The sequence below is a fragment of the Gracilinanus agilis genome, chromosome 2 (genome assembly GCF_016433145.1).
Source record: "Gracilinanus agilis isolate LMUSP501 chromosome 2, AgileGrace, whole genome shotgun sequence".
NCBI classification, from domain to species: domain Eukaryota; kingdom Metazoa; phylum Chordata; class Mammalia; order Didelphimorphia; family Didelphidae; genus Gracilinanus; species Gracilinanus agilis.
This window is the reverse complement of record NC_058131.1, coordinates 524,105,396-524,232,565: the sequence shown is the minus strand read 5'-3', so window position 1 is coordinate 524,232,565 and position 127,170 is coordinate 524,105,396. Positions and strand designations below refer to the sequence as shown.

At 35.7% G+C, this 127,170-nt stretch overlaps 3 protein-coding genes across 3 annotated transcripts in view; 2 read left to right on the top strand and 1 right to left on the bottom strand.

Annotated features, from left to right (window-relative positions):
• Window positions 1-27,899: 27,899 nt before the first annotated feature.
• On the top strand, window positions 27,900-77,946 carry CTDSPL2 (CTD small phosphatase like 2). Its single transcript, XM_044660011.1, has 11 exons — window positions 27,900-28,007; window positions 31,915-32,124; window positions 48,193-48,331; window positions 52,755-52,904; window positions 58,518-58,733; window positions 61,074-61,152; window positions 61,318-61,429; window positions 63,867-63,953; window positions 74,094-74,156; window positions 74,260-74,334; window positions 77,824-77,946. Exons 2-11 carry the CDS (start codon window positions 31,939-31,941, stop codon window positions 77,887-77,889), a joined length of 1,173 nt encoding a protein of 390 aa, XP_044515946.1. The 5' UTR covers window positions 27,900-28,007; window positions 31,915-31,938; the 3' UTR covers window positions 77,890-77,946.
• A 28,095-nt stretch (window positions 77,947-106,041) lies between these two features.
• EIF3J (eukaryotic translation initiation factor 3 subunit J) lies at window positions 106,042-124,014 on the top strand. Its single transcript, XM_044665076.1, has 8 exons — window positions 106,042-106,438; window positions 106,551-106,648; window positions 117,482-117,536; window positions 117,973-118,064; window positions 118,991-119,105; window positions 121,677-121,838; window positions 122,764-122,837; window positions 123,641-124,014. Exons 1-8 carry the CDS (start codon window positions 106,042-106,044, stop codon window positions 123,770-123,772), a joined length of 1,125 nt encoding a protein of 374 aa, XP_044521011.1. The 3' UTR covers window positions 123,773-124,014.
• Window positions 124,015-125,642: 1,628 nt separating this feature from the next.
• Window positions 125,643-127,170, bottom strand: part of SPG11 (SPG11 vesicle trafficking associated, spatacsin) — a 91,409-nt gene continuing 89,881 nt past the window's right edge. Inside the window, exons 39-40 of the mRNA XM_044665075.1 lie at window positions 126,624-126,775; window positions 125,643-126,235 (exon numbers count right to left, since the gene is read on the bottom strand). Coding sequence (XP_044521010.1) covers window positions 126,055-126,235; window positions 126,624-126,775 — 333 coding nt within the window. The 3' untranslated portion in view covers window positions 125,643-126,054. The remainder of the gene's footprint in view (window positions 126,236-126,623; window positions 126,776-127,170) is intronic.

Below are 127,170 nucleotides of genomic sequence, written 5' to 3'. Positions count from 1 at the left end.
CCCCCCACCCATGGCCGATGCACATTTCCACTAGTTTTGTCATGTGTCCTCGATCAAGACCTATTTCCAAATTGTTGGTAGTTGCATTGGTGTGGTAGTTTCGAGTCCATTCCCTCAATCATGTCCACCCCGACCCATACGTTCAAGCTGTTGTTTTTCTTATATGTTTCCTCTCCTGCAGTCCTTCCTCTGAATGTGGGCAGCGTTCTTTACCATAGATCCCTCTGAATTGTCCTGGGTCATTGTATTGCTGCTGGTACAGAGGTCCATTACATTCAATTTTACCATAGTATATCAGTCTCTGTGGACAATGTTCTTCTGGCTCTGCTCCTTTCGCTCTGCATCTGTTCCTGGAGGTCTCTCCAGTTCGCCTGGAACTCCTCCAGTTTATTATTCCTTTTAGCACAATAGTATTCCATCACCCGCATATACCACAGTTTGTTCAGCCATTCCCCAATTGAAGGACATACCCTCCTTTTCCAGTTTGTTGCCACCACAAAAAGCGCAGCTATAAATATTTTCGTACAAGTCTGTTTATCTATAATTTCTTTGGGGTACAAACCCAACAATGGTATGGCTGGATCAAAGGGCAGGCATTCTTTTATAGCCCTTTGAGCATGATTCCAAATTGCCAGCCAGAATGGCTGGATCAGTTCACAGCTCCACCAGCAATGCATTAATGTCCCAATTTTGCCACATCCCCTCCAACATTCATTACTCTCCCCTTCTTTGAAATCAATAGGTTTTAGCAGCAGATTGGATATAGGGAGTAAGAGAGTGAGGAACTGAGGATAATACATAGGTATTGAGCCTGAGGAACTGGGAGGATGTTGGTGTCCTTTGATTATAATAGAAACCTTTAGAAGAAGGGAGAGTTTGGGGGAAAAGATGACTCATCTTTCAGTTGTGGATACAGTGAGTTTCAAGATGTCTAATAGGCAGTTTGAGATAGGAGACTGGAGAACAGGAGAGAGTTTAGGGTCAGATAAAGACACTGAAGAGATCACAAAGCAAAGTAGTATAGAAGGAGAAAAGAACAGGGCCAAGAACTGACTCTTGGGGTACACCCACAATTAGTACATATAACCTGGAGGAAGTTCTAGCAGTGGAGGCAGAGAAGAAGCAAATAGGTAAGAGTAGAACCAGAAAAGAGCAGTGTCATGAAAACCATAGAGAATAAAGTACCAGGGGTAGTAGAGTAATCTATAGAGTGAAAGACTGCAGAGAGGGCGAGAGGAATGAGAATTGAGAGAAGACCATTGAATCTGGCCATTAATATCTTTTGTTAAGTTAGAGAGAGCAGTTTTTGTTTAATGTGTTTGAGGTCAGAAGCCAGAGAGAAAAAGAATTGGAGGCAATAATTATAGAGAGCTTTCACAAGATTAGCTAGGAAAGAGGGAGAACAGATGAAGAATGGGGAGAATGGGGAGATGGATGTATCAAAGGAGGATTTTTTTAGAGATGAGGGAGACAAGGACATATTTATGGACTGCAAGGAATTCATAGACAAAGAGAGATTGGAAAGAGTGGGGATGATAGAGTAATCGGCTAAAGAGGATGAAAAGGAGTCATGTGTGTCTGTGTAGTCCATATAAAGGTATTTGCCTTGGCAAGGTAAAGACCCTCTTCATGTGGTAGGTTGCTTTGTTTTTATTTTAAGCATATTCAATTAAGCAGAGTTCCAAAGCTGTTTTGATTGTTTTCTGAATCTTCTTATCTTTTCTACACATTTCCTTTAAATACTTCATAAAGAGGGCAGCTGGGTAGCTCAGTGGATTGAGAATCAGGCCTAGAGACAGGAGGTCCTAGGTTCAAATCTGGCCTCAGACACTTCCCAGCTGTATGACCCTGGGCAAGTCACTTGACCCCCATTGCCCACCCTTACCACTCTTCCACCTAGGAGCCAATACACAGAAGTTAAGGGTTTAAAAAAAAAATCAAATAAATAAATACTTCATTAATGGGGAGGGAGGGGTTGGGTTGTTGCTATCACTACATCCCCTCTCTTGCCATTCTCCCTTTTCCTTTCCAAATAAACTCTTTTTTGCACAAGTTGCTACTATGGATATTTTTATATCTATTCACCATTTTCTCTCTTTCTTTTCTTTTCCTCCTTTCTCTTCACAGCATATGCCTAATAGTCATATTCCTGGGTCTAGGTATATTTGCACATTTTGGTGACTTCTTAGGAGTAATTTCAAGATACTTTCTAAAATAGTTGGACTACAGATCCACCCAACAATGAATTGCTTTGTTTCTCCTTCCACAGTTCCTCTAATAGTTAGCATTTCCCTTTTTATGTCACCATTGCCAAGATGGAACCCTAGAATTGATTTAATTTAGAACATTTTTCCTTTGGTTGTTAGCAAGGGAATTGCTTTTTTTATTCTTTGACCATTTATCTAGTTGGGAATTATGGCTCTTTTCTTGAGTATAGTGTTAATTTCCTGCATATAGCTAGCATATTAGACATTTCTGAGAGAAATAATAATAATATTCTTTTCCAACTATTTCATAGTTTTAAAAAATTACCCTGGAGCAACAAAAGGTCAAGAATACCTAGTGAATTGTTTACCTTGTGGATCTAATTGCATGGTATGTATTTGCGCAGAAACGTAATAGTTTTTTATATCAAAATTGTCCATTCTCTATGGTCCTTGTTATCCTTTGTTCAAGAAATCTTCCTCTATAGTTTTGAAAGGTTATCACCTTCCATACTCCTAATTTGTTTATGAAATGACAATTTACATCTATATTATCTCTTTGGAACTTACTGTACTATTCAATGTGAGATGTTGATCCAAACCTAATTTTTTTCCAGGCTCCTTTCCACTTTTTCCAGCATTTTTTTTTAAACCCTTAGCTTCTATCTTAGAATCAATACTATATATTAGTTCCAAGGCAGAAGACCAATTCAAAGGTAGGCAGATGAGGGTTAAGTGACTTGCCCAGAGTTACACAGCTAGGAAGTATTGGTGAGTTCATATCTGAACGCAGGACCTCTCATCTCTATCCCTGGCTCTCAATCCACAGTGGTTTTTTGTGTCTATTGATAGTTATGTGATTATTGTTTTTTGTCATGATCTATAGAAAGCTAGCCTTGAAGCCAAAAAGACCTGGGTTTTCAAGTACTCCATCTGGCACCTATTGGCTGCATGACCCCAGAACAAGTCAAATTCTTAATGATCCAGGCAATTCTCTGTACTCAAAATTTTCGAGTAGGTGGCCACCTGGATTAGTAGAAATAGTTTCCTTGTTTGGGAGGTCCCTATAAAGACAACTATTTATTTCCCTTGTTATTTATTAAATATACATGGAGATCCTTAAACATTTTCTTTTTTTAATTAGATGATGTTTTTTTCTTTTAAGCAAAAATATATCTTGCCTTTTCACTCTGAACTCCCCCTACAGTTGGAAATAAAAAAAAACTCATTGCAAAATAAATTTTCACATTGGCCATGTACCCCCCAAAATTTGTCTCACTCAGCACTCTTGATTCCTTTATCTCTGTCAGGAAGTGGGTGGCATGTTTCATCATGAGTTCTCTGAAATCTGAGTTGATCATTATGCCGATAGGAGTTCTTGATTCTTTCAAAGTTGTTTGTCTTTACCATGTTTTTGTCATTGTATACTTTCCTCCTGATTTGCATCCAACTGATCTGCATCAGTTCATACGTGGTTTCAGAGAAACTATCATCTCTTACAGTACAATAGTATTCCATTTATAGTTATATAATGTAACTTGTTTATCTACTGCCCAATTTTTGAACTCTTCCTCAGATTCCTGTTCTTTGCCACCTGAAAAAAGCTATAAATATTTTTTGTTTTATTTAGCACCAGTCCTTCCTTTAACCTTTCTTCCCTCAAATTTCCCTTCCCCACCATTCTTCCCTAAGCCTATTTCCCTGTTAGTGAAAAGCATTTCTGTACTCAACTCTGTGTATATACAGCCTTCCTTTAACGAGTTCCAATGAAGTGAGGTTCTCAGTTGCTCCCCCCCACTCCCTCCAGTCTGTCTACTTTTGCATCCCAATTATGTGATATAATTTTCCCATACCTTCCTTTTCCTTCCTCCCCAAATGTATTCCTTTTCCCCTCTTTTTATTCTTAAGATCAAGAAGATGTAATAGATCCACTCCCAGCCTTAGCTAATTAGATTCCTTCTATGACCCCAGAAATGAATGTTCAGACAGAATACATCTATCATCTTCTTATATTTGAATATAAACAGTTTATCTCTTGTTTAGTTTATTTTTATTGTTCAGTGATGTTTACCTTTTTATGTTACTTTTCTGTGTTTGAACTTGAGTTTCTCGGCAGCTTTGGTCTTGGAAGTCCTCTTTGTCATTAAAGGTCTCTTTTCCCCCTCTATTTCATTATACTCAGTTTGCTCAGTAGTTATTCTTGACTGTAACTCTATATCCTTTGCCTTCTAGAATATTGCAATTCAAGCTCTGCTTCTTCATAGTGGTGGCTGCAAAATTGTGTGTAATACTATGGCTTCTCAGTACTTGAATTTTTTCTTTTCCATTTTGCCCTCTAGTTCTAAATGATCTGGGCAGTTTGAATATTTCTTGAAATATGTGTATGTTCTCATTTTGGTCATAGTGATCAAATAGTCTAATGGTTTGATTTTTTTTTTTCCTACTTGATAGGTCAGTTTTTGCTATGAAATACTTAAGTATAGTATAATAATTATGTATAATATATAACAATAGTCATCCCTCACTATATTGCAGCTCTCTTATCACAGCTTCACTCTATGGGGTGTGTGTGTGTGTGTGTGTGTGTGCGCGCGCGCGTAGATATAAATAATTCTGTATTATTGTATATGGGATTTTGCAGATGAATACTGTACTGTACACAGTAAAAATTCACTAAGCCACTACCACTTGTGCATGTTCACCTATGTAAGATTGTACACCATTGACTAATGGAATGAAAGGCAACCAACCCACAGTGTTGTTTGTGCTCTGTATCCTGTGTGCTGATTGGCTCAGTGAGGTCTGTTTGCTCTATTGCTACTTTGTGGATTTTCACCTATCTCAGGGGTCTCTGAAAGGTAACTCTCGAGATAGCTGAGAGGGATCACTGTATATATAATATTATATAATATATGTTCCTTTTTTCAGTCTTGATTTCGTTTTAATATTTCTTTTGTCTTAAGGAATCATTGGCTTCTATCTAGTCCATTTTAATTTTTAGAGAGTTCATTTTAAATCTTGTTTCATCTATTGAGTTTGTGCTCAAGCTTTATTTTCTCAGAGACTTTGCATTTTGATGTTTTGGAGTCATTTTCTTCTATCATTTGTGTCTTGAACTCCCCTACCATCATAATAGCTCCTCCTGGTGTAATTCTTTATTCCTTCTTCTAGCCTTCTTTCTAATTTTGGGCTTGATATTAGGGCTGGGCTCTAATGCATTTCTGGAGGGAAGATCTGGGCTTACCCCTGTTGTTGTTTTTTTAGGGTATCGAGTTTAGTGTTATTCCAGAATCTCAGGGACAGGTGGAGACCAGCCGACTTTACATTCAGAGTGCTCTCATTCAAGGCAAAGTCTGATTTGCTGTCCTCCTGATCTGAGCTCTTTTAGTTCCTCACTTGGATTTGAGTCTGAGCAATATTAGATTAACTGCTCTGCTCAGCTCAGCCCTTATCAACCAGCTGGAACTCTGTGTTGGTTCACAGTAACAACTACAGGCTCCTGACTCCCCCTTGGTCTGGGATTCTAGCCCTGGTTATTCTTCTTCAAGTTAGTTCAGATGCTTTAACCAAGGCCCTCTCTGTCTGCTCTTGGAGTCCGAGACATCTTTGCTACCTGCTTGTGAACTTATTCCTTTTTCTATATTTGGCACATGGCCCATTCTCAATCCTCCCTGAATCTGTGACTTGGAACTTGGTAGTAGGTGACAGAGCTGCCATTTGGCATCTGTTCTCTTCTTGGATCCATCAGTATTGGTCTGGGATCACTTCTCCATAGGTTCACAGCCTTTCACAAACTCTGCTGCAGAGTGTTTTTAGGGAAGCCTTGCCTGTTTATACCCCTACTTTCTTTTGCTTCCTTTTGTTTGCCCAGCACTTTATATAGAGCTTGGAACATAATAGGTGCTTAATGTTTACTAAGTGTTATACTTAGCACATAATAAGCACAAATGCTTGATAATTAACTGACCGTGTCACCTTCAGCAAACTGGCAAAAGTCAATGTTGATTGGGTTTATGGAAGGCAGACACAGTAATACATAACTGGTGGAACTATAAATTGGTTTCTGCCATTCTGGAAAATATTTGGAAATATACTAATAAAATGACTAAAATATGCTCAAAGCAGAACAATAACACAAAGGGCCCACTAACACCACAGAATATTTATAGCAATACTTTCTGTAGTAGCAAAGAACCAGAAACAACGTTTCCTCTCTTATCTTGTCTCCCTATGCTGACCTGAACTGGACATATGACTTACTATGATTTTTCTGAATTCCTTATAAGAATTTAGTCTGGTAGGTTTTCTGTATCTTTTTGGAGGAGTTATTTTGGGAGTACTGTGTCCTACTATACCATCTTGGCTCCACTTATACATTTTCTCTTTTTTAGAAATCTAGAAATATGAAGGGAAGATTAAAATTCAAGTAAGCAGTAGTCTTAAGATTTTAACATTCCCTAAGTAATTGGGATGGTTATTACATCAGTGAACAGGTTTATTTAATGATAAATTCTGGGTAGAGGTGAGCTTTGGGAGTCAAGAGCCAGGTGAGCTATTGTGGATTTTAATACCTATCAGCATTCCCCTTCAGCCTTTTCTGAAGGTTTGATAAGAGTATTATATGGTATATTGATACACCATATAAATGAATTCATAAAAGTAATGTTTCCTATTCATAGAAGGCAGGACACAGATACTTTTAGAATATTGAAGTGACATAATTGTTTAACGTCTTTGTTGTTCAGTAGTGTCTAACACTTTGTGACCCCATTTGGGATGTTCTTGGAGTGGATACTGAAATGGTTTGCCATTTCCTTCTCCGCCTCATTACAGATGAGTAATTTGAGGCAAACAGGGTTAAGTGAACTTGCTTTTAAAGTCATACAGCTACTAAGTGTCTGAGGAAGATCTCAGGGAGATCTTCTTAACTCCATGCCCAGCATTGGGCAGGTCCACTGCCTATTTAATGTTTATTGTCTTTAATAACAAGATCAATCTACTGTATGATCTTGAACCTTCTAAGTATAAAATTTGCAGTTTTAAAAATGTTTTCTTAGTCATTAGTATAAATTAACTTTGGGCAGCTAAACGGCATAGTGGACAGAGCGATGGGTCTGTATGTAGTCAAGGAAGACCCAAGTTCAAATGTAGTCTTAGATAGTTACTAGTTGTATTACTTAGGCAAGTCATTTAACCTGCTTTGCCTCACTTCCTCATCTGTAAAATTAGCTGAAGAAGGAAATGGCTGACAACTCTATCCAAGAGAACCCCAAAAAGGTCAAGGAGAATCATACAAAATTGAAATGATCAAATAGCAACAGTAAAACAATTTGTTTTTTAATGAGATTTTATTAACTGAAAATTTTAATACTACATTTCCCTTCTCAAATAACAATATTGTCCTATTGTTGTTATACAATAACAAGCCATCTCAAATAATAACATTGAAAAAGAAAAAATAAGGAAGTTACCGAACTCTTATTGAAGTTTCATAAAGTGTTTCACACCTGTGGTCCCACAAGTCTCTTTTTTGAACAAGTTTATAATTTAATAGTGTTCAGTTTTTTTGTTATGATTTTTTCATTTATATTATTGTAGTCATCATGAATGTTGTTTTCTTATAGTAAGAATTTATTGTTTCATATAGCAACAATAATATTCCATTATATTCATTTCCCACAGTTTAATCATTTGCCCATCAATAGATCTACTTGTTTCTGGTTCTTGCTACTGCAGGAAATATTGATATAAATATTTGGTGTTTGTGGGTCCTTTTTGTTATTCCTCTACTTTGAGTATATACCAGTCAGTGAAGTCTCTAGGTTAAAGGACCATTTTTACTAATGCTGTAATTCCAAATTGTTTTCCAGAATGATGGCTGAACCAATTCATAGCTCTATCAGCAATGCATTACTGTGCCTATCTTTCCATAATTCCTTCAACATTGAACTTTTGCCAGTTTGCTAGGTGTAAGGTCAGTTTAATCGCCATGCATTTTATTAAGCACCTACTGTGTGCCAGGCATTAATTATGCTATACCTTGAGGATATAAAAGGAGGGAAAAGATAGCTCCTTCCCTCAGTGAGCTCACAATTTAACAGAGAAGACAAGTAAACAAATATATAAAACAAAGCTATATATAGGAGAAATAGGAAATTATTAAGAGAGGGAAGGCACAAGAATGAAGAGGGGTTGGGAAAGACTTCCTGTAGGAGATGAGATTTTAATTTGGATATGAAGATGGGGGTGGGGTGGGGACAGGGGAGATAACCAGGAAGCAGAGAGGAGGAGGGAGAGCATTCTTGGCATGGAGGACAACCAGGGAAAGAGCCTGGAACCAAGAGATGGAATATCTTAACTGTGGAATAGCAAAGAGGCAAGTGTCAGTGGATCAAAGAATATTTGGTGGGGAATAAAGTATAAAGAAGATTGGAAAGTGGGGAAGGGAGATTGGTTATTAAGGGTTTTGATTGTCATTCAGAGTATTTTATATTTATCCTGGAGATGAAAGGGAACAATTAAAGAGTTTGTTGAATGGGATGGGATGGGATAGGGGGGTGGGGGGAGAGATGGTCATGCAACCTAGCTACTTAGGAAAATCACTTGGGCACCCAAATCGAAAAAGGATTGGAGTGGGAAGGGACTTAAAGCAGACAGACCCACTAGTGGGCTGTTAAAATAATCCAGATATGAAGTGATAAGCACCTATACTAGAACAGTGGCAGAATCAGAGTAGGAAAGGGTATATATTCGAGAGATGTTACAAAAATGATATATAGAATATGTAACATTCCATATATGTGTATACTGTGTTTGTGTAACTAATAGATTTGTGTGTGTGTGTGTATGTATATATACATACATATATATATATATGCTCTTTGAAGGTTAAGCTTGCTCAATCTTCTGATTTAGAATGGATAAGTATCAGTTCTTAGGCAGAAGAACAAAAGAGCTAAGCAGTTGTAATTAAATAATTTGCTAGAAAGCATCTGTGACTAGATTTGAACCCAGGACCTCCTATTTCTAGGCCTGGCTCTCTGTCCACTGAGCCACCTATCTACCCCCAATGGTCACATTTTTAGTAAGTGTCTTGAGACTGAATTTGAACTCTGGTTTTCCTGACTCCAGATCTTACATTCATTCTATTCATTCTGCCAGAACATTGCAGGGTCTCCTAAATGAGGTCCATAGCTACTCAAAAAAGTTTAGCCTAAGAAGTATTCATACAGGAAAAAACAGGTGTATTCTTGAAACTATGATACACAACTGAATGGAAATTGCATAGAACTGATCCATTTAGTCAAATCAATAAACAGTAAGTGCATTTTATTATGCCAGGCACATTGCTAATGCTAAGGATACGAAGAAAGGCAAAAAATGTCATACTTTTTTAGACCAATAAGTGAAAAATGAAGCCCAGCTTAAAGTAAATAAGAGGAAATCAGACTGGATTGCCTTTGGGAAATCATATAGTATTTTCAATAATCCTAAACTTCATCTTGAAACAAACGCCTGTGCTTTTAAAAAGAAAAAGCACTTATAAGTGCCTTGTCTTTCTATATCACCTTCATTTCCAAATATGTTCTTCCCCTTTCTTTATACCAAGAACTATTCCATAACAACTAATGCAAAGAAAGGAGAAAGGGAAAAAAAAAAGGTTATCAACTATTTCTGGCAACATATACCTCCTCAAAGAAGGATAAGAAATGCATTTTTTTTTTTTCAGTTCTTCAGCAGGTTCGCTCTTGTTTATGTGTTTTGTTTTTCTGGTTCTGATTACACCAATTTATGTCTTCCGTGCTTCTCTCTATTCTTCGTATTAGTTTCTTTTCAGCAAAGGAATAAACCATTATATTTATGCGCCATGATTTGTTTAGTCATTCTCCAGTTGACAAAGTCCCATTTTTAAAATAAAAATATGTTGTAGCATATGATCATCTCTGAAAAATTCAAGTTATTCACCATGAGAGCAATAGAGAGATATGGGATGTACCTGAGAAGGTTGCGGCACATCTCAAATGAAGACTTGAGCATGAGAATCATGTAAAAGTATATTATCAGAGAGGTGTATAATTTGGGGAGGGGTAAGAATTAGTAACATTGAGAGGGAAAGGGTAATTAATGAATGAAAAGCTTATTTTTTCCATTGGTATCTACAAAATGTCAAGAGGTCTAAAGGAAGACCCCTTCCCCACCCCCCCTCCAGCCCATTGAGTTTTCTTTCTGTGGGAGGATTTATTTGTAGTTGCAGTTTTTAGTGTCTTCAAGTATGTATGTATTCTTATCATTTGGTATCACTTTTAAAAAGCTATATTCTAATTAGTTGAGTCTTAGTATGCACACAGATAACTGTGATGTTGTATTTACTTGTTTCTACTAATTGCCTCCTTGTCTTCCCTGTTCTTTGTCATGCGCAGCGCCCCACCCCCCCCACCCCCCCACTATAAGCTTTGTGAGTACAAGAACTATTTCTTCTATTTCTAGTGCCTGGCATGCCGATTCTTTCTCTCTCTCTCTCTCTCTCTCTCTCTCACACACACACACACCCCACTTAATAAAATGCTTGTTGATTTCATTTACATGCCCCTAAATAGAATGTAAACTCCTTGAGAGCAGACTTCACTTTTATCTCTATTCCCAACATCTGGCTTAGGGCCTTACTACAAATAATAGACATTTAAGGAACATTTGTTGAATCAAATCATCCCCATATCACTGACTGTTTCCTGTATTAATAGGTCATTTTCATATTTTGTGCTTGCCATTTGTAGAACCTTCTAAAAGATAGCCACCAAGTGGCTACAGCACCCATAAGAGTACCCAAACTAGGTTAAAATGTAATTGGGAGATATTTTAACAAAATAAATAAAAATACAGTGCAACATAAGTAATATTAATTTGTGGTTTACAGGGTCTCCATTTCTATTTGAGTTGATCTACAGACTTTTGGCTTTTTAAAATTTCTCAAACCTGAGCTATATTTTCTGCTCCCCCACCCCATAATCCTTTTATATGCCCATATTTAGATGCAAATTATCAAGTTTCAAATATATGTTGACATGAATAAGAGGTCTTGAATTCTTCATAACTGTTTCGCCACACCTTCCGATTCTGGTGAAGATTGTGACTTATTAGCTGTCATCTTTGTGATGACTTTTTTCCCCCCCAACTCTCATACTTTCTATCTTAAAGTTGATTATAAGTATAGATTCCAAGACAGAAGAGCTAGGCAATAGAAGTTAAATGAGTTGCCCAGTGTCATACATCTAGAAAGTGTCTGAGGCCAGATTTGAACCTAGTACTTCACATCTCTACGCCTGGCTTTCATTCTCCTGAGGCACCTAGCTATACATCCTGACACACACACACACACACACACACACACACACACACACACACACACACACACCTACCTTTTTTTTTTTTGGTTGATGCTCATCGTAGGCACTGAAAGACAGAGATGAGATGGCCTTGTGTCTCCTGACATGTTGTTTCTTATTGCTTTACAGCGTATGAAGAAGCTAACTTCTTTACTTGCCTCTCAAGGAGAAAATTTGTGTGGCAACCTTCCATTTGTCTTCAATTTCTTTTTGTCTTCTGGTTTCATTTATCATATGATTATTGATATTGAAGTTCTTCACTTCTTTCCAAAAGTCATTGATTCTCTGATTATTGGGGAAATATGTTATATTTAGAATACTAGCAATTAAGGAAGGGTGATTTTTAGCATCATTTACTCCCTTATGTCATTTTACCACCATTGTGGAAATAGAAAGGGGCTGCACTTCTCAAATTATTCTTTTTTTTTTTTTCATCAGTTAACAGGGCTATCAAATGTGGGAAACATTCGAAATCCATTGTGCTTCACACTATATTAAACTAATATTGAATGGCTGTTACTTCCACTTTACTTGTATTAAGGAAACATTGAACCAAAGATGTCTTTGCTTACCCTCCAGTTACTTACAATCTAAGTGAAGAAATGTGACAAAAATAAATATTATTACTCTATATATTTTTGTCTTTCATCTGCTGGTCACTTAATTCACTTCCCTAGAACAAAGCCTAAAATCAGGAAATAAGTTTAAAAACTAAAAAATTCCTTTTAAAAACCAATATGAATGTTACAATCCATATACATACTAAAGTCCTTGGGGACCTTAGTATAGGAATAATTTGGTTATCTGATTTTTCTGTTTACAAGAGATTAAAATCAATAGATTGAAAAAGATTAAAAGGAAAGTTTGCTAGTGGCAGGTATACTGGCAACAGCAAGAACAAGAAATTGACAGCCAGAGGCAAAAAAAAACTATTAGAAGTAGACATAACTCATAAAATCAAGATAATCTGAGCCTATTTAGTAAAAAGATAGACACATTCCTATAGATCTCAACCCAAAGTACAATCATTAGTGTTCATTATGGTGACCCTTGGTTATTAAAGAAAAAGTTCATATATGTTCTAGGCTTCTGCATTTGATATCATTTGATGTGGTTTTAAAGTGCTAGTTTTATACTTTAAGGAAAGGTATTTTGAAATCTTGAGAATAAAATTTTTATTAGAATATTAAAAATGTCAGGCTGTTCAGCTTTTTCATCATTTGATATATCTTAAATAATTTCTACTAGAGCCAAGAAACTAGGAACAAAAATTTGTCAGTGTGTATATATCAAAATTTATGGAAACAAATCTTTACAAAAAAGTAATATAATTCAAATTTTTTTCAAAGGGGTGAAAGAAGAGCTGGGAATGAAAGGGGATTAATTCTCCCTCCTCCAAAATTAATAATTACTGATATCTAACTCACATTTTAAAATTTGTAAAGTACTTTTAGACCAGATGTTGAATTCATGGGACTTGGCAAAACAAATAAAAATACAACAGATAACCTTAATTTGTGGGTCAGTGTGATGCTGGCAGGAATTCATTTTTTCCTTTCTTTAAAAAATACAGAAACCCTTACATTCCATCTTAGAATCAATACTGTGTATTGGTTCTAAGAAGAGTGGTAAGGGCTAGTCAATGGGGATTAAGTGACTTGCCCAGGGTCATACAACTAGGAAGTATCTGAGGCCAGATTTGAACCCTGAATCTCTTGTCTCTGGGTCTTACTCTCAATTTACTGAGTCACTTAGCTGCCCCCCAAGATTCATTTCTATTTGAGTTTGACACCATTGTTTTAGATATATTACCTCATGTCAGTGGCACATAAATTAAGAAGATTTACTTTAAGTAGTATAATGCTTATTTTACAGATAAGTTATTTATTTTCAAAGGATTGCATAGCTAATAAATATTGTAAGTTGGATTTGAATTTATTTTGAATTTTCTGACTCATAAACCTCACTTTTCTATTATGTGTCTTGTTTCATCTCTGTTTTAATTGATGATACTACCCAAGCTGAATACTTCAAATTCTTCAACTCGGGGAAAGAATGAGTAGTAAAGCATATGATAAGTGTTTACTGTGTGCCAAGCACTGTGCTAAACCAGAAGGATAAAAAAATGAAAATAATCTAAGTTCTTAAGGAGCTTGTATTCAATTGGAGGAGGTGACACACAAATAAAATCCAGCTATAGGCTTGATGATAAGACCCATCTATCTTTACAATTTGTCAGGACAGATATCAACATGATTTATTGAATGCCATTCATTCCCTATATCCATTCACTTTCCCAATCCTGTGAGTTCTCTCTCTGCCATATCATTTAAATTTATCTCTATTTCTACTTAGTGTCCCACCTCCATTGTATCTTCTTAACATATTTTGACTTTTCTGGTCACACAGCAAGCAACCAACTTTGCTACAGGCCCTCCTTTCTACTTAGACTGTTATTATTCTTGAATTTTTTATAGTTTACCTTTTGTTTTTTATATTATATTTATTTCTGAATATGTCCTTCCTCCTTTCCCTTATAAAAAAGATTTTTTTTAAAGAATACTTCACAAAAACCAACCAACAGATTGACTGTTCCTCACCATATATGAACTCTTCCATATCCATATATACCCATAATCTCCAATTTCTACAATGGAGAGAGTTGAAGTTTTGTTGCACTCAAACATTGTCCTGAAATTGCACAGTGATTGTTTTATTCCTTATACTTGTCATTTTGCATATATTTTTACTGTTCTTCCTTCATTTTGCCATCATTTTATGTCTCTGAATTCCTTATATTTGTAGCTTTATACAATGCAGCAATATTTTTATTATATTTGCATATCACTTTGTTTAGCTTTTTCTGTTTGGTGGCATGTACAAAAAGTGATGCAATTAATATTTTGATATATGGGGTCTTTATTTCAGTCTTTGACTTCTGGGGAATGGGGCAGGTAATACTCTTTGCAATAGAATCTCTAGGTCAAAAGATATGGATATTTTAGTTACTTTTTAAGCATCGTTTCAAATTGCTTTTCAGAATGGCTGGACCAATTTATAGCTTGTATTAGAGTTGCTTCTGGAGCTTCTCCAGGAGGATTATTTCCATCTTTTGCCATTTTTGCCAATTTGCTGTATGTGAACTGAAACCTTAGAGTTGTTTTATTTGCATTACTTTCATTTTTAGTAGTTTGTAGCAGTCTTTCATATAATCACTAACAGTTCTCAAAAGAAGAATGCTGAATTTATTTGTCATATCCTTTGACCCATTTGGAGATGCTACCTAGAATTTTGTAATCACCTCCTACTTGGGCTCTCTGTTTCTAATTTCTTCTACCATCAAATCCATCTTTTACCCCACTGTTAAAGTAATTTTCCTTATACAAAGATCTTGCTACAGTATCCCCTTCCTAAAATCCTGAAAGAGGCTTTCAGTTTGTAATATGCAGACTTTTTTAGTTTGGTTTTTAAGGTGTTTTACAATCTGACTCCAACCTATCTTTCTAGTCTTTAGCTATTATTTCTTTTCAAGTAATCTCTGCTTAGACAAAATAACTCCCTATTCCCTCATTAAACTGCTGCCTCTCCTTTGCCTTTGTTCATTCCATTCTTTGTCTAAAACAAATTCTCTGTTCTCCAATTTTTTTTTTTATTGATATTCTTGCCAAGGACCAGTTTATATGCCACTTCTTCCATGAAAACTGTGTTGGCAAACCTATGGCCTACATGGCAAGAGGCTGCTCCCTTCCCTTCTCCACATGTGCCTGAGGACATTTCTCATATCACCCACTTCTGCTCAGCAGCCCAGTGGGAGCACTTCCTCCCACCACCTCCGTCTGTACTACTCCCCACCCTCCCACCTTGGGGTAAGGCAGGGAGCTCACATGCTGCATGAGGATTGCAGTTTGGGCACTCGGTTTCTAAAAGGTTTATCATCATTTCACTAAAAGCATCCTCTGATCTTTCACTTCCCCTAATCTCTGTTTCTTTGTGATTTCTCATATTTGTTTAAAAGTTTTCTAATGTTCATTATACCTATGTATGTTTCTCACTTTCTACCACCAACCCCCAAATTAGACTTATTTTTTTAATGAACTTTTTTCAATTAATAAGCATTTATTTTCTCTGTCTTTTACAACTCCCTCGCTCCATTGGTTGCACCTCCCCCCCAAAAAAAGCACCCTACTAATAATAATAATACCCTAGCTAATATATGTAGTGAAACAACATAATTTACCACACTGACCATGTTCAAAAATGCATGTTTCATTTTTATCTTGAATTTTACTTCACCTTTAGAAAGAGCACAGCATGCTTCATCATCAGTGCTTTGGAATTGTGGATGGTCACCGTATTTATTCGGGTTCTTAAATTGTTTCATAATATTTATTATATAAAAGATCTTGTATTTGTTCTTGGTGGAGTTAGGGAATCATTGGAATTTATTAACTGAGGGATGGAGGTAGGATGGCATGGTATCAGGCCTATGCTTTAGTAAGTGAATGGAAGATAGTTTGAAATAGGGAGAGATTTGGGACAGGCAGACCAACCAGCTTAGATTAATAAAAAATCCAGGTTTGAGGAGATGAAACACTGTGTCAGAGTGTTGTGGCAGCATCACAGAAGGGAAGAAGTCTATTTAGAAGATGTTAAAAAGATGAAATCAGTAGATCTTGGTCACAGATTAGATTTATAGAGTGAAAGATAGTGAGTTAAGAATGACATTTTAAATTTCAAGCCTAGGGACTTGGGAAGACGATGTTGTTCTTGATTCTAATAGGGAAGTTTAGAAGAGGGGAGGGTTTGATTTTTATTTTTTTTATTTTGAATATTGTCCCATAGTTACATATTTCATGTTTTTCCCTCTCCCCCAGACCCCTCCTTAGCTGATGCACAATTCCCCTGGGTTTTAACATGTATCATTGATCAAGACCTAATTCATATTATTGACAGTTGGACTAGTTATCATTTAGTGTCTATATCCCCAATAATATCCCCTTCAGCCCATATGTTTAAGCAGTTGTTTTTCTTCTGTGTTTCTCCTCGGGAGGGGGGGGGTTTGAGGGGAAAGATGAGTTTAGTTTTTCATAAGTTGAGTTTAAAATGATTGTTGGGTATCCACTTTGAAATAGTTAACTAGGCAGTTGGAGATCCAAAACTAGAGAGCAGTAGAGAATTTAGGGCCAGATAAAGAGATTTTGAAAATCATTTAAATAGAGTTGAAAATTGAATCCAGGGAGCTGATGAGAGATCACAGAGCAAAATAGTATAGAAGACAATAGGGCTAAGGACTGGACCCCCTGAGGTATACCCACAGTTAGGAGGCATGACCTAGTGGAGGCTGAGTAGAACTAGGAAAGAGCAGTGTTGTGAAAACCTAGAGAGAATAAAGTATTGGGGGGGTGGAGGAGGTGGCAGTATTCTACAATGTGAAAGGCTACAGAGAAGTCAAGAACCAGAATGAGAATTGGGGGGGGGGGGGAACTATTGAATTTGGTCATTAAAGATCATTTCTAATGTTGGAAAAAATGGTTTTTGTTGAATGATGAGGTCAGAAGCCAGAGAAGAAAAGGAGAGGAAGGCAGTAATTATAGTCCCTTCACAAGGAGTTTAGCCAGGAAAGGGAGAAGAGATGGAGAATGGTAGCTAAAGGGAGATGAGTAATTAAGGGAGAGTTTTTTGAAGATGAGGGAGACAGACAAGTTATAGGAAATAATAATAAAGCAGTTAATGGACTAGAAGATAGTGAAGATAAATGTGGTGGGGGCAAATCTATTTGAGGAAATAGGATAAAATGGGATCGCTTGTGCATGTAGACATTGACAAGGACTAGCCCACTTCATGTGAGAAGACTGAAGGGGTTAGTAGCAGAAAACATTTGAGTATGTGAGATAAGGAGCAGGAGAAGAGAGAAAGTTCTAAGTGAATGGCTTTTAATTTTTCAATAAAATATGAGATAAGGTTTTTAGCTAATAGATGGGGGGGGTGACATGCAAAGTTGAGGGATAAAAAGTTGTGGAAGATCCTCTGTGAGTTAATTAGGAAGGTATAAAAGGATTGCCTAGCATTGGTAAGGGTCTAGTTGAGGTTATATAGCATAATTTTGTCATGTACCTAGTCAAGGACTCAAGAAAGAAAAGTTATTATGGAATTGAGCTGGTTCACCAAAGGATCAAGATGAGGGGAAAGAGAGTATGACTAGTGCATGAGATGATGGCTTAACTGGAAGAAAATGGAGGAGTCACAGAAGTAGAGTAGTGTAGACCGAGTAAAAAAAGCAGAGGAAGAAGTGGAAATCCAATGGTTTGAAATTAGATAAAAGAATTTCAGGGTTTATAAATATGGAGGTGGTACATTTTATGGGTGATGACAAGATCAGAAGCATGACTATCTTCGTGTTTGAGGTAGGGAAGGTAGAAGAGAAGTAAGTTATGAGAGTTGAGTTACTGAAAAATAATAGTATTTAAGGGAGAGTCAGTATGTATGTCAAAGTCTCTTAGTATGACTACAAGAATTAGAAAGGAGAGAAATATTTTGAATCAAATACTGAACTCATTGAGAAAGGAAGGGGAGCATCCTGGAGATCTTTTTTAACTCTCAGAATTTTGATTGTATGGTAGATGTGATTTTTTTTTTTAATTTTAAACCCTTAATTTCTGTATATTGACTTATAGGTGGAAGAGTGGTAAGGGTAGGCAATGGGGGTCAAGTGACTTGCCCAGGGTCACACAGCTGGGAAGTGTCTGAGGCCGGATTTGAACCTAGGACCTCCAGTCTCTAGGCATGGCTCTCAATCCACTGAGCTACCCAGCTGCCCCCCATGTGATTTTTTTTAACTTACAATTTTATTAATCTCTTTGATTTTCAGAATTTCTATTTTGAGATTTAGTTATATATACACCAATTCATTGACCTTGTTCTTTTATTGACAAAAGATTTTATAGTAAAAAATTCTCCCCTAAAAAACTGCATTGGCCACAATCCACAAATGTTGGTATGTCATTTCATTGTTATTTTCTCTTAAGGAAATTATTTATTGTTTCTCTAACTTGTTCTTTGACTAATTTTTTAAAAATCCTTTCTTCAGTTACTGAATAGAATTTTTATCATGTTATCAAAAAATTAGCTGAGAAATATGTAAGCTCTTTTCATTTAAGAAGGGGAAATGGGAGAGAGATCTCTTCACTTCTCGCCTGACATCACTCATTTCTGACTTTGGCTTCTGCAGCTGCACTCATTTCAGATTTCTTTGACCTCTCCATGGTCCCAGTAACCTCATCTTTGGGAAATCTCATCATCTTGCAAGATCAATCATCCTTGGGACTCACACCTCATCAGTATCCTCCACCCCTCTGATTAGAGGGTGGAGCCATGAACTGTCTCAATTTCATTTAAGAATAGAAGGCTGAGCAAGGGTATACCCTTCAATTGGGGAATGGCTGAACAAATTGTGGTATATGTTGGTGATGGAATACTATATTGTGCTCAAAGGAATAATAAACTGGAGGAATTCCATGTGAACTAGAAAGATCTCCAGGAATTGATGCAGAGTGAAAGGAGCAGAGCCAGAAGAACATTGTCCACAGAGACTGATATACTATGGTAAAATTGAATGTAATGGACCTCTGTACCAGCAGCAATGCAATGACCCAGGACAATTCAGAGTGATTTCTGGTAAAGAACGCTACCCACATTCAGAGGAAGGACTGCAGGAGAGGAAACATATAAGAAAAACAACAGCTTGAACGCATGGGTCGGGGTGGACATGATTGAGGGTGTGGACTCGAAACTACCACACCAATGCAACTACCAACAATTTGGAAATAGGTCTTGATGAAGGACACATGACAAAACTATTGGAAATGTGCATCGGCCATGGGTGGGGGGAGTGCGGGGGGTGAAGGGGAAAGTAGGAGCATGAATCATGTAACCATGTTAAAAATGAATATTAATAAATGTTTTTAAAAAATCGAATGTAATGGACGTCTGTACTAGCAGCAATGCAATGACCCAAGACAATTCTGAGGGATTTATGGAAAGGAACACTACCCACATTCAGAGGAAGAACTACAGGAGTAGAAACACAGAAGAAAAAACAACTGCTTGGACACTTAGCTTGATGAGGACATGATTGGGGATGTAGACCTGAAAAGACCACACCCATGTAACTATCAATAATGTGTAAATAAGTCTTGACTGACCACACATATTAAAACCAGTGGAAATGTGAATTAGCTACAGTGGAGGGGGTGAAGGGGTTGAGGGGGTGAAGGGGAAAGTAAAAACAAGACTTATGTAACCATGGAAAATTTTTCTAAAAATAAAAAATTATTTAAAAAAAAAAAAAGAATAGAAGGCTGAGGAAATCTTTCTCCAAACATCTCAATTCCCACCTAAGAACACTTATATTGGGCAATTTTGATTTCTACTTCACTTACTCATTTTGGATTTCTTTGCTCTTTCTACCATGCCCTTCCCTCATCTCCATAGACAGAGAGAGAGACAGAGAGACAGACAGACAGACAGACAGACAGACACGCTCCAGCCCCCCTCCCCCAGCTTTCTTTTGTGTGTTTTTCCATTAGATTGCAAGCTCTTTGAGGGCAGGTACTATCTATCTTTTTTGTATTTTTATACCCAGTGTTTGGCACATCCTGATTATAGACAATTATAGACAATTAATGTTAATTGAATTAAATTTTTCCCAAATCCAGATTGATGAAGAACTAAGGTCTTGATAGGTCTGAAAGGGGGTAGATAATAGCCCAAATCCCTGAAATCTGCTTCATGCCCTCAATTTTTCTTTTTTAAATCATCCTCATCCAACATGATGATCACTTGACTATAAAAAGCTCTTGTTAAGCATTTTTGTGATGGATTTTTAAAAAACTTCTAAGGCAAAGCAAAACCTGGGTTCACTTTATGTAGCTTAAGTATTTAAGACACCTTAAACAGCCATTCACTTATTTGTTTGAAGCAAGATAAATAATGTTGACTTAATTTTGTTATTCATTAGCCCAAACTAAGGCCTGAAAAAAATGCTTTGGACTGGAAAATGTTTATAAGACTGCTTTGAAATATCAGCCCAGTTTGTTTCCTAATAAGTGTCTTAAAATAGCCAAAGGTTTTTTTTCAGCTTTTGCCCTCTTTGTCATCTTAATATATTGTTGACCCTTATGATCTCAGTTCCCTCTTCTGAGGAACTATCTTTGTCTTGATTCTCTCAATATTTATTTCTTTATTTTTTAAAACAGTTTTTCATTTTGAGTTCCAAATTCTTTCCCTCTTCTCTACCCCTCTCCCCCCCATTAAGAAGGCAAGCAATATGATACTCATTATAGGTATAAAGTTGTGGAAAATATATTTCCATATATTAGCTATGATTTCCCACACATGCATAGCACAAAAGATAAAAGAAAGAAAATAGCAGGGAAATGCTTTAATCTGCACTAAGTGTTCATCAGTTCTTTCTCTGAAGGTGGATAGGACTTTTAATCATGAGACCTCTCAACCAAGGTCAATATGATTGATTGTGAAAAACTTAGCTGCTCTGGTCAACATAGTAATCCAAGACAGTTACAGAGAGAACCAATAAACTCTGGTTGAAGAATACTCTTTTTTTTTATGACTTATTTTTTGCAACATAGCTAATATGGAAATATGTTTTGTGTAGCTTTACATATATAATCAATATCATGTTGCTTGCTTTCTCATTGGGTAGAGGTAGGGCAGGAGTTAGGAGAGAGAATTTTGAACTCAAAATTTAAAAAGAAAATGTTGTGTACAATAATTTGGTTCTTTTTACTTCAGTTCATATGATAGCCACCCCTGTCTTCTTTTTCTCATTTGAAGCCCAAAAGATTTTGCTCCATCCTCTCATTTTTACTCTATGTATGTCTGTCTCATGTGTGTTTCTTGTAGACAACATATGGTTGGATTTTGGTTTCTAATCCACTCTGCTATTTGCTTCCATTTTATGGGTGAGTTCATCCCATTCACATTCAGAGTTATAATTATCAACTGTGCATTCCCAGACATTTTGATTCTCCTAGTCCTGTCCTTTCTTCTTTCACTGTTTCCTTCTATACCAGTGTTTTGTTTTTAATCAGTTCCTATAATCCCCTCCTTTGTTGTACTTCTCTTTCTCCCCCCTCCCTTCTTATTCCCCTCTTATTGTTCTTTAAAGCCATACCGAGCTCCTCCCCCCAAGTCCTCTCCCTCCCTAGTATTGCTTCCCTCCCCATCAGTCCATTTGTTACCCTTCTACTTCTCTATAGGGCTTGAATCAATTATCTGCCCCTATGGATCTGATTGTTCTTCTCCAAGTTGATTTCAATGCACTTAAGTATTGAATATTTCCTCTCTCTAACCTCTTTACCCTTTTCAGTGTATTGTTATTTTTCCCTGTTGGTCCCACACGCTTCTTTATGGAATATAAATTTATTTCTTTTTGTTTTCCTATTTTTCTTATTATTATCTTCTTCCCCCCCCCCAGTTTTGTATATATTTATACCTAAATACATACATATATGTTTATATATCGCTTGACATTTCATCCTATACAGTTTGTCCCTGTTCCCTCTATGTAAACTTCTTCTAGTTACCCTATTGGTAATAATAATTTTTAATATTTGCCAATACCTTCTTTTCTTCTTGGGACATAAATTAATTGAACTTGTTGTGTCCCTTAAAGAAAAGAATTTTTTTTCTCCTTCCCCCATTCTCTTAATTACCTTATGTTGATTCTCTTGAGTTCTGGGTTTGGGCAGCAAACTCTCTGTTTAAGTCCGATTTTTTCTTGATGAATGTTTGGAAGTTCTTGATTTTATTGAATGACCATACTTTCCCCTGCAATAATATAGTTAATCTTGCTGGATAGTTGATTCTTGGTTGTAGACCCAGTTCTCTTGTTTTCCGGAATATTGTGTTACATGCCTTCCGGTCCTTCAATGTAGATGCAGCCAGATCCTGTGTTATCCTAACTGTGGTTCCCTGATATCTGAATGACTTCTTTTTAGCAGCTTGTAATATTTTTTCCTTGGTCTGGTAGTTTTTGAATTTGTTCTCTGGTTTTCCTTCATTTCTTATAGTACTATATATCACAAGTATATATTTGCCCAACCATCCCCCAATTGATGGGTATCCCCTCAATTTCCAGTTATTTGTCACCACAAAAAAAGAGCTGCTGTAAATATTTTTATCTAGGTCCTTTTACTTTTCTGAGGGTCCTATTGCTGGGTCAAAGGGCATGCAGGGTTTCATTGCTCTTTTGGCATAGTTCCAAGTTTTTCTCCAAAATAGTTGGACCAATTCACAATTCCACAACCCTGACCATTCATTCCATGACACTTTCATTGACTACCTTCTTCAAGCTTCTTTTTTGAATTGCAGAATTAGTAAACTGATAACTGTTGTCTATGTACCACCAGGTTATTCTCCTTCTTTCCTTGTTAAGTCCAATACCTAACTCAAAATTTTTCTCTCCTCAACTCCTGCTCTCATATTAGGAGACTTTGACATATATACAGTGATTCTTCTTCAAACACTTTAACCTCTCAGGTCTGCAATTTATTCAGTTTCCCTAGCTTATTCCTCCACTCCACTTCCAAAACAAAGATACCACTGATTTTTTAATTACCCACACATATACCACTTCCATGTTAAAAATCTCTGAAGTTTCCTTATGTGATGACAGTCTTTTGGTTTTCTAGCTTTCCTTTTGCTTTTCCTTACTAAATCTTACTCTTTGTCCACATTATGGAATTCCTGGGCCCATAAGTTCTCTCCCAGGCTATCACCCCTGTACTAGTCATCCTCTCCTTTTCCCATCTTGACTCCATGGTGAACCAGTTAAACTCTACATAGTCATCTCTTGAATCTCTTGACTCCTTATAATAATGCTGATTATATCTAGCCAAGCCCTAGCTTTGGATCCCTTCTGCCATGCACCATCTTTGTTCTTCCACACATGCTGCTGAATGGTGGAAACAATCACACAACCATTACAGCTGAGTATAGTACAACCTCCCCTTGCTGCTGCTAGGCAGTCCTTCTATACCTCCCTTGTCAACTCAGTATACTACTCTAAACCTTTTGAAATAGCTCTTCCAAACCTTTTTATTCCTCCTCAAAATCTTCTACAATTCTTCACTCCCACTTTCTCAGCTGAGAACCATATTTTGTAGAAAAAATTGAGGCCATTGGTTGTAAGCTCCCACTTTTTTCTTTTTCCTCATCTCTTATCATTCAGTTCCCTTTCTAACCACTCTTAATGCTAATACCTTTCTTCTTATTTATTTCCTATTTATCCAGTGTATAGTTTGTTTATAAATATTTATCTTCTATTTTTTTAAACCCATACCTTCTGTCTTAAAATCAATACTAATTATCAAATTCAAGGCAGAAGAGCAGTCAGGGCCAGGCAATGGGTATGACTTGCCCAACATTACACATCCAGGAAGTATTTGGGGTTCAAATTTGAACCCAGAACCTCCAGTCCCCAGATCTGACATTGAGCCATCTAACTGCCCCATATATTTGTTTTCTTATTGTCTTTCCCAAAAGATTGTGAGCTCCTTAAGAACAGTGTTTGGCATATAATATGGCATTTAACAAATGCATATGGATTGTGATTGATTAGAATGAACTTTGGATCACCTGGCCCAAACTGTACACCATTTCCAACAAGTGGTAAGCCAGGTACTGCTAGTGATCAGTAAGTTAGGGGCTTCTCTCTTCTCATCCCTTTCCCCTTCATTCTGTTCTATATGCCACAGCCAGACTAAGCATGCAAGCTTGGCCTCATTGTATTTCTCCTTATGTCCTATCCTTCAGATGGATTTAAGCAGCCTTAGCACTTTATTCTACTTTGTGCAATAGTAACCAGTGCTTTGTTTCAACCATTGTAGCCAGTTAAATCTAATTACTTGGACCATGTCTCTGTTCTTCCTTTTTTGAAATTTTAGCTTTTTAGAGCCTGGGCCCAAATATACCTTTAATAGATAACTATGTAAATTATGAGGTTATAACTAACTCTTTTGCCCTACTGTGCATTTTCTGCCTTGTCAGATATATACGTCAAGTGATATTCTTAGTCTAGTTCCTTCCTGCTATCCAATATCATTTTGGACTCAGTTGATATGTGCTAAGTGAATGCAAACTAATACTAGTCTAGGTCATACTTATATAAATCTGGTGCCCTAAAAATAAGTCGTCCATATGGAGGCAGTTCATACAGTTTGTGGTCTTGTGTTGCTATAAATCATGTTTTATAGTAGATCATATTTTCCCAAAGTTACTTATAATTGTGGGTTGTGTATTTGACCAAGAAATTGACATCAAATAAAGCATGAATATAGATTCTTAAAATGTTGTAAAAAGCAAAGATATGAAAACAATACTTTAATCACAACATAACGATTATTCTTTAACCGGTGCAGATAACAACCTTTTAGTATCTTTTTTTTTTTTTTTTTTTTTTTTTAACCCTTAACTTCTGTGTATTGGCTCCTAGGTGGAAGAGTGGTAAGGGTGGGCAATGGGGGTCAAGTGACTTTCCCAGGATTACACAGCTGGGAAGTGTCTGAGGCCAGATTTGAACCTAGGACCTCCCGTCTCTAGGCCTGACTCTCAATCCCCCCTTTTTACTATCTTAAATGATAGCCATACAAATTTCTTTGACTAAAATAATTTATTACTTTATAACCAGCCTTCTAGTAGTAAATATTTCTGTACTTTGTTGGGCTGTTCTGTTCCTGAGTCCATACTTCATCTTTTTTTCCCTTGAGTAGCACCTACCAAAGTTTGTGCTCTGCTAGCATGAATTTTGAGATCCCAAGGTCACCTCTATGTTGTGATTTGTTTAAGACTTCAATGGAAAATGAGCTACGTGTATCTAAATAAAAATACTAAAACTATTTGAAATCCTGTAAAATGAGCGTAAATGCATGACATACACACAAAGGTACCCATTTTACAGGATATATGTATATATACATTTTATATATATATATACACACATATACACACATAGTAATAGTATTTGACCTACAACTTTGTACTCGCCCCCCCCCCCCAATTGTACATCATAATATAGTTGGGATTTTAAAGAATTCAATTTTAACAAACATTTATATGCCCACTATATGTAAAACAGTATGCTATATACTGATATATAGGGAAAATGGGATAGTTTCTTGTCCTTGAGGATTTTGCTTTCTACTGAGGGGATACAACAAGTTTAAAACAAGGGAAATTGAAGGAGGAGAGAATACTAACAAGTGGTAAGAGAGGTAGGTTAGGGGATAAAGGCTTTTCAGGATTGGCAGCTACTTGAACCTTGTTGGACTAGATGACCTTTAAAGTTCCATTTATTTCTTAAAATCTAAGATAATAAAGAGGGGATATTTGGACTGGGCCTTAAATTTTTTAATGCACATATTAAGCATCAGTATAATAACACTTTGTATTTATTTACATTTAAATGAATTTCAGTGCATAAAATTCCACATCTTGTTCGCTGCCTAGAGCTCTCCATTAAGCTTCTTTGTGAATTTACTCCTTGATTTCTCCTATTTCATGTTCATAGTTCATATAATTTATATTTCATGAAGGTCTTTCCAAATTTTCTTTGTATTTCTCCTACTCATCTTAATTGCATTATAGTGTTCCATTTCATTATGTTCTGCAGTTTTTTAATAATCGTTTTCTAGCTTTTGGACATTTAGATTGCTTTCACTGTCTTGTAGTTAAAAATTATATTGCTGTGAAAATCTTTGAACAGAGCTATTTCCTTTTTTCTTTTTTACTCACAGATAACATTTCTGATAGTATGATTATTGAGACAAAGTGTGTTTATTTTTTAAACTTTGACATAATACTGGGTTTTTTGCTGGAAAAATTGTTAGTTTGATATTCTACCAACAATGAATGGATGTACCTGTTTTCCCTTAATCCTAACAGGCTTATTGCTTTTCTTTATTTTGGCCAGTTTGACATGGGTGGGTTTAGTACCTCACAACTGATTTTAATTCCCACCTCTTTGATTATTAGTGAGATTGAACAGCTTTTTTTCCAATAATTAATACTTTGTGCTTCTTCTTGAGAACTGATTATATCATTTAACCAGTTAATTTTACACCAGGAGGTATTTTTCAAATTTTCAGTAATTCCCTTAAAGCAAAAAAAAGAAAATCTGAAGAACTGGCTACCAAATCAGAGTTTGAAGAGATTTCAGAAGTCATCTGGTTTGTTCATCACAAGTAGACTTCCACCTTCCCCTTAAGACCTACAGTGATGATTTAAAAAAAAAAAAAAAAACCACAAAAAAAACATTGCCCTGTTAGGTAGTCCATTTTTCTTTTAACAGCTTTTTATTTTTAGGAAATTTTTAATCTCCCAAAGCAAGCACAAATTTCATCTCCCTTCTTATATAAAAGCCCTTTAAATATTTGAAGATAGATGCAATGGTCTCCAACTTCTTTCTCCTCCAGGTTAGATTTTCCTTATAGATTTTGCAGAATCATTCTTGACCATGTAGCTTCGTTCAAAATTGCAATCATTCTAAAAATTGCTTAAAGTAATGGGTAAATCTTAAGTTGTTATTTGAATGTATGTTCTTATTACTTAAAATTGACTTTAATGGTTTCTAAAAATTTGAAGGGCTCAAAATTTGAGGACATATAGAGCTATGGGCTTTCTTGCATCTGGTCCTTCTTTTGTTTTCATTTCTTTGCCATATCCCCAAATTTAAGGGCAGGCGAATACAGTGAGTCACACCCTTGAGGTTTGTAGTATAGGGAAAGATAATCAAACTCCTTCATTATAGGATATTTTTCATTGATTATTTGAAGATACACATTAGAGTTTTAAATTTTTTAAAAAAAGACATCTTGTCACTGCTATAGAAACGAATAACTGGTTGAAGAAAAGAAGTAAAATATGCCTTTTACCTTCTAGAAAAAACTAGATAGACGGAAAAGAGGATTTTACTTGTAATATTTTCACATTATAGATTGGGTACACCTGTACATATTCCTTATTTAGAGTTTGTATTTTAGCTACTTTGCTTGTTCTAAAAATTCAAGGATGGGCTATCCAGGATGGATTTCATTTAAATCATGTTGACATAAAAATCACAAGGGCAGATTCAATTTATCAATTTTTTTCGTTGGAAAATACAATCATTTTTTATGTAACTTTAATATGTATTCTTTGTAACCAATTGATAGATTTAGGATTTTATTTTAGGAGGTAAACACTGTATATTTTAAAGCAGTGACTTATTTTGCTATTTTTTCAGATTACTCTTGCAGCTGCATCAGAAATCTGAGCGGGATGACTTGGTTATTTTATTTACCAAAGCTGATTGAAGCAGATACATGTGAAGTCATTGGGAGGTGAACCATCTCCAATTCAACAGGTTAATCATGGATATTTGGGGGAATATTTTTGTCACATGTATTAGGTGGATAAAAGCCACCTAAAACACATTTACCTAAAACAACTTTGGTTGTCAGGGTATTTTTCTTCAGTAATAAACTCTTGTGAGAGGCAGCCTGGTGTAATAGATAGAAAGGTAGTCTTGAAGTAGTCTGGATTAAAGTGCTTGCTTCTGACATATGTGGTCTGTATGACAGGGGCCAAGCCATTTAACTTCTCAGTGCTCCTGGCAGATCTCTAAAATTATAAATTGTAGAGCATCTGCAGATATGCATTGGAAGGAGTTTCCTCACAATGAAATCACAGATCTGTGCCCCACCACTCAACCAAAAAAAATTAACCATAATCCTAAATTATTTTTAATCATAGTTAAAAATTTTTAAAGTACTTTAGTTACTGTATTAGTGTGAACATAAGTTGTTCTTTCCCCTCAAATCTAGCTTCTATAAAACCTGTGACCTACAATTGGTTTTGCTTTATATCTTATAACTAAATATTTGCTTTCTTTTAAAAGGCATACTATTTTAGGAGTGTGGCTTGTGAGTTAGATAATATATTAAATGAAATGTGTATTTTAAAGCAAAAAATAAATCTTTCCCAACTAGTTACAGAATCATAAAAATATTCGCTGAAAGAGACTATGGCCATCACCTCTAATTATTTCTGAGGCTATAAATAGAAGATCATTTGATAACTAAAATTAAACATTTCTTTGATAGTTAATTCCTATTTCTTACTACTTTTAGTAGGGCTCAAAAAATTTGATCTTTATAGGGCATACTTGATTTGTGACCCAGTGTAAGTTTTTTTTTTTTCCAAAAGCCTATAATTCTTTGTTGCACAAAATAACTTTCTATAGGTATTATACTAAGAAAAAATTTTAAATAAGAAAATTACATAACTTCCATGCCATAAGACACTTTTAGGAGAGCATAAAAACTATGTATTTCTAGAATTAATTAAAATACTAAATAATACAATAAAAATAACTAGAAATATGGGGGGAGTCAGGAAAAAAACATACTATGATCACACCCAAAAAAGTACAACTTGCCCTACTTTAAGCAGAGTTTTTGTCCAGATGAGCCACCAGGAATTTACCAGGAATGGTAGACCAACATTCAGTTATCTAAATTGTTTGTTTGTTTGTTTGTTTTTTAAAGAGAGATTTCTAATAACATTTGAAGTTGATAATGACAAATGAAAAGAAGAAATGATGGCTGCTTTGTGTGGAAAAGTTACAGTACAGTTATATAATTTGGTCATTTGGGACTAACCTGGGATCCAGATAAGAAAAAAACAGTCCAGAAAGGATATTTGGGTGTGCTGGGGGTGGGTTGGGGTTTATGAGTTATAGTTGAAATAAAAATTCAATGGAAGTCTCAAATTTTCTGTAATTGTATTTTGTATATTAATGTTAACTATAGCTTTTTCTGACTTCCTGGTTGGTTTACTGAAATCTCAAGCCTTGCCAAGGTTTTTTTGGCCCTAGGTACTGAGATGTATTAGAGATTTAGCATTGTATGTACGTGTATTATTTTGGAACTTCCTTAATAATTTCCCTTCTATGAAACTTCCTAAATATGAAGTGCTGATTATTTACAAATGCTTTGCACTTTTCAGAGCTCTTTTCAAAATATTAGTCCATCCTTTCTTGATTCTTGTTCTGCTTACCTCACAAGTACTAGTTTCACCGTTTTATAGGTGAGGACACTGAGGCAAGCGACTTAGAGCATTTATAACTAATGAAAAAACTGGAACTTAAATAAACTAAGGGTTCTTGATTTCTAGTCAATTGTTGCTTCTCCCCACATAACAAAATCTTTTAATATGTGTAACCCAACTTAGCATAGAAGCCTCTGGCAGTAAAGGCCTTAAGTTACTTTATTGGAGAAATAGAGATGGTCATGCTTCTTTTGGCTCTAACCTACTCCCTGTTACCTGTGAAACTCTCTGGCCTTGGGGCAGGTATCAATTCCTCAACTTATGTGAAGTCATTGGCCACAATGTATCATATGGAAAGTTGGGGGGTTTTTTTGTTGTTTGTTTTTTGTTAAAGAAAAAGGTATTATACATATTCTCTAACAAGCAAATTTTAGTAACCCTAATGAGTTTTCCCTAGTGTGACATTTCAAGCATAAAGAATTTTCTTATGAGAGTCAATTTGAGCTGCTCTTAAAGCAGATCCACTGGCCTTGCTTCCATTTAAGAGTTCTAAGAGTGACTCCTACTGTTGTGACTGGGACCTTGCTGCTGTCCCCAGCTGGTCTTCTCAGGCTGTTGTTCTTGCAGGGTACCTAGAGTTATCCCTAAGTACCTTATATATCCTAATAAGGAAATACCAAACATTCTTTTGGTTTGGCTACAAGCTCTAGAAATAATGTGCCAGACCAGGGATTTCCCCTTTATTGATGCTTATCATTTCCAGTTTTCAGTTCCACTAATTCTGAATACCTAAACAGAGACTTGTTATGATCAAGGCTTTTGTCACCCTGATAGAGTGACATATATTTTGACCCTCTTTGTAGATAGAATAACTGAAGGTTAATAAAACCTCAGCTCAACTCAATCTGTTTTGATAATTGGGTTTCAACACTGTTTCCTTCTAGTGTAGGAGCTGACAGAGCACCTTAATTCTTTGCCAATTTATTCTCCTTTGGAACTTGGTTAGGGTTAATCAAAATTTTCCCATTTCCAAGTTATTTCAGTAGTCCTAAAGACCTGAATGGGAGTCTCTGAAGTCAGCTTGGGGAAATGGAGGTCAGAGTTTGGAATTTTGTGCTTTTTTTTTTTTTTTTTCCTTAAAAAATGATAAGCAGCCTATTAACTTAGAGTACAAGCCAGGGAGTTGGAAGAAGGCACGTACATAGCATGTGGTACTATAGAATGAGCACTTATTTTGAAGTCCTGTAGGCAGAGGACCTGGGTTCATAGCTTACCTTTAATAGTTACTGCCTGTGTGACCTTGGGCAAGTCACTTAATCATGGAAGTCAGTTTCCTCATCTGTGAAATGAGGAAAATATTGGTCTAGAAAATTTCGGAAGTGTCTTTCTGTTATAGATCTCTGGTCCTAATGTCATGCTAATTGACTATTAATGTACAATGTCCTATAAGGCAGTCTTAGCTGGTCTACTTGATTTCTATATGCTTTGTCCCTTCTAAAAACTACTCTCATGAATATATGCAAGAATTTTTAGATTACTTTTTTCTAGTGATCTCTAGGACAGAGGTTCTTAACCTATGATCAGTGAACTTTTAGAAAAATATTTTACTATTTCAGTATTACTGATTACCTTTGTAAAAGCATTTAAAAGCGTATTCTGAGAAGTCCATAGTTTTCACCAGATTGCCAGAGGGGTCCATGACACAAAGAAGGTTGAAAACTTCTGTTCTAGAAGTTACTTTTTAGTGCTTAAGGCATAATAGATTTGGCTCTAGAATATAGCCAGAAGAGCAAATTTGTGGTTCCTTGGAAAGTTGATTACCTCCTACTTAACTATAATCCCATCTTTGATAGTGATCTGTTTTGAAAAAATCCTTTACTTAGTAGTATCCTATTTTTGTTTCAGATATTAGTAGTATGCCGTTCTAAAACATAGCACTGCCTGAGTTAAGCATAGACAATACCCTAAAAGCCAAAATGACCTTTACATTGAACCACAAAGAATGATCATAAATTCTTTTTGCTTTGCTACTTAAATTAAATATTGCTTCAAGTAAGTGATAGGGAGCTGGAATTATATCTCTTAGAGATTTTTATTGTAGTAATATTTTTTGGCATCAAAATTTGACTTAAATCAGACAATGTCATTTAATTACTATGAAATTTAAGTAGATTGTTCTTAATTTTAATAACCTGTACTTTTCTTTATTTTTTCCTCTATAGTTTTACATGTGGCACCCATAAAAGATGAGGCTGAGAACTCGGAAAGCTTCTCAGCAGTCAAACCAAATTCATACACAACGTTCAGTCAAAGCAAAGAGGAAACATTCAGAGATTGAAGATAGTTTACCTTCGGGAGTAGAAAAAACACAGAAGAATGAAACTGGCTTGTTATCATCAATTAAAAAATTCATTAAGGGAAGCACACCCAAGGTATGATTTCAGTTCTCAACTTTTAAAATGCTATTTTATTTTAAAATGCAGAAAATATGAAAAGGCTAATACTATTTTTGCAGTTCTAGGCATCAGTACTGAATTACATATATGTTTTTTAATGGTCAATGAGCAAGTGTTATAGCACAGATTAAAGGGCTAATTTTTTTTTGCTTCACAGTCATGGAATTTTAATGCTTATCAGTTTTAAAATACTTGATAGGAATTCAAGAGATAGTCTTTTAAATAAACTACTTTCTGTTGCCTTGACTGTAAAATCTTCAATAATATGAGTAGCAGGAAATATTTAATTATTTTTCTCAGTCACATTTTCTTTGCTGTGAAGACTAGCTTCTCAGTTTCCCTTTCTTTAGCAATGTTATGCTATCTTGAGGGAAAGGGAGGTGCTTCTGTGGGATGGCTTGTTGGTATGCACAAGTTAGGGCAGTTATATTTCTCCAATCTCAGTGAGGTCTATTATTTTTCCAAGAAACTGTTTTATAAAGAAAAGACATGGAGGAGACCATCTGCACTTTTCTGTAAAACTCCCCCCAAATTCCCATTTAATTTCTTATGCTTAACCTCAATATATCAAAACTGTGATAGGGAAAATTGCAATGTGGAAGAGTTAACTATATTCTGAATGTCACATACACGTACACATGCACATGCACCTGCCTTAGAGAAACATAGAGAGCATGAAATCTAATGCTTTCATTTTATAGACAGGAAATTTAGTCCTGTAGAGGTTACTCGACTTGCTAAGGATTAATCAACGATTTGTTGATGGAATTTGATTTGTTGGTAGAACTAAAACTAGGAAAATATTTTGACTCAGACCAGTGCCCCATGATTTCTGGCCTTGGAAATAATGCTATTTACAATTTTTTTTTAATTGTTGGGCCTCCTGGGTAATTTATTTTGCTGCTTCAAACAATTTGGGATAATAACAGTATTAAAATTATTAAATGGTACAGAAGTTGGTAGCCAGTATGTTAGCTATTAACAACTTGACCAAGTGTAAATATGTTATGTAGCATTATTATAGGATCTTAGAATCAGAATAGACCTCAGCTCAATTTCCCACCTAATAAAGAAATCCCTTCCATAATATATATTTCCAGTCTGACTGAATACTTCCAGTGATGTGAAAAATTACTATTTTATTAAGCAATCAGTTCCCTATATTGAACAGCTCTCATTTTGAAAAAGCTCTTTATATAGATCTAAAACCTGCTTTCTTAAAACTGTCAATCTGCTGTGCTGCATTCTGCATTTAGAGAGATTAAGTTTTAAAATTGTATGTGAAAGCAGTTCAGATAGTTAAGTGAAGCTATTAATATTCCCCTTTAGTTTTCTCTTCTTCAAGTTAAATATTCCAAGCTCTTTCAATTGTTTGTTATGTGACAAGATGACAGAATATCATACAGTTGTATGTTGTATCCCTCTGTTTACTTATCCCCTTTTTTTCTTGGGTAAGCAGCATTGTAAGCCACACCCTTCTGTAATTATCCTTATCATTTATTTGTATTTATCTATTGAAAATTTCCCCACTCATTAAGTCAAACATGTATTTGTCCCTTAAGCAAATGCTTATGTTGAAGAGGGCTCTAGGATTAATTTCCCATCTGAAATAAAAAGCTGTGACCGCTATTTAAAGGAGAACTATCCTGGTATGGAAGTGATGAAGGTTCCAGACAGTCCTGACCTCAGGTATTAACTAGGAATAGTGAGGAGACTTGGATGTAAGTAGGAGTAATGGTAAAACCTGGAGTACTTTCTATGGACTTTCTCTCAAACAGCCGTTATCGATTCCTTTTTAATTCCTGCTTTGTCCCCTTGGCCTAAAGCCTTTCTTCTCCCCCACTTCCATCCTAATCACTTAAGATCTGGTGGTATCCTTTTATCTTTAGTGATTGAGACTTGATGTAGTATTCTTTTCATCTCATTTTTTAAGAGTGTATTAAGTAACCTGCTATGTGCAAAGTACTGGAGATACACCACCACCACCACCACACCACACCACACCACACCACCCCCCAAAAAAAAAAAAAAAAAAAAAAAGGAAAATGGTATGATTTATAAAACTAAGTATACCAATACACAGTATTGACTCCAAGACAGAAGGTAAGGGCCCAATAAATAAACAAACAAATAAATAAAGCTGAGTGCATAATTGTTTAAGAAGGGAGAACAATAGCAGTGGAGGGGGGCGATATATGAGGAAGTCATCCTTTTCCTCTGCTTGTGTTCTCCTATCCCTCACCCTGGATGTCTTGTGTTTAGCCTTTAGCCTTCTCTTGTACATGTTTAAAAATATGCTTAATAAATAAGACCTAGAGTTTAAAGCATTTACTAAATTGATTCTTTTGTGAAAACCTATTAATCCTAAGAAACAGACTAGGACATGGACCCATCCACCACCCTGTTAACCCTTTTACGGACATCTTGTATTCTGTTGGTGCTCCTCTAAAAATATGGCACCCAGAAGAAAACATACTGCCTTGGATGTGTGATTAATGACTTCTGATCACTAAATTATGTAAGCTTGTTAATTGCTATGCTATAATTTGACTCATTTTGATCTATAGTTTACTTTAACCACAGTTTCAAAGTCTTTTTCTCATTAACTGTAATAAGCCATTATTAAGATGGAGTTTTCCTTCATCTTGTACTCTAGTAATATTTTTGACCAAATGCTTATCCCTGATAGATTTCATCTTATTAGCTTGGCAGTTTCATCAACTGTCATATATTGTCATATCTCTGTAGATATATAAAAATAACCCTTTGACTTTCATAGCTCAACTCTTTTGATTCTGCTCTTATCTCCCCAACCTCTCTCAGTCTCCTTTACTGGATCATAGGAGTTCCTTTACTAGATCTCCTTTACTCCCTCATGCCCATTAAGTGTGGTGATCTCCCAGGGGCATGTCCTAAGCCAGTGATGGCAAACCTTTTAGAGATGGAGTGCCGAGCCCCACCACCCTACAGATCGAATGCCAAGTGGGCCCTGCACCCCCTTTACCCTACACAGGGGAGGTAGGAAGCTCTCCCATTGGATTGCTGGGCGGAAGGGTAGATGAAGGTAAGGATTGTCCTCAGCAAATGTAGGTGGGGGATGCCCACAGAGAGAGTTCTGTGTGCCATCACTGTCTTAAGCCTTCTTTTCTCTGTAAATTTTCTCCCTTGGCAGTTTCATCAACTGTCATATATTGTCATATCTCTGTAGATGATTTGTTATCAGAAGGTTTCCAGTAGATAAAATTTAATGGGGATAAATGTTTAGTCAGAAAAAAATTACCAGAATACAAAATGAAGGAAAACTCCATCTTTATGTGCCTTAATTTATAGTTAATGTGAAAAAGACTTTGAAGGTTTCCACTAAAGAATCTTCCTAGTTCATCTCAGATGAATTGAACCACTAACTGTTACATACTATATTCTATATTCCAAGCCTTTGCACAAGTTGTACCCCAGTGTCTGGATTGTACTCACTGATCACCTTTGCCTCAAAATCCTTAGTTTCCTTTCACAGCCTTAGGTGTCACCTAGAGATCTTTTTTCCCCTTTGTTACTTTCCTTTTCCTTTCCTCCATTTTCTTAGTGGTGGATTTTGGGGGGGGGGTATGTGGATCTGTATATGTGTGTAAACATGTTCTCTATACATACATACTTATACACACACATATACATAGAGCATTAGTCCCTATAACGTAAAATCCTCCTGCTTTTCTACTGCACAGTCTGAGTCTTAGGAAAAGCCTATAGATGGCATCATTTTCTTACAAATCAATGCAAAGTATCTTTCACTATTCATTGCTTTTTGTTTGTTGTTTTTAAACCCTATTATATTAGAAAGAATGTGGTGTTTTTTTAAAGTATGTACTTAGTGTTGAATTAAAATAACTTTACCAAATAGAGTTCTTTTAAAATGTGATGTTACCGGAAACTCTGAAATTCCCTTTGAAATTGCTTCCTAATTAGTTGTATTACAATTTATTTTATTACATCTACATTAAGGTACATTTAATATACATCTATCACACAGTAGGTATTAGACTCTGCTCTTTTCTCTGAATAAGATGACAACTCTAAAATGTATAATAGCTTACTTTAAAATGTTATCTTTTTATAGTCATAGTTTGTCAAAATTGATATGATCCTAAGATTTTTTGTATTCTGAATAAAAGCATCACTGAAAGTGGAAAAGGTATAGTTTAATTTTTTAACTGTTGTAGTAGCAAAACCATTCTTTCATTTTATATAGAATCACAAAATTTCAGAATTGGATAGAATTTCAGAGGTAGCATAAGTGACAATCTGTAACATAAAAGGGATCTTCTCTACAGTATATCTGACAAGTAATCATCCTTTGTTTAAAGATTTCTCATAAAGGAAAGCACTATACTGAAACAATCTGTTCCACTACTTTGAACATTTCACTCCTAAATTTACTGCTTTGCAGCTTCCCATTATGCCTAGTTCTGCACCCCAGAACCAACTGGAAAAAAATTGAATTCCCTTTTCCAGGTGGCAGCCCTTCAAAATACTTTGATGAAAGCTCTTATGTCTCTCCCTAAGTCTTCTCTTCTCCAGTCTAAACATACCTAGTTTCTTTGACCAGTTTTCATATATCATGAGCTCAGATATTTCCTCCTTATGAACTCTTCCTAGCTATCAGTGTCCTTTCTTTAATGTGGTACTAGGAAATAAGCATTCTGGATATAATACCTCTGCTCATATAGCTTAAGACTGGATCATCTTCCTTTTCTTCCATATCATACATATTGACACATCAAGCTTATCATCCATTAAAATATCCAGCTCTTTTCATTTTTTTCTTAAGAAGCTGATATTTTTAATTCAAATGTAAGACCTTTAACATTTATTCCTACATTAATTTAACACACTATGCTAGGAATCCCAACCTTGATCCAGTGTGTTAGCTTAACATGCCTTCTTGGCACTATTTTTTTTAAACCATTACCTTCTCTCTTAAAATCAATAGTAAGTATTGGTTTCAAGGTAGAAGAGCAGGCTAGGTAATTGGGGTTAAATGACTTGCTCAGGGTCAGACAGCTAGGAATGTCTGCAGGCCTGGCTCTCCATCCATAGAGCCACCTAGATGCCTTCATCTTGGCACTGTTCTTAAAGGACTAAACCACACTTTTGTATTTATACTTTTTTTTTTTTTTTTAAACCCTTACCTTCTGTCTTGGAGTCAATACTGTGTATTGGCTCCAAGGCAGAAGAGTGGTAAGGGTAGGCAATGGGAGTCAAGTGACTTGCCCAGGGTCACACAGCTAGGAAGTGTCTGAGGCCAGATTTGAACCTAGGACCTCCTATCTCTAGGCCTGGCTCTCAATCCACTGAGCTACCCAGCTGCCCCCTTGTATTTATACTTTTAACTGTTCTTGCCTCCAAATTCTATTTAATATATCTTAAAAATCTAAATTGGTCAACCCTTTTCTCCCTTCTATCTTCCCCCCATTGAAACTGCTATTCTTTTTGTCTTCACAGTTTCATTCTTGAGCTTGACATCTTTACTGAAATTCCCTGGAGGATCTTATTCCACATGATCTCATCTATCCTATCTCTGTAGCCTTTGAAAACTATTTTTCCCAATTTAGGGTCATGTCAGATTATGTCTAACTTTCATCTGTCACAAATTCTAAGATAAAAGTGATCACTTCCTCCAAAGCTGCTCATCATTTCTACCTCATCAACCAAATCTTATGTGTTGGCTATAATCAGATTCATAATAGAGGAAGTATGTCTTCCATTTTTTTGAAGGAAGGAAATTATTTTGGGAAGGCAGGAAATTTCATTTTTTTTCCCCCTCTACTCTTCCCTCTCCCCTCCTGGGGTTGACAGGCAGCTCCACTGAATTATATATGTATTATCACTCAAAATCTGTTTCAATATTATTCATTTTATCGTACTTTTTATTTAGATTTTGGATCCTAGTAATTTAGAATTTTAGAGCAATCTTTTAAAACCAAAACCAGAAATCATAAATCCCCCAGAATTGTCCTGGATTATTGTATTGCTCTTATTAGCAAAGTCTGTTACATTTGATCATCCCACAATATCTCAGTTACTGTGTATAATGTTCTCCTAGTTTTGCTCATCTCATCTGTATCAGTTCATGTAGGTCTTTCCAATTCTTTTAAAGCCCTTTGGGCATAATTCCAAATTGCCTTCCAGAATGTTTGGATCAATTCACAACTCCACCAGCAATGCATTAGTGTCCCAATTTAAGGCAATTAATTTCAAAGAGAGATTTAACTGATATTTGAATAATCAAAGTCCCTGGCCACACTTCTATGTCATGCTTCTGTTGTAGCTTATGATGGTGGTTTGTGGCATTTTTAAACAGTTATTTGTTTCTATCACCTTTGACCTTTACCCAAATTTTCCTACCATGGTTCTCTACTTTGTAAGTTCCTTGAGAATAGGAACTATCATTTTTCTTTTCATGTCTTAGCACAGTGTCTGTCACATAGTAAGTTCTTAATGAATACTTAAAGATTTCCTCACTTATCTTTTTTAATAAATAGTGCTCTCCAGCCATTATATTTGAATAAATACTCTTTCCATAAGCCCATATTATTTTACTAATAAAGTCAAACTTGCCTTCTTTTATAGTAGGGCTTCTGCGTTTGTGCATAAGTTTTATGAGGTCATGGATTTTATTGCTGATTCTTTTCTTATATTTTAATTCCTGTGAACTTCTATTCCTGGTGAATTTACTAATTGGATTATATGAAAAGTACTTAAGAATGCAGCTAAAAAACACAAAGTGTTCATATCTCAACACACAATCAATACTTATAAAAATTTGTTTTATTGGTTCTTTTTTCTCAATATCAATTACCAGACAGTTCTCATTTTGTAAGCCTGGTAATTTGTTTTTTAAAATATTTATTTTTTCATCAGTGTCAGGAGAGGTAAAATGTTTATATTATCCTAATCTTCAATAAAAATGAGCAAAGAGAATTCTTTACCATTTTTAATTCCACAGATAATTCCCATTGGCAAAAATGTTTTGAAGTTTCAGTTTTTTACTCTTAGTCATTGAGATATTCTGTTGAGTAAAATGTCAATAGGGCAACGTTTTGTAGTATTTTCATGCAACTGCTTTCCATCTAATATAAATTAGATTTAGAAGAACCATTAAATGCCTTACTGTTCACATTATAGAAATCACTTTTTTACTGTGAATAATAAAAGGCTGCAATCATTTGTAAGAATCAAAATCTTTTAGAACTAAAGGACTATATAAAGAGTATCTATTCAATGTTTTCTAGTGAAACTGACCAGAGGTTGAGCAATTAATTTGAAGTAGCACAATGAGGTAGGAAAAAGAATTGTTTTGATTTGATCCCTACTAGTTTGGAAATTAAGAGGTGTCGTGTAAACTGTCCTTATACTTTGGAGGTTTGGGAGTTAATAGGTTTTGGTGACCATTATTTGGTAAGCTTTTAAGGACCTTTAGGACCAAAATAACTTCATTTTACCTTGGTGCTAAAATAATTAAAGTTCATGTTTTTATTGCACTTATGATATCTGCGAAGTACTTTTATCCCAACAGTCCTGAAAGGTAGATAGTACAACTATTATTATCTTACTTGACAGATAAGGATATTGAGCTCTAGAGTGGGTAAAGCACTTAAATACAGTAATACAATTAATTGGAATGTAGGTGACTCTGGATAGAGTACCAGACCTGAAGTCAAGAAGATTACTTCAAATCTGCCTTTGGACATTACTAGTTGTGTAACCCTAGGCAAGTCACTTAACCCTGTATGCTTCCATTTCCTCATCTCTTTAATGAGCTGGAGAAGGAAATGGCAAAGTACTCTAGTATCTTTGGCAAGAAAACCCTAAATGAGATGACGAACTGAAAAAAAAAAACACAACTGAACAACAGAATTGTTATCAAAAAATCTGGGTTTGAATGAGAGTCTGTTGTGTGTGTTTTTTTTTACCTATGTGATCTCAGGCAAGTCATTTCATCTCTACCCCTTTACTTCCCTACTCCTCTCTACTTTGTGATCTCTTCATGGAGAGATCATAAGAAAGATCATAAATCTTGAATGAAATTTCAAACTCATTGTATGGTTGAGTCTTTGCCTATGAAAGTAAAAACCCTTTAAAACCCTATTAATTCTCTTTATAGTTATTCTGTATGTATATTTGTATTTTTTTGCTCTTCCATTAGAAGGTAAACTCACTGCAAGTAGAAATTGTTTCATTTTTTGTTACTATATACACAGCATCTAGTACAGTATTTGACACATGGTACAGGTTTAATAATAATGCTCATTGATTGATTGGTCTCTGCTCATAAAAAAGCACATCCCTGAAGACATTCCTTTCTACCTTCTCAGATAGAATTAGTTTCTTTAATGCTTCTTTGTCCCTTCATATGACTGGTAGATCATTTAAATTGAGAATTACTATTCTTGTTTTTTACCAATATTCAAAAACCCTTAATCTGCTGTCATTACTGTCTTTTTGTTATTCAATTTATCCTCCTATGTCATCTCATCCCTAGCTTTGCTGCTATCGTGTACTCTTCTATTATCTCTTCTTTTTCTTTTTGAATCTCTGTAGATTTACATATTGTCCTTTATCCTCAAATCCTGTGCTCATTTGTCCTGTTGCTATTTCTGCCCTGCCAAACTTCAACCCTGGGCTACTCACATATATTATTACTTCCATTAATAGTCCATGCTCCCAAATACTCCTGAGAATTGAGTTCTCTATAAATTTGTATTTTCTAATCTCATCAGGAAAACCTGAATTAAAATGTGGTCTCATACACTTACTTTGTGACCCTGAGAAAATCACTTAACTTCTGTTTGCCTTAATCCACTGGAAAAGGAAATGGCAGATCACTCCAATATCTAAGAGCCAGACACAACTAAACAGGACCAACAACGATCTCATCTGGACCTGATTGCTGCAGTGGAAATAGTTTTTTTTTTTCTTTCTAATTGACTTTCTAACATATTCTCTTCTAAAGTTATTAAAGTATCTCTTTTTCCTCAGTCCCTGATAACCTCCTTAAATCTCAGAAGATGACTTTGCTTTTTACTTAACTGAAAAAAATCAAGGCATCTTCCCTGCTTCACACTTCAAATTCTTCCAGTTTACCCTGTTTACATACCTTACTTATACATAGTTATATGCATGATTAGAATTGATTAGAATAGGAATTCCTTGATGGCGGGGACTCTTTTGTTGGTATCACCAGTGTTTAGCACAGTGCCAGGCACAAAGTAAATGCTCAATAAATACTTGTCGACTAACTGTATCTTCACTTAATACGTTTCTCTTTTGATCTAGTCTCAAAGGATGATGTAGTCCTCTCAAGGAATTGACTGGCTTCTTCCTTACTGCTTATGACCTTGCCCAGGTCTTTCTCATTCTTAGAAAAATCTTCATTTGACCCTCTACCATCTCAACTATCATTCTGTATTTATTCCTATCATTACTAATAAGCTCCTAGAAAAAAGTATTTACTCTTGTTGTTTCTATAGCCTATTGTTTTAATTTAATAGAAAACCTATTTTTAGAAAGATAAAAATCATCATCAACAAAGCTTCACAAGAAGGGATAGTAAGAGATATTTCATTTAAAATAATCATACACATTATAAAATACTTGGGCATGGCATATACCTGGCTAGACAAACCCAGGGAACTCTATGAAAACTATAAAGTACTTTTTATACAAATAAGACCAGATTTAAATAATTGGAGAAATATTTATTATTCATGGTTGGGCCAAGTCAGTATATTAAAAATTCTACCTAAATTAATCTATTTCATGCTATCTCAGTTAAATTACCAAAAAACAATTTTATTAAACTACCCCCCCCCATTTTTTTTTTATTTGGAAGAACAAAAGTCAACAATATAAGTGAAATTAATGAAAAAAAAGTAAAAGAAGGAGAACTAGCAGGACCAGATCTTAAACCATATTTGATACATATCAAAATTTAAGCTTTTGGGGGCAGCTGGGTAGCTCAGTGGATTGAGAGCCAGGCCTAGAGACAGGAGGTCCTAGGTTCAAATCTGGCCTCAAACACTTCCTAGCTCTGTGACCTAGGGCAAGTCACTTGACCCCATTTGCCTACCCTTACCACTCTTCTGCCTTGGAGCCAATACACAGTATTGACTCCAAGACGGAAGGTAAGGGTTAAAAAAAAAAAATTAAGCTTTTGGGAAAAGAATTCATTACATGTATCCTTTCTGCCTTGTGACTTTCCCCATTGTATTTTGATATATCCTTGGTCAGCATAAAACATTTAATGAGAATTTTGGGGGAGTTTTGCAGAAGCCACTGACAACATGCAAAGGCCAGCAGAAATACATGAAATATATGTATAGTATTATATAATATCAACTTACTAACAAAATATTTAACTCAAATTTTACAACAAGGTACTATAAACACTCCATAAAAGAAAAGAAAAAATTCAGACTACTTCTTTGGTACAAAGGGAGAACCAAAATTTTTTTCATGGATTTTCCAGATCATGGAGATTGCCATAACTCCTAACCTCCATGATGTGGAAGGGATATTTTTATTTGATAAAAATTGTTGGGAGAACTGGAAAGCAATCTGGCAGAAACTAGATATAGACCAATATCCTATACCATTTATCAAGATAAAGTCTAAACGAGTATATGGCCTTGTCATAAAGGGAGATATCATAAGTAAATTAGAACATGGAACATATCAAATTTATGGCTAGGAAAAGACTTTATGAATAAATGAGACAGAGAGCAGTGTGACATGTAAAATGGACCATTTTGATTACATTAAATAAAAAGGGTTTTGTACAAATAAAACAAAATAGCCAATATTAGAAGGAAGGCAGAAAATTTGGTGGGAAATTTCTATAGACAATTTCTCAGATAAGGACCTCATATCTCAAATAGGAGAACTTTGTCAAATTTTTAAGTATGTGAATCATTCCCCAATTAATAAATGATCTAAGGTTATGAAAAAGCAGTGTCTAGAAGAAATCAAAGTTATGTGTAGTCATATGAAGAAATGTTCTATAACATCAGTTAGTGAGAAATGCAAATTAAAACAACTTTGTGATACCATCTGATACCTGTCAGAATGGCTAAAATGATAGAAGGAGAAAATGGCAAATGTTGGAGGAAATGTGGAAAAATTGGGGCATTAATATATTGATGGTGGAACTTGTGAGTTAATCCAACCATTTTGGAAAGTCCCAAGAATTATAAAACTGTATATAATACTTTTCAACCCAGTAATACTACTATTAGGTCTGTTTCCCAAGGTGATTAGGGAAAAAAGAAAAGAACTTCTATGTTCTAAAATATTTATAGTCACTTTCTAGAAATTGAGGGAATACCCATAACTTGAGGAATGGATGAATAAGTTGTGGTGGTATATGTTTGTGATAAAATATTACTATGCTAAGAAATGAACAGATTAATTGTTGGGAAAACATTAAACCAAGAGAACATTGTATATAGTAAAAGCAATAATATTCTTCAGGAAGTAACTGTGAATGATTAACCTGTTCTAAGTTGTATGAATATTCAAATCAATTACAAAGGACCTATGAAGGGAACTGGCTATCTACTCTCCAGAGAAAGAACTGATATATAGAAGTATTTATTGGATAGTTTCATTTATATATCTATGTCATGTTGGCCCTCTCTAATGTGGAGTTGGGAGGAAGAGAAGGAAACAGATTGAAACTCAAAATGTAACCCAAAAAATTTAAATATTTTTTAAAAAACCATGCATAGGAGGCAGCGAGGTGACTCAGTAGATTGAGAGGCAGGCTCAGAGACAGGAAGTCTGGATTTGAATTTGACCTCAGTCACTTCCTAGTTGCGTGACCCTGGGCAAATCATTTAACCCCCATTTTCTAGCCTTTACCACTCCTCAGTCTTGGAACCAATATACAGTATTGATTCTAAGACAGAAGATGTGTATGTATATACACATCCATGTGTAGATTTATGGTCAGTGATGGGCAACCTTTTGAGCTTGATGTGTCAAAATTCGCCAAAAAAACAAACATAACTCAGGTGGTATGTCACTTTAAGAAAAAAAAACATAATTTCGTGATATGGTTTACATAACAAAAATGTATAATTGTAAACGTATAACTATATTTAATAAACCAAAATAGGTAAATTAGTATAGGTAGAATTGTCATCTATAGTGCACAGAATGTCTATACTACACTACAGCAAATGTTTCATCCTCGGCATACTTCTCTGAGGCTGCATGTCATTGAAAATGGCTACGTGTGTCATAGGTTTGCCATCACCAGTGTAGGTGTTCTAAATTGCAAGTCACACCTTCTTATTCAGTGCACCTTCTGTCCATGTCTTTAAAAAAAAAAATCTTTAATAGCATATTTATCCAGTGTTCTAAAAGAACTTCCTCTAGATCTTTTTAACATTATTTGCTTATCAGAGCTGTTCTCACACTGGCTTTTACCCCTATCCCTCAATAGCCATTTGATCGAAACATACATATCCAACTATATATTTATGGATATTATCGTTAGTGATAATTTTGGCAACATGCTGAATCTGTTTATGCCCTTCACAGGTCTTTCCATTGCCACATAGATCACTTGTAGTTTTTATTCTCTAGAGATTGTGGTTCTCTGATTTAGAGTTGTATAGAGGGCTGTACAAATTAATTTAGACAAGATAAATTAACTAAATTATTGCTTTATCAAATAAACCTTACAACTAAAAAAAATTTAATATGCAGCATGTCCTCTTTTTGCTAATTTTTTTTTTTTTATGATTTGGTTGGCCTTGATTTTTCACCATGAAACTACATGACACTGTAGTATCATTGGAAGAACACTAATATTTAAAGAGGATGATCTTTGAATTCAAGCATTGAATTATTGAAAATAATGTTCAGTTTCTGAGTTGCCTTCTGGCTCAACTTCTTACTCTTTATTTCTGGACTACATTCACTGCCCATATTTAGTGTCTCTTGAAGACGTATTTACTGCTGGACTAGAAAATTAGGGTGTTCTTTCATCTATATATTATAATGTGTAATATGGGCATTATTTATCAGCTTGTTTTCTTCATGTTAGAACAAACTTTTGAGTGGTTATGAATCTTACTATGGAAGCATTGGAAGCATTGTAGTGTTCTAGACCTTGATAAAGTAATCACACTATCATTCAAAAGCAAGAGTATTTGCAAGACCTTATATTGTATAATCACTCCATTTGGACTATGCCTGGCTTCATCATGATAATTGGGATCATCAAAAAGAGTTGTCTTTATTCTTGTAGCTGTCAGTGAAGCCTATGTAATTCTAGTTTCATCTTGAATGCTCCCAGGATAATGTGACTTAATTGGGTCTCATGCCAGACTTTCTACAAATTTATTTTTCTCAACAGTACTGCTAATAATCTTTACCATCTCCTTCCATGAGGTATATTTTTTAAATGAGGTTTTACTTTTAAGTTTATATTATATATTATTGGCCCTATTTTCCTTATCTTACAGCTTGTCAAGAAGATCAAACATTTGATTACTGAGGCTATTTCTGGGCTTTTTGAACTTCTTGTGGTAATTACTTTGCTGTGGCTAAACTTCAGAAAGTAATGTTGTAGCCTGTGTCAATATATTTTTCTTTATCAGTGTAACATATTTTGATCTCCCCTTTTTTGAATAGGTCAGGTTGGAACTATTTTCATTGAATATTGGACACATTTAATCCCCAAGGAAGTAAAAATCAGAAAAGAACCAGTCTACCAACAAGCATTCAAGTGCATTTTATGTAGTGTACTAGGTACTGGTGAGACAAGTGAAATGAATCAGTCTCTACTAGAAAGGACATTGCATTTTAATGGAGTAGACAAAAAATATGTACATAAACATGCAGCACAGTATTAAGTGGAAAAATGTAAATATTTACAAAGTATTAAATATAAGGTAATTTTGTAGGCAATTTACTAGCAGTTGGAGAGATCAGGAAATGTTTCATAATAATGATGCTTGAGTTATTACTTAAAGAAAAGGATTTTATGAAGCAGAAGTAAAGAGAGACATGTTCTAAGCATGTGGGAAAGCCAGTGGAGTGTCGTGTGAAGAACAGAGAAAGCCAGTTTAGCCAAACTGAATGTCAGAGATACAGTAAATCCATTGAGACTGGACAGATAGATAGGTTGGAGGCAAGTTGTCCATAGCAATACATTTTGTGCTAGCAAAAAGCTGGAAAAAAAGGAGGTGCCCAGTGTTCAAGGAATGGTTGAAGAAAACATATATTAATGTAACAATAATACTGCATTATATAAATTAAAAAAAACACTAACTTTGTATAGATCAAGAAGAGACTGAAGGAAACAGGCACAATACCCTACATTAACATAATTGAAACTCATTAAAAGGTAGCTACACTTTAATTTATTACAGTGACAAATCTTGGGAGAACAGATAATCCTCTCAATAAAAAAGGTGGTATACTATTTATATGGGTATAAAATGTTGCCTCCTTTGTAAGATGCAATTGATTAAAATAGTTTAACTGTGGAATTTATCAAGAAATAGAAGGTAAAAGAGCCAGGAGGTAGCACAGTGGATAGAGTGCTAGGCCTAGAGTCAGAGGGACCAAGGTTTAAATCCCACCTAAAGACATTTCCTAGCTTATGCCCTTCTGTCTTAAGAATTGTTATTAAGGCAGAAAGTGAGAGTTAAAAAAAGAAAGAAAGAAATTGATAGTATAAAAAAAAGAATAGAAATCCATTAAATAGAAATAATAAATTTATCTTGTATCTTCTAATTTTCCTCTAATTTGTTGGCTTTGATATTTGTTCTAAAAGGTCCATCTCTATATAGATGTAAGTTCATATCCTATCTTAAATACTAACTAGCTCTGCAACCATGGACAAGTCTTTTAACCTCTCTGCCTCAATGTCATCATCTTTAAAATCAGGATAATAATAGTACTTATTTCATGGGGTTATGTGAGGATCAAATGAAATGACATATAAAACACACTAAACCTTAAGGCCCTATATAAATGCTAGCTATTATTATTATTAAACAATTCATTTCAAAATTGCTTCTGCATCAATAACCAATCTATCATGAGAAGGCAATAGATTCCTCTTATCCTTATCCTGCTATTGTTTCGAATTCATCCTATTCAATACTCTTAAATCTTATTTAAAATTTATAAATATGAGGCTTCTATTTAGTGTAAACCCTTGTTACCTTTTTTCCTTGATCTTGAGCCATATTTTTCACTCATTTTTCACCTTTACATGAAAACTGAATATTAAGATTTATATTGATTTATTTGAATTCTTTGTAGATTCTGCTATTTCTTTCCCTTTTACAAAATACATAAGCCAGTTGCTTTTATGGTCTTAGCTTGTTTAATAAATTAAAAAGTGGTTTTAACTGTGATTCTTAAGACCTTCTTTTCTCTTTTCTACTAGTCTTTCCTTGTCATTACAAAAGCAAAGGGCAGCACTACAGTCTTTTCTTTGTTTCATAGGTTGTCATGAACAAAATTTTGTCTAGATGCACTGACTGATGATAGACCTCTCTATTTAGCTAGCCCAAGTCCTTTGACATGTATAGTCTTAACAGAGAACATACTTTAAGCCTTTCTGGCATGGCAGAACCTACCAAAGATGGCCTCTGCCAACTTCCTTAAAAATATGAAATCACCAACATGCCAGGGTGAGGCATTAGAATTAGATTGATATTGAGGTAACTATATAAATGTTATTAAATAAAGGGTTGTAGTAGGGTGAATTTTGCTAATAGTAATAATTATAGCTAATATTAAAATAATAACTTTAATAAAGCCTCAGTAGACCACCGTTTTTTGTTTGATAAATGAGAGTAAGAAAATTCTACCTTTACCTGTCATTTTTTATTTTGTAAATGAAAATCAGAAAAGGAGATTTATAGTTGCCTTTATATTTTATTTTAACATCCTAATTAATGTTAAGATATGAAAAAGGAAACATGTCATTCATTTTTATGGTTTCTTTGTTTAACTTTTAAGGAAGAGAGAGAAAACCCTTCAAAGAGAAGTAGAATAGAACGGGATATAGATAACAACTTGATCACATCAACACCTCGGACAGGAGAAAAGCCCAATAAACAGATATCTCGAGTAAGACGGAAAAGTCAAGTAAATGGAGGTTTGTTAATATTTTTATATTTAATTTATTGGTTGGAAGACATATCAGTTGAAGGGATTTTATCCTTTATCCAAAACATTTGATTTTTCTGAGTTTTAATCATAAGTAACTTTGTTTCTGTAAAGTTAAAATTAATGTTTGCTTGGTATCTTTACGGGGAAAAAAAAGGTTGGTTTTGAGACTCAAATCTTGCAATGAATCATGAGAAAACTTTTCACCTGCTTTTTCAGTATTTATTTTGAGAGAATTGAACATACTTCTACATTGTATACTAGTTTTCAGTTCATTGAGTGTAGACATTAAGCTTTTTTTTCTCTTAAAATTCATGCATTGCAAAAAAAAAAAATAACAAGTATTCATACATTGCTTCAGTCTATGAACTTCAGTGTTTCAACAGAGTAATAGTTTTGAAGCTACTTAGCATGTCAGAAAGAAGGAATTATTGGGAGTTTTTTGGTGTGATTTATTTTGTTTTTAAGAGGACCAGAAAAATCATTTAAGAATTTATTGCTTTGTTCCATAGAAGAATATTGACATTATGATCATGGAGCTAAATTTTATTGAGTGTTACCAAGTAATTGAGTTATTATTTCCTAAAAACAAACAAAAATCTAATGCATTGGGTTCGAGGCTGTAGAAGTTGATTAATCTCAAAAATAAGAGATGAATATTGGTCTCTAATCTAGGTGTTTTAAGACAATTTCCAGTTTCTAACATACCAACATTCTTAGAATCTCTTTGGTTAAGGACTGTTTTCATTTTGACCTTGTTTCCTGACACATATGAAGTACTTAATTATGACTTGTTGGAATTAATCGAATGAGTGATGTTAGAAAAACTAATTGACTTTTTTAGTTGGCATGAAAATGTATTTAGGCCAACATTTCCAAGTACCCAACAAAGTTTTAATTTCCTGAAGCAATTATAGAGCTGCTTGAATCAAAGATAAAATTTGGGTTTAAAATTTATGTTGCCAGAATTGTAAAAGTTTAGTTTCGAAAGAAACATCAGGAAACATTTAGTGCAGCTACCCTTCCCCTTCCAGTTTTACAAATAAAGAGATTTCTTCTCCACAGATCATTTTTATCATGCATCATTCAGTATAACATTGCTAAAGATATAGGGAAGACATAATTTTCGTAAAAATTGAATGCTTTCCTCCCATCAGTTTATTTTCTTTAGTTCTTGTTCATATGCTTCAGATTTTAGCTGTCTTTCATTATGTGAGGGACAGAATGGCAGAGTGGAGGGAACACTGAATTGAATTAGGAAGAGATCTTTGTTCAAACTGTGTGGACATGGGCAAGTCCTTTAACCTTGCTCACTCCTCACCTGTAAAATGGAAATGATGTGCCTACCTCCCAAGATTATCATAAGGCTCAGTTGAGATTGTTTATAAAATACTTTGGAAACTTTAAAAAGCACTATTTGAGTGTTAATTATAATTCCTCTCTATGGGTTTTTAGTTGGAATTTAGGATGTATATCCATGGTATCATTTTTTAAAATTTTCTGATTCACTGATAAGCCTTTTGTTAAAAGCTTAATTTAATTGGGCTAGTTAGGGAACCACAACTCTTTAGGGTTTGTTCCCTAACACCTTCATTCTTTGTCATAGAGGCTCCCAAAACTTTTTGGTGTCAGGACCCCTTTAATACTCTTAAAAATTATTGAAGACTCTTTCCTCCCAAGAGCTTTTGTTTATGCAGATGATGTTTATCATTACATGTTGTATTAGAAATTAAAACATCTTAGTATTATTATGAAAATAATTTTGACCTCAGACTTCCAGAAAAGATCTTGGAGACCCATAGGGATTCCTAAGACCACACTTAGAGAACTACTATTGTACTTGTTGCTGCTGCTGCTTCTAATTCTTTTTTGATTTCTTGGACAGATACCTTGTTTATTGGGAATAATTTAATGACATGTTGAATACAGATCCCAAAAATTATCCATAAACTTTTATAGATGCTAAAATTTGTTTATTGGTGGTTGTGGGTTTGTTTATGCAACAGATGTACCTGTTGTACTCTAGTAAGTACATTTGCAAATATTCATTTATTTGTATATTAGACAAATAGTGGCATTCAGTGCAAGACACTTGGCCACAGTAACCACAGAAACATAAGTCCCTCCTGTTATCTTAAAATATGTTTTTACTTCCAGTGTTTGCTTTAAAAATACAGTAATCTTAGTAAATTTTTAATAGTATCTTAAAGTTAACATCAGTACTATACATCACTTGTTGTTGAGATCTGACCTAGGAGAAAAAAAGAAAAAACGCAAAAGAAAAGAAAAAAGAAATTTTGTTTTTAGAAAGAGCTAAAATGGTGAGGAAACCAGTGGGAGATGAAGAATATATTCTGTTTCATAGACCTATTAAAACAGTGAAAATATTCCAGAAGCAAGCATTAACGATGATCACTTTAAAAATTCTCCCTTGAGGAAACCTCACCTCTAATGAAGAGAAAATTAAGACAATCATTAAAAGCTACTTTGCCCAATTATATGGCAATAAATGCGGCAATCTAAGTGATATGGATGATATTTACAAAAATATAAATTACCTAGATTAACAGAAGAACTAGAATATTTAAATAATCCCATATCAGAAAAAGAAATTGAACAAGCCATCAAAGAACTCCCCAAGAAAAAATCCCCAGGGCCTGATAGATTCACAAGTGAATTCTATCAAACATTTAAAGAACAATTAATCCCAATACTATACAAACTATTTGACGTAATAAGCAAAGGAGTTCTACCGAATTCCTTTTTTGATACAAATATGATACTGATCCCAAAGCCAGGCAGATCAAAAACAGAGAAAGAAAACTACAGACCAATCTCCTTAATGAACTAGATGCAGAAATCTTAAGTAGAATACTAAAAATTCTCCCTTGAGGTTTTGGTTTTATAAGATTACTCAGTTACAAAAATGAACAATATATGAAAGTATATTTTGCAAGATGATACGTGTACAACCCAGATTAAATCGTCTGCCAGCACTGGGAGGGGGAAGGGAAGCAGATAAGTTTGATCATATAACGTGGGAAAACTTGTGTGGAAATTTATTACATGTAATTGGCAAAAATAAATGAATAAATAAATACTCCCTTAACTAGATTTTGCTTTATTCTTAATTTGCCAGCCCAGATCTGTGCGCTTGTGCTAATTTAATTTATGTGGTCAGTTGAAACATTTACTTAAGTTAGCATTAGCTCTGACTCACATGACTCAAAATATACGAATTTGAATCATATATTCATAAGGAAGTCTATAACTTTATTTTACAGATTTGCTTGTGTCCTAATTTCCTTAAGCCTTTTGCCAATTTAGCCTTGGGTTTTTGTTGTTGTTGTTGTAGTTGTTGTAGTTTTGTTTTTGTTTAAACCCTTACCTTCTGTCTTTACTATGAATTCTGTCAATAATATGTATTGGCTCCAAGTTTTAAGGGCTAGGCAATGGGGGTTAAGTGACTTGCCCAGGATCACACAACTGGGAAGTGTCTGAGGCCAGATTTGAACCTAGGACCTCCTGTCTCTAGGCCTGGCTCTCAATCCACTGAGCTACCCAGCTGCCCCCTAGCCTTGTTTTTAACTTATTGGTCCAATCCATTTTAGCTCTATAAGTTATGCTGACCCTTTATTTTATTTGTTCTTTATAACTACTACAGGGAATGTTTAAGAAAGAGAACCCTCAAGTATACATGAACGACTTAATTGTTTTAACTGAGTTTTGGGAGATGTGTACAACATTTATTCTTTAAATATGATGGGAAATTTTCTCATTACTTGAGTTTCTTATTTTGTTTGCTAAAATTATCAATAGTTAACATGCGTTTATTAAGCTCTTATTATATTCCAGACATTGGCTAAGTGCTGAGGATACAAAGAAAGGCAAAAACTGTTCCTATCTTCAGGGAGCTTCTAATAAAGGAAATAAAGTGTAAATAACTAAGTACATGCAAGATATATACGTAAGGTAGAAGATGATCTGAGAGGGCAAGGTACTAGCATCTAGAGGAACCTGGGAAGGTATCCTCTAGCTTAGATTTGGATTGAGTTCTGAATTAAGTGAGAGAAACTAAGAAGCCAAACACATAGATGTTGTGTGTTTGGTAAATTTTTCTTGTATTAAGAATTTAGATATAGGTATAGCCTTATTGAAGAGAAATAAATCCAAACATTAAAATATAAAAATACATGCCAAAAAATATCCAGGTTATTTACTTTTACCTGGAATCTGTTCCCAATATTTCTTTAAGGAATTGTTCTGAAATGTTTTAATCTATTTTACACAGAGTTCTTTGTGTAAATTGTTACCTATATTATTTTAGAGAAGAGCGATTTAGGGTACATTTGTGAAAGCCACTGTTTTATTTTCAGCATAGTTTATAAAGCTTTGTTTTTTCTTTTTCTTAGAAGCTGGTAGTTATGAAATGACAAATCAACATGTAAAACAAAATGGAAAATTAGAAGATAATCCTGCCACTGGGAGTCCTCCAAGGACTACATTATTGGGGACCATTTTTTCTCCTGTCTTCAACTTTTTCTCACCAGCAAATAAAAATGGTAAGTATCAACTATTAAAGATAGTGTGAATGAAGGAAGCATTTATTTTTAGATGTTTCTTCTAGCTTGTACTTTTAATTTTAAGATTTTTTTTGTTATGTGTTAATTTTATGGCTTATATTGCATAGGAATAGCAATAATAGATGTTATCAAAGTATTTTTTAATATGAAGAAAAAGTGAGGTGGTATTGCTTTGAGGATGAAGCAAAATGGACAGTGCTAGATCTTTATCTCGTACCTTCATGAAATCAGGAGAAACAGAGGAAATCCTTTGCCACATTAGTTTGACCACTTGAGATAAATTTATCAGAAGACATAGATAAGAGTTGTGTAGGATTAGGCATGGATGGTTATAATTTATACTGTTGGTGGGAACTTCCATATTGATAAGATCACAGATGTATCAGAACACATTAGTTTCATAGATTTTGTGTTATGTACACAAATAATATGAATTCTATCCCAGTGCATTCATTGAATAAATTTGTATTAAATGCCTACTATGCTTAAAGTATTGTGTTGAGCATTATGAAGGATAAAAAGAATGACATCTCTCTCTCCTTAAAACACGTAGCCTAGCAGGGAGTTCCATAACTATAAGATGGACTACGATAGTACAGAGTGGCATAATTGAAAGATTATTAGAATGGCATGTTCATAACTTCAAAGGAGAATAAAGTTATGTAAATACACAGTTTTCCTGGGGTAGACATTTTATTTTCTATATTGCCATTTTGTTGCGTGAGTTATTCTCACTGGCTACAGAAGTGGAAAGCCAGTGGATTCTCTATGGAAATAATTCACCTGCTTTGTGTCCAGCAGTAGAGTGGCTTCCAAAGAAAGGAACACAAGGAAGTTTTGTTTCTAGTTTAATTGACTTATACAACATTAAGAAAACTTCCCAAAAGAAGATAGGCAGTCTTTTCCAATTAAAAAAAGTCGAGAGAAGACAATAGGATGGGTTGTTTTTTTGGTTTTAGTTTTGAGTGCTTATCTGGATACAAAGAGGAAAGAAGATTTTATAAGGAATTGTAAACTTTCATTGTGTACACTTTTTTTTAAGGCATATAGATATATAAAGTTTAACAAGGTAATAACAAAATTAATTTGTTTGTGTACCTTTCACAGCTGCTCAAGAAAATCTTAACTAACCAGTGAGCACTTCCCATAGTCCAAATAGATGCCCCAGACTCAAGCAGTGCCCAAAAAAGAGAAATATGAGCATGAGCAGCCTGGGTAGGCCAGAAAAAGCTGAGACTTAAGCACAAGCAACTGAGCGGTTAGGTTGGGTGAGAAGAGAGCAAGGCCAGAAGAAAGGGGCAAAAGAGTTTGACTTTCTCTCACACATGTGTTATTTACCCCTTGTGGCATCATCATCCAGTCATTTTCCAGAGGTTACTGCTTGGAAAACAAGCATGCAGGAAGACTTCAGCTCTTCCCTCACCACTTCATCACAGGTCTCAAGAGGATGCCAACACACCCTTTCCTCCTTGCCACATGGCTGGACCACAATGGCAGCTAGAGCTGATTTTATCATCCAAGAGAGTTCTTGTTACAGATAAATACACTCTGCTTGTAAAAGTTCTAGACCAGTGATGGGCAAACTACTGCCAGAGGGCCAGATGCCAGACCCTGAAATGTCCTATCAGGTAGCGCCATTATTCCTAATCTGACAAATACAATGAGTAGGATACAGTACAATGAAACTTCGAAGGAGTTGCCTTAGAAACAGACTGACAAATGAGCATTTCCTTTCCTTTGGCCCCCTCTTTAAAAAGTTTGCCCATTACTTTCTAGACAAACGGATGGAGCATCCAACCCAGTTTCAAAGCTTGGGAGAATGACTGTTTGAGCTTTAAAATCAAACTGGGGGGTGGGGGCAGCCAAAGAGAAAACCAATTCAATATTAATTTTCCATTGGAGTGCATTTTGGAACTTGAAAACTTGGGTTCAAGACCTACCTCTGACATATACTGTCATTTAACTTCTTTTCAGTATTCTAAACCTTTTTGCAAGAATAATATCAACTTACTGTTGCAATAATCCAAAGTTCCCAATAACATTGAAATCATAGATTCGTCCTCATCTGTTTCCTACAAACAATTTAATTTTCCTTGTTAAGCATTTACATTGAAATAAATTAATTTCCTTTTTTTTTTGGTACATTGTTGTTTTCATGTTGCCTCCCTCAGTTAGATTCTGAGCTTCTTAAAGGCAGGAACTTTTTTTCTCTTTCCTTAGTATTTCCAGTGGTTGGCATAATCTCTGGCACATAGTAAGCTCTTAATAAATGTTTATTAACTTAATCAGTCACTGCAGTCTTTTTTTTTTTTTTTTTTTTTACTCTTACCTTCTACTTTAGAATGGATACTATTTATCAATTCCAAGGCAGAAGAGTGGTTAAGAGCTAGGCAATTGGGGTTCAATAACTTGCCCAGGGTCACTCAATTAAAGAGGTGTCTGCAGCCAGTTTTGAACCCAGGACCTCCCCCTCTATAGACTTAGCTCTCTATCCACTGAACCCACCTAGCTGCCTTTCACTGCAATATTCAAACTGATTTTTTTTTGGTTATTAGTCATACGGTATATTTCTAATAATGGAATTAATGGATTAGAGGGCATAATTATAATTTTTATTTGTCAAAAAGACAGTTAATTCCACCAGCAACAAATGACTATTCCCATTTCTTCTCAATCCTGCCAATATTAAATTTTATTGCTTTCCCTCTCCCCCATTTAAAGTGTGCCACTATCTTCTTAACCAAATGTTTGTTTCCCAAATCTTCCTTTCTAGCCTGAATATCTTTTAGTTTGAGAATTTTTGAAAATAACACCTTCTCCCCTAAAACTTTAGTAATGTCAGTTTGTTGATCAGCAAGTATTTATTAAATACATACTCTGTGTCGGGCACTGTTTGAAGCATTGGATTCAAAAAATGACAAAAACATTGTTCTGGACACCCCCACCCCGCAGAAGCTCACATTCTAAGGCAGAATACAGTATATATATATATATATAACTCTGTATATACAAAAAATGTATATTCAATAGATGGTAGGTGATCTGAGCTGGAAAGGCCTCCTGCAGAATGTAGGATTTAAACTGAGATGTAAAAAAAAAAAGCCAGAGGGACTAAGGACAGAACATGGTATGCTTGGGAGAAAGTTGGTACAAAGTTATGGAGATGAGGTTTTGTATGTAATTAGATGCAAGTAAGGTAATTGTGTTTATAGAGTGTGTTTTATAATTGTGTGGTTTATAGAGTGTGAAAGTGAATAAAATATAAGACTAAAGAGATCAGAACAGACTGGATTGTGAAGGTCTTTAAATGCTAGAGGACTTTCTGTTTGATCCTGAAACTAATAAGGAGTCTATTTCATCCTGGAATTTATTGAATAGTAAGATGATATGGTCAAATCTATACTTTATGAAAATCAGGGCTTCTGAGTAGTGGAAAGGCTCAAGCTGTGAATAACACTAGTTAGCATGTTACAGTAGTCTGGATAAGAGAGAATGAAGATCTGTACCAGATGGTGCCTCTGTGAGCAGAGACAAGAGGGAAAATTCAAAGAGTTATTATGTAAATAGACACAGATTTGGCAGCTAATAGGATGTGTGGGATGAGTGTGTGTGTGAGGAGTGGACAATGATACTAAGGTTGTGAGCCTGAGTGACCAGGAGAATGATAGTGATCACAATAATAGGACAGTTCGGAAGAAGGGAGGCTTGGGGCCAATGACAAGAATTTCTATTCTGGATATGTTGAGTTTGAAATGTCCAAAAGGCACTTGGTGAGCAGGATAAGAGCTTAGAATTTGGATCTGGAAGTCATCTGAATAGATGTGATTGAATTATTACAAGCAATATGATCACCAAATGAGATAATAAAGATGTTCATGATAATTTTGTCTCTCAACCTAAATGATAATAATGCTCCTTGAAGGCAAGAATCCTATTTGTACTTTTGTTTGCATGAAAGACAAATATTTGCTGGTTAGTTAATTTTTAAAGGCAAGTCAGTGAAATTTCTGAATAATAACATTTTTAACAGACATTTAGTTTTATTAAAGGTAAATTAAAGCTCTTTAAAACATATTACACAATGATCATCAAAATAATCAAATCTTAGTTTAAAAAAGGGAGAAATCGATTAATGAAGTAGGTGATCAAACAATCAAAATACAAAAGATTCATTTTTTTTAGCCTTATAGGAAAAATAAAGATCAGAGAAAGGATTCATTTTTTAGTAAATAAACTTAAAGATATGGTTAGCCATTTTGTAGAAAATGAAATTCGACACAAAGGACTCAGTGTCAAATTATATAGAGAAGTCATTCTGGAAAATGATGTGGAATTATGGAAATTAAGCAACTGATCCCTTTGACCCAGAGATTTGCACTGCTTAGTAGAGATTCCTAAGAGCTCAGTGAGAAGAAAAAGGACTCCTATCTTCATTAAATATTTATCACCAGTTTTTATGATGGCAAATTATTTACTCAAACAGGTCTTTATTAATTGCCTAGTATGTGTGAAGGCTTTATGTTTAGTGCTAGATTCTGTGGTTCCAAGTATAAAAAATGAGATGGTTACTTTAGTGATAATGAACTTAGATTCTAAAAGGAGAAACAAGTAAATATAAAGTTAATAAATACATAGAAGCAGACATAGTTATAGTTGAGAGGGGAAGGGTACTAGTAGTTGGAGGGACCATAGTAGACTTCATACAGAAGATGATACCTTAGGTGCACCTTGGAAGAAGAAAAAGACTGTGGAGACAGTGAGTTCCAGGCATGAGAAACAAGCCAGGATATAGTAAAACAAAACATATCAATAAAAATATACTTTTAAAATGATGGAAGAAAATAGAAAATTTTATCTCATTTATGTAGGGATGTGTACCTTTAAAGACAGTGTAGAAATATTTTAATATTATAATTTTCTCTGTTAGAAGAAAAAGACAGCTTGGCAAAATAGGTAAGTTTAACATGACAGATAAAATAATGTGTAATTATTAAATATTTACAAAGGTCACAGTAGATGAGTGATTAAAGAAACTTTCAAAAAAGTAAATCATTTTGCCAATCTAATTCACTTATTAAGATTAAAATGTTTTGCTTTACAGAATCAATAAAAATGAATTTATTTTTCTTTTGTATTTCAGTTTCTTCTATGTAGCTGAATACCTTTAAAATGCTTAACATATATGTAGTGACTGTTTATGTTGGTAAATGCAGTATTGTCCCAGAAAGTGTGTCAACCAGTTTTGTTTAACTCTTTTCTTTGTTACAGGGGTGTTCATATTCAGGGAGGGAGCAATATTAATTAGGAAATGACTGCGCTAAAAAAAAAAAAAAGACATCAATGAGAGATATTCTTTAATTAACTTGAAGGTTCTTTGTTGAAAGGTATTTTAAATTTGCTCAATCATTGAAGTATTACATTGAACTTTCTCTGAAGAAAGGATTTGCTTATCCAACCTATTTCTAGAAATAATGAAATTTTACAGTATTTCAGGGGACCCCTCCCCACTTTTCCTAGAAAGTAGATTATATTTCCTTAGGATAATTTAATTTTAAGAATAATGATTTTTAGCTTATTGAATCATAATTTTAGGAACATCAGGATCAGATTCCCCCGGACAAGCTGTGGAAGCTGAAGAAATAGTAAAGCAACTTGATATGGAACAGGTAGATGAAATCACTACCAGTACAACTACATCAACAAATGGAACCGCTTATTCAAATCAAGCAGTTCAAGTCAGACCTACGATAAATAATGGTTTAGAAGAAGTGGAAGAAGCAACCAATCGTGATATACCACCTCTTACAGGTAAAGACATTGCTTAAATAATTTATAGATTATAATGGAATAAAGTATACATCAGCTTTAAAACAAATAAGTAGATGCATATACTTTTTGCCTGTAAGAAATTCAGTAAAATTTACTTTAAGTTGTCACTTCCAAAGTCATGTTATAACTAACCTAGAAAACGTATTTTACTTGACTGAAAGTTGGTGATAAAAGGATGATCTGAGAGAATATGATTTGGGTGATGGGGTCAGAGTGAGGAACAGGTAGATTTTGAGAGAAGTGGAAGAACAGGAAGGTTGTGATCTGAGAGGATTTGAATTAAACAGGTTAGCGATTGTGTTAACTTTCAAGTGATTATGTCTAGCATGTGACTGCTCCTCTGGTGGCAACAGCAGTTTAGTAAAGATGGGCATCCTCTTTAGAATTGTGGAGATTAAAAAATTATGAGAATTGGGGGCAACTGGGTAACTCAATGGATTGAGAGCCAGGCCTAGAGACGGGAAGTCCTAGGTTCAATGACCTCAGATACTTCCCAGCTGTGTGACCCTGGGCAAGTCATTTGACCCCCATTGCCTACCCTTACCACTCTTCTGCCTTGGAGCCAATACTCGCTCCAAGACGGAAGGTAAGGGTTTAAAAAATAAAATAAAATAAAATAAATTATGAGAATCCAAGGAATCATAATGGCCATCAACATGAACATTAAGTTGTCAAGGATCATGGCAGGAAAAGGTGGTAAACTAAGTTCTGAAGTCATTAATGAAAATGAATATCCTAGAGGTTAGTAGATTTGGTGATAAGGATCAGGAGAATGTATTATCAGGCCAAAGAGAGATGGTCAAATGGTAGTGGTAGAAAGAGTTTCAGAGTGACAATGGAAAGTAAGGAAATATGCTGACACCTCTTAGACTGAAGTGAGTTGAGAGGAATTGAGAGAAGCAGTGGCCCGTATGAAAAGTAGTAAGGACTGTGGTGTAGTAGAAAAGTCATGTTTCTGTATGAAGAGGTAAGAGTGTAAGATGAATTATTTGTTTGATAGTAGGGTAGAATACAGGCTTGCATTGGAAGAGATGGGCAGAAGATAGATGATTGGCACCTGAGAGTCATGGGATTGAAATGAATCAAGAATACAGAAAGAACTATCAAGGAAAAAAGAATTTGTATCTGAAACAGTAAGAGTTTAGAAAAAGAAGTGTAGGAAATCCAGAATTAAACTGGACAGGTTTGCTAGCTATAGAAAGGAGGGGAACAATATGCAAAACGTTATAGAATGAACCAAACCCAAAGTTTTAGTTTAGGTGGTGGCTTCCAGTAGTGTGATTGAAGAAACCTGGCTTCTAAGATTGTGTTTCTTGGATGAAATATGACTTCATATGCAGTGAGAAGGACTCCGTGATTCTAATAACTTATAAAATTCTCAAAACTGTCCTGGCTTATGTTTGTAAAACTGTCAGGTTACAGTTTCTTATTACTGTAGTTTTCTAAGTTTGAGATTTCTTGGTTTTAGATTTCATGCAAGTGCAGGACTAACTTATTATTTTGTGAATTTCTTTCTCAACTGATTTCAAAATTTTATTTATACACTTAAGCAAGACAGCAGATATATGTGTGGAATATTTTCTTTTTATACAAGTGAGTTTACATTTAATATTATGAACATCACCTGAACTCAGTTTATCCAAAATTAAACTATTCATTTTGTCATGAAGAAAAGAGGAGGGGAAAAAAAACCATCTACCAAATATTGTCAGACCTCCTTTTGAATGGTCTATCTCTAGCCTTTCCTCTCCACTCCTATTTTTACTGACTACATCCAGGCTGTCATCACTTCAGGCTTGACAGTCTCTCAGGTGGTCCTTTTGATCTCAGGCTTTCTACTTGATCTCCAATCCAGCCTAAGAACTACTGCCAGAATAGTCTTTAAATACTGTCCTCGTCATATCATGGTATCTGAAATAAGAATGTGCTATTTAATTTGTTTTAAAATGTTTAAAGAAGGGGACAGCTGGGTGGCTCAGTGGATTGAGAGCCATACCTAGAGATGGGGGGTGGGGGGTCCTGGGTTCAAATCTGACCTCAGACACTTCCCAGCTGTGTGACTCTGGGCAAGTCACTTGACCCCCATTGCCTAGCCCTTACCACTCTTCGGCCTTGGAGGCAATACAGAGTATTGACTCCAAGATGGAAGGTAAGGGTTTTAAATAAAAAAAAATAAATAAAATATTTATAGATTTTCCCCATACTTAAAATGCTTTAGCACTTTATATATAGGAGTGCCAAAGCAGTAAAAAGTACTATACTGAAGCTCATTTAAGCATTGAGTAAAATGTTGTTTTGTTTTCCTTTACTGAATTTTAGCACCTGTGTCTCCAGATAGTGGCTATTCATCAGCCCATGCAGAAGCAACCTATGAAGAAGATTGGGAAGTATTTGACCCGTAAGTATAACTGATTTTACTAAAGCACTGAAGTTCCTACCTTATTGAGCCAGTTGTCCTTCAGCTTGTATGAATATACTGTTTCAATTAACTATATACTTTAGTTAACACTTTAAAAGTGGATACAAATAAAATGTTGACTTAATTCTTATTTTTTTCTTGTAGCTATTATTTTATCAAGCATGTTCCCCCATTGACAGAGGAACAACTAAATAGGAAGCCAGCTCTTCCTTTGAAAACAAGAAGTACACCAGAATTTTCTCTAGTCCTAGACTTGGTAAGTATATATGTATATAGTGGAAGACAGAGTGAAAGGATCATTGATTTGTTTTCATTAAAATGAAACTACTTCCCAAAATGAGGGCTATGTCTACAAAATATATTATCAGTTTACTGCATGTGCTGTAATGCAGCAGCCTTGACTATTTGGCATTCAGTTTATTTCTTTTCTTGTCAATACTTAATCCTATCCCTAGACCTCAGTTTTTCCCCTCCATCCAAATTTCAAGTCCTTTCTTTTCATTGTAACCACAATACTTAGATGTCTTCCTCTTTGGGGAGGATATTTTTTTCCTTGCAAGAGCCATAATAGAACCTATCTTAGTAAAACTCATTGTGTAAGAGTATACCCTTCTCACTATACTTATTTTTAAGTAATGTTGAATGCCAGGAAACTTGTATTACCAAGAGTTTAATAATAGAGGCCCAGAACATGATCCCATTGCCTTGACTGACACTTCATATGTTCTCTTGGTATGATGAATAAAAACTTTTTTTTTAAATAGGAAGATAACTTTTTAAAAATCCACAATTATATAGCCTATTTTACTGATCAAATCTTGTTTTCATAAAGTCATTGCATTCACCTTCCACTTGTTCTATATGGAAAACAAACCCCCTAAAATGCAAAAATATATTGAGATGGCTTTCATTTATTTAACTATTAAAAAGTCACAGCATGTTTGATGCCACACACACACATAAGGCAAAAGATATGCCTTAGTCCTTGTGTAGACTTTATGCTGAGAAAAAAGCATTTTTTTACTTAATGAGAATAGTCAGAATTTTAGTTTGTCAAATAGCTTTATTCTCATTTTCCTTTGCCCTATCTCAGTGTAAACTGGCTTGTGAAAGACATCCAAATAGATAACGGTTTTTAGGATAGGTTATTAGATAAGATTTTATTGTAAGCAATGTTTTTTTTTTTTAAACCCTTACCCCCCTACCGTCTTGGAATCAATACTGTATATTGGTTCCAAGGCAGAAGAGTGGTAAGGGCTAGGTAATGGGGGTCAAGTGACTTGCCCAGGGTCATACACCTAGGAAGTCTCCAGGCCTGGTTCTCAACCCACTGAGCCACCCAGCTGCCCTTATAAGCAATGTTTTAAAAGAAAGTGATTCAGTAAGTAGGTTCAATGGCTAGAAAAATTAATGTTCACCAAGTATTTCACTAGAATTATGAGGCTAAATGGGAAGGTAGGAATGGTGGGGACTGATAGTGAGGAATGGTTATAATAACAAAATTGACTATTACAGTGTTTTGATCTGTATTGTTAGGTGGTGGAGAGAAAACTAGTAATTAATTTTGTAGGAGGTGATAGAGAAGAATCGATATAATTCAAATATGTTAGCTGAAGAAGCAGCAAGATTGAGTCATGATTTGGATTATAAGAGAGAAGAAAAGTTAAAAGTAATAATAATAAGCACATTGCCTGACATTTGGCTTAAAGTATTAACTTTAAATTAGCAATCTAGTATTTAGTCAAAAAAGATGAACATTAGTGTTAGAATTCACTTAGTCCTAGTTCATTAAAGAATTTTCTCTATACATAATTATTGTCTTATTTGAAAGGGGAAAAAAAGAAGAAGCAGCCCTGTGACATCTCAGTAGGGGTGAAAAAAAAATCTTTTTTCCCCCATCATTCAGAGTTGAACTGAAAAAAGAAATTCTTATATCTCAAAATAAATGGACCCCAAACCTATTTTTCCTCTCAGTGAGCACAAAGGAATTAAGAACCAACATTGTTATGAATCTAACTCTTAACTTTGTGTAGCCATTAGATTTTTTAGAATTGGAAGAGAGTTTTGGAAAATTTGGTCCAATGCTTTCCACTCTTCCTATTCATATTATTTTTAAAGATGGGGAAACCGAGACCTAACAGAATCAAAATGATTTTACCCAAGATTCCACAATTGAATACTTAGTGGCAGAGCCAAGACTTTGTTTTTCCCCCTTCTTTTTTCTGTATGTCTAAAACTTATTTAGACATAAGTCTCATAGACTCAGACATAGCAGTATTTAGAGGCTTTAGGCATGAATTGATGGACATTGTTTATACCAGTGATTCCCAGACTTTTTTGGCCTACCACCCCCTTCCAAAAAATATTACTTAGCCCCCTGGAAATTAATTTTTTAAAAAATTTTAATAGCAATTAATAGAAAAGATAAATGCACCTGTGGCCACCACGGCCTCTCTGGATCGCTACAGCACCCACCAGAGGGCAGTAGCACCCACTTTGGGAATCACTGGTTTATACTAACAGCTTTCATTCTGACCCTGCAACTGAGGATTATAAATTAAATAATTCCATACATGGACAGGTGCTTTAGTAAATGCTATTTTTTGGCAATAATGAAAGGAATAAATTAAAATTCATTCAAAGCCTTCCTTGTTTCAGTCAATGTGTTTTGTGTGTGTATTTTTTTTTTTTAGGATGAAACACTAGTGCACTGTAGTCTAAATGAGCTAGAAGATGCTGCACTCACTTTTCCAGTTCTTTTCCAAGATGTCATTTATCAGGTAATTAGAAAAAAATTTATAAATTATTTTTCTTTTGACCTTTTAGACAACATACTGAGCCAAGAGATCTTTTATAATTCTTCATAAGATACATGTTGGTCTGTATACAATCATGTGAAATGACTTGGATTTCATAAGAATTTTAAAACACTTTACTAATAAAGTAATACCGCTAAATAGTAACATAAAATTAATAGTTTGTTAAGAAAAACTCTAACATTTTTTTTTTACCAGTGTCCTATGCTTTAGTTTTATAATCTTGTTTGCCAGCAGGTGGAGGCAGGAGCACTGAAATTGTAGATCCCCTGAGAGCAAATTGCCAGGTTAGCACACCTGGTTTGGGATTTTGTGTGTGTGTGTGTTTTGCCTTTTGTCTTTTTTTAATCCCCTAAATATAAGAAAATTAATTTCTTGTTGGTCAGTTTTTATACAGCTATGATGTAATTTTTAGAATCTGTGGTTATTTAAATTAGCCATTTTTAAGTACAGAATTCCATATTATATAGTTGATAGCTTTTAAGGCTTTATAAATAGGCACATTCATCTTTGTTATTGATAGAAATCACTGTTGGTGTGGTAAAAAATAATATGCATTTGGTTTTGGGAGTGCATGACAGTTTTGGTAGCAGTTTTACTTTTTAAATCATTAATTGGCTACTGATCAAATTAAATTTACATATACTTTGAAGACTCGGAAGCACCATAAGGTGTTAATATTAAATGAATTAACCTTCCCTGTGGTAAGCCCTAATTAATGTTCTAGTAGGGAAGGAGAAAGCCAGCCCAGGCATAGTGCTGAATAGAAGAAAGGCTGCCTTGAGTTTTAAAAATGGGGGGGTGGGGGGGGGAAGCTATAGATATCTACATATAATACATGATCCAAAGTTGGTTTATTGTTTGTTTACTCAGTCACAAGTGGCTACCGTTGGTTGAATTAGGTAGTCTTTGGTCCAGAAAATTGCTGAACCGTCACAGTGTAGAGTGATCACAAGATCTGTTTTAGCAACTGCTTCAAGATCTACTTTATTTTAACTCAGAAGGATCTACTATAGAGTAATTCCTAGGTGCAGCAGCAACTTTTTTTCATTTGAATTGCTCACTACTGTTACATACATAAAGCTGTGTGTGAAGAGAACTATCTGAGATCCTTAGAGGTTTGGTTTTTTTTTTTAACTGGATATTTGATCTGGAAAAATGAAACTATTTGTATAAATTTACAAACAGATACGCTAATTATGAAGCAGCTGGTATTGGTTTTGGTTCATGTATTTCTACAAAAGGAATGTTGAGATATGAATATCATAGGAGTGGCTTCATTTTCTCTTTGTGATTGACTTAGGTTTGTATTAGGTTTGTGGGGAAATAAGGTGTTGATTTGGAAAACTCAAAAGAGTTAAGTTTTCATTGTATCTTGAACTGGATTCCAGAACATCTTAATTTTTGGTCTGTGCTTTTTAGTGGTAAAATAGTGAGTGTGGAAAGTAGAGTTTGACTCCTCCCACCCCCCACCCCCAATTTCTTTTCTATATTTCATACATCTGAATTGAAGTCTTTTCTCCCTATTCCATTTTTGCTTTAACATTCTATTCTCCCTTCCTCCAACTTGTTTATAAAGTTCTACTTATTCCATGTGAATATGGATGTTGTATCATATTTTTCACATGATTCTGGAAGTGCATATTAGTAATGACTACCAAAAAAAAGCTCAAAATTGTTCTCCTGTCTCAATGTAACTTAAGGATGTTTGTTTTTCTAGACATTCTAAAAAGAGAGTTTCCTTCTGAATTGCGTGTATAATAAGGAACTTTTAAATTTGAAAAAATAAATATTCTGTCCTGATGTAGGATCAGTGAGTTGGAGACTTGATTCTTTTAAAACAGAGATATTGCTAGCTTTTGAATATTAACTATTTTAGTTACTACTTCATGGGTAGAGGTCCCTTTTGGAAATATTTTGAGGATATTCATGGTGACCGTTCTTTACCTTCTCTTGATGTTTATAGTTTTGACACAGTCATTGCTGTCTGCTTTTGAAACATCTAGTTCTTTAGTTACCAGTTTGGAGAAATCTTTGGGCTAGGGTTCCCCACAATCTTCAGACCAGCAAGCTCCCTTTAAACAGGGAATGATGTCTTTTAAACTTTCAGTGGTGTTGTCTCCATCTGCTGGCAAAGAAGAAATATACACAAGGGTCTGAGATGATCTAGGAGAATTTGGAGAAACCACATTATTAGGTAAGATATAACTTAAATATTTACCAACTATCATACATAATGGCCCATTAGGAATAAGCAACATGGAAGTTTGTTAACATCTTATATTCAAGGGATATGCTTTTGCATATAAATCAGAAGCTTGTTTGAAATTGAAAAACAAAATAGTATTGATATTACTAAATTCCTCATTTGAATTAGATTCTTAAAGCTGTACTAGTTTTTTAGTTAATACTCTTTGAAATTAGTTTACCTTTATTCTCATTCTAAGTTTATTATATTTGAATTCTATATATTGGCTTATATTTAACTTTATCCCTATACTTTCTTTCCTTCTCTTCTCAAAAAAAAACTTTTTAAAAAACTGTTATTTTTCTATGTTTGTGGGCCTTATTACAATAAGTTTATAAACTTTTAAAACAATTGGAAGTAAATAAAATACACATTTTCCTCAAAGCTTTTGTTCAGAAATGGAGACAAAGTTCCTCTGCCATCTCACTGGTGGACTTCATTAGTGTTTTCATTAGCTAGTCTTTCAGCCTTTGACCCTTAGTAAAATCTAATGTGGCTATTACTTACATTTTAAAATTACCCTGCCCTATATCCTTTTCTTTTCTGGTAGATGAGTAGGAGTATGTTTCTTGTTTGTTTGTTTGTTTGTTTGTTTGAACTAGAATTGCGGTAGTAAGTAGTGTTTAATAGCAAACTGTCCTTAATTCCACTTCCAAAGAGCAAGAGATCTACGTGGTCCTTCTCAAATATCAATACTGTACATGTGCTATAGACAGGACTGTGGGCCAGCTCAATATTCAGTAGTAATCAGGTGTGTGGAATTATTATTAGCGTGTAAAAGAATAAAAATCATAATTAAAACTACATTTTTCTTTTTATTCAGGGTGTAGAGCACACCAAGAAAAAAAGTAAATAGGGTTTTGTTTGGGTGGGTCTTCATTTTTTTCTTAAATTCAGGATCCCTCTCCCCCCTTTTCCCCCAACACAAATACATAGTTAGTGGTTGGAAAATACGCTTAATCGTAATGTACAAATGCATTCAGTATCTGAGAAACAGAAATGCATGTTCAGTTCCAAAGCACATATTTATATTTAAATTATATTGGCACATTGTCAGGAAATCCATCTCGTGGTGTTACTCAGTTAAGAGGTCTCCACTGTATTTAGTTTCTGTTCCTGCAGATCCACCAATTCAAGACTCTAGGTCATCTCACTCCCTCTTCCATCCAGAAGATGACTTCTATCCACAAGCAGAATTGATTGAATATAAAGACAGATTTTTCAATCAGCTTTTGAGCTGAACCACCTCCTCAATGACCTTCCTCTCTCTCTATCAAGAACTGGAGCTCTGTTTTTTGAAGATATATTCCAGCTACTTAGACCAGTCATGTGGCTGATAGAAGACAAAAAGAAGATGCCTCATATGTTCCACCACAGTGCAACCAAAGCTAACTGTGTTGTTGTCCAACTTCTCATTCTATAAAGTGTGACAGGGGCATCAGAGATTTTGGGCTCTGTTCTCCAATGAGACTAGCCAATGGCTTTCAGAAGAACAGTAAAAACCAACAAACTTTGGGTCAGCTGTCCAGAAATCAGATTGTGGTAAGCACACTCAAGGAGAGACAGGATCCAATAGGAAACTACTTGTTAAGAGGAAGCTTTTATTCTTGAACTCATCTGTTTTATTAGAAATTATTTTAGAGGATACAGATGGGGCAAGGGGTGGATGGGGAACCACACTTAGCAAAGATTCAACTTCTTATCCTTTACTTGATGGTAGTGATTGTTTGCTTCTTGAACATCTTACAACTTGGAATAATTCTGATGACAACACAGTTGAGTGACTGGCTGTTGTCTCTTCTCTAAAAGTCACTCCTATTAGGGTTGATTTTTTTGTTTTTGCTTTTGTTTTTGCTTCAAGAGAATGCACAATAGTTCAAAGACACCATAGATTAGAACTTCACAAACATTTTCTGCCCCTGTTGAGTTCTGCGATTAGTGATTAACTAAACTTTGATCAAATGACATTTTGTTGTTTGTTTGTGTTTTTAATTGAAATATAAAGGTCTAAAATTGGGTTGTTGACTTACATTCATTTTGTAAACAAACATTCAGGTCAAAAATGTTATTTCAGGTCATGAAAAGTGAAGAAAAAAAAGAATAATTTTTCTCTAGTACAAACTTTCTATAGTTAATTATAGATAAGTCTTAGGGAAAATATTTTTCCCTGTGTTAACAAATAACTTCATGTTGATCCTTTGTTTCATCTATATTTGTTACTGTTCCATAATTATTTGCATGAATATATCAAGTCAAGCCATTACACATCTTTTTAAAGTCAAAGTGGAACCCACAATTTTTTTCTCAGGGATAAAAAAAAATTTACAAATGTTAGACTTTTTCCCTTTTAAAAAATATTTTTTTGTAAAAAATTACTAATTTTGAAAGGTGTATCTTTTAGATTTAGAAATACTATGGGAAATACTACCTTGTCTGATGCTTTTTTAACATTTTGCATATCTGGAATATTGGCTATTAAAAGTAGCACATTTTCTTAGTTTCATTAAAATAAATGTCCCTTTTTCATTCTATTCTAATTTAGATTAATATATGAAACTTTCATTTAAACTTAATGTGCACAAAAAAATTTCCATTTACAAATTTGAGTTTTTTCTGAATTTATATACCCTAGATTCATCTTCCTGCTATCTTCCCAGCCAACTCCCATATTACAAAAAGGAGACCATAAAATCCTTGAATTTTCTGTAACAAAAGGTTTGACTCTGGACTCTATAGACCTGGCATTCAGCCTGCATTTCTGTGCTCTAAGAAAATTGTACCTACTTAAAAAAAAAAAATCTTTCAGTTGTTAGAGAACCAACTCATTAGGATAGTCTTAGGTTCTCTTCTTGTAGTCAGGATTGTTTACTTCACCTTTGTGGAATCCTCTTACTCATCCCAGCAGTCTATGAGTTACTTTTAGGTGCCTGAGGTGGCTAATTAATGTCAGTGCTTTTAACTTAATTGACTACATAGGGTTTAGTTGTATTACTCCAGTACAGTTTCAGTTTCCTACTCACTTTAATGTCATTCACTGTGTATGTTTTCACCTAGATGAATGTGTATTTTCTTCTTTTGTTAAAGTCAGCTCACTCTGCTCTCTCCCATCCTGCCCCCTTACAGTTGCTAGTTTTTATTTCTAAAAAAAGGTAGTTGAACCTCATGAAAAACTGTTAAGGTTATTTGTTTTGTGCAATTCATTAGGTAACATCAGCTGGGTTTAATAGCTGTTTGAAATATTTTACCATGAAAATTTGTTTATTTGTGTCATGACACTTTTTCTGACAGAAATTGCTCCATTTTAGCTAGTTTCTTTAGCAGACATTGATAACCATGCAGCTTAAAATCCAACCATTGTGAGAGACTCTAAGGAATTTGAATTTCAAGTCAACAGGACAGATCTCAGCATATTATAATCCATCTAAAAAAACCGTTTAAAATGACTACCATTATAACCATCAGTTCCATATAACCATGTTTCATCCATCTTAGTTAACATCTTGTAACTAACACTGCTTTCTTGATATAAACACAACAAATGACATTGAACCAGAAGTCCTGTCTAACAGGCCCAAATTGCTATGCATCTAAGCAGTTAAACTATTTAAAGAAAACATCTTTGGTTTTTAAAAAATGTGTATAATAACCATTTCTTAGTAATGCCTAGCTATTAATGAAATATGACACTTTTTCCATGTGTTGGCTTTTATTGGAGAGAGGATAAAAATATTATTAAGGAAGTAGTTTTTGTGGGAATTGGTGGCCTATTGCCATTCAGGCTAGACCTGTAATTAAATTCCAGCTCCATTTGGAAAAGAATACCAGGGTTTCTAAAGGGATATAAAATAGAAGTACAGGGGATAAATTGATGAGTAAAAAAGAGAGTCAGATGAGAATAGGAGCCAGTCATTTGAGACTCAGGGTAAAAGCAGGTGAAGAGAAATCAAGTAGCGATTAGTTCTTAGGGGCATGAGGCACTTGGAGTGTATGGACCTGATATATGTAGAACACAATTCTTTTTCCTTTTGAGATCAACCTGTAAGAATAAGAGTTTAATAAATGGTTAAAATTTCAAATATTGTCTGACAACCCCAAGTGTGCTTCCCCTTCCACACTCCTTCTTTAACCTGTTCTTTTCAGTGATGACCAGCAATAACTTACTCATCACTTTATCTTTCTGTTATTGTCACTAGATGATCTGCTTACTTAAACCCCTGCTGTTTCAAGCTTCTATGTAATCATGTACTCTTCTGTCTTCTACCCTTCTTTGTTTGAAAATCTCCTTTGATCTCACTCAGAAATCCAACTTTTCCTTTTCCTTAGCTCTTTCTTTACACAAAATCCTTTCACTTCCTTTTCATCTACTTCTAAGGTATATGTTTCACCAAATCAAGTGAGACATCTAACCTGAAGTTGTAAATTCACATCTTAGCCAGCAATCCACCTCTTTTCATGAGAGGCACTCTTTAACAACCTTCCCTACCACCACAAAAACCCACAAAATCCCTAAGTAAAAAAAAAAATCACTATATATAGATTTTGAAAAAATGTATCTAATTTAAAGCCAATCTTGTTATATATTCTAATAGTCAAAACAAAAGCAATATCTTATAGGCATTTATACCTCTTTCCCAGTGTAATTTGCAAAAAATTAGCTTTATTTAAAAAAAAAAAAACTTGAAATCACTAGGTGGATCATACTGTCAGAAAATGTCAACTCCTCAAAAACAGGAGCCATTTTCTGTGTAAAAAGCATAAATAATAGAATACCTGTCTATCTTACCTTTTGGCAGTTTGTCATCTACTGCTTGTTTGTTTTTATCTATAAAAAAGATGGCTTGTCCTCATTGACAGAGCTTTTATAGGGCTTCATTCTGTTACTTTCAAAGAAAACATAATTGGGAAACAGGTTTTTGTGTGACAGGGATCTATCTAATAATAAGATTCTTGGTTCATTATGAGAGTTTTGTTAATAGAGTCTATAAGGGAGTGGGACGAGAACAAATGATAGTGACCATCTTTCAGTCTGTTATTAAAGCATACTCTGGAGTTATTGGAATAATTTTCATTCTAAAAATTCGATCTTTAATAATCAACTCTAGATTTAAAAATCTATGAAATACAGGAAAGATTTTTTTTTTCATTAGAAAAAATATGTATGTGGTCTAGTTGCTAAAGGAATGAGTAATCAAGTGCCATTGAATCTCTGAAGGATATGTCTTTTATTATAAAATGTGAGCTATAAGACTGAAACTCTGTCAGTTTAGAGAACTGTCCTGGAAGGGGTGTGGTACAGTGGTTGGCACATAGTAAACATTCAATAAATGCTAATTGATTAAATTGACTAGCAGGGTGTCTTTCTTAGAAAAATGATTTGAATTTGCTAAAATTCTTATAAAAGACTTGCTTTGAATCAAACTTTTTATCTCCTACACTTTGGGTAGTACTTTTTTCTTCCTAAAATAGGTGACTAAAAATCAGGTAATAAGTTTCTTCAGTTATATCCACCCTTTTATTAAAAAGTTGGGACTGGAGATGCTTTAGTTAATAGTAATAGTTAATGGTCCTATGGCATTATCAGGAAACAAACCTGATTTGTTGATAGGTAATAAAAACTGGGATGTGACATAATTAAGATGAATATCTCCTTGGACAAGACAATGGCTATCTAAGCCCAAGGTAAAGAAAATGCATACAGGCATATTATTGAGGTAAAGTACTCTTAATTCTGTTCCCTAGATTGTGTGGGGGGAAATAATGAGCTGCACTCTGATTTTTTTGGCCAGCAGTGGACAAGTATTTGTTTCTTAGGGTTTTTAGGTATGGATCAATGGGAAGGGAGTAAATGTAGATTAGGATTAAGCTTGTCAGCCTTGAAAGCTTTAGCCAACTTTGCTGTTGTGTTTTGGACAGTAATGTGAAAGAAAAATGAGAACTGCCAGTAAAAAACTTAATGACTGAGTATTTGGATCCTTATAGATGATTGAAAGGAAAATGAAGAGTAGGGAAAGAAAGAAACAAAAAATTTCAAATGAGGAAGAAGTAAACCTCTAGTTCTTTATGTTCAAAGCATGAATATAAAAATCTGACAATTATTGGGTCAGAGGAATAATTGTATTAATGGAATTTTCCACTCATTTAATTAAATGAATTTTATTAATATCTCACTGTAGTAATAGAACATCTGACTCAACTTTCTACAGTTGTAAAATGACAGTTAACCACCAAGCTCTTATTAATATCACCTTAGCTAAACGTTTGGTACAGCACCTACTTTTAGGTTTTCTAGATAAAACATTTTATGTAACTACAAATATAAGATCAGTTGTCCTAAGAGCTCACCTCAGCTTTGGGGTTCCATTCCATTTGTTCATTCAACAAGTTATTTATTGACCACCAATAGAATATTTGTAGTAATTGTGCAGGTTCCAAGATGATATGAAACTCAAGAAATTTATAAATTTTGAATATCTTTTCCATTGAAAATAATCAGCTATTTTCTTGTGGGAATGAAGGTCTTTTCAGAATTGCCTTTGCATTTATCAATTTTTCTTATCTAAGACAATTGGTTGTTCGGTTTTTAATTTATTTTTATTGTGGCCAATAATAATAATAAGGCTTTTAGGATCTCACCTCTTCACAGATAGGTTACAAAGGTTTTCTTTTCTTTTCTTTTTTTGGCAACACTATCAAAGAAACTTCTGCATCCTACTTCTGTCACATAGATGGCCTAGGTGTTCAAAGTCTATATGCCAGTAAAGCTGCAAAAAAACCCAAAACATGTCCAAGATGTCCAACCTAGTTGAATTTGGTGATAAAATGACTTCAGTTAAATCCAAAAATTACACTGCCAGGATGGTTAAAGAATAATGAGTTGTTTGGTTTTTTTTATCAAGGCAACTTCCAAAAATCATTATAGAGTGGTTATAATCTCTAATGGTAGAGAAAATATACTGAATTTATAGTGCCTTGAAAAAATTATCAATGCATAAGTTTTGGAGAAATATTATGCCCTTCATAAAGCAATGTTAGAAGTGAATATTTTGGGGAGGGGAAAAATTTACAGTATTTCCATGGCTCTTGAGTTGTGTACCCAAACAATAAAGTCACTTTTAGTGTGGGCAAAGAAACAAAAAAGAGTTGGCACCCCAGAGCCTTTCTTAATAGTGACAGTAATGGGGTTATAAGTACTTTGATATATGTGATACTTTTCTTGGCTGAAAGTTATCTAAGAATGAATGTAGATGCTACTTCTGAATTATATATTGGGAAAATAACACTATAATTTCTGAAATGTTTTTGGATTATTTAAACCCATTGATCTAGAAATACCCTTTATCATCTCAACTTAGCTGGAGACCTAACCGTATTATTAACAAGTAATTGTCAAGAAGAAATACCAAATATTTATTGAGGAAGGTCATTGAGACAGGTCAGCTAGATGTCAACACACAGACTGTCTTATAGTTGGATGGATACTACCTGGCTGGAAGATGGAGCTGATTGGTGGATCAAAATCTCGGGTGGGGGAAACTTCAGTTATTAGTTAAAATGTTTCATTAAATTATTTTCCAGCTGGTATGATTATAGTGTATGTTTTAACTATTCAAAGTAAAATGATAACAGCTTATTATTACCCTGTCAAAAATAACTTTGCTTACTTGAGATATATGTATATATTTCTTTTTTTAAGATTCATTTACTTTCTAACTTGTTATATAAGTGTTTATTTCTGTTATGAAATTATCAACTGCTTGAATACACTTTCTAGATCTAGAACACATCAATTCTTTTAACTGAGCTGTTTTCATTCTTTATGTAGTCATCCACTTAAGCCTATCTTTGTATTACTCTAGGTTTATGTACGATTAAGACCATTCTTCAGGGAATTCCTGGAACGTATGTCTCAAATTTATGAGGTAAGAATGTGTAAATTAACTAAATTTTTGTTTTATTTTATTCAGTATAATACCCATATTTAGATCATGTATAATGATTACTTCTTTTCCCCTGAATTTGTAGATCATTCTTTTTACTGCTTCTAAGAAGGTGTATGCAGACAAGTTACTGAACATACTAGACCCTAAAAAGCAGCTGGTCAGGTAAATTTGATTAAAAAATAGTGGAAATGTCTGTCACACTGATCTGTGAAATTACTATTGAAAGTCTGAATCTATTTCATTCTTAATGGCCACTTTAAGTTGGCTGCATATATAAATTTGTATTTGTGGAATGAATGAAAATAATTTATTGAATTCCTCAAAAATTTTAAGCAACTCTGATAATGTAATAACCCCAGCAGACTTTCTTTGCAGGCTACAAAATGTATATATTTACTGTGACTTCTGTATAGTCCATTTCTTTGGGAAAAGGGAGTTGGGAAGGAAAGAGAATTTTTTTGTTGTGTGCCTGATATTTTCACAACCTATGTTTCTGATGTATTGAATGCATGCTATCATCTTTTATACTTAGAATAAAATTGAGTTGACTGGCAAAAAAGAGAAAAGTTAGTCTTTTTGCTTCTTCAGAATGAAATTTATCCTTTTTTTAAAAAAAAATAGTAACAATAGCAATTTACAGGTTTCATCTGGTTAGATTCAGTAATACCAGGATGTTTTCATCAGTCACTGTTTTGTGTCCTGAACCAGTAGTTGCAAAGTATTCCTGGTTAGGTGGAAGTTTTGGCACAATTTAGAAATAGTTTCAAAATTAGTTATAAATTACATCCTATCCTTTGAAATAAGATAGTTAACCTACAAAAGATAATATATATTCCCATCCAGGCTCAATAATAGATTGTTCAACTGTTAAAGGCATTTTTATTATTAACACATTATACCCTTGAGTATTTTTAGTTTGAACTTCCATACATACAAGTAACTGCTTTCTAATGTTACCCAAGTTTAGGGATTTTTTTCCAAATAAAAATCTCTGATCTAATTTTTCTGAGGAGACTTTGGAGTACTGCTTTGGGAATCAACTATAGAAGAATTAGTTTTGCTCATCTTTAAAATGTTGAAGCAGTGTGGTACAATGGAAAGAACATTGACTCTAAAATGAGAAAACCCAGGTTCAAATCCTACCTCTAACACTACTCCTGTAACCTTGGACAAATCATTTAACCTGCTTGAGTCTCAGTTTCCTCATCCATAAATTAGAGGGTAGAACTAGATTGCTTCGAACCCATGATTCTGTGAGCTTTGAGCCTGTATATAATTTGGCTTGATTTAGAAACAAATTTCACATTATCTCCTCAACATGAAGTTGTAGGAGCAAAGATGGTTAGTAACATGTCCCTTTCATGTTCATCCTTTACAAAAATACATTTAACATTTAATAATATTTTGTTTTCTTTTGAGAATGATACGACTTACATATGTAAAACCCAGCGGAGTTACTCATTGGCTATGGGGTGGGGAAGAACATGCATCACTTAACCATGGAAAAATATTCTAAATTAATCAATTAAATAAAATTCTTCAATTCAATAAAAATAATATGTTCTAGTATACAAGGATTGCATATCATATTCTGGGAGCTTAATATTCAACTGTTTAATCAACGCAATTAACTTTTTAAAACATGATTACTCTTACATTAACTTGGAACTGATTTATGTAGATAGCTTATTAAAAAAATCCAGTATTCAATTAGCATTTATAATTATAATCTCCATTAACACTTCTCTTAAAACATTCAATGTAGTATATAAGATATTTTATTTAGTGCTCTGAAGGACTTTCTAGGAAAAATTATTTCATTTTCTATATGTGGCCCAAGGCCAGAATTAGTAATTACTATTGAAAATAATCAATCTATGTCAGTGACTAGACAAACTCCTAGAGTCCTTTTTAGTCTCTTTATTTTTATATATATATATATATTTATTTTTTATTTTTTTTTAAACAGGCATACTTCAGATATTATGGGTTCAGTTCTAGATCCCCACAATAAAGCAAGTCATATGAATTTTTAAGTTGACAAGGGCATATAAAAGTCATATTTACACTATGTTCTAGATTATTGCACAATAGTATTGTGTCTAAAAAATAACATACAAACCTTCATTTAAAAATACTTTATTGCTAAAAAATACTATGCATCATCTGGGTTTTCAGGGAGTCATAATTTTTTTGCTTTTGGAGGGTTTTGCCTCAGTGTTGCTAGGTGCTAACTGATCAGGGTGCTGGTTGCTGAAGGTTGAATTGGCTATGGCAATTTCATAAAATAAGACAGTGACGTTTGCCATATTGATTATCTCTTCCTTTCACTTGACCACTTAGAGGCCACTTGTAGGATTATTAATTGGCCTAATTTCAATATTGTTGTGTCTCAGGGAATACGGAGGCTGATGAGAGGGAGAGAAACAGGAAATGGCTAGTCAGTGGAACAGTCAGAACACACATAATTATCAATTAAGCCCTGCAAGGTTCCTTGTGCCACAGAACAATTACAATATTAAAATCAAAGATCACTGATCACAGATCACTATAACAGATATAATAATGAAAAAATTTGAAATATTGCAAGAATTGCCAAAATGGAACTCAGAGACACTGTATGAACAAATGCTGTTGGGGAAAATGGCACCAATAGATTTGCTCAATACAGGATTCCACAAACCTTCAATGTGGGAAAACTGCAGCATCTTTTGCAATAAAATGAAGTATGCCTGTATTGGCATAGGGAAAGTTTTAATTAAATGGCCAGCGAAAGTATCTGGAGTAATTCAGAGTGAATTCTTGGCACTCAAGTCCACTGCTAAACAAGTTTTTAAGAGCAGAATTTATAGTAGCCTGTATATAAATAACATTTGCATGCACTGTCTTCTGTCTTTTTTGAGGGAATTCGCTGCTATAAGAAAAGTATAACATTTGCTTGAATATACTATGCTTTTCTCCCAATGTACCTTTGTAATATCTATAAATATAGATTTGTAGAAATTAAGACAGATTTAGTGTACTTGCCAGAGTCTTATGTTCTTTTCATCTAGCTTATTTCAAAATAAAATTGTATTTAAAACTTTTGAAGGATCTAATCATCAGAATGATTTAACTTATATAGTATTAGGTATTCCTACTATCATCTACATTTGTAGCAGTGTCTTGTAAAAGAGAAATGAGTTTTGTTTAATATTTTATTATTATGTAAACATGACTTATTATTTTTAGCATTAATTTCACACATCATGTTAGAATTTGACCAGCCTTAAAGCTGGCTTTTCCAGTATAGTATGTAAATATAATACTGCAAATTTAAGGAAAATACTAATTATAGCATATAAAGAAAAGTGTTTGTGACAGCTCTAGAAGTTCACTTACTCTTTTGATTATAAAAAGGGAAGTTTGCACCCATATTTCTTTAGAAAGTTTGTCAAATTTAGCTATAGTATACTGTTTGAAGATCAGTCTTTTATTTCTGTATTTATAATTTTTCAGTTTTTAATCTTTTCCCATTTCCTCCCCTCTCTCTCTCTCTCTCTCTCTCTCTCTCTCTCTCTCTCTCTCTCNGTGAAATCTTACTTGCAAAGCTTTGTTACTTTTAAAATTCTCTGCCTTCTAAATATTCTCCATTTTTCTTTTACAGAATGAGGATGTTCGACCTCACATCAGAGACAGATTTCGCTTGCATGACTTGCTACCCCCAGATTAAACATGAAGATTTTTTCCAAATCACTGAAGGGGGGGGAAAATGCAGGACCCTTATGGACTAGAACAAAACATTGCCATTACTGTTGAAATTTTGCATTTTTGTACCCCGTCTTGCTTTTCTTATCTTTGGTGCCCAACAATAATCAAGGGTTACAGAAAGAGACTTTATATATATATACACACATATATATATGTATGTATGTATATATTTACATATATATACATACATACATATCAGATTGAATACATACAGTAGGTAGGCTAGAACAGAAAAGTCTTTAGAACTAGTGCAACTCCAGTGAAATTTTTTTATGTCCAGGACATCTGCAGTTTATAAAGAATTCTGTTTCTGCCACCAGCAGTTTGACCTGTAGAAACACAGGATTTTATGATAATAACAGAGATGAAAATGGACTTTTATTTTCTCTCTGTTTGGTGCTCTAAGTGGGTTCGTAGCCACTTTTCTGTTACTTTAAAATTCTCATTTCAACAGGAATGGCCAGTAAAAGTTGTTTTATTTTTCCTGTTAAGGTTTATAACCTTTTTACATTTTTGACCTGTATTAGAATAGAATTTCATTATGCATTCCTTTTAGTTGAGACGCTTCATAGTTTTCTGGAAATAGCCAAATTTTAGTTTTTTATTATACAATTGAATGGCCGTTTTCCTGCTTTGTCTGCCTGCATACTGTATATTTGTTTAAAAATATTCTCTAGTTTTAGTCCATGTAAGTTTCATTTAGAAATACCTGCATTTATATTTTGTTTCTGTAATATTCTACTGTAGTTGAAATCTTTTCAAAAATCAAGAGACTGGTAGATAAGAATATATGAATGACTAATATTCAAAAGATTTAAACCATTGTGATGGCATGTATTTCAGATGACAATATCTTGCAGTGGCACATAACGTGGCTGGATAAGTCATACCTCAGACTATGCTGTGCACACAAATCTTTTAAGGAGAATGTGTTTGGTCAACTCTTGGGCTCGATGCAATTCGGTTACTGCTGCCTTTGGTTTTCTCCAGGAAGGAAGTATTCTGCACAGTGGCTCAGTATTTTCAGTTGTTTTGCATGGGCTGGTAGTACCTCTGTTATGCTATTGGTAACAATCAGTTCAAAGCCTGTGTAACAGTCCCGGTACTTCCCAGGAGCTCTGCGCACTCCTGTGGCGCAGAGCACCCTCATGCTGCCAGTGCTGTGCATATGCTGTCATAGTGGTTTTCTATGTTATATGGAAAGAGTCTTCAGGCCTTCTTGGTTCTCTAATGCAGCTACCATAAGAGGTTGATATTTTTATAATGGTGTGTAATCTCCTTTTCAGGAGGCTTTTTATGGAAGGTAGAATTTGTAAAAGTTAGTATGCTTGGCCTCTCAACTGCATTAACATGCCATGGGCTCAGACTGTTTTTGTGTAAAGGATGTCAAAGAACGGCACTTTTTCTAAAGAGAAGTTTGATATTTTGTATGCTTGTTAAGAAAGTACAGTATTGGAAATTAAAGGTGGACAACTGATAATTGAGAAGTATGTCAATTAATTTTTTATGTATATTACCTGTTTACTTGTACAACTTTATTGTACAAATTACATGCAGCTTCATTTTCAAATGAGTCCTTAAAATAAGGAAATCTTTTTAGGAAAACATTTAATTTTTGTATTTTTGATTTTAAAGGCATGAGTTATGTCAATTTTCAGTGTATTAATGAAGATTTTAACTTTTCATCAGGTTGAGTGTTTTCTTACTATATTATCTGTTGTGTATGTAGTTAGCACATTGTGTCACTGAACTGTTTAAAAATTTAGCATGTAGAACAAGCCTGTTTTGTGGAAAATCTTTATTCATTAAAAAAAAATCATGGCAGATTTTCTGCAAAAAAAGCGAAAGCATTTGCAATTCAGAATACTGATTTTTTTGTATTTAAAGAAAGGTATTTTGCTTGCAGGAAAAGAAACTACAGATTCATTTTAATGAGAATCTTTGAAATGTATTTATCTTTAGGGCATCTGGGCATCTTTACCGCTGTTTGTCTTCTGTCTTTATTGAAATAAAATGTACATAACATTACCTTTATATATGCTCTTGTGCAAGATTGTGAACCTGGTAATATTATTCCCCTGTTCTCCTCCTTTTTATGTTTTGGCAGCACAATCAAAGAAAGCCCTACCTGAAAAGATCCCCAAATTGACAAGCATGCAAATTGCAGTTGCTGAAAATGTTTATAGTTTTTAAATGAAGAATTTGTCAAAGAGTTTTCCCAGTTACAAAAGGGAAACAAAAATGTACACCTTGTGCACTTTGAGCACTTAAAATAGGAGTTTTACATTAGCCATCCGCTATTCATGGTAAAACTTAACTATGTTGTACAGTACTACAGTAGGAAAGTACTTTCAAAGCCAATGAATCAAGCACAGTGAGTTGCCGTGAATAAATGACTCAAGGAAAATTTGGAAGGGCCTTTGGAAAATTCTGTGGCCTGTTTTAACAAATTTTCCCCTTTGATTTTTGCTTTATGGCGTTTTCAGAAAGCAATAATTAGTTGATTTTTAGTAAAGCCAAAGCAGACATTTTACAGATTTAGATGTGTTTAATACTTGATCACACAGAATACCTGAGATTTTATATCCTGAGCTTAGTAAATTCAGGAACAGATATTTCAATGATGCTTAGCAATGTAATAATCACATAACTGCTTTAAAATATGTATTAGCAAACTTTTCCATTTTTTGTACATTTGGTACATTCTTTTAAATTTTTGTAACATTGTTAGAAAATGCTTTGATCTTGCATTTCTAATTTCTGTCCATGTAATTTGCGTAAACATTCACTTTATATGACATTTTCTTTATGGATCTTCGGTTGGAGTTGATGACAGAGCTCAACTATCAGATGTTATTCTATTTTCTAGAGTGTTTTATTTGCCTGGTGACTTGGTAAATGTTTCCTAAATTTGAATGAAAACATATCATTGTAGTGCCAACTTTCACAGGAAAACTATTTAATTTGTAATTGACCGATTACATATGTATTCCTTTTATGTTCTTTCTGTTTCTGATTTGATGCTGTGTTTTATTCTTAAACCTTACAATAGTTCCTGTGGAATAGTGAAAGCCATTATATGTTTAAAATCTTCAGATTTTTTTTTCAGATAGACTTTTTTTATATTCATGTTGGCTATTGAAGTTCAATTTCAATGATTTTTATATTCAAGCTATCAGAAAGATACCAATCAGTGACCTAAGATTTGTTGGAATAATGAAATATTTTCCAATAAGCAGAAAATTCTTAACAAGGACCAGATCTCATCTAAATAGATTCACATTGAATATAAAGAACAACAGGAAGAACCTTCTTCTAAATCTTTTGACATTTTGTGGAGAACTACATACATGTGGAGCTACACGGGCTTTCCATCAGTTATCCCTTGTTCTTGGTACTTGATTACTTCACTTTCCATATATCTCTGAAGACATACTTCACACCGTGCTTCTGTGGTAATATATTGCAGCCTGCTACTACTACTACACCATGCACTTCTCCATTGGTCTCTGGTATTCCATGATTTGCATCACCAGAAGACTATTGATGTCATAAAGCTTCCTTCCCCAGATTGACCTTTGCTTTAAGGAGAAGCTTTAGGTCATTACATTTTTCTTCACAATTTTCCAGTGTATTCAAGCTCATTCTCTTATTGTTCAGATCTTGACTTAGCTTGTTGACCAACTGCAACTTAAAAACCAACATCTGTAAGAGATGTGGAGGTACAAACGCCAGGAAGAACTCAATTCCATCCAAATTTAATCAATATTTAGTACTCAGTGACTCTGATACAAATAGGAGAAGATGGCAAAAAGTATGTGGGAAAGCATTCTAGTGGAATATTTTTTTAAATGTATTCTTAAATGTCATTAATTTTCATAATCATTCTGTGATTTGAAAACTAATAGAAATCTGTTTGAAATAAGATGTGATCTTAACTACAAAAGTCAAGTGCATAAATTTATCTGCTACTTTATTTCATGCAAGAGATTGAAACTTAAGAGTGTATTTTTATAAATTGTGACTATTCTCCATCGAAATCCAACCCAGCGCCTCATTTTCTGGGATGGGGGGAGGTAATCCCAGTTTCTTAACGTCATTGCCAGTTGGGAGCTCAAACATAAATTTGGAAGGCTTTGATCATTTTACACTTGGTAATAGAGGAATAACCAAAGTGTTCAAATCTCTCTTAGGGAATAAAATTTTGTTGCATTTTACACATGAAATGTTGAAATATTACCATCTACATTGGTGGAGATAATATTTTTGGCACCAATTAAAGCACTTCTCTTTTCAAGTGTCAAAAGTGATCTGTATCTAGGATTTTTAAATGTTATTTTATTTTTTGAGGTAAAGTTGAGCCATGGCAACTTAAGCTTTCTACCCTAAGTATGTTTGAGGGACCAAGCTCTAGATTAGCCTTCAGTCAACTACATACACCCAGAGGCCAAGTCTGGGCCATATAAAAAGTACATAGAAGCCTGGATTTGACCCATGTGCCATAGTTTACCAACTCCTGCTCTAGTTATACCTTTGTTTTCTATTTACTATAAAATTTTAATTATTTGCGTGAATCAAGAGACACGTGCACAGAAAAAAAAATCTTATTTGGCTTATAAACTGATATTCTTTAAAAAGGCAAATTTTGAAATAACTTTTTGCTTTTTAAAAATATATATATATATATAAAACTCTTACCTTCTGTCTTAGAATCAATACTGGTTATTGGTTCCAATAAAGAAGAGAGGCATGTGTTAGGCATTGGGGGGGTTAAATGACTTGCCCAGGATCACACAGCTAGGAAGTGTCAGGTCAAATTTGAACTCAGGACCTCCTGTCTCTGAGCCTGGCTCTCAATCCACTGAGCCACCCAGCTGCCCCCTAAAAATTGATATTGATAGCCTTTATATAACACCTTTGTTTCTGAAAATATCTTTCCTCATACCTAGTGGGCCATCCCTCCTAACAAAAAAATAGAGGTGGAAAAACCAGTACAGCACATATATGTGAGATTACGTTTTCCAATCAATCACTACAAAATCATGAAAGTGTTAGTACTACAAAATTTTTATTTACTAGGGTAAGAGAATAGTAAATCATTTGGTGGTATAGATCTAGAAGCAAGAACAGACCCCAAAGGTCATCTGATTCAACCCTCTCCCCTACACCTCCCATTTTATAGATGATGAAATTGAGACCCATAGAGATTAAATGACCTTCCCAAAGTCATTTGAGTAAAATGTTAATGTAGTGATTGAACCCAAAACCTCTAGGTCCAGAGCCAATGCTCTTTCCACTATACCATGCTGTCTGTTGGTTTCCCTTATTAACTATGGCTTTAACTCACTCTACCTCACACTGGTGGTATTCAGATAAATAAGATTTTTATCAAAAAGTTTTTTTATGATAGTGGGTAAAAGGAATTCTTTAGAGGTATTTGTGGATCTAAGACTGAATTACAAGATATTTTTACTTTACCACTAAAGATGTGCACATTTTAGTGCCCGTGTCTTAGCTGTAAAATGAAATATTTTCAACCCACCTCAAAGGGATATTTTGTAGAATATTTACATAAAAGTTATCCCAGGCCTTAAATATATCTGAAGCTTTAGAAATATTAGGTAATTGTAAAGGCTTGGATCAAACAGCATTTTCAGAAAAGGGACACTAACACTTTTATTATCAAAGGATATACTTTGTAGGTGGAATCTATGCTAATGAAACCTTGAATTCTGGCCCACTTGCAAAAGGAAATTCAAAAATGGCTGGAATTATTTGAATGGTTTACGTGAGACTGGTAAATGACAAAACCAATTAGTACAAAAAAAAATTGGGAATGGCACTCCGGAGAATGAATTTAAGGAGCTTTCTAAGTTCTTAATGGTGTCATAAAATAAGAATAAAATTGAAATAATTTTGTTGCTTGTTTTTCTGTCAATAACTCAGAGGCAGCTAGGTATCATAGTGGATACAGGGCCAGGCCTGGAATTGGGAAGACTTGTTCAAATCTGGCCTCAGACACTTTCTAGCTGTAAGACTGGACAAGACACTTAACCTCATTTGCCTAGCCCTTGCCCTTTTGTCTTGCAGAACCCTTACAGAAAGTAAGGGTTAAAAAATAAGTAGGGGGCAACTAGGTGACTTAGTGGATTGAGAGCCAGGCATAGAGGTGGGAGGTCCTGGGTTAAAATCTGGACTCAAATACTTCCTAGTTGTGTCTAGTCACTCAACAACCCTCATCTCCTTGCCCTTTCTGCTCTTCTTTGAGCCTAAGACAGAAGATAAGAGTTTTTTAAAGAATAATTTGTTGCACAATGCCTTTTCCCAATGTCCATTTATTTTATGTTTCATTTTGCTAGTAAGAGATGATTTAGCCATTTTTTCTCATGGAGGAAGAAATTCAAAACTCTTCTTACCGTTTAGCCATGATTGATTTCACATCAATATAATTCAACCTACAGAAATAATCTATGGGAGGTAACTGATAAAATTCTAGAAACTGATAAATTTATGCCTGAATGCTCTGATGATATCTGCACGATGTCAAGATAGAAGAAAGTTGTTTTATGGGAGGATTTAGGCAAATCACACAGGATAGGGTAGTCACAGGTAGGTAGGTGGTAACCTGATGTAGAAAGGACTATATTATCTAAAGCAGTGAGATCACAGAAGCAAAAGTATGGCAGTTCTATTCCTATGGAGACATTCCTCTTCCAAACTAGATGGCAACTGATAAAAATGAAACAGACCATATTTAATCCACCAAAAATAAATTATGTGCTATTGTGTACCATAAAGCATAAGGTGTATGATACAGTTGAAGATCTATGTGAATTATATCTTTTTCACTACCCTCTCCAAAAATTGAGGGGAAAAAAGAAAAATAAAGCTATTTGTATTAAATATGCAACCAAGCATAACAAATTCCCACATTGGCTATATCTAAAAATGTTTCATTCACTTTAAGTCCATCATTTGCAATTATTGGTCCTTTGAAATTGTGATTGGTCATTATTGGTCAAAGTTGCTTTTCTTCATAGTGTTAATTGTATAAATTATTCTGCCCCTGCTCAATTCATCCAGTTCATTTCTACCCCCAGTTTGGTTCATCCTAGTGTTCCAGATTTTTTCTCTGAAACAATCCCTTTGGCCATTTCTATAGCACAATAATTCATTAACATTCATATGCCATAATTGGGTTAGCCACTCTTCAATTAATGGGTACCACTTTAGGTTCCAGTATTTCACTGTAGCAAAAAAGAATCTATATACATTTTTTTATACTCACATCTTTTTTAAAAAATATCTTTGGGTATAAACCCTGGGAGTGGCATCACTGTCAAATAGTATGTACAGTTTCATGATTTCTTTTTGACATGATTTCAAATTGCTTTCCAGAGTGGCTAGCTGCACCAACAGTGCATTCCACTGAATGGCATTTTCCTGTCTTGTTATTCAGAAATGCTTTAATTTGCTTTTCAGAAAGTCAACAAGCATTTATTAAGAACTACCAGTCATTCTAAGCACCTAATATACATAGAAAGCTTGCCACTACCCCACACCTCCCTTTCAAAATAGTCCTTGCTCTGAGAGTTAGTCTAAGGGAAGAGATATGAAAACAACTAAAACCAAGATAAACAGGATAAATTGGAGAATCAACAGGGTAGTAGGCATTGGCATTAAGAGCGATCAGGAAAATCTTGTAGAACATTATGTAGGTCTTAGAACCCAGGAGGTGCAGATGAAAAGGGAAAATAATTTCAGGCATGAGAGTTAGGAAGCACAGAGTTGGGAGATTATCTTTTTTTTTTTTTAACCTTCTGCCTTAAAATTAATACTATATCAATTCTTGGGCAGAAGAGCTGTAAGGCCTAAACAATGGGGGTTAAGTGACTTGCCCAGAGTCACACAGCTAGGAAGTGTTTGGCTTGATGTGAACCCAGGACCTCCTGTCTGGGCCTCACAATCTGCTGAGCCACCTAGCTGCCCCCAGGAGATGGATTATCTTGTGCAACAACTGGCCTGGAGCCTTGGAACACTGGATTGCAGAGGATAGGGAGTGAGCAAGATTTAGGAAGGCCAATTCCTAGCTGTGTGATTCTGGGCAAGTCAATGTCTATTGCCTAGCCCCTGCTGCTCTTTTGCCTTGGAACCAATACACAGTATTGATTATGAAACAAAAAAAGTAGGAAGACTGGGAAGGTTGAAGGCTGGGGAATGGGAAGGAGAGTTATGAGGGGCATTTTACATTTGATCCTGGAGGTGATAGGTAGTCACTGGAATATTTATTTTGAATCTTTTCAATAGGTGACATGATCAGATCTACCATGGCACAGGGTGAAATAATCAGACTTTCACAGGAGAGAATATGGTTTCAGCCCTCTCCTGACATTGTGATACATTGCTCAATTGACAGACCACTTTCTAGTTTTCTCAGCAGTTTTTGTCAAAAAGTCTTTCCCCCCAAAGCTGGGGTCTTTTAGTTTTATCAAACACTGTTCTGTCTTTCTTGACTTCTGTGTACTGTGTACCATTTTTCCCCCTATTGATCAACTCTTAACCTGTACCAAATGATTACTGCTTTGTAGTATAGTTTGAGATCTGGTGCTGCTAGACTCACATTTTGATTCTTTTGTAGTTCTTGACTTTTTATTCCTCCAAATGAATTTTCTTATTTCTTCTGGTTCTCTGATCTTTTTAGAAAATTGATTGCTTTTGTGCTGAATAAGTAAAATAATTAAGCTTTTGTTAAGCACATACTATAAATATGGCATTCCCTGTGTTAAGCCCTGCCCTTGAGGAGCTTGCTATCTAGTGAGGGAGACAAGCAAACAATTATAAACAAAGAAAGTTATGTGAAAGATAAATATAAATGGGAAATAATTATCAGGGATGTTTCCTATAGAAGGTGGGCTTTTAGCCAAAATTTAAACAAGGGAGGCAAGTAGTTGGAACACAAGAGGAAGAACAATCTAGGCATAGGGAATAGCCAGAGGAAATGTCCAAAGCTGAGAGGTGGAATGCAACAGCCAAGAGTCGGTGTTCCTGGATTGAAGAATACATGGTGGGGAAATAAAATGGAAGAAGACTGGAAAGGTGGAAGAGGTCTAGGTTATGAAAGGCTCTGAATGTCAAATAGAGCATTTTGCATTTTTCTCCTGGACACAATAGGAAGCCACTAGAATTTTATTGGGAGTGGGGGAGAGTGGCATGGTCAGATCTGCATTTTAGGAAAATTAGTGACTGGAAAATGAATTAGAATGGAAAGAAATTTGAAGTAGGCAGACCATACAGGTAGTGTCATTTTTATTATAATGGCATGGCCTACCCATGGGTAATGAATAGTTCTTCAAATATTTGGGTCTCTCTTTATTTCTTTAAAAAATGTTTTGTAATTGTATTCTTAGAGCACCTTTGTATCTTGGGTAGATACTTTCAAATAATGTCTTGCTTGGTCCTGTTGGTAACATGCAGAAATGCTTGTGATTTGCATGGTTTAATTTTATATTCTGCAACTTTGTTGAAATTGTTCGTTAGATTTTGTTTGGTCTTTATTTAGATCTTCATATCCTCTATGGAATGCAATAATTTTGTTTCCTCTTGTGCTATCCTTATTTCTTCTATTTCTTTTTTCTTGCCAACTTGCTAAGGATAGCATTTCTAGAACTATATCAAATAATAGTGGAAACAATGCTTACTTACTAAATCCTGATGTTATTGGAAAGGATTCAAGTCTTTCTCACACATAATGCTGACTCTTAATTTTAGATAGCTGCTACTTAACATTTAGAAAGGGTCTATCCCCGTGTTTTCTATTATATTGTTTTATTTTGTTTTTAACAGAAATGAATGTTGGATTTTGTCAAAAGTATTTTCACCATCTATTAATGTGACATGTGGTCTCTTATATTTATAATTTTGAATTGAACAAACCTTGTATTCCTGGCATAAATCCAACCGGACCATAGTGTGTATAACCTTTTAAATATTTTGTTATAATCTCTTTTCTAATATTTAGTTGGTTTTTTTTTTTTTATATCAGTGTTCATTAGGGATTTTGGTCTGTAGCAGAGGTTCTCAAACTTTTTGGTCTTTACACTCTTAAAAAGTATTGATAACTCAGGGACAACTGGGTAGTTTAGGAGTTTGAGAGCCAGACCTAGAAATAGGAGATCCTGGGTTCAAATCTGACCTCAGACACTTCCTAGCTATGTGACCATGGGCAAGTCTCTTTACCTCCATTGCTCTTCTGCCTTGGAACCAATTCAGAGTATTGATTCCAAGACTGAAGGTAAGGGTTTAAGAAAAAAAATATCGATAACACCAGAGAACTATGGCTTATGTGATAACCCACATAATTTAGATAACCTACCAATACCTATCAACATTTACCATATTAGAAATTTAAACTGGTAAAATTTAAAATTGCAATAAACCCATTACATATTAACATAACATTTTTGTGAAAAATAACTTTTCTAAAACAAAATTTAGTGGAAAGAGTGGCATTTATGCATTTTTTAAAACCCTTATCTTCTGTCTTAGAAAAATAATACTTTGTATTAGTTCCAAGGCAGAAGACCAGCTGTAAGGGCTAGGCAATTGGGGTTAAGTGATTTGTCCAGGGTCTCATAGCCAGGAAGTATCTGAGACTAGATTTGGGCCTAGGACCTCTCATCTCTAGGCCAGGCTCTGTCCACTGAGTCACCTAGCTGCCCCCATTTATGTATTTTTACAAGTCTTCTTAATGTATGAATTAATAGAAGGCAGCTGGGTAATATTGCCTGCTTCTGCAGGCTATCTGTTGTAATGTGTTGGTTGAAGTATACAAAGAAAATCAAGGCTTACACAGACAGGAAGTAGCGTTATTATAAAAAATAGTTTTGACCTCACACACTTTGAGAACTGTTGGTTTTAAGCTATTTTCTGATTTGTTTCTTCCTGAATTAAGTATCAAGACCATATTTGTATCAGAATTTGGAAGAATCCTTTTTTCTTTTTCAATCTTTTATGTGTAATATTAGAATTGTTTCATGAATGTTTGACAGAATGCACTTGTTAATCAATCTCTTCCTAGGCTTTTTTCTTTGAGAGTTTATGGATTGTTCAGTTTTTTCTTTTAAACTGAGTTAACTCTTTTTACTCACCTGAATATATTTTTGTAAATATTAATTCCTCAAGTTAGCAGTTTTTTAAAAGCACATAACTGGGGGAATTGGCTTCTGATTATTTTTTTCAGTTCATATTCTATTATCAATAATTCTCTTTTTAAAATTTTAATATAATGAATTGTTTTCTTCCTCCTTTTTAAAAAATCAGAATAGCTATGTGAAATAGTGTGTATATGACTAGTATAATAAGTATGGAATTATTAAATCTTTAGACAAGGGGCAAGATATGCAAGGGCAACATTTTATTAAATTAGCATGAGTTTTATTAAATTAGCACAAGCACAATAATATTATATCATCACACAAGCAGTGCTTGTGGACCCAAGGTAGGGCCTTCAGAATAGAGAGATGAATATGGAAAATGATCTGCCTTATAAGGAAATTGTCTTAAGATTAAAATGTCTACCCCAAAGCACAATAGAGGTATAATGAGGGGGGAGGGCATTAAATATGTATTATAGATATACAAAAATTATAAATTATAGATATACAAGGGCAAAAAAGTTATATTTGCCTAGATCCTTACCAGGCAAATTTCTGATCTGTTCAAAGAATCGTACATTTAACCTCCTCATTATTCAGATTAGGAAACAGACCCAAGGAAGCTAAGAGATTTGTCCCAGGCCACACAGGTAAGTGCCAAGAATGACTTGTATCCAGGGTGCATATGTGTGTATGTGTGTATATACATATGATGTATGTATACATATCTAGGCACCAGGAGTACTGCACATATTACCCAATTAGAATAAGGAAAGAAGTTGCAAAAACTACAAATCTGTCATGATAGATAACTTATTTGGACATCTGCTGAACTCTGCTTTAAGCTCATAGTTTACCAGTGTTAATGGTAACTTTATCCTTCAAAAAAATGAAAAAAGCAAGATTGCCAAGATGGTGGAATAGTACCACCACGTTTTTTCCAAAACTACTTCACAAAGTTCTGAAAAATGCACGTTCCTGAGCAAGTCTTGATCAGAAAATCCAAGGGGAAAAAAAAACAACTCGGGAGTCATTTTTCTAGACAAGGCTGCCTTCCAGACAAGGCAATCTACAGACATCTGGGAAATGGTCAAATCTTCAGGTTTCCAGCATCATGACTGAATGGCTGGGCACCTGGGGAAGAAAAGTTCAATGACCTGACCTTGTTCAGAAAGCTTACTGGCTGCTATATATTTCTCTTGTGCTAGATCATCACAAATCTAGTGTAGACTTAAGAAGATCTGTACCTAAGGGTGGTAGTGCTCAAGGCAGTTACAAACCTTATTTGCTGAGCAAGGAGCTAAGCCCAGAAGCAGGGTAGTATGTAACTGAGCCTGGGAACAGCGAAGCCTCCAGTGCAATAACCAGGGCAGGCAGCCCAGACCTGCTGCTCTTTCACTCAGAACCTATAGAGATTTTCCAGCTGGTTAACTATGGCCAAATCTTAACAGCATTCTCCTGAATCTCCAAGTAGGGTCAAGTCCACAGCTGTGTGGCTCAGACTCAAAAGCTTGAAACTGCAGAGCTCAGACTTCACTCTGGATCAGAATGCTTTTCAGTGGCCTGAAATCTTGAAGGTCATCAACCTGAGCTGGTAATTTAAGTGCTCAGGCAATGTAGCAAGAACTTGTTCATCTGAAAAATAACCAAAACTACCAGAGCAGGTTTATGAACAAATCTTTTAATTAGGATAAGGAATTATCCTAATAATTATATATAATTATATATTATAATATTATATATTATATATGAATAATAATAATAGGGTGACGACTATCTCATGGAAGATTCACAGTAAAATTATTATACAACTGCATGTGTGCCCTCTCTAGCACAGATGCCATAGGTTCACCATCTCAGCTTTAGAGAATATTAGAAAGGATGGATAACTGGTTATGTAAACAAGTATTGCTATTCAATGAGATATCATTCCTCCTTCCTCAAAATAACTCTGGGAGACAGGGTCTATTATTATTCCTAATTTGCAGTTGAGGAAGCTGAGGCAAACAGGCGATTTGTCAGGGTTCACACAACTAAGTTTCTAAGGCTGGGTTTGAACTTAGGTCTTCCTGACTGCAGATCCATTGCTGTATCCACTGTGCCACCTGCCTCTAGACCTAAGGGTCTAAATATCCTAAGGATTAAGCCTAGTTTTAACCTTTGTAATTTTTCTGTCCCCACAAGTTTAATAGGAAATAAATCCCCTGAGGGTAGTGGGTTGAGTGAAGAATTATGGCCCTAAGAAAAAACAAAAAGCAAAGGCCCCCAACCACACAAAAGTGGGGACTAGCTGACAAAGTAATTAGTCCTCAGCCCACACACACTGCTAGAATCAAAGTGATACAACATAAAAAGTCCTTTGCAAATCTAAAATTGCTACATAAATGCTAGCTATTATTAGAAGCATATCAGCACTGCTAGATTAAATAATACCTCAAAACACAATATATACTTGGTCAACTACCATTTATTTATTTATTTATTTTTGTGTTGTATTTAGGATGAGTGAAAGGAATGACTCAAAGTCAGTATGCATTTCATCTTTGTGAGAATGGGAACTCGAGAGTCAATGTGACAAGTGTTACAGCCAGCAAGCAAGAACCAAATATGGGAGCAGGCAGCCTCCTTTTATTCCAGACCCTAACACAAAGATGTTCCTCTCATTCACCATTGGCTGGTTACTTGAAAGCTGCCTCAAGTCATTGACTCAAGACAAAATGCCCAAAAATTCACAGAAAAATCCCTCTTTATAGAAGAATGCTGATACAAGCAAGTCTCCCTGAAGGGATTATGACATTTTTGGTTGGAGACAAGGAGGTTTTAATCCAGAAATAAAGGACAGAAATATTAAATTGAATAGTTTTACAGTAGATACTGTGGAACCTAGAAAGAGACAATTAAAAATCCAGACCCCTGTATGACATTATAGTGAAACGGGCTTGTCTGTAGGAATTCTAATTTACCAGCCCTTTGGTTTCCAGACCTCTCCCCCTTATCTGAAGAACACCTACCTTGAAGACATGCCCCTATCCTGTCCCCTGCTGCCTACCACTCTATAAAAACCCAGCTCAGCACAGCTCATGGTCCCACATCAGCCTTTCAATGTGAGACCCTTAGCTTAAGCTAAGATAATAAAGTCCCTTTGCATTTTGCATTGCTGTATTCAGACTCAATTTTTGGGATTGACACTCCTGGGCACTTCAATACAAAGACAGGAGGAGTTCGGGGCTGGATTACCTGGAAGGCCTGAACAATGGATATAAAAGGATCATTCCAGCCATTGGGCTGGGCCTCCTAGGAGAAAAGCTCAGATATAATGGGAAAGGCTGCTAAGACTAGGGGCCACTCAAGATTTGATCATTGGGTACTTCAGGGTCAGTCTGGGACACCTCCCTAAGGCAGCTTAACCCAAACCCAAAAACATCTAAAGCAGTAAGGCTTTTGTCCTACCGGGAGAAGAATTGGGGTGGGATAATCTTATCTTGAACAGAGGTGGCTGGGAGTAGATGGAACCAGCTTTTACTGACTTCTTGGATTATTAATAACTTCAGAATAACACTTAATTTCTCACTACACATATATAGTAAATATTAGCAAAGTTAACATGTTATCCTAATTGTTTTAAACCAGAATTCATTATTTCCCCAAATGTATATAGGTACCAATCACAGAATCATAGATTTAGTCTGGGGTTTTAGAAGTCATTGAGTCCAGGGGGCAGCTGGGTAGCTCAGGGGATTGAGAGCCAGGCCTAGAGACGGGAGGTCCTAGGTTCAAATCTGACCTCGGACATTTCCCAGCTGTGTGACCCTGGGCAAGTCACTTAACCCCCATTGCCTACCCTTACCATTCTTCTCCCTTGGAGCCAATACACAGTATTGACTCCAAGATGGAAGGTAAGGGTTTTTTAAAAGTCATTAAGTCCAATCCCCTCATTTTATAGGTGAGGAAGCAGAGGCACAGTAAGGTTAAGTGACTTGCCCAAGATAAAATAGCCAGTTAAGTGTCCAAGGCAGGATTTGGCCCCATGTCTTCTTAATTCCAAGTTCAATGGCTCTGTTTATTCCATGCTGCCTCATCATACTCAAACCTTTTACCGTCACAATCAATAGCACCTGATTTGCTGTGAACAAAAGAGAATAGGTAGAATTTGGATCTTAATAATGGACTTGAGTGGAAGAGGGTCACAGACAGTGGACCCCACCACTGAAAGAAGTTCACGAATACAGAGCTCAGAAGCCAAAGCAGAAGACAGCAGTTTATTCTTTGGAAAAAGGAATATTCCCCAGCTTTAAGCACCTAAGGAATGTAAAAGTATTGAGTCCAAAGATTCAATTTATAGAGTCTCCAATCAAAGAAACTTACCACCTCCCACCTTTTGGTCAGATGTCACCATCTTTGACATCTTTAAAAGATAAGTGAATTACTGGGTTGTAGATTACTTGAAAAAATAAGTAAATCATCTGTTTGTTCAAGATTAGTGAGTTAAGATGTCTAATTAGACATAGTTAAAAGATGAGTGAATCATTGGGTTGTAGATTACAAGAGTTGATGGATTATGAGTTTACCCTACCCTCAAAGCCTCTGAAATGTGAAAGGCCAACATTTTTGTTTTTAGAGGGGAGGGGTGATCCTAAAAGGAAGGGAAAGTACTAACATCTATCTAGGTACTTAGCACTTTTTATGAGAAAGACACAGATTTTATCCCATTTAGCCTCTAGGGAGCATAAATTATGTGACACATCATTCCACTTGTTAAAGATGCTAAGTTAATGGAGTTCTAGGTCAGAATGAATGATTGACTATAAGTCTCTGATATCAACTGTCATCCAAAATAAAGAAGTAGGTATAATGCAGTAATCATAGTAGGATGCTGATTTGTAGGGTGCTCATAAATGTCTCTCCTTTCATCCATCTGTAAGTAACAAGTTAAACAATTCTTCAGGCACTTTTTTCTTTAAGAACTTATACTGGTCAGCCCATCCTTTTTTCCTCTTTCTTTTGATATATTGATGCAATTTTAATAATTATTTACTGACACATTCAGGTTCATGTTCTTTTCCTCCCTCCCACCCCTCTATGTTTCACAGGATAGCAGGAAATATTATATGATGAATATATATTTTCTAGTTCATCATGTTATGAAAGAAGAAATATAGCACTTACACTAGAGAAAATGTCATGGAGGACATTCCATCAGTTCCTTCTCTAGTCCCTTCAAGTTGTCAGCCCATCCTTAAACTCTTTATCTATAACACATTTTCTAGAGAACTCTTAACAGTTAATTATATATATTTTATATTTATATTAATTATACAATTAATATATATAAAATAAAATGATGGAAAAGTGGTCCAAGAGGAAAATGTTCCTGCAAAATGCTTTGCTGTTGAAGGAAATAATTCAGCATCTAAACAACCACCAAGGATTATCTTTATGGGATTTCTAAATTTAGAGGATTTAGCTCTTTACATGAACTTCCCATAGCTAACTGAAATGGAAGAAGAAATTTTTGACAAGTCTCCAAAGAACATGGCCTGAGTATCTTCACACATGGGCATTGGATGCCTTGAAGCATCTGAGATCATAGCAGAAACTGGCTCCAAGTGTCATGATCTCTTCTGTATACTAAACCCTTGCCCTCTTCCTGTTTCTTTGGGTGAAAGCTCTAGCAGGGTGGCAGCCTGGACTAGCTCAGCAGCCGTAGTCAGTCAGAGGGATAAAGGATCTTCTCTGAGGGCTCAGACCAGTGACTCCCATGTAGAAAGCCAAGACCTGATTAGAAGATCACGCAAAGCAGAGCTGGGAGGAATTGCCTACAGACCAAAGCAGGACACTGAAATCTGACCTCAACCCTCTTCCTTCCCCCTCAGTACCTCCACCTTAATTTTCAGTTTGTTGTTTGTTTGTTTGTTTTGCCAATATTTTAATATCAATCTAAGAACCAATCTTTTTTTTTTAATTCTTAATTCAACAATCACAAATATTTCAAGATACGAAGAAAAAGGAAGAGGACTGTGCCAAAAACCATAAATTGCCCCATAGATTTTTTTTAAGTCTAAACTGAACCTAATACTAATGTTGTATTCCCCTTCTGCACTCCCCCTTCCTTCCTTCCTTTTGTAAACCTTTCATAATCCTTTGTGTTTTGCACACCTGTCACTACCCTCCAAAACCTCCCCAACAAGTCTTATAACAAAGTGATACAAATCATTATATTGCCCATTATGTATGTCTGGTCTGGTACCTCCTGTGAATTACTTCTTTCCCTGCTAATACATGGTAAAAAGTATATTTCATCACCAGTCTTTAGAAGCCATTACTAGTCAAGGCTTTAGTCAGAGAACTGAGGTTTTCCAGTGTTGTCTGCATTCACATTCTTTTTATCATCATGCAAATTGTTCTCCTAATTCCATTCTCTGAATCTCTTCATACCAGTCTTTCCAGTTTTCTCTAAATGTTTTATATTCCTTGAGTGGGACAATGGACAACCTAAATAAATCTTCCAACACTCTTGTGGTATGGCAGAAGCTCTTTTAGATGCCAGCTCTTTTATTGCATTCTCATGAGAATGGGCACTCACAAGTTTAGTGCGTTACAAGTAATATATTCAGTGAGTGCAAAATACAGGAGGCAAAGGCTCCCTTTTATCCTGGTCCCTGAGGAAAGATGGTCCCTCTCCTTATTACCACTAGCACGTCACTCGGGAGTTATATTTTATACATGGAAGCTAGTGAATCAAAACGCAGGCCAGCAATACCTAATAATACTAATTATTCATTTGGTCCTAGCCAGAGTAGAGGACATTTTCTACTTAAATTTTTTTTAATTTTAATAACACATTTCCACATAAGTTTTCCAAAATTACATAATCCATATCGCCCCTTCTTTTCCCTTCCCCCCTCCCCCCCAGAGCTGACAAACAATTCAATCTGGGTTATACATGTATTATCATGTAACACATATTTCATATTATTCATTTTTGTAAGTGAATAATCTTATAGAACCAAAATACCAAAACAATATATAATACCAAATAAACAAGCAATAAGTCATATTTTTCATCTGCATTTCTCTTCCAACAGTTCTTTCTCTGGAGATGGATGGCATTCTTTTTCATAAGTCCTTAGAATTGTCCTGGATTATTGTATTGCTGTTAGTAGCAGTCATTTGATCATTCCACAGTATTGTCATTATTTTGTATAATGATCTCTTGGTTCTGCTTATTTCACTCTGCATCAGTTCATGTAGGTCTTTCCAGCTCTTTCTGAAATCATCATGTTCATCATTTCTTAGAGCACAATAGTATCCCAACACCATCATATATCACAATTTGTTCAGCCATTCCACAATTGACACACATTCCTTTAGTTTCCAATCCTTTGCCACCACAAAAAGAGTGGCTATAAATATTTTTGTACAAACAGGTCCTTTCCCATTTTTTAAAATCTCTTTGAGATACAGACCCAGTAGTTATATTACTGGATCAAAAGGTATGCATTCTTTTATAACCCTTTGGGCATAATTCCAAATTGCCACCAGCAATGCATTAGTGTCCCCAATTTTCCACATCCCCTCCAACATTTATCATTTTCCTTTATTGTCATATTGGCCAATCTGCTAAGTGCGAGGTGATACCTCAGAGTAGTTTTTAATTTGTATTTCTCCAATCAAGAGGGATTTAGAACATTTTTTCATGTGATTATTGATAGTTTTGATTTCTTCATCTGAAAACTGCCTATTTCTATCCTTTGACCATTTATTAATTGGGGAATGACTTAGATTCTCACAAATTTGACTTACTTCTTTATATATTTAAGAAATGAAATATTTATCAGAGAAATTTGTTATAAAATTTTTTCCTAGTTTGATGTTTCCCTTCTAATCTTGGTTGCATTGGTTTTGTTTGTACAAAACCATTTTAATTTAATATAACAAAAATTATTCATTTTAGACCTTGTAATGTTCTCTCTCTCTTGTTTGGTCTAAAATTCTTCCCTTAGGGGATAGAGAGACAGGCCTAGAGACAAAAGATTCTAGATTCAAATTTGGCCTCAGATACTTCCTATTTGCATGACTCTGAGCAAGTCACTTAACTCCCATTGCCTAGCTCTTACCTCTCTTCTGCCTTTGAACCAATACATAGTATTGATTCTAAGATGGAAGGTAAGGTTTAAAAAAAAAATTGGTGGACTTTGAAAAAAAAAGGTATTAGATTTGTTCTTCTTAAGATCAATGTAAGGAAAATGTCCTAAAAATTAGAACTATCAAAAAGTTACTTCAGGAAATAAAGGATTCCTCATCACTCAAAGTCTTTAAGCAAAGGCTAACAAACCAAACATTTGGGGATGTTGTAGAGGACCAAATCAGTCATGTGAGGTTTGGACTCGATTACCTCTGAACTTTCTTCTAACTTTGTGACTCCGATTTATATTACCTTCTGTGTGTCAACCACTGTAGGAGGCATTGGGAGAAATAAGTTTAGATGAGATTGAGGGGAAGGGCTTGGAAAGTCAAAGAGGAAAAAATACAGGAAATTGTAGGGGGGGAAATATGGAGGAAATACACAAGTAACAATCATAACTGTGAATAAGAGGAACTCCCCCAGAAAAGGGATATCAGAATGGATTAGAAATCAAAATCCAATAAGTTGTTTATAAGAAACATTTTTTAAAATATAGGTTCATATAGAATTAAGAGCAAAATCAATTATACTTAAAGGAAATTGAAAGAAGCAAAGGAAGCAACCATAATTTCATTTAAAGTAAGTAAAAATAGACATGATAAAAAGCTATAAGCAGGGAAGCTACATTGTACTAAAAGGCATCATAGATAATGAATCAATATTAATACCCAAAAGAGTGATATGATTACAGTTTTATGTCTATCTATATTTATACCAAACTACTTAACATATAAATACTTAAAAGGAAAACAATTGAATTGTAGGAAGAAATAGTAAAGATATAATAGTGGGGACATCAGTGTACCCCTTTCAAACCTAGACATATCTAAGAAACAGCTAAACAGTAAGTTAAGGGTCTGAATAGGCTTTAGAAAAGTTAAACATAATAAATTTTTAGCGATTACTGAATAGTAACAGAAAGGCACTTACATACTTCTTAACTATGTGTGACATCTTTACAAAAGTTGATCATGTATTGGGGCATAAACAAATGCAGAAAAGTACTAAATATATCCTTCATTAACTACAATGTAATGAAAATTATGTTTAATAAAGGATCTTTAAGGATAGTATTAAAAATTATTTGTAGATAAAACAATTTAATACTAAAGAATTGATGGATCAAAGAACAAATCATAGTAATAATAGAAATATCATGAACCATGGCATAATAATCAATATAACTAAACAAGAGCTTAAGAGAAAATTTGTATTTCTAATAGCTTTCATCAGCAAAAGAGAAAAAGCAAATTAATGGATTAGACATGCAATTTAAAACACTAAAAAAAGGAAACAATTCAAAAAGAGCCAACTAAATACCAAAATAGAAATTCTGGAAAGAAGAGATTAGGATATTAGAAAAAAAATTAATTATTTTGGTTAAAAAATATTTGGTGGACCAGTTTGGTGTAGGAGAATTTGCTTACAAGTATCAGATATCGTTGTCGTTTTACAGATATATTAAAATAGTAGGTCAGGAGATAATTTACTTCTATTTTAGCAAAGCATTTGATAAAGTATTTCATATTATTCTTGTAGAAAAGATGGAGAGATGTAAAATAGAGTATAATTAAATGGATTTGGAACTGATTAAAAGTAGTTGCTAATGTTTCAACATCTACTTGGCAAGTCTCTAGAGAAATTTCCCAGTGAAGTGTGCTTGCCCCAGGCTGTTCAACATTTATATCAGTGACTTAGATAAATAGGATAACTAGTATACCATTTAAATTTTTGGATAACATAGATGGAAGAGATAGCTTACATACTAGATGACAGAGTTGGGATCTAAAATTATCTCAACAAGCTAAAGCATTAAGTGAATCTAATTAAATGAAATTTAGTAGGGGTAGTTACTCTATACTTGGGTCCAAAAAATCAACTTTATAAGTACAGAATAGAGAGGCATAGGTAGGCAGCACCTTGCCTGAAAACATATGGGAGTTTTCATATATTACAAATTTGTAGTTAATCAGCAGAATGACATGGCAGTCAAAGAAACTAATAAAAACCTGGGCTGTACTGAGAAGCTTAACTATTTCAGGAGGAGGGAGTAATAGTTTCTCTATACTCTGCCTTGGACAGACTACATTTAGAGAACTTTGTTCCATTCAGAGTGCTACAATTTAATGAAAGCATCCATAATCTGGAAAGTATTGTTGTTCAGTCATTTCAGTCTTACCAGGCTTTTTGTGACCACATTTGGGGTTTTGTTGGCAAAGATACTGGAGTGGTTTGCTGTTTCCTTCTCCAGCTCATTTTGCAGATGAGGAAAGAGAGGCAAATAGGGTTAAGTGACTTGTTCAGGGTCACACAGCTGGGAAGTATTTAAGGCCAAATTTGAACCTAGGTCCTCCCAACTCCAGGGCCAGCATTCTAACTACTGTGTCCCCTACCTGCCTAGGAAATATATAGAGTAGGTTAAGGTAAAGAAGGTGGTGAAGGGCATTCAGTCCAAATCATTTGAATTTTAGTAAAAAGAACTGGGAATTGGGGCATGTAAATAGCACAGCACCAGGCCTGGAGTCTGGACGAAAGGCAAATTTAGACTTGATGTGACAAAAAAATTCCTCATGATTAGAGCTATCTAAATGTGGAGTGAATTGTCATAGGAATAGCTTTCCCCTTATTAGAAGGAGCTGGATGATCATTTGCAAGGTGTGTTATATTGGAATTCCATTCAAGTGTGGCATGGATCTAGATGGTCAATGAGTTACCTTCTAAGTTTGAACATTCTTGATTTTTTTTTTAAACCCTTAACTTCTGTGTATTGGCTCCTTGGTGGAAGAGTGGTAAGGGTGGGCAATGGGGGTCAAGTGACTTGCCCACCCAGGGTCACACAGTTTTACACAGCTTTTTTGATTTTGTGATCTACACATCTGCTAGAGTTTTCAGCCTGAAGTCAAGCAGCTAAAAATTTCTTAACCTATTAATTCAATTATAAGGACTCCTAAATTTGGATTTTGAAGAGTCTTTCTAGTCTCTTCGAATCTTTTCTGAGCTTTATTCTTGCATCTCCAAATACCAACCAGACACTTCCAACTGGATTTCTATAGGTATCTTAAAATCAACACATCCAAAACAGAATTCACTATCTTTCTCCTCAAACCCAACTCTCCACTGAAATTCTCTATTTTTTTCCTTAAACTTCTTTTATTAATTACATGTAATAACACATTTCCACATAAGTTTTCCAAAGTTATATTATCCAAATTGCCTCCTTCCTTCCCATCTGTCTCTCTTTGAGGAGCTGTCAAGTAATTCAATCTGGATTTTACATGTAGTATTATTGATGGAGGTGGACAGTGATAGAAGTGGGATCCCTGTGCTCTGATGTTTTATATTTTTTACCAGTTAGCATTAGTTAGGCATAGATAGCAAAATTCATATTGCTGAGCACTTAACTATTGTATATTATTAATCAGTTATAATAGCCTTGTCAGTTTTGTACTGTTGCATACTATTATTAATCACTTGTACTGTTGGATTCTGCATTTACATCAGCTAGACTGGTCTTATACTACCCTCCCTACTTTTCACACAGAGATAAGGGCATTCCGGGGAGATAGGATTCTCCTTCACTGGGGTCATCTGCCTGGAATGTGCCAAAGCACCCAAGGGTGAACTATTCAATAAATATGCAAACCCTGATCCACCACTTGTGCTACTTCACCAGCCTTGAGTCTATTTTATTGCCCTAAATCTCTTCTTCAAATTAAGACTTTCATACCTTTGGACAAGAATGGAGTTTCGAGCCTCCTATTTTTGGTGCAAGATCCTGCTACAAACTTTGGAGTATCTTCCCCACATTAACATGCAAAACATATGAAATTCTCTATTTCTGCTGTGGGCATCACTAACCATCTAGTCGCTGAGTTTCACAATTGCAGAATCAGAATCATTCTCAACTACTCACTTTTCCTTACTCAGTAATTAATTAGTGACCAAGTCTTATTCATTCTACTTTCATAACATCTTTCTCATCCATCCCTTTCTCTCTGATCTCAGACACTACCCTCCGTTCAAGCCATCATAGATTCTTATCTAAACTATTGGAACAGTCACATTCTAAATCTCCTGCCTCATGTCTCTCTTCTCTCCATCTTCCACACAGCTGCCAAGGTGATATTCTTGAAGCACAAGTAGAAACCATGACATTACCTCATTCAAGAAGTTCCAGTGACTCCCTATTTATTATTTCTAAGATAAAATACACACTTGTATGTTTGGCATTTAAAATCCTTCAGAAACTATCTTTCTAGACCTATGTTACTCCTTTTTTAAAAAAAATCTTTTTCTCCTGTCTTAAAATTAATGTTAAGTATTGATTCCAAGGCAGAGGGCCAGTTAAGGCCTAAGCAATTGGGGTTAAAGGATTTACCCAGGGTCACACAGCTAAGAGGTATCTGAGGTCAGTTTTGATCTCAGGACCTCCAGTCTCTAGGCCGGAGCCTCTCTATCCACTAAGTACCTAGCTGCTTCCGTATTATTCCTTTCCTGTAATCTATGGTTTAGCCAAACTTGCCTCCTTGTTGATCTTACAAGACAATCCATCTCTTATTTAATATATTTGTAAAAATAAAATTTAGCATAAATGTTATTCCCTTCCTCCTTTCTCTTGTTTTTCTTTTTTTGCATAAGCTATCTCCTGTGCCTGCACTCCCTCTTCACCTCCACTTCTTAAAATCTCTAGCTTTCTTCACAACTCATAAGAAATGCCATTTCCTACAAGAGGTCCTTCTTGATTCCCCCAATTGCTAGTACCTCCCCTCCCTTTAAAAAATTATCTTGTATTCATTTTGTATATATCTAGGATTTAGTTTTATGTTTATCTATGGTTTCTTTCCTCTTTGAGGACAGACAGTGCTTCATTTTGGCTATGTCACTGCAGATAGCATTATCTCCATTTTACAGTTGAGAAGACTGAGGATAAGTGATATTGCCCCAAATCCCAACTCTAAGCATAATCCAATATTGGTCTTCAAATTCTGCTCACTCTAGCCTCTAAACTATACTTCCAATATCCATTATGTCAGATTGCTTGCATTGATTTCTGTATCACAAATTAGAAGTAATGTTATTCCAAACTGTAAGGGGAAAAGTTAAAATTTCTCAGTTTTATTATAGCTGCAAATAATTTTATAATGCATTAGGAAAAATTCCAAGTACTTGCTTTTAGTTTAATGTCTGCCCATCTCAGTCTTAGAAATTAATGGGGAAGGGGTGGTAGTGACTAGGTGGTTTGGTAGATTGAGAGCCATTTCTGGAGACAGAAGGTCCTGAGTTCAAATATGACTTCAGACTCTTCCTACTTGGGTGATTCTGGGCAAGTCACAACCCCCATTGCCTAACCTTACTACTCTTCTACTTTAGAAACAATATACAGTACTGATTTTAAGAGGGGAGGTAAGTTTTTTTATTTTATTTTTATTTTGAATATTTCCCCATAGTTACATGTTTCATTTCTTTCCCTCTCCCACAAGCCTCCCTTACCCCCCTTACCTAACACACAATTCCACTGGGTTTTACATGTATCATTGATCAAGACCTAATTCCATATTATTTTTTTGAAATTATTTTTTATTTTGAATATTTTTTCCTAGTTACATATTTCATGTTTTTTTCCCTCTCCTCCAATACCCCTAACCCCCCTTAACCAACACATAATTTCACTGGGTTTTACACATATCAAGACCTAATTCTATATTATTGATAGTTGGAATAGAGTTATCATTTAGTGTCTACATTCCCAATAATATCCACAACAGCCCATGTGTTCAAGCAGTTGTTTTTCTTCTGTGTTTCTCCTCCCACAGTTCTTCCTCTGAATATGGCTAGTGTTCTTTCTCATAAGTCCCTCAGCCTTGCTCTGGATTCTTGCATTGCTGCTACTATAAAAATCCGTTATGCTCGATTGTACCACAGTGTATCAGTCTCTGTGTATAATGTTCTCCTGGATCTGCACCTTTCACTCTGCATCAATTCCTGGAGGTCTTTCCAGTTCACATGGAATCCCTCCAGTTCATTATTCCTTTGAGCACAGGAGAATTCCATCATCAACAGATGCCACATGGAAGGACATTCTCTTATTTTCCAATTTTTTGCCACCACAAAGAGTGTGGCTATAAATATTTTTGTACAAGTCTTTTTCCTTATTATCTCTTTGGGGGTATAAACCAAGCAGTGCTATGGCTGGACTAAAAGGCAGATAGTCTTTTAAAGCCCTTGGAGCATAGCTCCAAATTGCCCTCCAGAATGGTTGGATCAATTCACAACTCCACCAGCAATGCATTAGTGTCCCAATTTTGCCACATCCCCTCCAACATTCACTACTCTCCCCTGCTGTCATTTTGGTAAGTTTTTTTAAAAAAAGAAATTAATGAATAAAAAGGTAAAATTATAAATACCTGTCAACCATCCCCCAATAGTGAACTGCCACAAACATTGCTTTGTATATGAGAGAAACAAGCATTGATTTTTAGATATTTGGTCATTTAATATTTGATCTAGCTAACAGGATACATATTAATTAAAGAAAGAGTATGTGTCAAAGAGAACAAGCCAAATGTGTTGAATGAGAATAATATGTATCCAACCATTGCAAATAACCAAAAAAGGACAAGAATGGAAGACAAGCATTGCCTTCAAGAAACTTGTGATCCAGCCAAGGATACATAGTATTCACAAATTGGCTTCAAAAAAGTAGAAAAATCATTGTATAAATGAATAAAAATGAACAAATGTAGGTTCCTGATTTCATCTCTGGAAACTGAAACATTTTGAAGGTGGGAACGAGCTTTCTACCCCTGTAATACACAGGAGACAACAGAAAACCTTAGTAAATGTCAAGTTAGTAAATTCTACTATAGAAAATGAATGCAACAGTATAGCCAATCTCTAGACTGGCAGTTTGCATAACATTTCTACAAAGTTTGGATCTCGAAGGACCTTTTGTATATTGGGGTAGCTAAACTCAAGATACTATTTTGGCATCAGCTGCCTGGCTTTGGGGAAAGAGCCAGCGATGCATTTGGAAACAGAGGACGTTGGTTCGAATCCTGCCACTTGGTTCCTAACTCCATCATTTAACCTCAGTTTTTTCCTTGCAAAATAAAGGAATTGGGCTAGATCCTCCTAGGTCCTTTTCTATTATAGACTTATCTTATGATAGGGAGTGAAGAGACCTGGTTGTCCTTCCTACTCCTCACCTTCACCTCAACCCCAACTGTTTGACTTGGGACAAGCACGTTGCTTCCTTTTCCCGGGCCTCAGTTTCCTCCTCTGTTAAACGTGAAGAGGCCGGGCAGCACGACATGAGGATTCCAATGTATGACCCTGCGTGGATCCCCATTGTGACCTCCCGCTGAGGCCTCGCTGGAGAGCCCAGGGAACCTCAGCCCGACTCTGGACAGGTGCCTTAGCCCTCGAGCAGCACAGGGGCCCGGCACGAGCGTCGCTGATGCTCCCGTCGCCCCCTCGCTGCCTCGACTTACCTCTGGGGAAAAGGAGGGCTCTCTCTCCGTTCCCGCCTGAAATCGGTGGGAGGGACGCGAGTCCAGGAGCGAGGAGGAAGGTGAGGGAGGAAGGAAGGGGATGACCTGGGATGGGGGTGGGGGGTGGGGTCTTGGAGCTCCGGACTTCACACCTCCGGCCCCTCAGACACAGCAAGCGCGCGTGGGTGACAAGTGTGCTTTCGTGAAAAGAGGGTGTATGTGTAAGGGCAAAGAGTTGCCTGGTGACACTTGTTCTACAAGTTTGAAAAGAGGGTTATATGGGTGTGTGCCTGTGTGTGTTTGTGTAAGGCAGGGGAGTTCCCCGGTGACCCAGGTCCGAGAAAGGGTGTGTCAAAGGAGTATGTGTGAGAGAGATAGAGATGATCATTTCTCGCGAAGAGGGAGAGTTGTGTGAAAAGTGTGTATGTGTGTGGTAATGGGGGAGTCACCGTAACTGCAAGGGGACTCTCCTTGGCAGGGGTATAGGTGTGTGTATGTGTGTGTAAGAAAGGAGTTTCTCGGTAAGAGTGAATGTGTGACTGAGGGAAGGGCATTTCCTAAGATACTGTAAGAGAAGTGCCCCTTGACGTGACCGGGACATTAAGTTCTCTTCAAAACAGGTGTGTGTATGAGTGAGTGAGACAGACAGAAAGGCACTAATAGAGAGGAAGGGAGTAGACTTACAGGGGATATAGAGGACAAGAGAAAGAAACAGAGAGGAGAGGGAGAGAGAGAAGAGAGAGAAGTAGTGAGGAAGAGGGATGGGCCCCTGTGATACGAGGAGAAAGAGGGGTTTCTCGTAAAGAGGTGGAGAGAATGAGCTAGGGGCTTGAGGGTATTGCACATTCCTAAGGAGTGTGTAAAAGGTGAGACCGGCTTCTCCGTGATGAGGCTGTCTGTAAAAGGATGTCTGTCGGCCCTCCTTGACAGGGCGCTCTGTTTGTAGGCAGCAGTGAAGTTAGGGACGGTGGTGGCAGTCCCTCTGACAAGTGTGTGTGAGAAAGGGGTGTTTCTCATGAAGAGGATGCATGTGAGAAAGGAACGTGAGTAAGAGGCGTGACAGTTTGTATTAGGGGGTGTAGCTCCTCTTTGACAAGGATATGTGTACACTGTACATATTGAGACAGAGAGACCAGAGCGGGTGCAAGAAAGCGGTGTTCCTGGCATTAAAGAGAGCAGGGGCCATTCCTAGTCACTGAATGTGTGCAAAAGGAGTTCCCCGAGCTAGGATTTGTGCGGGTGGAATTGAGAAGGGGGCGGTCCAAATGACGTAAGCGCGCGTGCGTATGTCAGTCGCCCCTCCTCCTCCCTGGTCCCCTTCCCAGTTGCCCATCCATCAGTCTGTTCGTCCACCTGGCCCACCTGAAGCCCCGCCTCCTCCGCCCTCTTCTTCCGTACGGCTTGGTCCCACCCCTGCCCCGTTCGCGTCAAGGAGGAGGCGGTGCTCAGTCCGGTCAGCGCGCCTAGTTCCCGCGGCTCGTAGGGGGCGGGGCCTCGGGCGGGCTCTAGGGTCTGGGCCCGACGCACCGCCGCCGTCCCGGCGTGCCCCGCGTTGGCCAGCGAGAAGCTATTCGGTGACTCACCACCCGCCCTCTCGCGCTCTCCTTCCCCCTTCCCTCCCTCTCGCACTCTCACACACCCGGCCCGAGATGGCGGCGGCAGCGGGGGACTCGGACTCCTGGGGTAAGCGGACATGCCGGGGGTAAGATGGTGTTGGGGGACGGGGCGGCTCCGTGGCTTTTGCCCGTATGTGACTAGTCCCTAACCCAGCTCTCTCTCTCCCTCTCTTCCGTAGACGCGGACACGTTCTCGGTGGAGGAGCCGGTGCGGAAGGCGGGGGGCGCGGCCGGCGGGGACCGCTGGGAGGGCGAGGATGAGGATGACGACGTCAAGGTAGGCGCGAGGCCGGGCCGGACGAGGGAGCCGGGGAGAGAGGTGGTATGCGATGGCGGCTGGGGTAGGGCACGGTAGACCCCCAGCCACTGTGGGCCGCAGTGTTCCGATCCCCGCCAGAGGACGGTCCGGGCCGTAGTTTCCGGGTAGTGGCGCCCTTGCCTCCCCAGACCCCCACTCCGGTTGGGGCGCGCCCTCCCCTCTGTCCTTCTTCCTCCCACCCCCGGGCACCCGGGCCGGAGACACGCGGCCGCGGCCTGCGCTGATCGGCCCGGCCCCCACTTCACAGAGTGCCCTTCATACCAGGCCTGGGGTGTCTGTCATCCGCCAGCTAGCTGGAGGAGGTGACCAACTATCCGGTCAGCCCGGTCCACATGTCTGCTCATGGAAGACTTTCGGGAAAGGGGGTTGGTTGGAAGGTTCGGGCCCAGGGAATGTTCCATCTGGGAATTCTGGGGAAGAGTCAGCTCTCGCCTGACCTTTTTCGCCAAAGCCTCGGTCAATAAACTCACTTCTGGGTTCCTGAAGTTTCCAGTTCTGATCTTTTGGTGTCTTATGATTAGCAGCAGATTCTAATGAAGAGATGATAGGATCAATGAATTTACATATTGAGGATATTTTTGAGAGATTAGCTTCAGTTTCTTTGTCAAACTATTTACCAGAGGTATTTAGAAACGTTGAGATGAAGAGATTCAGCTCCCTTCCCTGGTAAAGGAATTAAGCAATAAAATACATAAGCAGCTGGTCAAAGTAATAAATGTCCTAAGTAATTAATTTACCCAAGCAACCTGAGAAATGGGGAGTTGGCAGGAGGGCTTATTTATCAGTACATATGAAAAACACAAACCAGAAAGAATGAAAAAACTTTAGTATTTGGATATTGGAGTAATGACAGGGTAGTGAGGACTCCTAAGTGATGCCTATAAACTTGAGTTTATCTCATCTTTTCCTACCAGAGAGGATTCAGCTGTATATTTCTGGAAAATGTGCCATTTTAATCATGTGGATTTAGGTGACTGTCCCAAGTATTTTGTTTAGTAGCTTGCCCATGAACCTTCTGTTCAGAGTAGCAAGGGTTTCAAAGCTTAGTAAAGTGGTGGAATTCTTGAAATGTTTCAGCAAATGAAGTTTATGTGTGAAGTTGAAAGTTGAGTGTTTCCCTCTAGACCCTGGCTCACCATCTGCTCAATAGACCTTATGATATGATTATGCTCAATAGACTTCAATAGATATATGATATGATAAAATTTGAAACATAACAATTGCGCAATTAATAGAGAACTTTCTGGCCTTTCAAATGTTCAGATGCCATCCCCTATTCCCCACCATTTTCCCTTACATTGGCCAAGCACACTTTAAGATTCTGTAAATTTTTTTTTTACTGTTCTTGAATTCTGTGTCCCTTTTAGCAGTGGAAGTGAGACAAGGTTAGCAAGGGGAGTTTGAGGAAAAGTTAAAAGAATTTTATGATTGATGGGAGGAAAAATCAAAGTTAAAAACAACTAGAAGAACTTGAAGTAAGCAAAATGGTACTGGTTATAAATGGAGTATTTTAATCAATATTGATCCTGAGCATAAGCTATTTGTGTGTACTTGAACTAGCTTCTCCCCTCCCCCCCAATAAAGTTATTAAACGACCTAAGTAAAAATGAAACTTTGTAAAATTTGCCCTAAGATCTGATTTGGGAGTTATTTTATAACCCCTATGACTGCCATAGGCATTGAAAAGCAGTTAGACCTAGGTTCAAAACCTTCCTAACCATGTATCCTCCCTAGAGATTCACACAACTCTTGACACAATAAATTATAGACAAATTGCTGTGTTGGAAGGAGTTTCCCACACATTCTGACAAAATCATAGGTCCTTGATGCAATATTGAAATGGCATTTGGATTTTGTTAACCTTTGTAGAAATATATTAATATTCTGCTGTGTATTCTTAAAACAAGTATACTATTGATGGTACTACATCTTCAAGATTTCTTGAATGTCTTCCATGGAGTACTTTGGAGTTATTGTTTCTTCATTTCTCTTAATTCAGTTTCAGCACCAAAACAAAGAGGCAAGAGTTGTTTTTAAGTTGTAAATCCCATATTAGACCCCTTGTTTCATTTAGTCAGTCTAGTTGTTTCTGGTTACTGTAATGCACTTTTAATTCTATAAGGCAGGACTTAGCACATTTGCTTTAATTTTGGAGACATTCCAAAAATGGAGCCAAATGAATTTATTGTCTTTCAAAGGACAGAAAAGAGTGGGAGGGGTATTGAGACGTACACTTTTAGTCTCAAATCCAGACTTAGTACTGCAGCTCTACAGAAGGGTCTGAATGGATCCTCTGAAAACAATTAAAGAAGGAGCTTATCACATAATTCTTGGGACCTTTATGACTGCGTAATGTTCCTCACTTAGTTCTCCCCAAAATGTGTACAAAGAGTTGGATCTGATCAGAGAAGTTTGCAATGTGGTAGTGTTTGCAAATCTCTGTTGTTGACCTGGACTGCACTCTCAACCTATCTATCCAGTGTTGTGAGCTACTTTTCAAGTTATTGTGAGAGAAAATATAAATGTACACGAGGGGAATTTTTTTGCAGTTTGGTCTGACCCAAAATGCTAACTAAATGCAACGTAATTCACAGAATTTGTCAAGCTCTCCTTTAGAGCTTTTGTAAGATACAATATCAATCTAATCTTAGTACCTAGTTATTGCAGATTTTATGTTCTAACTGAAGTATATTCATAGGTTGTCATTTGTATTGAACTCTTGATTACTCAGAAAATGATTCACATGCTGAAAAATAAGATTATTGATAATACAAAATTAGAGTTAAAGGTTGTCAGCAAATTTGTCCTGCTGGCTGGCACTAAGTTTCTGAAGTATATAATGTTAGTCAGTCCAAATATATGGATGCTGATGTAGTAGGACAAAATTATAATCCTTAGAAGATGGAAAGCCTGAATTTCTGGTAAAATGGGTCTCTAAATCAAAATCTAATAAAATTGAAACTATTTGTTCATGAACTAGAGTTTAACCATATAGATTTATTTGGGGATTTTAAATGTCATTTTGTAACATCCTAAGAAAGGCAGCTGGGGGATTTGTAGGTAGTTCTATATACTCTCAGCTTTCTTACCACAGACATTATATTAAGTATGCTTGCTTGTCTTTTCTAAAAAACCTGTTCTGCAGCTGACTTGTAGATTTGTATGGAATTCTGTCTCACAAAAGGAAAGCTTGTAGTCCTTTAGTAAAAACAAACATGCTAGATTTTTGGTGCCTTGATTCCTGCCACCTGGGCTTTACTGGTTAGGAAGAAAGGACCACATTCCATTTTTTCTGATACAAGAGAGTAAAACACAGGTGGATTTCTTAGGTTAGCATATGCCATTGAGATTTGATAACCATTTTTGAGGTGGGCTGGCTGAGAGGGTGGGTATGATAGGACAGTCACTTTATTAGGTTTTCATAATCAGCAAATTCCTTGCTTGAGTAGTGTGTTTTCTTCTCAAGTAATTTAGTTTCCCACCTTTAAGGAAATATTATCTAGATTGCATAGAACCATCTTAAGCACTGTGCTTGTCTTCCTTAACAAGATTAAAAAATGTTTTAATATAAAATTTTTTTCATGGTTACATTATTTTTGTTCTCTCCCTCCCCTTTCTTTAAAAGTGCTCCTGAAGAATTGACTTAAAGAAATGAGATTTTCTGCTTCTCCATCTTGAATTCTTTCTCAGTTTCCCAAATCAAGAACCTTGTTTCAATTTGTCTGTAATTTTAAAGTTCCTGGAATTAGAAATTTCTTATTTTTTTTAAACCATTACCTTCCATCTTAAAATCAATACTGTGTTACTGGTTCCAAGGCAGAAGAGCAGTTAAGGCTAGGCAATGAGGGTGAAATGACTTGCCCAGGGTCACACAGCTAGGAGGTATCTGAAACCAGACTTAAACTGAAGACCTCCCAGCTCTAGGCCTGGCTCTCAATCCACTGAGTCACCTAGCTGCCTCCAAATTAGAAAATTCTTCAAGGTTATAAAGCAGTCTTTTAAAGAAAGGGAGATGTGTTTCAGAGAAATATGAGATTACCTGGAAGTACTAGGGAGGTAGGCATTCTGCCAATAGGTAGATAATTTCAGTGTAGAAATGTAGTCAATTCCAAATTAAATTGTCAACCAGTATTTACCTATTACATTTTCAGGTCAGGTTTATTGAAAACAAACAATTCACTTGTTCAGTATTCATAGACTTGATTTTTGATACTTGCTTGGCCAGTGAAAAATGTAGTCAGTCCTAAAGTCTAATACGGCATTTTGCGTGTGGGATGAGCTCCCTTTGTATTTGTTAAAATAAACAGAGTTGAATTTATTAAGGAAAATGCCCTTTTAGCCCTTGGGTTCAGCATAGTAATTATATTAATCCTGAGAATTTAAGAAAGCACTAGGAGTTTGTTTTGAGGAGATGCTGATTTTGAACTGGGCTCAAATAACTAAACTGTACATATTCTTTGACCCATTGATATGTCTACTAGATCTAAAAGGACCCATTTGTACCAAAAAAAATGTATAGCATCGCTTTTATGTTGTGACAGAATTGGAAACTAAAGGAGTGCCCATTAATTGGGGATGGCTGAACAAAGTTGATGATTTCAGAGAAACTTGGGGAGACCTTTATGAACTCTTATGGAGAATAACCTGAGAACAATTAATGGAGTATCCTTTTGTAAAGGCAAACAACTCTGATGGCCTTAAGATTTCTGATAAATGCAACAACCACCTGTGATTTCAGAGGACTAATGGGGAAGCATACTCCTCACCTCCTGAGATGATGGATTGAAGAGGCAGCCAGAGACATAGATTTCTGGACATGGACAACGTGGGAATTTATTTTCATTTACTATGCATATTCGTTAAAAAGAGTTTTGTATTTTTTCAAGTTGGTGTGGTGGCCTGAGAGGGAGAGAAAATAAATACATATTCATTTAATGTGACATTTTAATTTTTTAATCAAAAAATTTTTTTAAACCCTTACATTCTATTTTAGAATCAATATTAGAAGAGTGTAGGCAATGGGGGTTAAGTGACTTTCCCAGAGCCACTCTCCTGTCTCTAGTCCTGACTCTCAGTCTGCTGAGCTACCTAGCTGCCCCCGAAATACATTTTTAAAAAGAAGACGGCAGGGGAGGGGGAGAAATGAAGTTGTTGGTGAGGTCCAAGCTTATCCTGAACTTTCCCTGCTGGAAGGCCTTCTGCAACACCCTAGAAGTATTTTTTGGTGCTTCTTAGAGACTTGGGTTCACCTAAGGGCCAAAGGGAAAGAGGAACACCAGTAAAGAAATGACATTTGCCCAAGTAGGAGCAAGAAGGAACATTTGTTTTTTTGTCTGCTTCCATCTTTTTTAAATGTTTAAAATCTTTATAGGTATCTGCTGATTTAATAAGATGGGGAGAGTGATTGAACTTTTTGTAATATTCAGATTTAGAAGGCCAACTTGCCCCTCTGATCATTGTTTCCCTAGTCCTTTAAACAGACTTCAGGCCAAATTTTACTAGAGTGGGAGAGGTCTATCTATCCTTGGAGTGGTCTTATCTATGGTGGACCATGTATGACCTAAACAGCAAATTTCGGACACACCACTAATGCCAAATATCTAAAAGGAGTCAGTCATTGTTCTTGCCACCAAACTCTTGTCATGGTGGAGTGGAAAACATAGAAAAAGGTACTCTCATTGATTATGTACTGTGGAGTAGTATAATTTGGTAGAGAGCTGATAATCTTTCTTGATGTTTAAATATGCAATAGTAAATGGAGGTAACATTCTGGGTGAAATGAATGAGCTGTTGATAAAGGAGCCATGGTTTTCCAACCCCCAACCCAGGCATGTATAGCCATAGTACCAAGTGTGATTAGGAAAATTCCTCTTCTCCCCCATTACCTATTTCCTTTTATCATCTCAAAGCTACTGTATATGCCTTCTGTGCTTTGTTCTCTCTGACAATGTGACTGGTGAGTAAAGAATAGCTCCTTTCACCCTATACCCCTTCCCTTTTAAAATTTTTGAGTAGAAAAGTGAGTTGCACAAGATGAGCAGACATGGATGGGTTTCGATCTGTATCACAGATCTCATTGTCATCTTTCCTCAAAACCTTCTCCTGTTTGAACTCTCCTTTTTCTCTCCAGGATACTGCCATCCTTCCAGTTACCCAAGTTTGTAATCTCAATATTATCTTCCACTCTTTACTTTCACTCACCCCATATAGCCAGTCAGTTGCCAAATCTTGCTGTTTGTTTCTGCACATCTCACATTTATCCTCTTTTCTGCAATTACAAAGTCACTCCCCTCCCCCACCTTACTATTTCAGTGGCTTCCTAATTGGTCTCCCTGACTTATCTATCCATACCAATCAGTTCTCTTATTTACCTGGCAAAGTGCACGTTTGACCCATCACGCATTCCTCTTCCTCCCTACACCAGAAGCTCCATTGGCTTTCTCTTTCCTCTGTGTGGCAAAATGTAAATTCCTGACATTTAAAGCACTAAAGAACCTGACTTCAACCTACCTTGCTATTCTTTGTATACATTACTCTCCTTGCACTCAACACTCCGTGTACAGCCAAATTGGCCTTCTAGTTATACTCATAAAACTCATAATACACAAATAGATCTGTGATCTCATCCATTTGAGAGTTTGCTCCAGCAGTACAGATTGCAACCTGTCCATGCTTATCTACTGCTTGTGACTGTTGTCCTTTTTCTACCAAAAGTTTGCCATTGAGGATCCATCTAATGTGTTGGAAGCCTTCTTCACTTTCTTCCAGTATTACAAAGATTCTGGAGCTCTGACTGCCCAGCTGTCCTCCTTTGTTCTTGTCACTTGACCATCCTCATTTTTTCTTTCATACAGTTCCTTGATGAGATCCTTTACTACTTTTCTTTGGAGTTCCTCATTAGTTATATGTTTTGACCTGCTTGCACCCACTATGGGCTTCCTTGGTGCCCTCTGAATAAAATTCTTCAATTCTTTAGACGCAATGATGTTCCAAATATCATTTATATAGTAGTGCTGCTGGTAAGATGTTAGCTGGGCCTTTGCTTTCATGTGAAGCTTGATGTCAGAAAAAGAGCCTTGCAATTTCCTGAAAGCACTCTAGCCCAAGTTCTTTAAAGTGTCCCTTCAGGGACATTGTTCACTTGGTCTTGTGTGGTTGGACAGGCTAAATGCTTTTGAGTAATTGCTGATCTTTTTCAGGAGGTTTTGGTAGTATTCAAGGGCTTGATAAAAGTATTTCAATCTTATCTTCAAATAAAAATTTCTAGAGGTCTTATCTACAGAAAATTCTTCCTTTTCCTGGACTTTGCACTAGATCTCTTTCATTCCATTTACAAATAGGTTTAGTGACTATATAATTTCTCTGTATCATGCCTTGTGTCATGTTTAATACTAGAGGGTCATTAAACAGTTATTTCTGTGATAGAAAGTCTTCTACAGGTGTCTTGAATGATGTTGATATGAATGGAAGACACCTTGCCTTTTAGCCACTAGGAAGAAACTTTATTATTGATTTGAGAGTTGGGATCCCTGAACCAGTGATCTGTATACAACAAAACCATTGACTTGTCAGAGATCAGCATTTGTAGAAACGGCAACAAAAGAAAAAACGTATCCAATTATTGAAAATAAAAAATGGACAATACTGACGTATATAATAACTTCATCCAGAAGTTAAAACCAAGTTAATTACTAACAAGGAGACCAAAAGTCAAGAAAATGCTTTTAGTCAGCAAACAACTGACATTTGCTGATCAGAAAGGGATAGTTGGCAAAAGCAAATTGGCTTAGAATACAAACTCATCTAGAAGATCTTATGAAGGATGGATCAGTTAAAGTATTATCATCTCAAAACAGAAGTAGGGAGAGTAAAGCTAGTTTAATAAAAATGTAGCAGGATATCCTACAAGCTTTTTTTTTTTAAGGATAAACATGGATGGATGACTACAAACAGAATAAAACTGAAAACATTTTCAAAAACTTATTTATGTCTCTAAACTTTTCTTCACCAAGGATTGTATAATCACCACATGAGGCCCCTAATATATAGCCCTTGAGATGCTTATAGAGGAGATAGAAATGGAGGACAAAGATGGGGAAAGTAACCTGATTGGACCAAAAATATATAGAGGAGATCCATGCTAGAGGCAGTAACAATTGTAAGGACACTGAAGGACTGATATACAAGGTACCCAAAGGAGAAGAAGATATCAGAAGCAGGGAAGAAAATCTTAGATTTGGTGCCATGACACCAAGTTAAAGTAGACCAATCTTAAGAATTGACATTTAAAGATCAGAGATATGACTATAAACTAGGGATAGCTGTGATATAGGATTTCCTGTTCTTGAGTTTAAGCTATGAACTTCTAAGTGAACTCTTTAATTGACTGCAAGCCTAAAAACAGTTGCAACAGAGCAACTTTATCTTCCCCTCAACATATCACTAGAGAACTCATAGTAAAGCCGGGGTGCAGGCGACCTTCAGTAAGATGTGATTGTCCAGTTAAGCCTCAGTACCTATATTGTAGGTCAGTTTGCAGGGTCTTTAAGAGGAACTTTTTAGGGTTATAGTGGCCCTTCAAAATTCAGGTTCTTTAGAGTCTTTGAGAACTTCCTTTTTGGATAAATGTAATATATAGAAAGTTGTATATTAGCACCTTCTTGAGGCAAATGTAGGCTTTTCATATTGATATTGCATAAATCTATACTGTAGTTTGCTTAGCTAAGTTGTTTCTGTACTTATGGTATTGAGTTAGATCTGTGAGAACCTGAATTTCCTAAAGATAGGTGATGTAAAGGTTGAATGTTGAGAGTAGTTCAAAAGTAACCAGCTAGTTTGGTATCTGTTAAAACTATTTGGCTTTTTTGTCACTTAAATTGCAAGGTATAAAAGTAGAGTTCTTAACTGAGCATACCACAGCTAAATGGCATCCTGGCATAATCAGACTATTTGATCATTTAACTATAGGTTTTAGTGAAAATTGAAAAAGCTGTTCCTCTTGTTTGGCTTGTTTCCCTAGAATGCATTCAGATTTGTAGTTGTCTTATAAAACTAGAAGCTTGAGGTCAGAGTTGGAGCATATTACTTAAGCCTTTACTAGTAATTATGCTGACTTTTCACACTGACTAATGACACCATTCATTCCTTGTTCTTCACTTCAACTTTATTAAATTGCACAGCTTGAAAGTAGTACCCAGGCCAATTTGCAGGCTTCCTCCCTACTTTAGTCACTTAGTAAAAATTTACTAAAGCAGTTGGGGTTACAAATACAAAAAAATCTCCTGTCTTCAAGGAGATTCCAATTGAATAGTAGAAAATATAGAAAAGAAAGAAGAAAAGTGAGGGAGGGTGTGATAGAAGTCCAAAGGGAGTGTAGCCAGTTGAAACATGGAGTGAGAAAGAGTTTTGGGGTTCTTGACTCTGCCTTGCAATTAGAAGGGTAGAAAGTACTGATGAGATACAAAAACCAAGGCTGATTGCCTTCTTCCAGGATGATGACATTTCCCAATGATAAGGTGTCTGTGGGAGTGTGGTGGAGGAGTCTTAAGAAGTTCAAAAGGAGTGTAGCCAGGTGGGCCACAAGGAGATGTTTATGTTCAGTTATTTTAGTCTTGTCAGGAAGACTCATCTTCTTGATTTCAAATTTGGTCTGAGATATTTACTAGCTGTGTGATCTTGGCAAGTCACTTAATCCTGTTTGCCTCAGTACCTTATCTGTAAAATAGCCTGAAGCTGGAGAAGGAATGGCACACCATTCTAGTATCTTTGCCAAGAAAACCCTATGGGATTTCAGTAAGACACAACTAAGCTACAACTTCCTGGCTCTTTTGTGTCACTGAGCAGCCTTCTTTATATTGGGCTATCTCTAAATAGAGGTTTAGGAGTACATGGCTTCATCCTCCATTCAGAGGGGCAGATGAGGTATAAGTACAAAGTCTGATTAGGTTCTTCCTAGAGGATGAGATTTTTCAATGATGAGGTTGCTGGGGGCAAATTGGAAGAATCAAACAAATCCAATTGGGAGATAGATAATATATACTAGTCTGTCACAGCTTTGCTCCCCAAACTTTGTGTGGTGGGCTGTTGCTGGGTTTTTAATTTAATTATTTTAAAGCCTGGCAGATAACAGTGCTATTTTTATTTCTAAAATTGTTTAGTGACTATCCTGGGACTGGAAGTGACAATTCAAGGAGTCTTTCCAATATCCTATCCAAGATTAGGAATGTTTTTGAATAGTAGCTTTTGGCATCATAATTGAGTCCTTAAATATATTTACTTGAATTAATTATTAATTTTTAAATGGGTTATCATTATAGTGCCATGTAAAATACTGCCAATTTTTTTGTTTATCAAATTGCATTATATAAAATATGTCTCAATACCCTCCCCACTCCCCCATGACCCTTTAGAGAGTTGCTATAACCAAAAATGTTATCACTAGCCCACCAACTGATGATGAATTTCTCTGAGCTTAGCTAGGCTGGGCTACAAACATATCAGGCTTATAAAATATTTTAATTAAATGGTCATTATCTAAGATTTGGAAATAACTTTTCTTTAGGGGGGGGCGTTTTTGTTTGGGTATAATGGAATTTGGCCTGATCTGCTATATAAATGTCAAATATTATTTTCTTTAAATGGGAAGTGTCATAACTGATTTTCAGAATATTTAGGGATAGGCAAGTTGTCCAAATTCTTAAAATTTAAGACTTATTGTGAATCAGTTCAAGAAAGTTAACTTTGGTGTAATCTTAGTTTAATAATTCTACTAATTCAGGTTTTTCTCTTTAGGAAAACTGGGATGACGATGATGAAGAAAAAAAAGAGGAGACAGAGGTAAAACCAGGTGAGCCATTGGGGCTCCCTTCCATTCTTGGTGAGGTGTCTTGGTGATCTTCCAGAGTATTTACTGGCTCATAGTAAAAGTATTCAATTGAAAACCATAAGATTTAGAAACCAACTATCTCTTGTTCTCCTGTGCCCCTGCCTCTTTCCCCAACATCATTTCTCACTCTTACTCATAATCTCATTTTTCTCCAAATGCTTGATATTTGACTCTTTCAGGAAAGAGTACACTCTATAAGTTTTAGCTATGTTCCGGGTTAGCATGAAGTTGTCCTTAGGAACTTGGAGAGGGTTTTATTTTAGGCTTTTGATCTTATACAGTGACCAGTATAAATTTTTTTCTTATTTCACAAAATAAATGCTCTATTATTATGATGTCGTACATAGTATACATCTATAAAACAAAAGTCTGATTGTAGAAGTTCTGTTATTTTTAGAAACAAAAGTTTCAGAAAAAAAGAAAATAGCAGAGAAAATCAAAGAGAAAGAACGGCAACAGAAGAAGAGACAAGAAGAAATTAAGAAAAGGGTAAGTACTGATTTTCTAGAGCAAAACTTTTCGTATCAGTTCAAATAAGGTCTAGTGGGTATTGGAAACCCAAAGCCCTTCATTTAAAATCTGTCCTTTAGAAAGTAGATTTGCTTGAACTTAGTTTTTAGTTCTAGAAAAACACAGACTCAAACATTTAAGCATTTTCACAACTTCTGGAACAGTCACAACTAACCAACTATTCAGTGGTCTCTGCCATTGTCTGCTGGTTTTAGCATTTATTGTTCATTATCTGCATTGTGCTTGCTGAGTAGAATGTGAAAGGCATTCATTTCTGTGGCTGAGAAAAATGTTAGAAACATTTCAGAAATGCTTTTGTATAATTTACCTCTATGTAAATATAATTGTGAATAAAATTGATAACACCACAGTGAATAGAATCATGTAATTTAGAATCTAATGTAAAGTAGCATTCCTGCTGCCTTGGCCTTTCTAACTATTGAGGTCAGAATAAATTTATTGTGACATTTTGGCATTTTATTTATTGTCTTCATTACAGTATATATGCTGAAGGAACTTTAATTTGATTGTGCTAAGTCTGTAATAGGATCAGAGATACTCTCACTTCTGATGATGGGTGATTATAGAAAGTAGCTCAGAATACTGAAAGGGCATCACAAAATCAGGATTTTCTCTTTCTTTCTGGATGTTAAATATATTCATGGATATTTTTTATATCCTATTCATCCAAGGCTCATTTGGTATCAAAACTCACTGAACATCCATGTAGTTGTTCAGATTTATTTTAGTTGCCTTATGGCTTGTTCTTTCCCTTGGCAACAAAATGTGCTTCCAGGGCATTTTTTTGAATTGAAGTATTATTAACCATAGATGGATACACAATTTAGATATCCATAAAAGATGTGAACTCTTTTCTCTTATTTTCATTCCTGTCTGCAATATAGTTGGAAGAACCCGAAGAATCAAAAGAGCTTACACCAGAAGAACAATTAGCAGATAAACTACGGCTAAAGAAATTACAGGAAGAGGCAGATCTTGAATTAGCAAAAGAAACCTTTGGTAAGCTGATGGCACACACCTGCACATTATCAGACCAGATCTGTATGAAAACACTAGCGTTTACACAGTGATATCGGGAAGCATGCCTTTCTTTGGAGGTCTGGATCTAGTTTACTTAAATATTAGCCAAAGTTTTGACCTACTTTGAGATTTTTTAGATTAGTACTTTAGATGAAAAATCTAGTTTCAAATTAACTATGCTTTGGGCACCAAATGAAAGGCTATTGAGTAAAAAGGACCACTGGGGCTGAAATGCAATATTTTGTGTGCTTTGATCACATTTGTATGCATTAATCAGTTGTTTAAAAGTTACATGTGTATGAAATGGAAGGTATGTTGCTTCTTAAAGTCTTTTAAATATTAAGCTGGCAATAAGCCTGCCTTGTTGCCTTTGCTAAGAAAGAAGATGCATGAATGTCCATTACTTTAGGGGAATTACCCTATTCTTCTCTGTTACCAATTCTGCTGCTTTTTTTTACCACCATTCTTTTGGCAGGGGAAGAAATTTCCAAATGTACATGGCACAGCTATGACTGTGGCCATATAATCTGAGAGCCCGTAGAAGGATTACTCCCTGTGTTCCTTTGTCATACCAGAAACTCTTAAGGGAAACTGACATATAAGTAGAATGAGCCACAATAAAATTAGCTGTTGCCCTCATTTTTTCACCAAGATTAGTGGCCAGGTTTCTATTACCTTCATTTAAGCAGTCTCAATTGGTTCTGTGAGGGGATCATATTTTCTCTTCTAAGTTAACATTCCAGAACTCAAGTCATCTTCCTCTTGAAAGCTATCCTTCCCCTAACCCTCCTTTTTCTGCTAATGTTGCCATTATTTTATAAGACTTCATGTTTTTGATTCCTTCCTCTTTCACTTTACATATCAGTTGCCAGATCTTGATAATTTTTTTGCTACTATGTCTCATTCCATTTACTTTGCTAACTACCATAATTCAAGCTTTTATCACCTTTTGCTTGGCTAGTGTTAAACCAAACTTGTCCCTTATGTCACTCTACTCTTTACAATTTGACTCTGAATTTACTTTCCATTTCATATTATTCCACTTCAAATACTTTAAACCCAGATTAGACTTCTAACCTAATATCTTTCCTAGTCTTGTCAAAATTTCTACTTGTTGAAATTTTCTTTAAGACTTAGTTGAGGAACCATTTAGTTCATGAAACCTTTCTTGATAACATCAGGAGAATTGAGTATTAGTCTCTTAACCTCTTATCACATGCAATTTGTTTTATGGTAATTTGTATTCATGTCTTACTAAATTGTGAACTTCTTGAAACAGAATCCTTGGTATTCCTCTTTTGTTGGTTGAATTGACTGAGTTAATTTTGAAATTATTGGGCCTGGGTTGAGGAAGGTGATTTTTTAAAGTATATTGTTAGCATTGTGGTTACCCTGATTATTTTCCCCTCTAATGTTTTGTTTTATATTTTCCCCTCTAATGTTTTGTTTTTTATCTGTTCTTCAGGCTCAGATAGCTACCTCAGATTTAGCCCTGGTTTTGGGGTCAGAAAAGCTGAGGTCATATCCAGACTTCAATAAGTTTTCTATGACTTTACCTCTGTTTTTTCATTTGTAAACTGAAGGGAATGGATGGAATAAATGTTCTCTACTGGTTCTTTCTAACTCTTGAATCTCACAACACTATGAAAGATGCAAAGGAGGATGTTAAATCAGTCACTACTCTCTTTTCCATGGGAAATGCTTCATTATTAATTGTGAACTCTAATAATTCCAACTGAATTTTGTGGATATTCTTGTAAATCAGTGGTGTCAAACTCAAATAGAAACAAAGGCCACTAGATTACACAAAAAGATCCCTATGGGCTGCTATTTGTTAACATTATCCATTTCTATTTCATTTTTATTTTGTTAAAATATTCTCCAATTACATTTTAAACTGGTTCAAGACACTTAGAATTATAAGGCCCCATTTGACACCTCTGCTGTAAACCATGGTGTGTTTGGTAGCTTTAAATCCTAATCTGATTACAGAGCACAGCATCATTTTACACAGAAGTCTGAGGAGTGCTGCATTTTCATGGTATAGTGATTGCTTATAATGATGTTTTGAGAAAGTACAGGTGAAAGGCAAAAACTACCCCAAAACTTAAATATGGCATTTTAGGGAGGCAAGGTGGAAAGCAGCACTGGGTATTACTCCAGTCAGACCTTGTTTCCATTTGTAGTTTTACAAATATATACCAGTATGTTATTTAAGTTATTTTGGCCTTGGGAAAATTTCATTGTTCTTTATTATAATGTCATTCTTAATTTTAAAGCATTCTCATTCTCTCTCATGTATATGTGTATGTGTAGAAATCTCCCAAGCTGTTTCCTAACTAGGACCCCTTTTGCCATTTTTCTAGGTAGCCTTTTCTTCAGGAAATTAATCTCAGTTTTGTTGTTTTTTTAACTCCCCTTTTTACCTGTGGCTATATGCATTGATAGTCAATGTGAATAAAGCTTTCTCTCTATTTGGGGGTTTATACATTGGTAAGCTTTTTCTGACAGCTCCTTAACTACCGTTTTCACTGTTCTTTTCTCTTATAGGTGTTAATAACACAGTCTGTGGTATAGATGCTATGAACCCCTCTTCAAGAGATGACTTCACAGAGTTTGGCAAGTTACTAAAAGATAAAATTACACAGTATGAAAAATCTCTATATTATGCCAGTTTCTTGGAAGCATTAGTTCGAGATGTGTGCATTTCGTGTAAGTAACATCTTTGGGCTCTTTTTTTTTTTAAACCCTCACCTTCCATCTTGGAATCGGTACTGTGTATATAGGTTCCAAGGCAGAAGAGTGGTAAGGGCTAGGCAATGGGGGTCAAGTGACTTGCCCAGGGTCACACAGCTAGGAAGTGTCTGAGGCCAGATTTGAAACTAGGACCTCTTGTCTCTAGGTCTGACTCTCAATCCACTGAGCCACCCAGCTGCCCACTTTTGGTTGTTTTAATGTGGTTTTAATCAAACAGCAGTGGTATGAGAATATAGAAGTGATTTTGATTATTTAAAATGATCTCTGGATTTGCTGTGTTAAGAGATTATATACTTGTGCAAACACAGGGGCAACAGCTGGCCATGCTTTGTGGCATGTCATTGAGGTCAGCTTGTTAAATGTTTTACAATGGCTTCCCGTAAAGAAATCTAGGTATCATAGTAGCTAATAAAACATTGGTTTGTTGTTTTTTAATATAATTAAGCCATAAGTAGACTTTTGAGAAGAAAGGAGGGTGAGAATAAGAGCCAGTGTTTTAGAAACAAACTTAAGATACAAAACATTTGATCAGTTCAGCTTGGGAAAGAATGTATGGTAGACTACTGCAAGGCTTATCTTTCTCCTTAATGCTTCTGAAAGAAGTTCAGATGTCAGACTGGGGCATTGGTTTCACCACTGGGTCCTGTTTGATCTTGATAATTAAACTTTTTTCCCCCACTCCTTTTAACTTCTGGCCCCTCATTTGACCAACAGCAAAAGAAAATCCTTCTAACATTCACAGTCAAGCAAGTTCTCACATTGGCCAAATCTAAAAATATGTCTCATCTTATACCTATTTATTGATGCTTCTTGTTTAGATCTTTGTCGTTTCTCCCAAAATGCTTTGCAAACCTAAAAGTTTTTCCTTTTTTATTTAAAGTGGAAATTGATGACTTGAAAAAGATTACCAATTCATTGACAGTGCTATGCAGTGAAAAGCAGAAACAAGAAAAGGTAAGTTAAAAAGATGGCTGTATTTCCTTATATGAACTATAGCAGTTCTGAATTCCCACACTTTGAGGTTTAAAAAACACGACAAAGACAGGCACTGTATCTGATCCACTTTCAGAGAAGAAACTCTAACTCAGAAAAATGTTCTATTTTTTGATTTGTCATGGTGGGATGCAATCCCTTTGGCAGAATACAGACATGGTGGCCTATCGCTGTATCTGGTACCTAGTCAGAAACTCCTTTTCTAGTCCGTCAGTATGTCAAAACCCCCGAGAGTATCCTACAGCACACTGTAACTTTTTTTTTTTTTTAAACCCTTGTACTTCGGTGTATTGTCTCATAGGTGGAAGATTGGTAAGGGTGGGCAATGGGGGTCAAGTGACTTGCCCAGGGTCACACAGCTGGGAAGTGGCTGAGGCCGGGTTTGAACCCAGGACCTCCTGTCTCTAGGCCTGACTCTCACTCCACTGAGCTACCCAGCTGCCCCGCACACTGTAACTCTTAAGCATCATCAGTACATAATGTGAGGAATACTTACCTGCCGTCTCATTAAATGCCTCTATTACAGTATAAGAGACAGGGAGAAGGAGAAGGGAGAGAGAAGAGTGTTTATGGATCTTGGTGGAAACTACCCCAAATGTAAAGTTTGGCAGCTGGCATTCCTCTCTCTGAGCTGGAATAGTTTTAGGGTCAGAGGCACCCAAGGGTAATTATGTGACAGGCTATGGCTAATAAGGATGGGTAGAAACCATCTCAGTAGCTTCTAAAACAAATACTGAGTTAATTGAATTCCCTCTCATCTTCAGCAAAGCAAAGCCAAAAAGAAGAAGAAAGGTGTGGTTCCTGGAGGGGGATTAAAGGCTACAATGAAAGATGATCTTGCAGACTATGGTGGATATGATGGAGGATATGTGCAAGACTTTGAAGACTTCATGTGACATTTCATCTTCTCCCCATTGTCTTCTTCTGTTGCCCACAGTCCCTTCAACATGTAGCACACAACTTCCTTTCCTTTCAGTTCTGCCAAATGCTACAATCAGAAGTGCAGTATCTTTGTGCTGGTTACTTAACCCCTTGACACTTAGGTGCTAATGCAATGGGGAACTCAGTTCTTGTTGCCAAGGGGTTAAAATCGGGAAACTTGGTTGCTACTAAATCACAGTAAAAGAAATCCTAATAATGTTGTCATTGTTGCTATCTGGTTCCAGGGCAGCAGAGTCACTAAATTGGAAACAATAGTTGCAACGTGACAAAAAAAAAGTGTAGTATTTACCAGCACCATTCAATAATACAGCCTTAACCATACCTCCTTGAACTACTTCATATCTTGTCAACAAAAGCAGTTTGCAACAAGGGCATGTGGGTGTGCACCTAGTATTAAAATTGCTTTGTCTTAAGGTAGAGCGTGAGGATTTTTTAAATACATTGCAAAGAAGACTGCTTATTTCAGAGTAAGGATACTGTGCCTGAAATGGCTACTAGTTTGACATTTTAAAAAAATTAAACGACCAAAAACCACCAACTTTGAAGCCGCAGAGGTAATGTCTCCATTATTGCATTTGACAAAATCCAACTTGTGGTATTTCGAGCATATAAACAGTCTAGTTTATATTTACCGGAATATTTCTACTGATGCAGCTCTTAAGGGGAGGGGTGGGGGGGGAATTCTTTACCTGTTTTATTTGCCTGATTTTAAGATGTCTGAGAAACAAAACTTCCTTTGTTCTCACTGGGCTGAAACAGAACAACTTTCACAGGGTTTTGGCATTTCCTTTCCTTTACAAACATGCTTATTAGCAAACTGCAACAGTTACTACTACAGTTTGGTAAATTGTTATGTTAACAATTATGACATCTGCAATGTTTTATAAAGCAACTAATTTAATAAAATCACTATTGTGAGGACTTCATTTTGTGTGTGAGCTCCCAGGAAACACTGACATGTCCTGATGCTGACTTGATTTTTCAACTAAGTTTACCTTTGATTGAAGAAAGCATATATCAAGTGGAGAGAATGGAAGAGATCCCTTCTGTAGTCACAGAAGTCCAATGAATACTTGTTTGCTGCTGCTCTGTTAGAGGGACGCAAGTTGTTGAGGAGACAAGCCATTAACATGACATTGAAACTCTTAAGGTGTGGACTACCTATTCCTACTACTCTGACATGTTAAGAGAATTTAAATGCTTAAATACTACTAGTCTACTGTTTGTAAGAAGTGTTCTTTCACAGAGCCCTTAAATTTGAAGCTCTCAGCAGCTTTACAGGGATGATTTAAGTGTATAAATGCCTATGAATACTTATAACAGAAGCTTATTTCCACATTTTTTCTATAGCCATTGAACCAAAGTGGTATTGAATTGAGTTTCGCTGTAATAAGATTCTTGGAGCGTCTTTGTAAATGAGGGTAAGAACACAAAGTTCTGTTCTAGGTTTTTTACTGTCACAGGGATAGAAAGTTAATGAGAAAGAACATTTTTCATACTCAGCCTGTTAAAATGTGCTAGGAAGAGACCACAATAACCCGGCCTCCTAGGCAGGGCTTCATAACTGTTTTTGGCAATCTGGTGAAACCTGTGACTTTCTCAGAATGTTTTTAACTATCTACAAAGGAAACTAAGTGTTGAAATAGTTCATCGGATAATTTTGGTTATGAACCCCTGCTCTGCACTAGCTGAGGCAGGGTAAAATGGGATCCGTTTCTCTACTGGCATGTAATGTGAAGAAAAGCCACTGGATGAGAGAGCATGCAATCAATGGGAAGGCATTCCAGTTTTGTGGGGAAACTAATTTCTGACACAAGCTACAAATGGTTTTCAGCTGTATAAAATTTATTCACAGGCATGGAAACCTTTTGAACAGCAGACACAGATTCTTAATCAGTATTGCACTCTCTCTTTGACTTGGGCCATGTGTGGGTCCTAGAAGGAATCAAATCCACTTCTACTTTATAAAACATTCTCTGGCTCTTGGAAGTAGTTTCTTCTAGATGCTGACAGAAAGATGCATACCTACCCAACTTGAACAGTTTACTTTTAAATAAAAACTTCATTATTAGAAGTGTCTGTCTTGGGTGATCTTGTAATGAATGTCCTCAAATGATAATGTGTGTTAACATACCAAGCTGGTTCTAGCTAAGTCATTTGTGTAAAAGTAACCGTTTCTCCACTACAGGACATCACAAGACATGCTGGCAGAAAGTCCTTTTTCCTCAGCTTTATTCTAATTTGCCAACATGTCATTCAGACAGCATCCGGTCTGGGGCTCCTTGAGAAGCTTATTTACGACATCATAAAACTTGTGATCATATGCCAGCTTATAATGCAGGTAGACATCTTCGCAGTACGACAGTAACTTTTTCATGTTTTTTGTGACTGTCTCAGTTGGCTGGCACTGCTTAAATCTAAAGAGAAACATTAACATGATTATTATATAGAGCTTAAATTGACAAGCAGTGGAGAACTGTATGCTTCCTATCAGGGAAGTCGTTTCTGATTTAAAAATTTGTGACGGATATTATCAATGCTCATCTTGATTAGAAAATGGCTTTTTGAAAATCTACATTGACAAACTTAATTCAGCAGCAGTTGAAGCTGCCTATTTTAAGTACAAAATGCTATTTTGTCATTTGCAAGGAGTCACAGGATGTAATGCCTGCTCTGTGTTTGTAGCAGTTTAGGTCAGAGCTCTTTTTGTCCTCAAGGGGAGGTCACCAAAGGGAGTAATTTTTAAGCAACTGGTTATATTACTTGTTTTGATACTGACAAGGCAATCTGCTTTATAATACTTACTTCTTGGAAATCTCTTCAAATATATTGGTTTTTAGTAACCTTTGTTGCTTAAATTCTTCCAGATAATTGAAGTCACCTTTGAGAATCACTTGTTGATACAGAATTTCAGCCCAATCTGGGACAAAGTCGTAGGCCTCAGTGACGATAGAGGCCTGGAAAAAAGGGGGGGTGGGGTGGGGGAGAGGATGGGAGAAGGGGAAGGAATGATCAGGTATAGAACTAAAGATGTTTATTTTGAGATATTCAATATTTTGAATCCTTTTAATATTAAAATATAGTAAATGATGATTTTAAAAGCTTTTATAAGATGTAATCAGGTTTCCCTCTAATGCTATTCCATTTAGCATTTTATATGTCAATTCGCTTTCTTCACATGAAAAACAAGGTTGGACAAGATTTCTCAAAATTCCTCCCAGTTCTCTTAAGATTATGTAGTTTTGGGTCTCCAAAGGGGTGGCTTTAGTCCATAACTTCACTTGATCTAATAGACTTTTCTGTCTTTTCTCTATTCAATTGGTTATTCCTGCTGCTAAGAAGCAGACTTTGT

Bases quoted from the DNA above. Each gene is read 5' to 3' on its own strand.
- CTDSPL2 (XM_044660011.1), top strand. From the start codon at position 31,939: ATGAGGCTGAGAACTCGGAAAGCTTCTCAGCAGTCAAACCAAATTCAT. The intron at 52,905-58,517 runs GTAAGTATCAAC...TCATAATTTTAG, and splicing joins CTCACCAGCAAATAAAAATG to GAACATCAGGATCAGATTCC. The intron at 61,153-61,317 runs GTAAGTATAACT...TTTTTCTTGTAG, and splicing joins GATTGGGAAGTATTTGACCC to CTATTATTTTATCAAGCATG.
- EIF3J (XM_044665076.1), top strand. From the start codon at position 106,042: ATGTCAGTCGCCCCTCCTCCTCCCTGGTCCCCTTCCCAGTTGCCCATC. The intron at 106,649-117,481 runs GTAGGCGCGAGG...TTTTCTCTTTAG, and splicing joins ATGAGGATGACGACGTCAAG to GAAAACTGGGATGACGATGA. The intron at 121,839-122,763 runs GTAAGTAACATC...TTTTATTTAAAG, and splicing joins TCGAGATGTGTGCATTTCGT to TGGAAATTGATGACTTGAAA.